The sequence below is a fragment of the Mustela nivalis genome (genome assembly GCF_964662115.1).
Source record: "Mustela nivalis genome assembly, chromosome: 11".
NCBI classification, from domain to species: domain Eukaryota; kingdom Metazoa; phylum Chordata; class Mammalia; order Carnivora; family Mustelidae; genus Mustela; species Mustela nivalis.
Genome location: NC_139030.1, coordinates 13919091 through 14050902, shown reverse-complemented (window position 1 = coordinate 14050902; position 131812 = coordinate 13919091). Strand labels below are relative to the sequence as shown.

General features: G+C 45.6%; 3 protein-coding genes across 12 annotated transcripts in view; 2 read left to right on the top strand and 1 right to left on the bottom strand.

Moving 5' to 3' along the window:
• The window catches only part of LOC309843910 (5-hydroxytryptamine receptor 5B), a 15506-nt gene extending 3826 nt beyond the window's left edge, over positions 1–11680 (top strand). For 2 of the 5 annotated variants that reach the window (XM_082689873.1, XM_082689869.1), the window contains one exon: positions 10604–11680. In XM_082689873.1, coding sequence (XP_082545999.1) covers positions 10604–10607 — 4 coding nt within the window. In that variant the 3' untranslated portion in view covers positions 10608–11680. Of the gene's footprint in view, positions 1–1865; positions 1929–10603 lie in introns of all 5 variants that reach the window. The other 3 variants (XM_082689872.1, XM_082689870.1, XM_082689871.1) reach the window with 3 other exon arrangements.
• Positions 11681–16572: 4892 nt separating this feature from the next.
• On the bottom strand, positions 16573–107931 carry CCDC93 (CCC complex scaffolding subunit CCDC93). 3 transcript variants are annotated; one of them, XM_082689867.1, is made up of 24 exons: positions 107728–107931; positions 103375–103488; positions 101834–101928; positions 93546–93657; positions 88748–88846; positions 87919–87975; positions 78916–79016; positions 70959–70995; positions 67850–67942; positions 67525–67575; positions 66589–66675; positions 51834–51950; positions 48692–48754; positions 45014–45087; positions 43540–43621; positions 43005–43076; positions 41637–41690; positions 39874–39936; positions 37593–37701; positions 33972–34054; positions 32638–32675; positions 31208–31292; positions 26094–26207; positions 16573–21652 (listed from the first exon to the last, which is right to left on the bottom strand). In XM_082689867.1, the coding sequence occupies exons 1-24, from the start codon at positions 107767–107769 to the stop codon at positions 21599–21601; spliced, it is 1896 nt and encodes a 631-aa protein (XP_082545993.1). In that variant the 5' UTR covers positions 107770–107931; the 3' UTR covers positions 16573–21598. The 3 variants fall into 3 exon arrangements, 2 of the variants coding, with proteins under 2 accessions (XP_082545993.1, XP_082545994.1); XM_082689868.1 differs by having other exon boundaries at positions 67525–67572; positions 107728–107927; XR_014300410.1 differs by lacking the exons at positions 16573–21652; positions 26094–26207; positions 31208–31292 and having other exon boundaries at positions 32638–32906; positions 33129–34054; positions 107728–107929.
• A 15756-nt stretch (positions 107932–123687) lies between these two features.
• The window catches only part of INSIG2 (insulin induced gene 2), a 72746-nt gene continuing 64621 nt past the window's right edge, over positions 123688–131812 (top strand). For 3 of the 4 annotated variants that reach the window (XM_082689862.1, XM_082689860.1, XM_082689859.1), the window contains exon 1: positions 123688–123712. The gene's annotated coding sequence lies outside the window, so the exon portion shown is untranslated. The remainder of the gene's footprint in view (positions 123713–131812) is intronic. The other variant, XM_082689861.1, reaches the window with a different exon arrangement.

Genomic DNA, 131812 nt, shown 5'->3' with positions numbered 1-131812 from the left:
GTGAGATGATAAAATGCCCACGTGATGAGATGAAGCGGGGTGATGATGTAGACATTGTGATGTCATGTTAGGCTACCACTGACCTGGAGGAATCAGGAGAATCGTCTACTTCCGGACCTTGGTTGATGACAGATAACTGAAACTTCGAGAAGGGAAGCGAAAGCATGAAAAAGAAGGAGGAGGGGGAGACCACTGTGCAAGGCTCAAGGAAGGACTGCTGGTGGGAGGGGCCCGGGGGTAAGGCACAGTAAGGTGTCTGTTGTTAGTTTTGTTTTAATTTTGGAAAGTTAACTCAGATACGTAGGCTACTCAAACATATGTGTTTTAAAAAGCAGGCTTTTTCCTCTTCATTAAATGGCAGAGGGATTTTGTAGCATAAAATAGGAATGTCAAGGCTATAATTGGAAAGTGTTGGTAGGGGAGAGCTTTATTCAGAATTAATGATGTTCTTTGAAAGGTCCCTTGGAAATGCCTGGGATGATTATAGCTTTTCTGTCTGATTGCAGAGGTAGGCTGACTTTGAATAGCTGCATCAATCCAATGTGCACCTAGAGAAATCATGGTGGAATGGTTGCCAGAAAGGCTTGCCAAGCCTGAGTTTGGCATTCATTTTTGAAAGCCCCCATTCAGGCAAGTGATAGATACCACGAAGAGAGTTAACAAGAACCTGGCCAGTCTGGGGTAGCCATGGGTGGAGAGAAAGAGCTCTGGGAGGCAGGGCCAGTGCTGTGATTTTCCATTTGCTGGCAGTGGGACCCAAGGCAAGCCCTCCCCCCTGCTTTAGACTGCAAGTTCTCTTCTCTAAAACACAGTATCCATCAAAGCTATGGCTGGGACTCTCGGAGTCACGTGATGCTGAGATTGAAGATGGGATGATATCAGAGAGCATCCTGCTTCCTTAGGCTTTGGGCAGCCCTCACTCAGATGCCTGGGGATGCTGCTCAGTCGGCATCTACAGGCTTCTGGACACAAGACACCTGAATGGAAACTTACAATAATATACCTGTAATACTACCTCTCTACCTTCTCCTCTCCCCGCTGCCATTTCCTACACTCTAAGGAAAATGAGTTGAATTTAGGTACTGCAATGTGTCTGTACTGCTTTCTGTGGGGGGACAGAAGCACTTATGGAGTCTGAAGGCTCTGGTAATAGGGCTGTGTACGTCCTTCATTGTTTTTGCCATTCTGTGGCCAGGTCCCAACACTGAGATACGATCAGAAAGGGATGAGCCCCAGTTCCTGGGCAGTGATTTAATTCTCTGGGGGCAAAATGCAGTTTTGGAAAGTAGAACTTTCCAACGTTTACTAAGTGAGTCCTGTCATCCAGACCCTGTGTTGGACGCTCTGCCTCCAACCTCTCATCTCATCTCCAGGACCCAGCTGGGCTGGCCTTATCATCTCGATCAGTCCGGATAAGCTAAGACCTGTTCAGCCACACGTAACCCCCAAATGGACAGCTTATCTCACTCTCAAGGGTTCAAGATGGGTCCCCTCCCACAGAGCTCTCCGCCTGGCAGCAACTCATAGATCAGGACTCCTAGCCATTATCTCGCTCTGTGGTCTGGAATGACTGGCTTCCAGGTTGCTGCATGAGGGGAAGGGATGGATGGAAATATAGCAGCTTCTAGCTGCCTTCCCCTAAAGTGGACACGTGTCAGTTCTGTCCTCAGCCTTGCCAGCCCCAGACCTCCAGGGAAGCGTGTGGATAATTTGGTGAGTGCTGTCTTTACCACCAGCCCTCATCTTGTAGTTGATGAAACTAAGTCACTGCAAAGTCAGTGCAGCTATGACCACAGAGTTATTGAGTGGAGAAGCTGAGGTCACTGTTCTTAACTTTGTCAATCCTCCATGCTGTCTGCCTCCAGGGACTTAACTGCTGAGCACCGTTCCATCGCCCACAGGAAGGAGGCAGCCATATCCCAGTCAAGGTGGGGCATCATGGGAGCAGGGGCTCAAAACTATGCTCCCAGGAGAGCTGACCACAGCTGAGCACAGAGGCACTCAGGAGGCGGGGTTCATACCCACCCTGCCCTCCTTTCCTTCAGCTTTCTAGAATGAGCACCACATATAAAGTGTGTTTGGGCTCCCCCCCAACCCCACCAAACGACCCCCACGGGTCATGATTATTTTCCAGTGGCCTGTGCCCTCTACTATTGAGAAGAAGAGGGGCACCTGGGTGGCTCAGTGGGTTAAGCCGCTGCCTTCGGCTCAGGTCATGATCTCAGGGTCCTGGGATCGAGTCCCGCATCGGGCTCTCTGCTCAGCAGGGAGCCTGCTTCCTCCTCTCTCTCTGCCTGCCTCTCTGCCTACTTGTGATCTCTCTCTGTCAAATAAATAAATAAAATCTTTAAAAAAAAAAAAAAAAAAAAAAAAGAGAAGAAGAAAAAAGCAAAATCAATGGAGATTATGTCTTTGGCTTTTATTTTATTTTTTTAACACTTTTTTTTTTTAAAGATTTTATTTATTTTATTTGACAGACAGAGATTACAAGTAGGCAGGGAGACAGGAAGGGAAGCAGGCTCCCTGCTGAGCAGAGAGCCCAATGCGGGGCTTGATCCCAGGACCCTGGGATCATGACCTGAGCTGAAGGCAGAGCTTTAACCCACTGAGCCACCCAGGTGCCCTTGGCTTTTAAAATGTGACCTCAAAACTTTTTTTTTTTTCCAATTGTTTGATTGCCGTGCCCGTGTTCATGAGCAGGGCCTAATTATTCATTAGGCACAGTAGCCACAGTACTTTTAGGGGCCCATGGAAATGGTTTGATTTTAATTTCTTTTAAAATTAGGGGAAGAGGGGCGCCTGGGTGGCTCAGTGGGTTAAGCCGCTGCCTTCGGCTCAGGTCATGATCTCAGCGTCCTGGGATCGAGCCCTGCATCGGGCTCTCTGCTCCATAGGGAGCCTGCTTCCCTTTCTCTCTCTCTTTGCCTGCCTCTCTGCCTACTTGTGATCTCTGTCTGTCAAATAAATAAATAAAATCTTTAAAAAAAAAATTAGGGGAAGAATGAATGTAAGAGCAATGAATATATAATAATGTAGCCAGCCTCGGTTATAGTAGTCTTCATAATAATAGGGACATAAAATATAATTTTTAATATTTTTTAATGGAGGCAGGGGCCCACAGAGACAGAGACGCCTGGGGCTCAGGAATGTGATAATGTCGACACCCTTCACTCACTCGCTCGCTCACTCAGTAAACATGTGGTGGGAGAAAGTGTGCCTAGTGGTTAGGAGCAGGGGATTTGGAAGCAAGGAGACCTGGATATCAATTCTTTTTGTGCCACTTATTAGCACTGTAGCCAAGAGACTTAATTTAAGCCTGCATTTCCTTGTAGGTAAAATGGAAGTATGGCCACCTGCTTAAAATATTCTTGTGATAAGTAAATGAGTTAATGGTGTATAGGGGGTGTCGAAAATAGCAAACCATGAATGCAAGCTGCTGCAGCATCTTCGTTATTATTCTTTACAATTCCTCTTGTAAGTTATAAATAATGAATTATGATTTTATTCTTATTACTACTATTATTCACCATCCTACATAGGGGAGTTACTTCTCGCATATGTAACAAACTAGCCCAAAGCTTAGTGGTGTAAAACAACAAAGACGTATTAACCCACAGTTTCTGGTGTGTCAGACATGGGAATGGCTTTGCCCTTCTGGGCCCCAGGTCTCATGCAGTTGTAGCCAAAATGTCGGGTGGGGCAGCGGTCATTTGAAGGCTTCACTGGAGCTGGAGACTGCTTCCAAGATGGCTGACCCACATGGCTGTTAGCAGGAGGCCTCCCCAGGCTGCTTGGGTGTTGTCACAACATGGCGGCTGACTTCCCTTCTTCCTGGAGAGCACGGCAAGGAGGTAACTGCAAATGCCTTTTACAAACTGGTCTCAGAAGTTACATGAGATCTCTTTCCCTATAGTCTATTCACTAGAAGTGAGTCGCCAACTGCAGCCCACACCCAAGGGAAGGGGAATTAGGCTCCACCTTTGGAAAAGTATCAGTGAACTTGTGGACAGATTTTAAAGCCACTGCCATAAGACACACAAATGGTGCTCAGAATTACTTGATTGACTGTTACTGACCTGCAGATCAGGCAATGTAGCAGCCTCTGAAGTTTCAAAGAATGAGTGAGCAGGGTCTCTGTTCTCCGGGGATTAATTTTAGTAGACCACAACTATAGAATTAAAAATTTAATAAAGTCTTATAGTTGCTCTGCTAGAAGTTGGTCCAGAATACAACGAATGGTCCTGAGAGACTCAACAGTATAATGGGAAAGCACTTTGCACACAGTCAAGGACAAAGTAGATGTGTAATACTGAACTGTAGGGTTTGTGACAACTTGGATCTGAGTGTTAGATAATGTTGCATTATAAATACTTGCCTAGCTAAGCTAACTCTGTGTATTAGCATAAATAACTTTTTGTGTTGTAAGCATATAGCACATAAGCCTTGAGTGACCTGAAATCTGTACAGAACCCATATGTTTTTGTCACTTGTCCAATGTTTAGTTGTCATTTGGACCACCCCGAAGACTAGGCTTGTCAGAGCTTGGGTACGGGAAGAGTGGTGGAAAATCACCACCCTCGTTCTGATTCCATCTATTAAAAGAAATGTGGGCTCAAACACTTTCTCATGCCAGACTGCAAGCTTATTTTAACTTTAGGAAAGTACATTTTATGAATCAAATTGTATCAGTGGTAATAAAAAAATCTGGTTTATGGTTTGATTGTTTTAAGATTGGCCCCTAAGAGCCTGCAAGTTTCCAGAAGTACTTGGATGTGTCGAGGAGTGTTTCCTCTACACCTTCAGAAATGCTTCTGGCCTTCTAGTCTCTATAAACTTCTCTCTTGCTGTTCCCCTTACATCATTATATTCATTCTGTCTCTTTACTTCTACTTCCATTTCTCTTTTCTCTCCGATTGGATTGTTGGGGAAGAGTGGAGGGGGAGAGGAGACAGGTGGGGGTGTAGGCAAGTATGGCATGGGAACCATGTGTCTTCACCAGTGACCTTGCAATGATCTACTTCACAAATCTGCGTAGTTCTTGGAGAAGGTTGAGCTTCTCAGTAGAACACTGAGGTCCAAAATCATGGCAGAGAAACTCCTAGAGGAGAGATCTCAAATCTATATTGCCCAGTGTCAGACCATAAGTAAACCTGCCTTCTGTTCTCTGGAAACCTGAATCTTTTATACAGGGCCACAAGCCAAACTGTCTACTTTTCCACGGGGAGACACTATCTCTGTCTTCCATGGTTGTTTGCTTTACAAACATCCTCAATAAGCCAGTCTAACCCTGGGTCTTTGCTAGCAAAATGTGCAGAAATGCAAGAGACCTGCAAAAGAATCATCTCTCCCAAATACCTCCTAATTCAATAGATTTGTACTGATTTTACTGTATACCATATGTGATAATAGGTGCTAGGGACTCTTTAGGGGACAGGACACTCATCGTCCCTGTTGTCCTGGCCTGTTGGTGGTGACACAGCATTCTGAACAATTTGGAATCTTTTCCCTGGCCTCAGAGTCCTGGTGGGAATAGTGGAACAGAATATTTCAAACTGGGACTTGATGGGAAATTCTACTACAGAGTCCCCATACACACAGTAGGTGGTTAATAAGTGTGTAAGCATATAGTGTCTGGCAGATTTGGTCCTTAATTAATTTCATATGAAAAAGCCTCAGATTCTATGAAATGTAAAGGTACACTTATTTTTGAGGTCCCCATCTCAGTATTGGCAGAGAGAGGCCATACAGCTCCAGAACCAGACAGAGCAGGCAGGCACCTTCATTCTGCTTTTTCCCTCTTGGGTGGCCTTGGCCATGGCATTTGGTGTCTCCAAACTTCTGTGTATTCAGAGCCCTTTTCCTTTTATAGCAGAACCCAAAAGGGCCAGGGTCCTCCTGGTTGTGTGCCTTCAATAGCCCGTACTCTTCCCTGCAGGTTAAGGGAGGTTTCTTTCTTTCTTTCTTTTTTTTTTTTTTTAAAGATTTTATTTATTTATTTGACAGAGAGAGAGAGATCACAAGAAGGCAGAGAGGCAGGCAGGGAGAGAGAGAGAGGAGGAAGCAGGCTCCCTGCTGAGCAGAGAGCCCGATGCAGGGCTCGATCCCAGGACCCTGAGATCATGACCTGAGCCGAAGGCAGCGGCCCAACCCACTGAGCCACCCAGGCGCACCAAAGGAGGTTTCTAACTGGAGGTCAGAGGCCCTTTAAAGCCTGAATGGTCAGGCTTTATGTTTAGAAGGACGTGCAGAGGGAGGTAGGGGTGAAGAGGTGAGGGGAGAGAAGACCAACAAGGAGAGATGGAGAAGTTCAGGGATGGCCCCATAGCTGGTGGTCAGAGACCCTAGAAATCACCAGGAAGCCATACATGTCCACACTGAAGAAATCTCAAGCATATATATTCTTTTTTAAAATTATTTTTATTGACATATAATGTACTATTTGCCCCAGAGATACAGGTGTGTGAATCATCAGGCATAACACATTTCACAGCACTCACCACAGCATATACCCTCCCCAATGTCCATAACACTGTCCCTCCCCCTCCACCCATCAGCAACCCTCAGCTTGTTTTGTGAGATTAAGAGTTTCTTATGCTTTGTCTCCCTCCCAATCTCATCTTGTTTCATTTTTCCCTTCCGTACCCCTCAGCGCCCCCATCCTGCCTCTCAAATTCCTCATATCAGAGAGATCATATGGTAATTGTCTTTCTCTGATTGACTTATTTCACTCAGCATAATACCCTCTATTTCCATCCATATCATTGCAAATGGCAAGATTTCATCTCTTTTGATGGCTGCATAGTGTTCCATTGTAGATATATACCACATCTTCTTGATCCATTCATCGGTTGATGGACATCTAGATTCTTTACATAGTTTGGCTATTGTGGACATTGCTGCTATAAACATTGGGGTGCACTTGCCCCTTCGCATCCCTAAATTTGTACCTTTAAGGTAAATACTCAGTAGTGTGATTGCTGGGTCATAGGATAGCTCTATTTTCAGCTTTTTGAGGAACCTCCATGCTCTTTTTCTTTTTTTAAAAAAAGATTTTATTTATTTATTTGACAGAGAGAGATCACAAGTAGGCAGAGAGGCAGGCAGAGAGAGAGAGGAGGAAGCAGGCTCCCCGTTGAGCAGAGAGCCTGATGCGGGACTCGATCCCAGGACCCTGAGATCATGACCTGAGCCGAAGGCAGTGGCTTAACCCACTGTCCATGCTCTTTTTCAAAGTGGCTGCACCAGTTTGCATTCCCACCAACAGTGTAGGAGGATTCCCCTTTCTCCACATCCTTGCCAACATCTATCGTGACTTGTTAATATTAGCTGTTCTGACTGGTGTGAGGTGGTATCTCACTGTGGTTTTGATTTGTATGTCCCTGATGTCGAGTGATGTTGAGCACTTTTTCATGTGTCTGTTGGCCATCTGGATATCTTCTTTCAAGCATATATATTCTTTAAAAAAAAAAAAAGATTTTATTTATTTATTTGACACAGAGAGAGAGATCACAAGTAGGTAGAGAGGCAGGCAGAGAGAGAGGGGGAAGCAGGCTCCCCACTGAGCAGAAAGCCCAATGCAGGGCTCGACCCCAGGACCCCGAGATCATGACCTGAGCTGAAGGTAGAGGCCCAACCCACCAAGCCACCCAGGCACTCCAAGCATATATATTCTTAAAGTAGATTTTATTGTGGCATCTGGGTGGCTCAGTGGGTTAAGCATCTGCCTTCAGCTCAGGTCATGATCTTGGGGTCTTGGGATTGAGCCCCACACTGGACTCCCTGCTCAGTGGGGAGTCTGCTTCTCCCTCAGCCCCTCATCCCACTCGTGCTGTCTCTCAATAAATAAATACAATCTTTAAAAAAAAAGAAAATAAAAAGATATATTCTTTTGGAACCCATCCAGATCAATCACCTTTACTAAAGGTGCAGAACAGGTAGGGTTTGAAAGTGTGGTCTCCAGCTCAAAATACTCCCATTTGACTTCCAGCTCTTACCATTGGCAACTGGGTGATCTTGGACAAGGTATTTAGCTACCCAAAGTGTTTTCTCAACTCTAAAATAGAGATAATAATACCTCAAAAGTTGGATGCAAGAATGAATTCAAGTCATCCCTACCAAACCTTTAGCATAGTGTCTGTTTTATGATAACTTCTCTGGGCTGTTTTTAGCCTCTTTTGGCTTTCTATTGGATATCACATGTCAGATGACAAAAGTCAAGCTAGTCAGTCTCCTTGCAAGCTGGAATTGTCATCCCAGGTTGACTCAGTCTCTTCGAAGCCATTTCTAGAAAGATTGCACACTCTTCCAGCATCTCCCTCTGCATGGGGTGTAGCAGGCTCAGGGGGAGAGGTTAGGAAAATGGCTTCTAGCAAACAGATGCCGTGGAGGAGCAGAGCTGGGTTCTACTAATGTCGCAGTGCTGGAGGCCAGGTCCTTTAAACCGACTTATTCAGTGAACTTGCCTTTTCTGTTTCCTCTTCTCTCAGGAGCCCTTTGGAACTGAAGTCACTCCATTTCTTTGCCTCAATAGCATAATAAGGATTTGGAATTTCCTTACCCTGGGAAGGGACTCAAGTGCCTGGGAAGCCAGGTTTGCTGGAAAGGTGCCCATTTCTGAGCCCTTAGGGAGGGCACCTTCCACTTCTGTTCCTGCGCTGATAACGTTGCTCCCTCCCCACGACATGGCTCAGTATTCATGAGCTGGTTTCAGGATGGCACTTTTTTGTGGCTGAGACTTGTTTGATGACTTGAGGATGGTCCACTATGAGGGACTAGGTCAGCACAGTCTCTTCATAAGGGGGATGAGGACGTGGGTCTCACACCTGCCCATGGGGATCCAGCAAACCTTGGAAGGGCCCATCAGAGGGGCTCTGGCTGGCCTCTGTGGGGGTGCAGCGTGGGGAGAGGTAAATGCTGTCTGTTCCCTTGCTGGCTTCCCTTGCCTTGTCATTGTTGACTTCCAAGGGGCAGGCAGGAGGAGACCAGGTGTTGGGCTGGCAAAGGAGAGAACTCTACTTTGTCCACATGACTGTGATCTGTTTTTAGGCTGATGTAGTGACTTTCCAGCTGGAGGAGCTGGGGGCTGTGGGGGGAGAAGCGGAAGACACTGAATTCGAAGGTGGTGCTGAGGTCAGGACACCTGGGGCCTCCTCCGCCTTTTGGTTTTGGCCGTCCTGACCCAGTGAGAGATGCAGGTGTGTGTGCTGCGGTCGTGTGTGGCTCTCCACGGTCGTGGGGCTGTCCTGCCAGCTGCTCCCAGTTGTGTGCATGCGAGTCTGGGAGCCTCTTGGCCCCCTGCGCCACCAGCATCTGTGGCCACGGCTGGCAGCACCCGGGGAGGAGGGAAACGCAGGTGCGGACTGTTGTGTTGTAATGATCTCTGGCTCATTCAGCAACTGTTTCCTGAGTTCAGGCCAGGCACCAGATGCTGCTGCTGGGCAGGTGCATGTACAAGGAAGACACAGTCCCAGCCCTGTTTCAGCTTGGCCCAGGGTTGGGGAACAGGTATAATAGCAGAATTGCACAGATCTCTACAGAAGAGGAGAAAGGAGTACCAAACTGGGAGATGTGTTTGAGTTCATAGCATCAGAGAGGCCACTCTGAGAGGGCTGGTGGGCCCGAGAGGTGAACAGGAGTGGACCGAAGGATGGGGGTGACAGGGTGGACCGTGTGCCGCAGGCTCCTTCAATGGGAGTTATTACCGCAAAGGCATTTCAGTTGTTTTAAAGCTAGGCAGTATGGACTGCAGAATCTAAACGGAATCCATTTACCACATTGTTGTATAATTTCTTGCAGTATTGGTGTTTATAGGCTGCCTCTCCAGCTTTGAAGTTCATGGCTGGGCTGGGATCTGTTCTCTTTGGGGTCCTAGTCCCAGCCCTCAGCCCACTCCATGAGTATCCAATGGGGGCATGTGCCAGGGGTTGCTCTGGGCATCCAGCACATTCCCAGTTCACCTCCATGGTGGCCTTACGGTGTGGGGAGAGGACTTTGTCACCCAATTTCACAGATGGTGTAGCAGGTTTGGACACTGGGGCTGGAACTCCAGCCAGAGTCTGACACTGAGGCTTCTGCTTTTACCTGACTCTCTCCCTTTTTGTATCTTATTATCCAACAACGTGGGCACCACCACTCTCACTCCAGGAAGAACCTTCAGGGATTTTTTTTTTTTTTTAATTAAGATTTTATTTATTTATTTGACAGAGAGATAGAGAGCACAAGTAGGCAGAGTGGCAGGCAGAGGGAAAGGGAGAGGGAGAAGCAGGCTCTCCTTGGAGCAGGGAGCCTGATGTGGGACTCGATCCTAGGACATTGAGATCATGACCTGAGCTGAAGGCAGATGCTTAACTGACTGAGCCACCCAGGCCTTCCTCCCGGCCTACCCCTCCCCCCACCCCACCCTACCCCACCCGCCGCCGCCTTCGGGGCTTATTTTAACCTACAGTTTCAGGAACATTTTCACAAGATTTTGTTTGGATTACGGTGTAAGCCCATCTTGAACGAGGCTGCCGGAGAGGTGTTGGCCACGCGGGAGCAGGCCCGTGCCGCTTTAACATCCAGCGTCCGGTTTCGTGTGTTAACCGCACGTTTCCTTTGTTCCAAGGTGAAGGAGGCCCCTCACGAGGCGGAGATGGTGTTCACGGCGCGGCGCCCGGTGGTGGCCTTTCAGATGAGCGGGGACTCGTGGCGGGAGCAGAAGGAGAAGCGGGCCGCCGTGATGGTGGGCATTCTCATCGGCGTGTTTGTACTGTGCTGGATCCCCTTCTTCCTGGCGGAGCTCATCAGCCCCCTCTGCGCCTGCAGCCTGCCCCCCATCTGGAAAAGCATCTTCTTGTGGCTGGGCTACTCCAATTCTTTCTTTAACCCCCTGATTTACACAGCGTTTAACAAGAACTACAACAACGCCTTCAAGAGCCTCTTCAGCAAGCAGAGATAAATCCAGGGTTCGGGAAGACACGTAAGTAGGGCTGTGCGCAGGGAACTGGTATCTCTGCCCGCTCCAGGCATCTGGGAGCCTTGCTCCACAGCGGAGTAGTGAAGACGTGAGCCGTACCACGGGCCGGGACGGTAGGAGAAGCGATGCCCACGGCTCTCTGGAAAGACTGCGCATGTGCGGCAAGCGTGCCTGTGGGTCCTCTTCCGGGGTGTGTGGCAGACATAGCTAATCGATCGTGGCACGTTTCTCCACGGAGCAGGACGTCTGCCTCGGGATCCTTTGCAGACAGCGCTCCAGTTACTGCTAACTGGTTGGAATGGACAAAAGAGTCGAAGCTGACTTGCCTTTCCTTTAATACCCTATTTCTCCGAGCGGATCCGTCTGCACCGAGCCCCAGTGGCCCGCTTTAGGGCCCACTAAAAAGTGTCTAGTGCAACCCCTATCTACTGAATCAGGCTTTCAGAGAAGTCTGATCATTTATATCATTGAGCTCTTTTTTCGTCAGTGAGAGACAGTGCTGGATGCTTAGATTGTCTTTAGACCAATTAAATTGGGGGTGGTGAGACCCAGGCAGGAGTGTGTTTTAAAGCTCCGTAGGGGATTCTACTGTGCAGCCGGCCAGTGTTGAGGACCCCGTGCGGTCCTTTTTCTGCTTCCCAACAAGGGAGAGCCCCTATGAGAAATGTTCCCAGCACTCCACCATATGGACTTGTATGTGTAATAAAAATACTTTTGAAGCATTGATTTCTAGGCTCAAAATCATTCATATGTATGATCGATCACACACACACACACACACACACACACACACACACACACTCACATATGCCATTGAAACAGGGATGACTGCTGTCTATGACAAAACCACCCCAAGCTGCCGTAGTGAATCTTGGCCTTCCCGAAAATACCAAATGTGGCCCAGGCATTTAGGGGTCCCAGGGCCTGGATGAGAGGGGATACCTGGACTGAGTCATGCTGGCCACAGTCCCTGTGATTTTGGAGAAGGGCTGATTGCTTACTGATTCGGTTTTTCAATGTACACAAATAGTTCACTCCCCCATCAGCTCACTGGATGTTTGAGGTACATAGACATTCTTTAAGCTTATACCATAGAGGATCTATAATTTGGGGTTTATCCACAGTGCCTTTCTCCAAAATCTTTGGGACCAGATGGGCTTTGGAACTTAGGAGTGTTTTTAAGTGTTAGAAAGGCAATCTGGTGTATATTGAATAAATTAGGCAACACCCCCATCTGGGTTGGGCCAGCAGTCTCTACTCAACAGGTGCAGTAAAATAAATGAATATTTACACTGTGAGAAAAGACTAAGAATAGCTAGCTAGCGTGGAGTCAGATCAGATTTTGTCACTGAACGAGTTAGAAACCACCTCTGTTTACCGAACTTTGTGTTTTTGCCATCGAGGACCCGTACAACCTCAAACCATCCACAGTCCTGACTTTGCTCCATGTCAGCCCTGTAGAGGGGAGTGAATTGAAGGCAGTCGGGGGAGAGCACCTGGTCTAACCATTCTTCTGTGGCCAGTAGTTGGGACACCACAATAGTGCTCTCTATGCCAGCCTTCTTGGAGTCATATTTTGGAATTTTATTCTTTCATTGGAAGATACTTCACGAAAAAGTAATATGAAACATGTCAATGCATTTCACATAAAAATGTAAAGTCATCTGTTCCACTCTTTGTGAAGCATGTTTTCGTGTGATAATGAGGACTTTTAATTTATTATGTTTCCATTTTTCCCTTGATTAGGAAGAATAAACCATATTTCTAGCCTAACTTTGGAATCTGTGTAGGAACTGGCATCGTATTGATCTGTGTCTAAGGTTTCTAGCCAGTTTATAATTCCAATTCCTACTTATGTTTTCCTTATCCTAGTGTTTTCTGTTCTGTTTGTATTTTAACTATCATAGTCTGTCTATTTCCTACAAGCCACATCAAATCCTCTGTGAACTAAGACAGGGAAGAAAGGAATGGACACACTGTTGTGTTTGAAGGACTAGAGCTCAAGCTTGGGGCTATCAGGGATTTTCCCCTACCGGCTGAAATACATGAGGTGGTGTTAGAGATCTTCTTCCCTGTCTCTTCATACTAATTATCAAGCACCCACCATGTGCTGCTGTTGTACTGGGTTTTATATACAAATGCTCATTTAATCCTACCTCTATCCTACAAGGTAGGTATTGTCCTCATTGAACCCTGTCCCAAGAGGGTAAGTAGCCTGTCTGTGGTCACACGAGTACATGGTAGCACTGGTATCTGGACTCAAGTCTGCCTGTCTCCAAGGCTGGGAAAGGACGGGAACTCAACGGTCATCGGCCTGGACTCCATGTTTCAGTGTTTGCCTGCGTTTTGCAGCATGAGCCCTGCACCTGGTGTAGTGGGTCTGCTTGCATTGTTCTCATTGGATTCCAGGCAGGATCCTTAGAGGAGTCTAAGTAGAGTTGGCCGGGGGGGCGTTTGTGGAATTTTTTGGTTTACTCATTCTACTGAGTAGAATGCTTGATGATTGTGCTCATTTAGCCTGGGCTTTGACTTAATTGTGGATCATGATGGAAGCATCCCAGGCGGAAGGAATTATGTATGTGGAGCCCTTCTGAAAAGGAGGTTGCTGGCTTGCTGACTTGGTGACAATTTCTATTGGACCTTTCAGACTTGACCCTTTTCTTCAGTTAAGAAGACTTTCCCTGGCTACCATTATAACTACAAAATGCTCAATTTCTTTCTTTTTTTTTTTTTTAAAGATTTTATTTATTTACTTGATAGAGACACAGCAAACAGCAAGAGAGGGAACACAAGCAGGGGGAGCACGAGAGGGAGAAGCAGGCTCCCCACAGAGCAGGGAGCCTGATGCAGGGCTCGATCTCAGGACCCTGGGCTCATGACCTGAGCCGAAGGCAGCTGCTTAATGCTGAGCCACCCAGATGCCCCTACAAAATGCTTAATTTCTGAAACAGATCAGGTGATGACTATGTAAGGCTGCACTTGTAATTCTTTTTAATGAGAGCATCAGAGTAACAATCTATTGACAAAGTATCTGACTTATCATGAACATTGCAGGGACTTCTTTAATAAGCATGTCTCTCCTCTGCCTCAAATCTCTTTGCTTGCAGCACCTAAGATGGGGGTGGGAGGATGGAATTAGTCTCTTCCTTGTGGAGATTCATTTGCTAAAGTATGTTCAGGTCAGAATCCAATTTCACAAAGTTCCAGTCTGTAGGATGGATGGGGCTAACCTAATCATAGTATTTTATAATGAGTCATGTACAATGCATAAAGCATGCTCCTTTTCTCCCCTTTAGCATGGCCTCCATGTTTCTTCCAGCATGTCGGATGGGAGTTTGGATTCGGACCACGATTGCTGTCCAGCAGTCCCCACGTGGGTACCATTCCTAGAAGCCTGCTCTTCTGGGCCCTGACCTGGTCTCTCTGCAGTGACGCTGGGCCATACAGAAAAGTGTCTGAGTCTGGGAGGTGTCCAGGAGTTGGCTGGGATCTCACCGACCCAGGCTGGGCCCTCCCAGGTCCAGCTTCAAGCAGCGGTTTGCTTGGGTCTAGGTGTGCAAGCCTGACCACCCAAGCACACTTCCAAACCTTTACTCCTAGCAAGTTTGCTAACAACCCACAGACCAACCAAAGACTGAAGTCAAGGGATGGGGAAGAGCATTCCACCCACCAGAATGCCATGACAAAGGTGTCTGTTCCAGGGGAGTGGAGAGTGGCAACAAATAATTCAGTGCTCCATATGTGAAAAAAGCAGAACATGAAAATTCAGAGTGTGGTTTAAAAAGGGTAAGCACAGTCTCTAAGGCTTTTGTTTCTGGTACATGTTCACCTGGATTATCAGGCATCTCTTATTTGGGCTCCCTGCTGTTGCCCCTGCTTCCCTGGTTTGTGGTCAGTGCAGCTGCCAAGGCATCTGTCTTGAAATCCCCAAACCCTGCAATGATTTTCTGCACAGGTACCATCCACATTCCTTAAAACTCACTTGCTGGGCCTGCTTCTATTTCAAGGACTTTACCCTCAGTAGCCCCTCCACCTGGCATCTCCCCCACATAGGTAACCCTCACCGATGGCTCATTCCCTCATTAATCACGTGTTTGTTTGTTTATATTTCCTTAATGCTAAGAACACAGATATCCTAAAGAGACAAGCAATGGAGAAACTTTTTTCTAGGCTGGATTTGATCACAATTTTGTATTCAAACTTCTGAAACAAAACAGCACACAAGTCTAGAAAATGCACATTCTCTTACCTGAATTAATTTGAAAGCATGTAAACATTATCTTTAAAAATTACAAATATTAGGAGCGCCTGGGTGGTTTAGTTGGTTAGGCGTCTGCCTCTGGCCCAGGTCATGATCTCAGGGTCCTGGGATCGAGTACCTGCTCAATGGGGACTCTGTTTCTCCCTCTCCCTCTGCCCCTCTGTGCTCTCTCACTCTCTCTCTCTCAAATAAATAAATAGAATCTTAAAAAAAATAAAAGGTATCAAAATTAAGTTCATGCATCTGGTTTTCTACATGACAAAAATAAAAGCATGTAAAATAATGTGCAGTTTATAGAATTCAAAGAAGATCAGGGTGGCTAAGAGTCAGGTCAAAGAGGCAATTAGGGACAGGAGACATTTTGAAGGCGGATGCACTGGTGACATCTATGGCAAGGCTGGGCAGAACCAGGAGGCTGACAACCGAGCAGGCCCCTATAGGAGGCACACCACCGGGTACGTGTCTCCAGTAGCCAGCAAATTAACTGGCGCTCTGGTGTAGTTTCCAGAATGAAAACCAAGGTAGCTCTCAGTAAAGAATGCAAAGGCAGTCCCTAACTATTCAGTATAAAATTGCAAATCACCACCAACCCAGACACTCCCGATCCTTCTCCCTTAATCAGCACGCTGAAGCAACAAGCGCTGTAGCTTACATGGTCTCACCTTGCTTGTATGTCTTCCCCGCTAGAGTGTAGTGAAGGCAAGTTCTTCTGTCTGCTTTGCTCACAGCTGTACTCCCAGGGCCTGACCCACAACAGAAGCTCAAATATTTGTTGGTTGAATGAAGAATCTGTCAGGGATTTATTTTTCTCATGGAACAAGGAATACGGGGGTGCGGGGCCCCTGGGTTGGTTCAAGAGGCTCATCATACCTTCAGGGAACCAGGCTCTCCCTGTCTTTTCTCTCTGCCCAAAGCTCTGCATGTCGGGATGTGTCTTCTCCTGGTCTCAAAATGGTTACGGCTGCTCCAGACACCTCATCCTTCCCCAACAACGTGCAAGAAGAGAAGCTCTCCTAACGCATCTTGTGCGGACACCAGCAGCAATGTCTCTTTGGCTCAGGGGTACTGCCTCCATCTTTTGCACCCCCAAAACCAGAGGAACAGGGGTGGTGCTGTGACTGTCGTGAGAGAGGGGCAAACCAACAGAGGGGAAACTGCTTCACAGTCCACTGCCCCCTTCCCGTCACTGCTTCCTCTCCCTAGAGCTGCTCTGTCAGAAGAGGCGAGCCCCCTTTCCACTTCCCTATTTTCCCCAAGACCCAAGAAAGGGAGAGGTTAATTATTTTTCCTAAGGAAAGCAGATTTACCGAACATGAATCTTCTAGCATGTTTCTGATTGGTAGAAAATGAAATCAAGTTAAGATTTAAAAACTTTTATTTTTTGAATAGATAATACATGTACATGGTATAAAATTCAAAAGGTACAAAAGGTATACAGTGAAAAGCAATTCCCACCCCTCTTCCCAGAGGCAACTGAAGCCGTCAGGTTCCTGTGTATCCTCCCAGAGATAGTCTAGGCATACGCCAGAAGATCCGTAGTCAGACGTGCATGTTTGCACCACACATGTGTGTATGCCCATCGACACGCATTTTTCTCCACCCTTTCCTCCTTTTCAAAAACAAACACTAACATACCAAGAGCCTCTTGTCCCCTACTTTACCATGTGCCTTAGGGATCATCCCACGGCAGTACATGCAGAGTGACTCTGTTCTTCTAAATTTAAGAGCCCGTTGCACGATTCACCATGATTTTCTTATCCCTTGCCCTATGTTGGTGGTAGTTTCCGACTTTTTGCTATTACAAATAATGCTGCATGAAAATCCCTGTACGTGGGGAAGATTCCCAGAAGTAGCATTGCCGGCTCAAGAAGTCTGGGCACTGTTCAGAGATATTGTCCGACCACGGGTCTGCACAGTTCGTACTTCTACCAACACCGCATCCCAGTGCTGCTCCCCACTTCCTGGTTTCATGTGGCTGAGTCACGTCAACTAGTCAAGTGACCATTAGGTTCACGACATACTTTGAACCAAATAGACTGATGACCTCATAGTCCCTGACACCGGTGTGTTCTCTTTCTCTTTCCCCATCTGGGGAGAAAAAACCCACATGAAACGTAATTGCTTTGAAAGGTCTTAGACCTCTGACACCTCTGTCGTTCCGACGAGGCTGGAGTCTGACAAAGACACTCTAGGAGATCCTCACAAGCTGCCGAGTGAAACTGCCCACCTGTATGCAAACGGAGCATCAGTTAGATGCCAAGTTTCATTCTAAACTCTGCTAATACAGGGATACAAAGTCACAATTTAGAGAAGCGATTTTTTTTTCCGCCAGGATTTCCTGGTCATGAGCCTGAGCAAGACGCTGGGAGACTGCAAGGTTCCTGCTTTCTCCCACTCTGGGGGGTGGGCACGCAGCAGACTTCACAAAGGACTGAGATCAAACAGTAAGTAGCCTGTGCCACCAAGAGAGACAGCAGGGGAAAGTGCAGAAGGTGATTGGTGCTGCAGGCCACCACTGAATGGGTCTATAGCAGATTAGGAAAGCCACTGCCCGTGACCTTGGATGGATGGCGGTCCAGGCAGAGGCAGCAGCAAGGACAACAGCCACGGGCAGGTTATGAGCTTGGCGCGTCTGAGGAACGAGTATAAGGCTGATGCGGAAAACCCACAGTATTCCCCACAATGTCACATGAGTCATAAGCCAGCTACTAGATCCCCTCAAAGCCTCTCCACGTTTATCGTGAGGAGAGTGGGCACCATGACAACAGGATTTTTTTACATAGTGTTTTTCAGCCTGCTGCCATGTGCCGTTGGAAGAAACGCTCTGGACTTGGGGAAAAGCACTGAGAGAAGGCGTGGGGATTGTGGGGGCTCTGAGGATGCCTCATATAAGGTGCCCCACCTGACTATTGTGTGGCCACACAGATGGCCAGCAAGTACCTCACCTTGCTGGGGCTCTTTGCCAGACTGCTGTGTGGTAAGGGCTTGTACCCTGAAGCCGACATCAAACCCAAGGAAAACATAAAGCGCTTCCTCAATGTTCTTCCCTGAAGCAAGCTTCAAGCCAACTCCACCTCTCAGGCTCAGGCAAAGTAGCTGTTATAGTTTATCGCTCGAATGGCTGCTTCCCTCTACACTGATCATCAGTCACGTGCAGAGAGGGCATGACCAGGCCACGCCTGGGGCGCAGGAATCAAGGTGGCCTGCTTTACAGGCCACTGCTTGCAGTCCAAACCTCTGCTGGCAGGCCTGCTCTGGTCACTACAGACGTGATCAGGGCCAGCGACAGTCAGCCTGAGGTCATGGGGATGGTGCGTGGTGAGGTAGTAGAGGGCTGCCTGGGGCCATCCCCGTCCTCTGCTCCTGGTTTCAGAGGGTCCCAAGAGCTACGCTGTTTGTCAAGGAGTGCTTCCCCAGCCCGAGAAAGGCCTGCTATCTGTCCCAGCCCCTCGGCCTTCTGGTCCTGCTTTAGCAGACACTGCCAGGCCCTGGCTACCCACAGAATATGGGCAACGGACCAGAACCCAGTGAGAACCATACACTCGAGACTCTAACAAGAACTTCGGCCTGACAAACCTGGAATTTGCTCTGTTCAAAAAGGAAACAGACCCCGACATGTCACCTTGGCAGCATTCTCAAACATCTGACACCTCCCTCTAGCACAATGAGCTGACCCCAGGGACCCATGAGACCGAACCCAGGCAGAGGACAATAAGGAACATGTCTCAATGTCTCCGCATATACCTCGTGGCCCTCTGGTTTGTACTGCTCAGTAGCTCTGACTTCGGTTTATACCAAGGCAGCCATGTACCCCACAAGACGTCTGTGTGTCAGGGAGGACGGCGCTCCACCTGAGGCTGGCGAAGAATACCAGGGCACCCGGACAGCAAGCTTATGGCTCTGACTGAACAGGGGCAACAGAATGCTTCCTGGGGAAGCATTCCTCATTCCTCCAGAAGCATACATTTCATATAAGTAACTTAAACATGTTTCCTGCTGCCCCCCCCCCCTTTTTAAACTCCAGAAAAGTCTGTGGGCTTAGCACAATACCCAGTCATACTCTGGGCCCACGAGATGTCCCGGAAGGAACTCTCCTGAGGGGCTTCTGAAATGAAGGGGCCTCAGGGCATCACACTGGCCTCTAAGGCCTGACTGTAAGGCATGCTTATGGTCCTAATTCCTCACAAAGACACCATCCACTCTGTGGGTCACCTGAAGCAAACACAGACTTTTCTAATCTGGCTCCTGCAGTCTAATCAAGATGTGTCCAAGGAATGGGAACGAACTTGTCTGTATTAGGCCTTGTGGGTTAAAAGGGGAAAGGAAATCTGATACCTCCCTATAGCAAAACCAAATCAAAATGAAATTCTTTGGAAACACAGCCCAATAAATGCCCCTAAATGGTTATTAATTAGTAGCTTTGGATTCGTCATGCCGTATTTGCCCTGACAGCAGAGGTGGGCTACTGAACCCCAGAATATAGCCTACTCTCCTCCCTACCACCTCTGGACAAATAGACAATTTCATAACGGCTCAAAACAAGGCTAGGGAGTGGGTCCATGAGCTTCTCAACACGAAAACACAGATGTTTCCCCAAACCTGAAATAATTGGCAAACAGCTGCCTCCTCCCCAGCCCTCAGAGGGCCACCTGCTTTCTGGCTGTCACTGGCTTCAACTTCATGGGGCCGTTTCAAAAATCAACCTGCAGCTGACAGCAGCCCCGTGGGAGCCACTGAGGGGAGATGTACAGGGCCCAGGAAGGGCACACTTGGCACAGAGGAGCATCACCTCAGGACCTGCTACTTCCACAGCTCTGGGAGCTAGACAGGCCTTGCTGCCTGACCACAGAAACCAGTGCCTGCTGCTAATCCAGCAAGGGATTTTCAAAGGTCTGTGCACATCAGATTTGCTTACTGCACATCTCAGAGAACTAAGAATGGATATGCTGTTCCTGTGACTGCACTGAACACCCCAGCTGCCTCCCTGTATAAGCTTCTATGTGTCACGTTCGAGCCCGCTGACAAGCACATGTGCAAGCACGCAGAATGAAATGTCCACCTCATGCCAGGGTTCACTGGACACGGCTGGGCTGCCGGATCCCTGACAGCCACGAAAGGAGGGGCTCCCCATCTGGTCCTGACTGCTCATTTCTGGAGGATAGAGTCTACTGCTCTGCCTGCCTTCAAGCCCCCACCTCCCCTGGTCCTGAAGGCTGGTCCCAGCCGGCCGTTCCTGCAGAGACAGGCCCCTCCACTCCTTGCCCAACAAGCACCTTGTACTCTCCCTGCACCCTTTCAAGTTTCTAATTACAGTCATATTTATCCAAAGTGGCCTTCCCACCTATCTCCGCCTGTTAAAATGCAGTCCCAGTACTGCCTCCCCCACGAAGTCTCCTGGATCTCTGTGTGCCTCACAGTTCTTCCTCCTCCAATGCCCTCTGCTTTCTGCTCACAGCATTTATCATGCAATCCCTGGAGCCCAGTGGATGGTGTGTGTCTCATCTCGTTGCTTGGCCCAGGACCTGTCCATACATGGAGCTCCTGGCATGTGTGCCTAATGAAGAGGGGGGCACCACGTCTGGCTGGGACTCATGTGAGAAACAGGGCAGATTAAGGTGTCCTTCTTGTTTACGAGGTCCTCAATATGAGGCCCCTGTTTTCAATTTTTGGTGAAATAAACTCGAGTCATGTGTAAGAATTCAGCCACTGAGCTTTCATTCTTGCGGCTACACCATTAAGACTGCTGGCTGGCACCTCGAGGAGCCAGGAACAAAAGGCACCAAGGGTAAGCAAAGGGCCCACGTAACCATATTCACGTGGGCTGGTCATTCAGCTAAAAGCCTTTGCTTACTAAAAAAAAAAAAAAAGAAAGAAAGAAAGAAAGAATCAAAAAACCTCAGGTGACTGAGCTGAGCTCTGGGTCAAATGGGCTGTTTCTGCTCCCTGGGCCACTTGCTGGCTGCCCGAGGCGCAGGGCCTGGATTTTATACTTCTGTCTCCCTCAGTGCCTACTTCTCAATGGTTGCTCAATTAACATCTGCTGAACAAGTGAATTCCTTTTTATTCAGAGTCCACACAGATACAGGTACCTTCATATGTGCAATGTTACTGGAGAAATTCAAGCTGACCCGACACAGAACAGATACTGCCTGCATTTCTTCATAGGATGACGGGTGTTCTCCAAGCCACCGTGTCTGCACCGTCTGGTTCCGTCAACAACAGAGAGATGAAATGGAAGCAAATGGGAGAAAGAAAATATCCTGGTGCTGCGATCACGGCCCCTGCATCTCTCTACTGTAGTGTTCAGAACTATCTTCACCATCTTGCAGTTGATAAATGGCGTTAAAAAAAAATCGATGACATATGGTGATGTCTGGGAATCTTCAAGAGGCCTTGGCTCTCATCTTGGACAGCAGCATCTCATTCTTGCGGCCCTCCTGGAGAGGAAACAGAGAATGTGTCCATTAGCTTTCCCTAGTCCCCGGAGACACAGCGACGGGCCACCTAGACTGGGCCCTGTGCACGCTGCCACCAGCACTGTGGAGCGGCCGGGACGGGTTCACCTGGCCTCCGGTGCCAAAATTACTGTAACGACAACTGGCTTCTGGACTGTCAGACTGAGAGCGGGGTGAGGATTAGGCACTGTCCTTCCAAAAGACTTCATGGAACCCCTGTAGCTCTCAAGGGGCCAGAAGCAGCCGGCAGACACTTAAGCGCCAATCCTGGACCACTGTGGTAACGAAGGCAGGGGAAGGTACTGGGAGCCCGCAGCTGAAGGAGTGATGAAAGGCAAACCTAGTTCACACAGCAAGCAGAGCACATGGCCAAATTCTCACCCTGACAACAGCGAAGACTGGGTACATCCTTAGCTTTAAGAAAACAAACTCACAGAAGACTGGGAGAGAGACATGCACTGAGGGACCCTCCTCTTTTACAAATAAGCTGTATGAGATCCATGACTGCGTGTACTGAGGGAGGTCACTGGTCCCAGCCCTGAGTGTGGAACCTGATGTCACCTCTGCATCACTCTGTATCTGCCTCTTCAAACATGACCCAGAGCTGCTCACTACGCATGCTCCTTCCCTCTTGTTCCCACTGGCCTTGACAACTCAGGATACCTCCATCTGCTGGCACTCACTGTCCCCTCCATCCTTGGGCCCCGTCACCAGGAGCTGGCTTTAAACTGAGAAGTGAACATGTTAGCAGGAAGGGCCTGGAGAGGCAAGCTGGAGGGGCCCAGCCTGAGAGTGAGGCCAGGTGTCCAGAAGCCATGCTCCCCTGGAGAGGCCCTTAGTGTGGAAGAAATTCTTCTACCCTTGAGCCCTCTGCAATCCAAGACCCCCAAAGTCAACATTTCCATCTCCCTGGTCCTAGCCAGGTGCTCCCAGCTCTCTGCAGGCCCTTGGTTCTTTCTGGCAGTATCATAGCTCATGGCTGCGGGGACCCTGTTTTTACTAAGTGCCAGTTCATGTGCAGGTACTTAGCCTTCTCCTCAGGGCTGGGCTCTGGGCCGGGGGTAAGGCTGAATTACTGTCAGAAGCAAGGCACTCTGACACTTTCTGACTGCAGGTTCCTGGAGCGGGAGGCAGTTCACTGGTCCTGGGGCACGGGAAGAGAAAGACCTTTAGTAACATTTGTTTTACTAGAGAAGAAAGTTTTCCTCTTTAAAAGGAGTTACTGAAAATAAAATAAAATGAGTTACTGAGATTTGCTTGGGGAGAAAAGCTTTAGCCAAGAACAAAGTGCTGGTGTGGGGGTAAAGATGGAAGAAGAACAGGCAGAGAGTCATACTATTATGAATCTCTCTACTTCTGTGTAATTTTTGAAAATTTCCGTAATAAAAAAGATAACAAAGCCATGAATAAATACATTCAGGTGTCACCCACTTTCACTTCTAAATGAGGCAAAACAACTCAGCAGTGTCTGCTGCACGTAGCGTCCTCAGCAGGGGCCAGGGTATGCACAAGACGCCGACATGATGCCGGAACATTCAGGACGGGTGTCCTCCCGTCACTTGCTATGTGTGAGCGCTGACGAAGTCTCATGCAATCTACTGGAGGCCTTTGGGGAAGCTACAGAATGATACTGTCCACCTGTTCAAAGCAGATGCAGAATGGGTCCTTTTGGCATTTCCTTCCAGAAGAGAAGGGAAAAAACCTCCTTGCCTCTGTTTCTCTCCTACTGAAGATGGCATGCGGCCCACCACGTGCCGGACATGGAAGGTCAGCCCCCTCGAAACTGTACTCAAAGTCAGCTTCATGAAAATGCACGGCCTGCATTCGTCAGTGCGAGGCTAGAATTTAAAGCTTGTTTTCGTGACTTTAAGAGAGACTGTGGTTTAGAGGCATGGCTAATTAATGTGACACAGCAGCTGAAGAGATTTCAGAGTATGTGTTGTTCCCTGGCAGACTTGCTGTCAGCAAACCCGGCTGCGACAAGCAAGCCCACGGAGACTCAGACATCGCCGGATGTCTGTAACCAGTGTCCTGACACCAGAGGAGGCTGGGGCTCAGGACGGGGGGGCGCCATCGCGGCTCAGTGAGAATGCAGGACACAAACCCACTGAAGGGCACGATGGAGGTGGCCAGGGCCGGGCTCTGGATGCTGCGGTTGTGCTCTGCGTGCGGCTGCTGGCACAAGCACCAGAGACTGGGAAACGGTGGGCACGGGGAACCCAGCGGAGACCAGGCAGGCAGGGGAGAGGCAAGGACAGAGAGCAGAACAGAGAGGGTTCTGGAAGAAGAGCGTGGGACGAAGGTCTGCTCCTTCAGATGGATCTTCCACCACACAGGAGATCTTATCAGGTAACTGCCCTCTGGTGAAAGAGCAGCACCACTCGGGCTGAAGGAGCGGAAACCAGGGAGCTGCAAGCCTCTGCTGCCTCTTCTTCCTCAAGCTGCGGCGGCCCCAAGAGGGGCCACGTCACCTCAGATGAGCGGGTGGAAGAAGTTCAAGATTTCGGAACACTGACACGCAGTTGCTAATTTTAAATCTTTGCCAGGTAAAATGTTAAAAAAGAAAAAAGTAGTAAATATTATCACTTTCATGTCAAAAACCAAGAAAATAGGCTGGTTTTTTGTTTTTTAAAGGTGAGTCCCTTAAATGAAATCTATTTAGTTGTCTGAAGAACACACACTCCCCTTTCTCTTTTTCCCCTGACTTGTTTTGGATGGAGGAAAATGGCACAGGCAGGCACATGGTCTCGGGGGTCTCAGCGGCTTGGAGGCACCCCCTCGTGCTCCCTGGTGCAAGAGGCTCTGCGCCCAGGGAGACAGGAACACAGAAGGTCCGATGCTTACCATCCCTGAAGGAACTGCTGCCTTAGGAGGTCATCTCAGTCCTGAGAGCGCGGAGTACAAGAATGAGCTTGTCCATTTTGCTTTTATGTGCTTTGATTTGGACAGCTTATACTTATCCTCCTCAACTTATCTGTTCTCTGTTTCTGTTGTCAAAAGGGCAATGCTGGCTTGCCCAAGCAACATTTCATTCCTCCCTGCTGGGCCTTTTCTCTTTCTGAATTATTTGCATTAAAGGGGAAAAAAAAGTTCTGCTGGGGAGCAGTGAGTCCTGTTTGATCCCTCAGCTCACTCATTAGCCCTTCCAAAACTTCAGCTCCAGCCCCTGCTAACGATATGGGGCTCCTGACCCCAAGCACTTCACCCAGTCACTCTCCCAGCTGCCCAGGCTTACATCTCCTGCTGCACCCATGGCCTAGTCCGCACCCGAGACAGACCTTCTCTGATCGCACCATCTCTGTTAGTGCCCCTCCCCCCAGCCAAAACTGAAGTTAGTTATTTGTTACTACTTGTTTACCAGGATTTGTGTTTTCTAGCTTGCTATCTGTCTCCCCAACCACAACATTAAGCTTCTTGACACAGGGAGTGGGTCTGTTTAACAACCTAATATATCCCCAGAGGCATGGAAGGAGCTGGAAGAACATTTATGGAAAGTGTGAAAGATTTTGAAATGTCTGTGGGTTGTGGCCCCCAAAAGTTAAATTTAAAAAAAAAGGAAAGGAGAGGTAGAAAAGGAAAAATTGGGAAGGAGAAACAAATTTTTAAAAATGTACAGAAATAAAATTTTTAGTATGAAAAGATCGTATTTTTCATTCTGCAGACCCAACACCAGGATACATACAAGCTACATCTCTAGCTGTCTATATTCAGCAATCTCTACACTCTCTGAAATCACACGGATTTGAGTTAGAAAGGGGGAAGGAATTCCTAAAAATGAAGTTGCTGATACCCCAGTAAGTGACAAAATGAAGTCTCCTTTCTGGAAAATCTCATAAGAAAAGGGCAAACACTTTTCTTTCTGAGCCCATGGAGCATGGTCCATTCCCAAATGCAGGGAGAGAAGACGGAGACAAAATTCAGCTGAGTGTTGGACATCATAGGACGCAGACGCCTTTATCCCTCATGTGACCCAGCAGAATCCACCCTTGAGGAAACAGGTGTGAGGGGATTTAGCCACTGCCCAAGTGCACAGCTCAAAGTTCACTCTTCCTACAGGCTTCTCAAGATCCCTTTCCCACCTCGGATGGGATGAAGGAAAATTCCAGATCTGAATGTGTAATGAATGCTGTTTCCAGGTGGCCTTTGATGCTACTTTCTTATGGGTTTAATATGCTTACTAAACGTTAGGGGAATGAAAATGAAGATGTGATGTCTCTCAGAACGTTCGAGACTTGAGAATGGGTCAGCGAACCACACAGTCCTGAACTAGCTAGATGCGGTACTTCACTGTGGGATCACACAGCTGTGGCCCATCCCCAGACCAGTGGGGAACCAGGCAACGCCTCTGGTTTTTCAAGGCTCGTCTTGAGACACACACACCGCCCCCCACAGCCTTCTGTGGCTGGCCCCATCTCCGCCTTACCTCCTTGAACTCCTTCACAGTCTTAAAGTACAGCCTCTGCTTTTCTAACAGTTCCAAGTACTGGTCGTTCAATTGGTCTCTTCGCATCTTGTTCTCTTGCTTCTTCTTCTCCATCTGCGGAAATAGTTTGGGAAATGGGGAGGAAGGGGCACACTGTGACCAAGGGCTGCTGGCAACACTCAGAAGGCGACTATTACCAATATTTTCATGGACTTCCTTCCAGTATTTCTCTTTCTGCACACCACTTCTGAGACTGACCTATTTATTTGGGTGAAATTACAAAGAGGCTTCTCTCATTTCTTCAGCAATTCTATTACTGGGCACTAATTGTCCCATTTGCGTGTGTGTGTGTGTCTACAGTTTCACAATCAACGGCCTGGTGCTCCTCAACCAGGGGCTATTCTGGCCCCTGAAGAGCATGAGGTACTGTCTGGGGATGGATTAGGTAGCCACAGCTGAGAGGAGAGGGTCCACTAGGAACCAGGGATGCCGCTAAACCTTCTACAATGTGCAGCCCAGCCCTCACACGACAAGGTGTCATCTGGTCCAAAATGTTAACTGTGCTGAGGCTGAGGAATTCCTATGTAAATAACTGAGTCTGCTTTCATGCATTATTTCCATATATTTTCATAGTATTTCCATGCTATTATACACTTTCTACAATCAAAACCTAAAAAACTCAAGGCACCTGGGTGGCTCAGTGGGTTAAAGCATCTGCCTTCAGCTCAGGTCATGACCCCAGGGTCCTGGGATCTAGCCCTGCATCGGGCTCTCAGCTCAGCAGGAAGCCTGCTTCTCTTCCACTCTCTCTCTGCCTACTTGTGATCTCTGTCAAATAAATAAATAAAATCTTAAAAAAAAAAAAAACCTAAAAAACTTTAAGAATATTCCCAATCATACAGCTATTTTACCCATTTTTTTTTAAAGATTTTATTTATTTGACAGAGAGAGATCACAAGTAGGCAGAGAGGCAGGCAGAGAGAGAGGAGGAAGCAGGCTCCCTGCCGAGCAGAGAGCCCGATGCGGGATTCGATCCCAGGACCCTGAGATCATGACCTGAGCCGAAGGCAGCGGCTTAACCCACTGAGCCACCCAGGCACCCTACCCATTTTTCTATTGGTGGAAAATTTAGGGTGTTTCCAGGACAGTGACCTCATAAAGACAGGATGCATTTGGGTTAAAGAGACTTTCCTAAGGTACCGAACAGCTTAATATTTGAACAAATATTGTGTGATCACCCTGAGGACTAAACGTGGTGGTGACGAGGTCATGTCACTGTTCCCGTGGAGGGTGCGAGCTAGAGGGGCTGATGCTAACCATGCATCTCACACAATGAGCTCCATGTGCAAAGTCCTATTCATGATCACCACTGTGAAGACAGTGACAGGGCTGGGGCACAGAGGTGGGTGGGTGCATAGCCTCTTCGGGCTGGAGGGCCAGGGAGGGCTCTCTGAGGAGACGACATTTGGGCAGAGTCGGCAGTGGTATGTGCATGATTTCTAGCAGCAAGCGAGAGCATCGCAGATGGCGAGGGCAGAAAGCTGTGGAGGCAGCTGGTGCCTGGCTCACAGCAGGTGCTCACGAGTGCATTGGATGGGCTCACTGGCTTCTGGAAGGGACATTGGAAGGGACCGCATTGGAAGGGACCGCCCAGTAAATTCAAATTAAAGCTTCACTGGCTGGATGGGATCCCAGGCATCCCCAGGCCCATCACCTGGTGAACTGCAACCCGGTGTCCCCATAGCCTATCCCACCCACAAAGCCACTGATCTGCCTGGACCACTCCTGATCATGTGTCCAGCTCCGAAGTCGCCTGGTGACCTGATCCTGAGCCCCCTGTCCTCTTTCCACAGGTCTGCACATGGACACTGGTCACATGCCTGTGACCATGTCTGGAGTCTGCTAACCGGGAGGCAGGCAGTCCCCTCTGGAGATGCTGGTCAGGGCCATCTTACACTTGGCCCTGGCTCAGCAGGCGGCCCTGGTCCCTTCCGGAGGACTTCTTGATGCTGCCCAGATGACTATGGTTCCTGTAACCCATGTCCACAGCTGCTAGGAACGTTTTCTGCTGAGCGGGTGGGACCTCTCTGCTGGGCCACCACCCCTTGAGTTGCAAAGCCTGGCAGTTGGATCCCAGACCTTTCCTGCCTGCTCTGTCCTCCAGCAGAAAATTTGGCCATGAATAACTACATTTTAGTGATATAAATAGGGAACTTGAATAAATTTAATTTGAATGTCCCCAGGACTCACTGCAAAAGGTAGTATAGCAACCCTGAAATGGACTGAGCTTGAGGACAGAGAGACCTGGGTTCCAATCCTACTTCTGTCACTCACTGTGTATACCTGGACAGGTTATTTCATCTTTTGGAATAACAGGTATCCTAGTTGCAAAATAAGAATATTATCACCTAGATCACAGGTCACAAGGTACAGATGACATTAACTGTGACGTGAACGACACATCACTCAGTTCAAGGTAGCTCTTCAACAGAGACTAGGTTTTGTCTTCACACGACCCCCAGAATGTGAGTGATAACAAGCAGATCGAGCTCCCTCACCCTCAGAATCAGGAGATGACTCTTAGGTCTGAGTTTTATTTTCATACTGTCCTAGAAGCCCGTCCCCAGGCACACTGTTCCCATTCCTTGCTTACCCCCACACCCTAGATCAGGAGCCCCAGATTCTTTTGCTGAGCACCCGCTCCCTGGATTCACCTCCTTGGGATGAGGTGCAAATGCCTTCCAGTGGGGCACCTGGGCGGCTCAGTCATTAAGTGTTTGTCTTCAGCTTGGGTCATGATGGCAGGGAATGGGGATCGAGCCCTGCATTGGGCTCCCTGCTCTGCGGGAAGCCCGCTTCTCCCTCTCCCTCTGCTTGCCACTCCCCCTGCTTGTGCTCTCTCTCTCTGTCAAATAAATAAAATCTTTAACAAAATAAAACGCCTTTCACTACGTGACTCTCTCTTCACTCAGGAGCCCCTCTGTGAGGCATACACTGTTGCGTGTATACACTGCTGGTCTATGGTCCATTCTGTGTACATCCCACAGCCACGGATTCTGGGGGTGTGTGTGCTCCATGAGGACACAGACTCCCTGCCACATAGACTCTGAGCAGGAGCCACTGTGGCATCCATACAGGGAGTTTTGCTTTTTAAACAAATACATCAAAAGACTGCATTCAAACGCATGCTGTTCTGCAAAGACAGCCTTCTCGCATTTGAAGTGCCAATATTCAAACCTGACCGGGAACCCTCTTTGAGAACTGCCTTTGCAGTCAACTGAATGAATTCACTCACTCAGCAAACAGTTCCTGAAAGCCCCCCGTGGGCCAGGTGCCGGGCTTGCCGCTGGTGACGCACACATGAAGAAGAGAGCTCTCTCTGCCCGTGGGCGCGCCCCCCCCATCTCGTACCCCACCACCTAGCTGGGGAGGCAGATGCACAGAGCAGCCTCTTCCACCGGTCAGCACTGAGGTACCAACAGCACGAAGCCTGGGGAGAATGGAGACGATGAATGGATCACATCTGCTTCCTTCCCTAGGAAGGCATCTCCTGGTAAACAGGAAGGGGAAAGGGAAAGAAACAAACCCCAAATCGATTGCCAGTGTTCTTTACTATGGACAAGAGCAGCTCTGCAGGTTGCCAGGTGGCTCAGTGGCTTGAGCCACTGCCTCTTGATTTCAGCTCAGGTTATGATCTCAGGGTTGTGAGATGGAGCCCCATATCAGGCTCTGTGCTGGGGTGGAACCTGCTTAAGATTCTCTCCCGTTCCCTGACCCCCACTCAGCAGCTCTCTTAAATTCTCAAAAAAAAAAAAAAAAAGAAAAAAAAGAGCCGCTCCCTGAGGAGCATGATGGCATGATGGCAGGGCGGAAAGGTCTGCCACGCTGTGATCGGCTTGTGGTCGGCTGGGCTCTCTGTGCTCCTTCTCTGCTACACCCTACCTAGTTCATCAAGGGGCCATCCTGACTTGGGTTTGTGTACCCGTGCAAGGCAGGCCACGTGCTGCCTCACAACTGCTTTTTGGGGCCGAATAGTTTTGTCACTAGTGGTAACTTTTTTTTCCTCCACTGACATCATTTTATTGAAGTCACTAAGGGGGAGATTACTTTTTTTCTAGAGGGGAAGGGATATAAAGAGCTTCTGCCCTTAGTTCATCTCTTGTGAGATGAAATTATAGGCAGCGTGAAGGTTGGCCATCTGTGCGTGGGTTTTTACGATGACAAGTACCACAGACACTCTTTCCTTTGTGTGTCTGAATTCTGGCGTCACTCCCAATATCACTCTGTCCAAGCTCAAGACAGCAGGTGCCGAGTCCCCAGAAGGTCACACGGCCATGCCTGAGGACCATTCCAGTGTGATCCATGTTCTTAAAGGGATCAAAAGTAAGAGATGTGGGAGTATTAGTGAGTTCCTGTCTGGTTATAACAGCAGAAAACTGTGGCTACGTCTGATTTCCAGACAGTCATCAAATTCCTACTGCTGTCAAAATGGCCCAAGTGCAGAGCTGCAGAGTGATATAAACTCCATGCTGGCCCCAGACTGAATGATTCTCTGTAAAGCTATCTCTGGAACTCTTACAATGCTTACTGATATCTCTCTTCTCTTCTGAGGCATAACACCCTCTCACTTCAGAATTCAGTTTGGTAATTATTTGCATTTTTTACAGAGGATTCCTGAAAACTAAAATGCTCTCAGGATCCTAAGGAATGAATCTCTAATGGCAGAAATAAAGGAACCAAAGATCCAGTGAGGAAGAGACTGTGGGCAAGAAAAGAAGACGCTGGTGAAAGTTAGTTTCCTCATCTATACAATGCGGGCAACACTACTCACTTAGGAACCTTCTAGGAGGACTAGCACCAGGCTTGCCCCATAGTGGGTGTTCAATCCATGGGGCTACTGTTAAGAGCTGCCTTTAAATCACCAGCCTGTGGAGCTGGCACAGCCCACTGCAGGGTCGGAGGCACGCTGGGCACACACGCTGTGGACACTGAAGGTGGGTCTTCAGGACTGGGAGCACATTCTCAAGACAAGCAGAAGAGGCCTGCTCTTCCCAAGACCTTTTCTGAAACCAGGCTGAGATCCCAGCTGCACTACAGAAAACGAGCCCTCTCACCTTCATTCTGCTCTGCTTAATCCCTTCTACAATCTGTTCCATCTGACGTAAAAACTGGTCCCGGGCAGTAGGGGAGGCCATGGCTCTGAAAGGAACAATCAGCAGAGTGAGGAACAGAATGCGGGACGCTGAGGAAGGGGGAGGGATCGAGTCCGAGGCAGTTAGGAATCTAACCTCCGAGGAAGGCACGACAATTAGCCTCATCTCATAACTGAATATCAATCTTCTTTCCTCACTTTCTCTACAAATTGCTTAAGTAATATGTATTTATGTAAAGTAAAACAAAATGTTCTTAAAATCAACAAAAGCATTTCTTACTTTGATGATGACATACACTGCCTAAAAAATGATTTCCATTTAGTTTTTAGAAATCTGAGGATTTGAAGGCACGGCTCCAGACTGGCAGACGTCTTCTGAGATTTTCCTAAATACACGGTCAGGAAACCTGGTCCTGTTTCTCAAGGCAGCAGCTAAATGAGTGGATTTCCTGGTGTCCTGAAACTGTCCCCTTCACTTCCTGTTCTGTGCTGGGAATGGCACCACAAGGATCCAAGCCCACAGACATAGGGACTGAGAAGTCTTTCACAGGACGGCTGACAGAGCAGAGCTCACCATGGCACCATCGAACACTGCAGTGTCTCTCAATTATCAGGAATAATGAGGAAGTCACCATTTTTTAGAAATGTCACAGGGCTATAAGTCACTAACTGAATCTGAATCTTATCAGGGAGCTGTGATTTTTAGTTAGAAATGAAGTTTAAGATCCAGAGTTTGTAATCCATTCGGATCTTAGTTACCGGTCACCTCTCAGGGGCTAAGAGAGGTTTGTGCTGGAAGCAAAAGGAGCCTGCTGTATAGACAGCAAGCCCTGGGCTGCTGGACGGTGAGCAGACCACTGGGCACACTTGAGGGCTGGTATGACTTGGGTGCAGGTGGGCCTTGCCATATAGTTCTTGGAGAAAAAGGATTCCTATCTGAATAAAGTTGTTTAGAAGATGCACAGTGACCTAAAAGCAAAATCTATCATTAGATTTAAAAATCTTTTTAAAAATTAGATTATTTCATTATCTAGACTGTGAAGCATCTCTACGTGCTCAAGAACTAATGGTATTGATCAAATCTTAACAAGACCAAAAAAATAAAAATAAACAGATTACACTAGTGAGGCACAAATTACTTGGGAGTTACTTTTTTCCCCAAGATATTCCTTGGTGTTTCTCAAACTCTCTCTAACATCACGGTATTTTTGCAAGAACCCTGAGACTGTGTAAAGCAAGACGCAGGTGCACTTCGCAGTAGGGGTGAAAGCGTAAAAACCACCTGTCTAGCCCCGTCTCGCCCCTTGTACTTGCTACTGCAGGGAGGTGAGCAGAATGCACCGTGCAGGGTACGCCCGGGTACTGATGGGAAGGAGGGCTGCCAGTACTTACTGTGAGAAGTTCTCATGAATTGAGTTCAGCAGGCTGATCTGAGGAGGAAAGGAAAAAAAAAGGAAAACCTATAAGCAAAAGGAGGTTAAGAGCCTGCTATGTGCCCATCACTGTGGAAGACCCCGGATATAGAGAAAAACAGAACTCAATGCCCCTCCTCAAGAAGTGTCCTCTAGGAAGACAGAGATTGATCTGGTTTGGCTGACAACAGCCCAGAAAAGAGACGCTAATTACACAGGCCTCCATTTGGGGCCAGGTCAAAGATGCACCTGTGAGGGGCGCCTGGGTGGCTCAGTGGGTTAAGCCGCTGCCTTCGGCTCAGGTCATGATCTCAGGGTCCTGGGATCGAGTCCCGCATCGGGCTCTCTGCTCAGCAGGGAACCTGCTTCCTCCTCTCTCTCTCTCTGCCTGCCTCTCTGTCTACTTGTGATCTCTCTCTGTCAAATAAATAAATAAAATCTTTAAGAAAAAAAAAAAAAAAAAAGATGCACCTGTGATATGGTTCTTATTGAGGCGTAATCAGTGTGGGTTGGCCCAGTGATGGAATGGAAACAGATTCTGCCCACCTGGAGGTGAGGGGTGGGCAGGACTAGTATGTCCTGCCTGGCGTCACCAGATGCAAGGACCTTCACCGTCATTTCCCATTCTGTCTCCGTCATAGTCCTACAAAGCGGGTGCAATGCCCTCTTTACAGAAAAACCCCTAAACTTGTCCAACTTGAAAGCGCATACAGTCGCCACCGCGCTGCGCTGCTCCTGTGAAGACCGCATTGTTCCTTCTCTTCTTCCTTCAACTACAGCTGCATACCCTGCCGGCCTGCTCCAGTCATCTGCTGCTGGACGGGCGGGAGCCCGGGGTCATGAGTGATGCAGCACTGGAGTGATGCAGAGGGCGGCATCAGTGTCCGGGGCAGCCTCTTCACTCTCGGCGAACGGTGATGACGAAATAGCTAGTTTCCCCGCATCAACCGGAATAAACCCACCGTCCCCATTTTATTTAGCTACTTCCTCCCTTCCTTTAAAACTCAAACATAACTTTTGCCAAGCCGGGCCCCCCTTTGTGTGAGCCTCTTGTGTTTGTTTCTAGATGTCATTTCTCATAGGGCACCACGAAACCACACTCCACCAGTTCCATGTAGGCTCAGGTGCACGTGCCACGTTAGCTCCGAGGTGACCCTTTCACTCTAACTTTGTGACCCAGCACGGGGCGCACAACAGGCTCTCCTTCCACTTACGCTGACGGCCTCCCGCTCAGTTTGTCTGACCTTCCAGGGGTCAACAGCCCTGGTCTCTGATCATCTGATTAAGTTATTTTCTTTTCATACAGGTTCTTACCTCTTTTTCCAAATACACCTTTTTATCATCCAGGGTATTATACAAAGTGAAGAACTGCTTGGTTTCTTTGTGCACTGCTGAAACTGTAAATGCAAAGAAATTGACACACGAATAAGAAAATGGATCAGAACACTCCTAAGCACCCCCTGCTCCAGGAAGCCCGCCCACAGGAGTCCGGTGTGCTCAGGTGTCTGTGCAGAAGCCCCAGTGCACACCAGCCTGTGCAGAGCTGCCAAGGGCTGGCAGGAGCCGGCCTCTTGTGACTGGCCCAACTGGGACGAGGGGCTAGACAAACCTGGCAGCACCTGGGACAGGCAGGTTTCTCAGGTAAGGTGTCCTGGCTCAGGCAGGGGAGTGGCAAGGACGAGGAAACCCATGCCACTTCCTCCTGTCATGTGGCTTCCCTTCCTTCCCACATCGCTCACGAGAAGGACCCACAACGTGCTGCTCCTTTTTGTAATCCCTATGCTTAGCAGGGGCATATACAGCAGGGCCCCCCAAATTATCTACAGGATGAATGACATGCCTAACCCAGGGCAGCATATGTACCTGGTAAGTATGAATATTCTTCCCATTTCTGTGCATATAACTAGGGGGGGAAAGTCTTATTTACCAGGCTCCCAGCACCCCTTCCTGTAACATGACTCCGCACCTCTGTCCGCCTCATGTTCTTCACTCTTCCCTACAGAATGACTTAGGAGGAAAGCACCAAATTCCAGGGCTGGGTCTGGGCCGTCTTCACCAGGGGACGAGGTCAATGGGAGGAAGGGTTCCGGCCCCAGCTCATCCTCCTGCTTTGTGGCTGGGTGCTTGGGTGGCCCCCACGTGGCTCTGGGCCCATGTGCCATGTGCCTTCCTCATTGCTCTGAGTTCTCTTTAGCAATCCATGACCTGGATTGACAATCAGGCTTTGGGCCTAACCTGAGCCCTCCGACGTAGCTGGAACCAAAGATCTGGACGTTTAATGGTGATCAGGCACTGGCCAGATGACAGTGGGGTCTGTCTCCCCAGGGGCTTTTGCTCCTTGAACATAGGTTCCCTTTGGAGCAGCACATGTCGGGGGAGGAGAGAGAGGCACAGCAGGCTGTGGGCACTGGTGGTTTCCTTGGGTGACTGCCACTAACACTTAACCCTGAATCTTTAAGCAAACCGGCCAACTTTTAATTTTATCACCAGTGATAGCTGTGTCCTCCCACAGCGGGGTGGCGACTGGCGATGCTGTAGTACACGTTTGGTAACAGAAATAAATACCCCGATACAAGTGTTCTGAGGCAACAGTTAAAAACGTTCCCAATATCGAAATGTCTAATTTGTAACAAAATCACTACATGAACTACTCAGCATAAAACATGATTCTTGCTCAGAACTTCAGAACAGTGGATGTCAAGCCTGGCCAAAACATGGAACAGTCTGGGGAGTTTTAAAATCTCATGACCAATGAAATGAGATTTTCTGGAGGTGGGGTCTGGTGATTACAACACATAGCCAAGGCTGAAAACCACTGCCATAACCAAACCAATCAACCTTTAGTTTTGTTGCTCAGGAATGTGCCTGTCACCCTTCCTCTATCCAGATCAAGGACTGGGTTGCGGCTGTAGATATTTGACAATAATAATAATGAAAATGATATAGATATTTTGGTAAAACTCCTTGAAAATTTCTTTGATGTAAAAATGTGCTATCAAAAGGACTTGAATATGTGTCAAATTTTGCTCTGAAATACACAGATGCAAGGTATTGTTGATTATTATTACTGTTAAAAGCTGGAAAGTAGGGGCACCCGGGTAGCTCAGCAGGTTAAGCCTCTGCCTTTGGCTTGGGTCATGGTCTCAGGGTCCTGGGATCGAGCCCCGCATCGGGCTCTCTGCTCAGCAGGGTGCCTGTTTCCCCCTCTCTCTCTGCCTACTTGTGATCTCTGTCTGTCAAATAAATAAAATCTTTAAAAAAAAAATTTGGAAAGTAGGCAGGGATACAGAATTATGGGAAAGATTGAACTTAAGGCAGAAATTATTTTCTGCTGAGAAGCTACCACTGTTGATACCTGGCTCAGACCACCTGAACCAAGCTCAAGGCTGTATATAACATCAGGATGGGGGCAGACATGAAGTGAAGCATGACTCGAACCTGAGTAAGGACACTGCTCTGGCCTGAACCAGGAAGGATGTTTGAGAGGCTGAGAGCCCAAGGCAAAACCTGAGGGGGATTCTAGAAGGGATGGAGTCTGCCAAATGAGAATTGTAGGGCAGTGGCATTCTGGACTTGGGGTACAGCTCACAGGCCAAAAGGCAGATGTCCTCACGAGATGGGTGAGACACTGAGGGACAGCTGGGGAAGCTGGCCTGACTGATGCAGGACACTGATCAGTATCATGAGGACCTGAAGATCCTCCAATGATTATGGAGAGCTACTCCATGTTAACGCTTTTAAAGCAAGAGTATAAAGTGATCAAATTTCTGTTTGGGAAAGACTTCTCAGACAAGAGTGCAGACTCTGGGCAGTGATGAGAAGGTGGCTACAGCAACAGTCCAGAAGAAACGGACTTGACCATTACTTGGATACAGAACCAGAAGAGCAGCGAGAGCCAGAGAAGACTAAGGGAATGGGGGTGGTAGACAGTGATCCCTGTGACCAGAAGGAGAAACAGGGTAGGGAGGCTGAATTCAGTTTTGTATATGCTGGGTCTGAAGAGTTGGGAAGGGGTCCCAGGTACAGATAACGAGAGGAGTCAAGGTCTACGCTGTGTGTCAAAGTGCATGGTGTGTGGAGGGGTGGTGTGTGGACTGGGGAAGCCAGAATGTGGGCGTGGAGAAGGAAAGGCGGGCTCCAGGCAGGCTGCTCAGACTGGGGAGGTTCTGGAGATAAGAAGGAGAAATGTTTTCTTAAGGAGGCCCACAGAGCTCCTGAAGACTGGTCAGCAAAGAGAGAGGGCACATCACAGGGGGTGAGGGACTCAGACCAGCTAACGGTCATTGAGCTGAGCTCTGACACAAGTAAGAACAGTTACAACAGTGGCAGTGGGAGCAGAGTGGCAGTGACAACTCTGAGGGTCACTCTGAACCTGACAGGACCAGCTCACTGATTCTAGCTGAGGGAGACCCAGTCTTGGATTACTGGGTGAACGTAGGGCCGCCCAAGTCAGGACCACATGGGCAAGAAGGTTCACCAAGAAGAACAGTGACCAAGGACTGATCCAGAGGCCTGTATAATAGAGTGCTCATGTCCTGGGTAAGGCTGGAAAGCGGACGGGGAGCTCAGCGGCCAAACGGCTGACCAGGAAGAGGGTGGGTTCAAAACGTCAAGCTAGGAGCTCAGTGAGCTCTACCTGGCCACAGAGAGGGCGGCAGAGTGTTCCAGGGCTGCCCCTGAAATTAAGAGTCACTTAGCAGTGGGCTCTGCGGAATGAGGGCCCAGGGGGCCTGATGATGGCAGGTGGTGGTTCTCACTGACTGCCTGATGCACACCCTAGCCCGCGCACATGGGACAGAACCCTTGCCCCTCATGCCTCCCGGACTCAATGTGGAGTGATGCATGCATGCCCTAGCCCATGCATGTAGGACAGACCCCTTGCCCCCTGTGCCTCCCAGGCCCAGTGTGGAGCATGACTGTGTTCACTGCACCTACTCTGACGGTAGAGTTCAATGAATCTCTTCTGATACTGTATTAACTCAGCTCGGCTGGGGACTTCGTCAATCTTGCGGTGCAAAATTGCTATTTCTCGATTTCTTCGAGCCTAAAAGCAAAAGGAAGGGGGAGACAATGCTATTTGGTAAAAGGTCTTACATGTTCTCTGGGGAGCCAAAATATTGCCCCACCTCCTTCTGAGCATAACCACACACCCCACCCCAAAATCTGCTATTGGCTTGAGGACTCCATCTCACACGGCCCCTCCTCCCACTTTGCAATACAGGGAGAAGGTGTGTGTGTGTGTGTGTGTGTGTGTGTGTGTGGCTATGAATAAGAACCAGAGAAGGCAGCAACTGAATGGTGAGGTATGGAAGAGTCCGAGTGAGAAGGGCTTCTGTGGACAGCCCTCAGCCATCCCTCCAGGCCGCAGAGGACTTGAGCAGCTGACTCCACCATCAGCAGGTAGGGAGCGGGAATGAAAAGGCAAGCCTCCCAGGTGACGGAGAATGGACACCACCCTGCTACCTCCATATAAATTCCAAATTCCTTAGCCTACTGAAACGCTTGAACAACTTACTCTTATAGTGTGTTCCTCCTACTTCTGCCCTACCATGGACTGTGTGGTATAGCAGGCAAACTGGCCACTGATGGCACCTGGGGAGGCAGAGCGTGGCGTGCGGCGTGGCTGGGCTCTCACACCATCCCCTTTCTTCTGTGCCACCTCATCTCCCTTGCTGGCCTTCCTGCTCACAACAGCACTTGGGGGTCTCTAAGTATAGGGGAAATGCAAGCCTCCCGGAGAGAAACCCACCAAACCCAGAGCAGGGTCTCTGTGGGTCTGGTCAGAGAGGAAAATGTGCTTGTCCTGTTGGCCAAGGCTCCCCTGTCCCTGGGGGCTCAGGCTCTGACTCCTGTATTGTGTTTGTTTGTTTCAGGAATCTTACTGCTTTTACTGCCATCTGTAGCCTTTCCTTTTCTACTGGCTCCTTCTCACCAACATTTAGATAGGCTAACGTCCCTCACCCCTCAAAAGCCTTTCTATTTGGTTGAGTGCCCAACTTTTAAGAGCCACAAACAGATCTCAGTAACACTCCTACACACACATACACAGACACACAAACCCTTGAACCCTGTTCTTTTTTTAATGCTTTTTCTCAGTGAATAATACAAGTGCCCACCTGAGTCAGAAATTCAAGCACCAGCTTCTCAATCTCTCCTGTGCCAGTTCATGTCTGCCTGGGCCCCTGGCCCCCACTCTGGCTCAGGCCCTCAGGAGGCTTATGGTTTTACTGTAGCTTCCCTCTATCGAGAGTCTGAAGCTGCCCACGATAGGCAATTTGCATAACAACTCCCTTGTACTTGCATGGATAGGGATATCTCTTGGTTCTCAAATAGCCAGCCAGCTCCCGGAAGATGGGCCGTCCCTTTTCTATTCCTGGTGCCTAACACAGCACTGAATATACATACAGGAAACACAGAGTCACAAAGTCTTCAAGCTATATACTTTCCAGGCTCCATTTAATTCTGTTTCTTTAAAGATTAGCAGTGTCCCTGTATCAAGGACAAATCTGATGTACTGAATTTAACCAAACAGCTGAGCAAAGGAAGCAAGAGACAGAGATAGGAGAGAGGGGCTTACAAGCCCCTGCAGCAGTTTGACTGTTCCCGCCGGAGCCTGGCTTTCTCTTCCCCAGAACAGGGAGAAGGCCCACGGCAAAGAACAACAAGGGATAACTCCAGGCTGCCAAGCTTCTGTGAGTCACATTCTGCCAGTGCCAGGGAATTGTGCAATGAAATTATGACTCTATGTGCCTTCAGCTTTGGAACCAACTCTAAAACCTACTTCCCTCATATTTGATGGCTTTCTCACAAAACTCCAAGTTTATCAAATAAGACCGCTAAAATGGGCACATGGTTTTAGAGGAAAAGTACTAGACAAGAGCATCGGAACCTGAAGGCTGGCTTTGGCACTTACCAGCTGCTTGACTTCGGACAGTACTTAACTGATTGGAGTCTATCTCCTCGTATAGAAAATGAAGCTAATACCTACTCCCCATGCAGGGATCGCGATCAAATCCATCGAGATGACTGTGAAGTAATGAACTGATGTGAGGCATTACTGTCAACATCTTAAACCACGCAGTTCCCCTCCAGACTGAAGACTGGCAAATAGCAGCCTTCGCATCCATTGTTCTTAGACACTGAGACATTTTTTTTTTCTCTCCAGGATACCCAGGCAGGTAGGTGTACTTGTTCTTCTGCTCTTGCTTTTACTTACCTGTAGCAAACGGATCTTGTAAAGTTTCTCTTTCTCCATGTTATATCGTCTGTCCAGGTCTTCCTAAAAATTGGAAAAGGACACAATTATCTAAAAGCAGGAAGCATTCAGGGCACCCGGGTGGCTCAGTGGTTTAAAGCCTCTGCCTTCAGCTCAGGTCATGATGCTAGGGTACTGGGATCGAGCCCCACATTGGGCTCTCTGCTTGCCAGGGAGCCTGCTTCCTCCTCTCTCTGACTGCCTCTCTGCCTACTTGTAATCTCTATCTGTGAAATAAATAAATAAAAAATAAATAAAAGCAGGCAGCTTTCAATCTTTGATAAATTATTTTCAAACTGAATTTTATTTTGATCACATCTTTCCATTCCAAGGCCCCAAATTTCTTTTCTCAAATGGCCAAGTTTAGGGTCTGGGTCCCGTGTCCTGTGAATCCCTTGAAAATCTTTCAACCTCACTTTATAACAGTTCTTCCTTTTTCTGGGGTCTAGCACACTTAAGTGAAGTATCCTCCAAATTTATGTGCCTCCCCCCCTCCAAAACTATGATGATAAGATAATTATTAAGGAAGCTGTTGTTCGAAGTCGCCGTGTTTATAGTGATACTGGTTTGCTTTCTTTGTTTCTACTTAGAGCTATATTGTCCAACGTGATAGACGCTAGGTGTGTGTGGCTATTTAAATTTACATTGAATGAAATTTAAAAATATTCAGTTTCTCAATTGCAACAGCTGCATGTCAAGGGCTCCGTAGCACAAGGAGCTGATGGCTGTCGTACTGAACAGCGCAGATACAGAACACTGCCCTTGCTGCAGAAAGTTCTTTTGGACAGCACTGAAGCACAAGAGAGGAACTAGCTTGTGCTGAGCCCAGTGAGGTAAGAGACACGGTGACGTGGTTTGTTGCACCAAAGCAAGCGATGAACAGCATCAGAGGGGGCTTCTCCCCAGCACATGTATGTACACGTGCAAGCACCCCCCCCCCCACACACACATCCTCCGTCTCCTCCACAGGGCTTGGCGGCACCCAAACCCCACGCGGCTGTACTACAGGACTCCTGAAGCTCAGTCTGAGGCCCCGAGGGGAAGAGGTGAACATTATAGGATGCAAACCTTTAGAGGCTTTCCTGCTTTGCTCTTCTTCCTCCTTTCCTTTTTTTCTTTCTCCTGGATGCTTATTGGAGTGTGGGGAGCATGGGTTTAACTCAGAACAGGGGTCAGCAAACTTGCCTGTTGAGCTAAGCCTCACTGCCTATTTTTGTAGATAAAGTTTTATAGGAACATAATTATGTCCTTTCATTTGCATACTGACTATGGCTGCTAGAGTGGGGCTGGCACACCACACTGAAAGTATTTCCTATTTGGCTCTTTACAGTCTGCTGACCTTGAACTGTAGTATGGTAGAGAGTTTTTCCCCGTGCATCACCTCCACCCCTTAGAGCCTATGTGTTGTGACAAGCCTGTATGGCCAAGTCATGAGCCTCTCCTTCTCAGCCGAGACGCCAGAGCAGACACAGATGCCTGGGACAGGCACAGAGTTGTGGGAGAAACTCCACCAGTATGGCAGTCTTCAGGGCCATCCCTGCAGAGACCCCGCTTCTGTCCGAGGGGCTACAAGCGTACAATGGGGCAAGCCCTCAAGACCCTGCCTGTGAAGCGGTGTCCTAGAGAAGACAAGTCGGCAGGAGAAGCTGTCAGGGGAGGGTACAGTGCTGGCCACTGCGCCCGAGGAAGACAGTGGCAGTGTTGATGGGTAGGCGGGCACTTACACTATGAGTCATCACGGGGGTTAGGCCACCACGTGGCTCTCCAGCAGAGAGGCTCTGAAACAAAGAAAAGGAACACACACTTTCCTGAGTAAGGGAAATGGGACGGAAGCTGTGGGTCTGTGCTGCAGGAAGTAGTCGGGGTGGGCATGGGGGACAGTTCACTGACCGTTTTCAGGCCCCAGATTTTAAATTGTTCCTAAATGGGTGTCACACCCAAACAAGGTAAACGGCAACTGTCTAATCCCTCTAACAAGATAGGACTGCCAAGAAGAAAAACAGGATCCTGAAAGTCTGATTTGTACAAACTCAGAGGCTGACTGGGCTGATGACTTCAGCCCTAAAGGTTCAGAGTTTGAGAAACAACTGGAAAGGCCATCTGGGTGTTGACGGTCCCAGGACACCACTGCACTGCACGGCCAGACTCTGCTATTCCTCCGTGCCAGGCCTGTCCCAGCAGCATGAAGGCAACTCCAAGATACACGTGCTGCACAGCCAGGGGCACGGTCCCTGAGCGGAGGGCATGCAGATGGGTGCCGGCCGGACTGGACACAGCCAGGGGCACGGTCCCTGAGCTCAGGGCACGCAGATGGGTGCTGGTTGGCTTGGACCAGTCCCGTCCCCTCCCTGAGCCTTGAGCTGCCCAAGCTAGTTCTAAAGAGAGAGAGTGCGGTTAAGGGGGGTCAGAGACCAGGTCCAGCTCATGCATCCTCAGCCTAGAGGGCCTCAGAGAATGAGCCGGGAATGAACTGTGAGAAGGGAAAACACAAACAGCAATCCCTACACTCTTATTTGGTGAGAGAAACATTTTTCTTTCTGGCCTGTGTTTTAACTTAACTTTTAATGGAAATTCACACTAGCTCCTTGGAGGACCAAGGCCTCTGTCCTGAGAGCACTGGTCAGATATGTTCCATATGCCCAGCAATGTTCAGTGCTATTGGGGCTCTGATACTACCTCTAGTTCCTTGCTTACTGCTGCCTTTTAGGAGTGGGGCCTGTCGCTAGGCAGGAGTGGAGGACGGAATGAATAAAGCAGTAAAACACTTAGAGGACGTGCACGGGCAACAGCGGGTTCCTAGAAATACCCTTCCCTAAATGGAAGGAGAGGCCAGATCTGTCATTCGGTTAGTCCTGTCTGGAGCTGCTGCTGAGCACACCCACTGCTGCTTTTTACCCGCCAGCAGAGGAGAAAGGGCAGCCACGGAAATCTAAGGTAATCCTGTGAGGAAAACAGTTGAGAAGTGTGCGTGCAGAGGACCGGGAAACGGGCTGGTCCTTCTCAGCATCAGACTCACTGCTGGAGTCCTCCAGAAATCCTTCCACTGGTAAGTCACAGCAGCACCTAACAGGTCCTCCAGAGCCTGCATTTACCTTTTCATCTCCGCCCGGCACTCTCTCAGCTTTCAGGTTTTCAATATCCCGCTGCAGCCGTGTCATCTCTTCCTTTAAAAGGGAAACAAACATTGACAGAACTCAGAGTGCTAGTAAATGGACTTGGGCACACACCGCCCCACCGCCAGACCGCCAGGGGCAAGGGCTTCTCCCGTGACCCACAGACTACCTACGCTGACGGGACAGCCCTGGGTCACATGAGGCTATTCTTTCACACTTCATGAGACTTTTAAATAGATACTTGTTCGTAAGTTAATGTTTGTAGACTGTGTTTGTGAGACTGTGCTCTCAGTCTGGGGTTTGGCACACCCAGGTACTAATCTCACTCACTTCCGGTACCATGGGGAGCACCCACTGTCGCACCCTGTTCCTCTTACTCAACTGACAGAACTGCTCCGGGAATCGGCTTTTCCGATGGCACCTGAGTAGGACGCCATAAGAGGACAAGGGGAAGTAAGGTGACGCATTTCACAAGAGTCTGGTTCAAGGTCTGCTGACATCAAGCAACACTTACTCGACAATGTGCTTTAAACTCTTGTTCCTGACTTTTCAGATTTTCATTCATGGCTACAAGTGCTCTCAAGTTCTGCAGGAGACTGAAAAAGGAAGACCAAACAATGACATACAGAAAGCTGTTGTGATTTTCTTTTTTTTTTTTTTTTTTTTTAAGATTTTATTTATTTATTTGACAGAGAGAAATCACAAGTAGGCAGAGAGGCAGGCAGAGAGAGAGAGAGGAGGAAGCAGGCTCCCTACTGAGCAGAGAGCCCGATGCGGGACTCGATCCCAGGACCCTGAGATCATGACCTGAGCCGAAGGCAGCGGCTTAACCACTGAGCCACCCAGGCGCCCCAGCTGTTGTGATTTTCTGAATCACAACTAAAACCTAGCCCCCAGCTAAAAAGGGACTCCCTTCTTAATTTCCCTTGTCTCTCGCAAGAGCTTCCAATGGGCTCTCCACAAACAATAATTTAACTGACTACCATTTACTACCACTTAACTGACTACCATTTAACTGACATTATTACTCATTTATACACCCAAGTCCATCAGGCCACGTCCAAATAAATACCATAGAATGTAGAATTAAAATGTCAACTGCAGAGACATCAGTGGGTTCAAGAGCCCTGGGTCTCCTTGGTACCAATTACTCAGCAGTACTCAGAGCATAGACAGCATCACAACCTGTTCCTAATTTCCAGGAAAAGGAAACAACTTGCTTAAGGTCATTAAAAGAATTAATTTGAAAATAAAAATACAAGTATCTGACAGGACTTGCTCCATATCGTGAGAGAAGGGACTCTAATTACCAAGCCAAATAATCTGTGGGTCCTTCTTTGCTAAAAGTGTCCTTCAAACCTGGGACTACTCAGTCTGGGCTGGAAGTTTTTAGGATTTACAGTATCACTCGAGTGACACTTAGGGAGCATGGACCAACTAACTGCTTTGGAGCTAAGAAGGTCAAAAGTAAGTGTGTCTTACATGTAATTTAAATTGTTAAAGACAATTAATTTAAAATGAAAAAAAAAAAAAAAAGACAAAAACATTGCACCTTTAATACCAAGGAGGCAGGGCTGAAATGTCACCAGTAAAAAAAACCAACCTGGTAGCAAGGGCTGACTCTAAGGAGGAGAACTGGGTGGCTGGCGCATGGGGGTGGGAGGAGGACTTTCACCACTCTGTGAATGTATTATTTGGTTCTTAAAAACAAAAACCCCCCAAAAAGCAAAATCAAGAACGTGCTGCATTGGCTCCCAGGGGGAATCAGGTGAAGGAGGTGGCAGAGTCCATGTGGCCCCGTATGTCAGCAGGTGCCTGAGCAATGGCAAGTTGCCACATTCTGGATCAGGTGTGTGAAAGGAAATGACTGACTCGGGGCTGGAGGCAGTGACCCTGGGCTCCTTAGCCCTGTGCTCAAAACAAACCACCCGGCACTGGCAGACTTACTTTCTTTAGGGAGGAAACACACACAGGCAGAAATCTCTCACCTGGGGTCTGCTTTGGATTCTATCTTCTCCAGGGCTGCCTGCTCTTTGTCCAGTTTCTCACTGTGACGCTTCAGCTGCGAGACACAGAGAGAGAGAGGGGAGGAGAGAGAGAGAGACATAGAGAGGAGGTGCTGCTGCTGGGGACTGGGAGGACCGAAGAGTGAGTGCGTCTTCCCTCCCCCGGCTCACATCTGCGCCCCACGTCCGGCAGCTGGCCCGGGCCTCCGGACTTGGCTGCACGCTGAGAAAACAGGTAGACGAGGGAAACAGGATGGGGGTGGGGAGCACAACAGGGAAGGTCAACACTGGACCCTTTTAGACACATTCTGATGGTCCAAGAACCTTGGCAATAGCTGTGAACCTTGGCAATAGCTGTAAACCACAGCAGCAGGCAGGTGGGAAGCCGAAAGCAATGTGGACAGCAGGGGCCCTTTGGCAGGTCAGGAGGAAGGGGGAATAAGAGGCTACAAGTGACAGACCTGGTTGAAATGCCATGCATGGCTATTAGCAGGGGAAGGGTTAAGTCCATCCTCTTGAATAACTTCACTTTCTTTTTCTGAGTCAAATGGTGAGGATTTTAAAAAAGAAATTTTAAAGAAACTCATATTTCCATTTATAAGGTGTACTGTTATAACACAGAATGCTAAGCTGTTAAGAAAAGGTAAGAATAAAGCAGCTTTTTAAGGATGATCTCTAGGATCTACTGTTAGCTGGAGGAAAACAATGTACAAAAAAACTGATGCCCTGTCTTTCCAGTGTGTAGGAGGGAATGCATACCCTGCATGTAGACATGTATGAAAGGATATACATGTTCCTTGTATGTGCATGAAATATTTCTGACTCTTAAGAGACTGGTTCCCCTCTGGAGAGGGTAACTATACGGTTGGGTTACAGTGCTACAACCTTTGTGTTTTTTGAATTTTGAACTGTGTGAATTGTGTTACCTACTCAAAAAACAAACAAATAAACAAACAAAAAACAAGTTAAAAAATGTTCCAAGGGTACTAGCTGAAGAGCACAAGGTGCGATCAGCCCTTCTTGCCTCCAGCCCTAAAAAACCCAGATGACTATGCTCAAACAACGGAGCAGGTACCTCGGGGCCAAGAAGGTGGCTGACAGAGAAGCAGGGCCTCGGAGGCCTCTGTGTGGGATCAGAAGACATGGGAAGAGTGGTCTGCAGGGCTGGCATCACAGCAGGAGCAGCTGGGCTAAGCGGAGACGCCGGCTCCTCTAACGTCCAGCTGGAGCTCAAGCCCTAGAGGCAGGCAGGATCCCGGAACTGGCGAGACCGAGACGGGGTGAAAGGTGGAGTGTCCAGACGCCCCGTACCACTTACTACTGGCTGATCTCACCCAACAGGAGAACCCACCCTTCTAGAATAATCACATAAAGCCCGCTGCATACAATGGGTACAGAATCCACACAGTTGGTAAAGGGAAGTTTCAGAATCAAAGATAAGCATGCCACCAAGAACTATCAAATTCATGTGCAGAACGATAAAACCATAAATGAGAAAGATAAAAAAGAACAAATGAATTTTGATCTGACCAAAGTTTATAGATCAAGAAAAACCTTAGATACAATTAACGTACTTAGAGAAATGGGAGAGAATATTGCATATACTACAAAGAATGAACCTTACACACAGGAAATTAAAGTCGTGACTGCTGAAATTAAAAAGCGGACAGGCTAGAGGCAGGCGGCCTGCTGAAGCAAGGGCGCACAGCCTCCCTGCAGCTGTCAAGTGCTGCCATCTGTCCTCAACCTTCCCTGCCCTGCTCCACTTTACTCAATCCGCTGGAAAGATAGGTCTTCCCTGTTTTTCGGTACTGCCAGGTTATCCTGGGAGGGCAGGTGTCACCAAGAAGGTGAAACCAGCGCACCAGGAGGGGAAAGGGGTCAGAGTACTTGTGTTGGCCAACCCTTGACTGAAACAGATAAGGAGGCTGAGGCCCAAAGGTGAAGTTCACCACTTATCCAGGGGTCTGGTCTTCAGTATTCTGACCAGGCAGGCTTCTCCAGAAGTTGCTGAGCGCTCGGTTTGGTACAGATCCCATTTCCCAAGATGGGACTCGGGGTGAGTGCCCTACTACACAGTGAGTGAGCCCTCGGAGAGGGAGGGCTGGACAGCCAGTGCTGGAGTCTGACAGCCTCTGCACGGCCTCAGTGCCCCATCTGCAGCACAAGGATGGTAAGAGCGTTGCCAGCGTGGTTATGGAGAGTCAGAGGACCAGTACAAGGCAGGTGCCTGGAGCACACCAGCACACACTGAGGTCGGCTACTATGATTATCTAAGGAAAGAACACCAGCTCCTATTATCGACTTAAATCACATCCCTACCCTTCTAGCACATCAAAGGAGCTCAACAAATATCTGATTTAGTGTTCAGTACAAAGAAAACGACTTCAGAGCCACTTAGGATTTATATCCTAAGGCATGTTAAGTGTCCTAGGAAACTGATATCAAGATGCTTTGCCTTTAATCTCCCCCAGATGGTTATATAAAGACTGATCCATGACTTGGCAAGCTTCATGCCAGGGACTCTGTGGCATTAACATTTAGATAGCAGCAGGGCTTCCCCCCAGGAGTCTGCCATCCAACTCATAGGAATGCAGTCACAGAACAGCGTAAAGAGAGCTCATCTGTACAAATGCAACACAGGCATCTTTGGAGAGAAGGACAAAGAATTCATTCCAACTCACATTCTTTTGCCTGCCCTTTCCAAACATTCTGACAATCACTGAAGAGACTAGCCCAAGTCAGAATTACAAAGTTTTGTCAATCTGACAACAAGGCAATGAACTGAGTGCAACACATGGCTACAGAAACAAGAACTTTAGGCAAATTTCATGTGAAATTTAAAGAAAAGGGGGGCTGCCTTGGTCTCAGAGAGATCTCTGAAGATCAGTCCTGTTTCCACCTGGTTCAGAAAGTCCTGGGCAGAGCCCCACCCCGCATGTGGTCCTTGTAGAGTACAGCTAGGGCCCGAGCACCAAAATAACAGAGGAGAGACCATCAGATCCAGATGAGGACAACTTTCTATGGAGACGCGAGGGACAGAAATATCGAAATTCCCCTCCTGACACAGTGTTTGTTTTCTTGGCCTGGTTTCCAAGGCAATGAGCAGTGGGAGGAAAACAACACTAACACTGACAGGAGATGGCACACTCCAAAAGCAGGTGAGAAAACAGGTCACATGGTTTGAAATACTCCTACCACCACCCCTCCTCCTCTGAGACCCTGTCCCCCATCCCACCTAGAAGAAAACCGGCAATTCTGAATAACAAATTACAGCCCTCTGCAGTTCTCTCATCTTATAAAAAGAAACCCCCTCATTCTTCAGGAATTCAGGATTTTGGAGCTGTTCTCTAGCCTGCGGCTTGTGGAGGTTAAGAGGAGTGGGGCCCACTTCAAATTCTGAGGCCCGTGCCCCGCCCATCAGCCTGGCCTTCCCCAGAAAGCCCTTCCCCATCCTTATGGCCCATGGCAGTGTCCCCTGCCAAGATTGCTGAGGCTTTTGAACATGGCAGTGTGGGTAAACTGATGGCAGGGGTCATGTGCTACAATGTGCTTATCCTCTGTCCCCAGATGGCCCCTGAGCCCTCAGAGTCCACAAAGGCTGACAATCCAGGGTGTTCCATTAATGATGCAGATCAAAAGCGGTTCTGAAAATCTCACCTCTGTCAGAGTTTGCTTTGTTTCATCGTATCTGGCTTGTAGGCTGGTATGACTTGCCTGCAGCTGGAAAAGAAAGGGAAAAGATATCGGCTCTTGTTCAGTCCTCAAAACAGCACAGCTGTGAGGGGATCCCCATCTCACAGAGGGAAAATGGAAATTCAACAGAGATTTAAACTGAGTGAATGTGGGAATTTTAGAATGGTTGCTGACAACAGATGAAGACAAAATTCATATAGTTAGCACCAACTGTATGTCAGGGGACAAATGAGGCGTTCTACATGAATCCTATCACTGAATCCTTATATTCAAAGGAAGAAGATGTTTTTCTCATTTTTCATATGAGGAACTAAAGACTCTGAGGGGTTAAGTTACTAGACGAAAGTTTCATGGCTGCTAACTGATAAAGCCTGCTAACTGATCAAATCCAGGTCTAATTTTTCTGTATGGCTATGGAAAAGTAGCCAGTTCACTTACCCACTGTGCCCATTCCCAGAATATAAACTGCATTTCACAACTCAGGATGCTAGCACAGAATATGACTGGCTGGCAAACAATCTGAGATAGATGAAAGAATTCAGGACTTCAACACGAAGAGACAGAAGATGAATGACCTTTCCTGTTCAAAGTTACATGATTGCAAACTTACATCAGGAAAATGTCATTTCTCTTTTCCTTACTAAAAGATATATTCTTGTGCTATGAACTTCTAAAAATCTGAAAACATTCATCGAAAGCTCAGAGTCTACACATTTCCACTTTTGAAAAGGGGAAGTGGCAGAAAATGAAAACAGACTCTGGCTGTTACCCGCATTCAAATTAGCAAAGGTATCCTGTATCTCAATGATTGCTTCAAAGTAACTTGCCCCATCCTGAAATGTTTAAGTAACCCATTAAAGAATTATGCTGCCTTCAGGAATCACTACTCCTAAATCATGCTTCTAGTCTTCATAACTGATGAATGGTTACATTTCCAAAAAGGCCTATCAAGAAGCCAACTCAAGCAGAGAGCAAGAGTGATAAAGGAGGGAAGTAGGTAGGCTCTGGCTTCTCCCTTTTCAAGGAAGCCATCTGTGCAATGAGAACTTTCACTGACATGTTTGTGTAATTGGCAGAGAAGAATTATTTCTGGAGAATTTTTCTTTTGAAATACTAGTGACTGAACTCCTGAAGCCCTTTTGTGGCTCCAGGAAGGGGTCCTGGCATTTCCCACCTTCCTGTCCACCTCTCACCCATGCACTCACCCAGTCCCCCATCTAACATTTACCCAGTGCTCTGCTCACATGAGGCATTTAGGAGAAGGTGAGGAACATGACCTAGTCCTTACCCGCAAGGAGGTGGACAAGTGCACTAGGGATCAGAGTATGAGAATATCTGGGGAAGAGCCAGGCCCAGAGGAGGTCCCAGGACAGTCTGGCTTATCAGCATGTCTCAGGCAGGCTTCACAACAAAGACTCATGCGAGCTGGATCTTGGCAGGGACGTAGCCTGCTAAGAAGTGAAGACTCATTTCTTCCACTTGATTAATTTAACTTATAAGAGCTCTCTTCATCTGCTCATCTGACCATCTTTTCCCAAACACGGGATGTCTCAATAGCTTAGCCTACTTTTCATCTTGCTGGAATCCTTCATGATCATCCTGCCCTCGTTTTCTTCTTCAAAATGAACTCCTAGACCCAGCCCCAAATTCAGCAGTAGATTACCATCCCCTTTCCGGATTCCTCTTTCCTTCCTCAATGTCAGGTTTCTGCTCAGCTACCTACTAGCTACATTCTAGTTCTATGCCTTTATAATGCATTCCCCTGTTGGGCCATGAGATACTCTTTACTCCATCTCTTGCTTTGGCCCTTCTTCCATTTCTCTGTTGGGGTAGGACTCTCCCCATGGTTGTCACCAAGGCCATGAGTGCCTCCTGCTTACTTTCCATCTGCATGATCTTGGAACAGGGGTTCCTGGATTTAAGGAGTTTGGATTCTCTCCTATACTATTGATAAACATACAAACTGGTAGAATGTTTGGTGAATAATTTGATGGTTTTAAGCAAAATAGAAAATGCCTGTATTTTTGACCCAGCAATCCCACTTCCTAAAGTCATTCTTATACAAATACATATTTGCACAAAGATGACCATTTTACAAAAATGTTCATGGTAGTGTAAATTTGCAGTTGGGGGGGGGAGCCCTGAAACAATCTACATACCCGTGAACAGGGGACAGGTACAGTAAATTATAGTACATATACACTATGTTGCGTTATGGGGTCAATTAGAAACAATGAGGTAGATCTATATATTCAAAATTTTGGTTTTACCATTAGTAAGCTGTGTAATCACAGGCAAAACTACCTCATGTCTGTTTCTCAGTTTCCTTATTCATAAAAGGAGGAGAACAACAATACCTCCTCCACAAGGATGTTGTGTGAAAAGAATAAGTTAGTTCTTCGTTCATCTCCATAGCCGAGTTTTAGGCCTAGCATGGAGCAGCGCTCAGTGAACACTGTCAATCAATAAATGCTATTCTTTTTTTTTTTTTTTAAAGATTTTATTCATTTGACACAGAGATTATATTCATTTGATAGAGAGAGAGAGAGATCACAAGTAGGCAGAGAGAGGGGGGGAAGCAGGCTCCCTGCCAAGCAGAGGGCCCGAAGCGGGACTTGATCCCAGGACCCTGAGATCACGACCTGAGCCGAAGGCAGAGGCTCAACCCACTGAGCCACCCAGGCACCCAATAAATGCTATCCTTAAGTCTTGTGATGTTCTTCTAGCACTGGGTTGGCAAATTTTTTCAGTTGGGGCCAGACAGTAAATATTTTAGGCTTTGTGAGCCACATTTGGAAAGGGCCAAGTAGTAAATATTTTAGGCTTTCTGGGCCATGTGGTCTCTGCTGCAATTACTTAGTTCTGCCCTGGAGCTTGAAAATGGCCACAGAAAATACGTAAACAAGTTGATGTGCATATATTCCAAGAAAACCTTACTTGTAAAAACAGGTGGCAGCTGGATTGGCCCAAGGGCTGTAGGATGTTAATCCCTGTTCTAGAACCTCCATTCTAACATGAATATCTTCACTCCTTCCCTGGTTTCTCCCTTCATATTCAAGAAAAGCTTCATATTACTTGAAAGAAATTATAAAAAGAAAACACCAACCTCTTCCAGATGTTTGGTCTTCTGTAGAATCTGTTTATTCAAGGAGATGACTTTGCGACGATGAAGTTGAGAGGTTCCTAATTTTTCTGGACTTTCTTCGGCTGACAGCTCAGACTGCTGTGGGAAACACGGAGGGCAAGCCCAAAGGATTTAGTAAGCCCACCTCAGTCTGCGTAAGAGACCCAGCCCTGCTCACCCTGGGCAGAGCACTACCTGGCAGCCTGTCCAAACCAAGCCAGCTCAGCCATGGGGTCCTATGCAACACCCAGGTCCAGATGTGAGGAGCCAACACAACGATCAAGACCCTTACCAACGGAATCTGCATTCCTGGCAGAGGGAACGGCATGTGCAGAAGCACAGAAACACATATAATAATATGGTTATGTGGAGGCAACTGGCACCATCAAAGCAGTAACTGTCTGGAAGCACTTAAAATGAAAAGCAACAGCCTATTCACTTGTTTCTCCCTGTCCACGGATCCATTCCCTTTTAACCATTTCTTATTTCTACTGTTTTGGTGTCCACAGATGATAGAGCTGAGAGGGATGGAAGCTGCTGATGGGGCAGCAGGACGGGGGGAGGTGGGGGGAGGCGAGGGGAGGCGAGGGAGAAAAAGGGTTGCACGGGTGGCAGGGACCTGCCAGGCCTTGAAGGGAGTCAGGGAGAGATTTCTCGGTGAAGCAGCAACAGCACTGACAAACCACACAGAGGAGGACGGAGCTTGATATGGACTCTGAACACAAACACCAGCCTCAGGACAAACAAATTAAAAGGTTGATCCTGTTGTAACAGGAGTCCTTCCAGTACTTCTTGGATGGTCATATAAAGGCTTAAATGAGCTTTATTAAACAAACGCCCATTTCTACCACATTTCCCTTTTCAACTGGAAGTATCCCAGTACCAAACTAAGCACTGACTTTAAGCCCAAGTGCAACAAAACTGTTTGGGTATTCGATTTTTTTCTTGCATGTTTTAACAGTGATCATAAGCCTTGAAAGTCTGGAAAATCTGTCCACGGGGAAAAGAGATGGGAAAGTGAGAGGAGAAATTGGATGGAATAGTCACCATTTATTTTGGTTAAGGATTTCCCTGAATAATTCAGCAGCACTACTAACGGATGATGAGTTTTTGCTACTTAACGGTTCCGGAGGTGGGGAACAACCAGCAGGATGTGGCTGCATAAAACAGTAAGGAACATCACTTTCCATCTCCTAGACTGGTAGGCCATAACAGAAATAGAAAAACCGAGCATTTGGTACTGCAACACACCTTGCCTTGAAAACCAGGATTTCGGAAAATGTCAACTAACATATTCCAGCTTATTAGATCTCTGGAAATTGGAGTTAACATTTAAAAATACATTTGGTCGTATCAAGATATTCACAACCTATAGTCTGGGGAGGGAGCATTGTTTCTGAAAATAATTTGAGTATATAAAAAAAGAGGGAGGAGGAAGGACCACTTCCTCTCGATTTCCAAATCACTTGTCAGAAACAATTATAATGAGCTAATTATATCTCCTTTACTTGATCATGTCACCCTGAACTATGCTATTAACTTGGCCACTTTTGTCTGCTATATATTTAATAGCTTTTTCTTATAGTTCATTTTCAGATTTGGGTTTTAACATCCAACTCAGATTGCTGGACACTGATTTCCAGCATGTCTTTGGCATATCCTCACAGCATTTAACGTAACTTGGAGAATTACCCAAGCCTTCCAGCTCACGATTTATTGACATCTGAAAGAGAATTCCCTGTCCATTGGAATTACCCCACAGGTTATGTCCCTCTGTTTGATGTCAGGATTATCTTGAATATTCTGACCTCCTCCAACTTGCCTCTGTGGCTCTGGACCAGACAGAGCTGTGGGCTGGCAGGATTACCCCCCAGGACTCCCTCTAGTCCACTGGGGCAAGCACATACTCACTCAGTGCTGTTCTGCACCTCTGGCTTGGCTTGATGGTGTCTCCAAGTTTTAGCAGGTCTTCCTGCCAATGAACTGCTTTTATGGCCAGGGTCCTAAGACCATGGAAAGTGTATTTCCCACCCAGTTCTTCTACCTACCTGGCATACCCACAACATTGTTTTAAAATCAAGGCCTCTGACTTTGCTGCCAAAAAATGCTTCTTGCAGGAAAACCAGTAGCTATCTTGATATCTGGAAAGAAGGTTTTGGGGCTGGTTGGCTAGCTCTTTCTTTCTCTTTTTCTCTCTCTCTCACTATCTTTCTATCTAGATTTAATTTTTAGCCACAGGGTCCCTCAAGAGCTTCATGACAGGGGTCTTTGGGGTCAAAATCTTTTTCATAATACTAAAATGTCATTTTTTCATTCTCATTCTCTCATTATTATACAGTGAAGTTTTCCAGATGTTACATGTCATGTATTAGTATCATTGCTTTGACATTAATATATAAAGCATTTATTATTATCCTCTGTAAATGAATTAATATGTAAGCTACTGAGACCTCAGTAGTTTTTAAGAGTTCTTAAAGGGTCCTGAAACAAAAATTTTGAGAACCACTACTTTAATCTAAGGGGACTGGCTCACTTGAGAATCATGTATTGGAACCAACCATGCATTGGGGTACCCTTAACTCCAATCAGAAGAGTGGGCCCACCCATCACTTATACAGCATTGAGAGAGGAAAGTTCTTTCACTTAGATAGGTGATTCAGAGAACTATATGCATAGAGAAAATACACTTAGAGTTCACAGAAAGACCTTGAAGTCACTCTACAAACTTAATCTATCTGTTATGATATGCTCTAATAAGCAGACATGGGCTTTCAACATCCTTTCTCTCATAGATAGGTAGCAATTCTCATTGCTAAGTGCAATCCCTTTAATTTTAATCTGCAAAGCATTAATACACATTAATACCAGAACATTAAATGCCATTTCCATATGTGATATCTCTCTAGCCCAATTAAAATGAATAATATGCACATTACAGGCCCATAGTTCACATGAATTTGTAGGTTCCTCTGTTTGCCTTTGAGTCTAGAGATGGTGCTATGCGAAGTGCTTTGTTTAATGGGAAGTTATTTTTCTGCAGATATCATTGTTTATTCTAGAGCTAAACTGAAGAGTCAACCACGTCAATGGAAAGCTGATAGCTCTACTTTTCAAACATACTTTTTGTTAGGCAATCTAGAGACTGTTAAAGGCAGAAACAGGTCTTGAGAGCTGATAAAGGCAGAAACAGGTCTTTAGAGCACCTGGCATCCTGGTCATTGCCAGTCACAGTGAGAAGGGAATTGAAGAAGACGAAGTTGATCTGGAAGGATGAGACAAAGCTGGACAGATGGAGAACAGGAGAAGAAACTTTATAGTAAATTCTTGACAGAAAAAATTTAAATCCTTGGGGCATCTTAACTGATTTCTATGTGAAAAGTGCAGTATCTCTCCAAGAATGCCAATCATCTACAAATAATTCCATTTGTGTTTACACTGGAGGGAGGGCTAAAGAACCAATCTAATTTCGTTCAACAATTTCAGATTAAGAACGTGCTTTCAAAACCACAGAGTGGATTAAGACGACTTCTAGTGCAGATTCAATGTTTCCTAATAACTGACAGATACTCACAACTTCCACTGTTAGGCGAACGAGATTTAAATGTCACTTGATAATATTAGTCTTGTTCAAAATAGTAAATTCCTAAGAGAACTAAAAAATGATTACTTTAGCTAAAACTATATACTTTTATAATGAAAAAGACCCCAAAGGTTATCTACATATCAACCTTCTTCCTAAAATAGGAATCTCTCCTGTATTACTTCCCTCCCCACACTAAAATATGGTTCCTAAGTTGTCAGCAAGAAAGATCCCTATCTCATGATATAGTTCTCTGTCCGCAACAGATGGGACTTCGGTTTCTGGCACTTTGATGAATCTTTCTATTGAAAGCAAATAAACAGATGATATAAAATTAATTAATTAATGGATTGATTAATTAATTTAGTGTGTGCATGCACACAGGAGGTCAGGGGTGGTGGTGCGGGGAGTCCCAGGCAGACTCCTGACCTGAGCTAAAATCAAGTCAGATGCTTAACCGAGTGAGCCACCCAAACAACCCAAAATATTTATTTTTAAAATATTAAAAAAAAAAACCCTATGAGCTAACAAAAATGTAAGAAAACCTACAAGGCCAAAGAGTTAGTGAAAGTGGAGCTCCAGGAAGGTATATATAACCACTGAGGTTGGCTGTTTTCTTGAAAGTACTTGCCAATACCAGGTGATCTCAAGCAATGATTTTTTATAATTCAGTAACTGCTTTGCATAAATGAATGAAAGAAGAAAAAAAATCTGCAGTGAGATTTCATAACAGGTCCAGTTCTGTAATCCAAATGCATACACTACCTGGATGGTCAAAAAAACCCACAAGTCAAGACTACGTATGCGATGGACCTGGGCTGGGGTGCCTCCAGATGCTTGCTGGAAATAAAAGCAAATTCCCCCCGGAAGAATAGAGATTCACCTCTAGGCTTCAAAGAATTTCTACAAGTAAATTTTCAGGGCACATGAGCTCACAATCCAAATTTGAAAGCATGTGCATAGTAGGAGCAAAAAGCCAGCAGAGACAGAATCAGACCTTGTAAAGACTCAAATGCGTACATGGCCATTCTTCCCGAAGGCAACAGAGGTAAAGTGCAATCACTCTTCCAGGTAACAGATTCACCTATAAGTATCCACAGCTCTTTCATCTCCCCTTTCTGTAAAACATGTCGGTACCCTTCCATCTTGGTTACTACTCTGTAGAAATATGCTAGCTGATAAGGGACCTTTGCAACTCTTGACTGGAGTCTGAGCCCTGAAGACGGGATGGGACTATTCATTCACCCTCTCTGCTTCCACTGGTGAAACAGGGTACGTAAACATTTTTTTACTATCCCTGACTCCCACTGATGAAATCCCATGAACCTCGAAGACCCATATTCATGCAACCCAGATGCATCTAAGACGCAGCTCTGGGCTCCACGGCAGGCAATGCAATATCTGCCCAGAAAGCACTGTGCATTTAGGAGGCATGAACAAATCCAGAACTCTCCACTCTTCTCCCCACAAACTACCGTCCCGTCAGATGGCAAGCTCACTGAATCCTGAATTGGTGTGACTGATTTTTCTGAAGTGAAATGGAACAGTTCCCGCATACCTTCTTGAACAAATGGATTTGTTTGGGCTCCCCTTATTTCAATCTAAGATATTTTTGAATGTTGACTCTATTCTCTGGGGTGTAGCCATCTCTTTGTTTTAGCTTTAAATGATGTCCAAATCTGACAAACTCATTCTGTGCCTTTATCCAGATTGATAAAGACTCTAAAAAGGTAGACTGTGCTGTGTGGCTTGAGACAATCCTATTAGGTCGACAACTAATTAGCTGATACCATTTTTTTTTTCTCTTTTTATGCCGTTATTACTTACTGTATCAGTACCTCAGATTTTAGGAAATCCTGGAATATTTTAACCCCACATTTAGCATCATTCTCTCCAGATTTATAGGGTTCCTTAATCTCTAAATTCAGATTGTAGTTTTAAATCTCTCTATCCCACCTTTCCTTACCTCATTCAATTATCCTTTAGTCAGATCCTATTATGTGTGAGGCCCAGTGGTAGGTAGTGGGGACACAGACCTTACTCCTGGACCTCCACGGTTCAATCAGGTAAAACCAACTCATGCACAAATAAAGCTGGTGTCCTCTACATTCTCTCCTAGCCTAAACTGTGCTTTGGAGGAAGACAGAGTTTTGAAAGGTCTTCTTATTCTGTCTTTCCTCTCTCCCACAAATGGTCATGAAAACCGTATTGTGTTAGGCACTGGGAATATACAATGATCCCAGCTCTCATTTACAGGAAGACAGATAGAGACAAATGAAAACAGCATATTGTCAGTAGTGCTCGGAAGGAGACTACCAGGAGTGGAGCCACACAACATCACAGAAAAGCCCGTCATAGGGAGGAAAGTCACTGGTCCTGGCCACTAGGTGAGTCTTTGCACAAACCTGCAGAGACTTGTCAGCCTCTGCTGAGCAGTCATTATGCATCAGGCAACAGAGATGAGAGTTGCAAGAGGAAACTTGGCCCTCCGGAAGTAGATAGATTTAGAATGTAACTTAACACTTGTGACCTCGTATGAAGAAATGCAGTCTAGAATGAAGGAGTACAAAAATCCAACCCTGGAAAAAAAAAAAGAAGACCCTTTTTTCTATCTGTGGTCACAGCAGGAGGTTCCCAAGAAGACAAATTCTCCCTGGTACCATACTTCTTCCCAAGCTCCACATGCTAATGCTGCTGGAAAAAATGGTAAAAATGCTTTCCTGTGGTGGGACTGGTGGGATTAGAAACATTTGCATCTTAGCTGACTAGAAACCACATTGGTTCTGACTCAGGCCTGATTCTTATAACAAAGGAGTCAGGATCTAAGTTTTCCATGATCTGCTAATCTCAGCAAGGTTCCTGGGGTGCAGTAACTTTCCCCAGTCCCCATCCCCCTTAAACTATATCTTTCCATTTCACCTCAACTGGGTATAGTTTTAAAGTCATTCATTCTGCCCATTTATTCCTAGGACAAAAAGTTCAGTGTCAACTCTGTTGGGTCGGTGGCTCTGGGAATGCAGGAGGAACAATAAAATGACGGCGGGGCCGCCCCTTCCTTAACCCTTGACTCTCCTGCCATAAGGATGTATGCCCACGTCCCATTCCCACAAGTAACCCGATACCTATGCAGGAAACAGGACTCCCCCGACCCTCCAATCACCAAATACCCTACCATATATGGCTGTAAACCTATGCCCTGTCTTACTTAACCCAGGTAAAAGACTCCCCCAACCCACTCCCCGCAGGACTTCCCCAACTCTCCTCTCTGGAGTCCCGGAACCTCGCCAGAGGGCACCTTTAATAAATCTTGCCTTGTGCCTACCGAGCCTGCTGTCATGTTTATCTCGCCTGTAAAACCTTACAAACTCTACCAACCAGTTTGCATTGGGCACATATACTGACATTTCAAATGGCAACAGAAACCCAGTAGCAACTGGTATCCATCTGAGATCATATAGGTCATGTTATTCTGTAACTTCTCTGCTTACGGGTTGACTGAAGGCTAACTCGGAGCTCCCGGAGGCAGCAGGCAGCATCCACCTCTTCCTTGTAACTAGACCCTGCAACGCCCCCCACCCCCGGCGGACACTGCTGGAGTATACAGTGTGTGCACAACAGGTGTTGGCTGCAGGAGGAAATCATCCCATCTTGGGGCTCAACTGTCAGTTCCCTGGCAGAAAAGAAGTCAAAGCTCAAGAGTGAACATATCTCTAAAATGATACCGATTTTCTTTATAAGTGTTTGAAAAAGCTAACTGGAATAGCCCTACCTGGAAATAAGAAACCAGGGTAGAGAAACAAGACCACGAAGGCAGTTACTGCAAGAGGGCGGCTGATATATTAGCAACTGACACTTTTGGGTCAATCCCATCCAATTCAGTTAGACAGATTCCCTGAGTAGGCACCGGCCATGGTGAGTGCCTAGCATCACCTGGTTTATAACATTTCCTGTGGGGGACCACTATCACCTACTCGCTCTCATGCCAGAAAGGCTGCCGTCAAGAGGCAGGCCACCACCTAGCCCAAGCAACTGGACCCCGGAGGTATATGGGACCTAAGCCACGTGAGAGATATCATCCTTAGGACTCTACGCATAGAAGTGGGGAGGGTGCTAGAAGACTGACAGTCTGTGGTGAAGCCAGCAGGTGACAACAGAGAGAGAAACCAAGTGAAGCAAGAGCAGAGATGAGACAAGGCTGCTGGAGTCCCTGGGACCCCTGCATTCACAGACCTCCCAGTTATGATAAACACTCCCTTTTTGCTTATACCATTACGGGCAGCTTCCAGTCCTTGCAAACAAAAGGCTCCCTCCCACACCCATACTGTCCAAGTTAGCGAGCGTGGAACTTAGGAGGCAGCTGGTTTTTCATCATAGTGTAATATAAATTATCACAAAGGAGAGGGACAAGGACAAGTGGGACAAAATCCACCCTAATCAAATGTGGTTGTCTGCATTCTCTAGAGGGGACTTAATTTCCTTTGTGTTTTTATATGTGCATTCCTGACCATGCCCTGGCCACGACCTCTTTTTGGCTACACCCAGCTCAATTACCTGAGCACCCCCAGGTGCTCCTGAAAGACATAACTTCAAGACTGGCCGGGCTTCCAATTAACTGCCAGAGAATGGGCCTCAGAATCAAAAGTTCAGAAGCAATGGTGCCAGAATTTCTTAATTGCCGGAAAGGAACATTTCCAAAACCTATTAAGAAAAAAATTTCTTCCACAAATAAGTCCTTTGATGGCTGAAAATTCATCAGGATGTTACATTCTAAAGGTTATAAAAGTGATATGAAAAATCACAATGCACACACCCCAAATAGAAACTTCCACAGCTTTTAGCAGCACAGGTGTGATTGCGTGTGTGTGCCTGGGCCACACCATTTTCATTTTGCTTATTTCTGTGGCTAGTTCCCAACATGACCTGGCGTCTCTCTACTTAGCCTAAGGTAGGCAGCCGGACAGTGACAGAATCTAAAGAGATTTGTCACTGCAAGCCTGGAAGGTGGATGAGAAGGATGACGGCAAAGGATGATGGCTGGCCCCTACAGACACTCTACTTTGCCAAGGAGACAGGTTTCAAAGTCAGACAGTCCTGTATGCGAACCTGGAACTTCTTAGCTATGTGACACTGGACAAGTGACTCAACCCTTTAGTGTCCTCATCTGCAAAATGGATATAACATCACACGCTTACATACTGAACACCAACACTGTCAGGTCCTTGCTCCAAGGTTGCAGAGAGCAGTAAAACGTGGTCCACATACACATAAACAGAGAGTTTCAGCTGCAAGTGAGGAAGTACAATGATGAAGGAAGACAGAGGATTATATGCAAGAAGGCAGCACACTACTCTGAGAATTCACGAGATCATCACATACAAGGCACTGAGCACTCAGGATAGACTCTTCTGATTCCCCAAGGCAAATCTGTGCTTCTAGATTAACAAAATGTTCTAAGATTCTATCTCAGGAAGATGCTGACCAAGGAATGATTTAGCTGGCTGTCACGTATTAAAGTGGTTGAAATGATATAGGGTTCATTAGTAAGTGGCATTAGGGAGAGTCCCTTCTTGTCCTTCAAGGGGACCTGGCTACTTCCTTGGCTCGGCTTCCTTCCCCTTCTTCTGACACAAGCTAGTGCAGGATCGTAGAGCAGAAGTGGGTTTTGGACAGTCAAGTTTTTTAGTGTTCTGCAAATGACAGTCATAGACTCTCCTTCCCTATAAAAATGAAGGCTAAGATGCAGCGAGCGTATTAGACATCAACACCAAAAAGCACAGCAGTGTCTCATCTAGCGCATTCTGGAAAGGGCATTACCCTTCAGAAAAGAAGGGAGATGGTGCTCTTTGGCCGAGAGCCTACATGAACTCATGAATTATATATCTGGGAGCTTCTTCACATTCCTCTTCCCTGCTGCTTTACAGGAACCATATTAAATTGAGTTACATATCTCAGAGGCTTGCTTTGAAACACATGCGTTATTTATCATGTTACACTGTTAGAAGAACTTGTGAACTTTACAAATCAAAGAGAAGCCTGCACATGTGTTTTCCCACATTTTTTATATCCTAATGCCTGTCAGCTTTCCAAGCACCAGGCCGGCTGTTCGATTCACTGCCTGCTCACAAAATCATTTTCACTCTTTCATACTCCCAAAACTATCTTGTCCCTTTTCTCCACTAAGCAGAAATCCATCCTGTTACCAGATTAATTTGGGTTTTTTACAAGTACCTCTGAAGGCCTCCCTCTGGGGCATCCCTCAATCCCATCTCCACTTCCAAGGGATTCGTTTCGGAAACCGGAAAGGTGAGGGCATGGACTTCTGATAAGCTGCCAGTGCCTGGTATCAGCCCAATTCATGGCAGTAAGATTTTTTTTTTTTAAAGATCTTATTTATTTGACAGAGAGAGATCACAAGTAAGCAGAGAGAGAGAGAGAGAGAGAGAGAAGCAGGCTTCCCACTGAGTAGAGAGCCTGATGCGGGACTCGATCCCAGGATCCTGAGATCATGACCGAAGGCAGCGGCTTAACCCACTGAGCCACCCAGGCGCCCCATGGCAGTAAGATTAAAGCGGAAACCAAACAGTGTGGTGGACAACCCTAGGAAAGCCCTATTCCCTCTGCCTCCTGGTGTTCAGGCCTTCATGTAAGCCCATCCCCTGAATGTGGATGGGACCTGTGACCTGCTTCTAACCAAGAGAAGACAGTGAAGTGATGGGATATATGTGAGTGCATGCACCTAGCTGTTATATAGAACTACAACGTCTAGCCTATGAGGAGGTGCTCTTCCTTGCTGGCTTTGATCAAACAAGTGGCAATTTGGGGAAGGCCACATGGCAAGGAACCGAGGGTAGCCAGCAGCCAGCAGCCAGCAAGAGCTGAGGACTTCAGCCAACAGGCTGAATCCTGTTAACAACCACATGAGCTTAGAAGTGGATCCTGCCCCAGCTGAGCCTCAGATAAGAAAGCAGACCCGGGCAGCACTTCCACTGTGAGAGCCCTAAACAAAAAAATCCTGCTATTCTGTGCTCAACTGCTCACCCCCAGTGACTGTGAGATACTAAGTGTGTGTTGTTGGGGCACCTGGGTGGCTTAGTGGGTTAAGGCCTCCGCCTTCGGCTCAGGTCATGGTCTCAGGTCCTGGAATCAAGCCCCGCATTGGGCTTTCTGCTCAGTACGGAACCTGCTTACTCCTCTCTCTCTGCCTGCCTCTCCACCTACTTGTAATCTCTGTCTGTCAAATAAATAAATAAAATCTTTAAAAAAAATGTGTGTGTTGTTTTAAGCTACCACCTTTGTTGTAATACTGATGTGCAACAGTAGATAACTAAATGTACGAATAAGCAGAGGAGAAGTAAAGCAGCCTCTGGCATCTGAGAGCCAACCTGGCCTTCTCGACAAGACCTCGATGTTGCTGGGAGCTGCCCTGCACATCCTAGATTTTGGTGCTAAACATAGGTAATTTCAAAGAATGTCAACATCACACAATGTCTTGAAGATGAAGGAAAAGACATGAGCATTCCGTAATCATGTCTGAACATGGACAAAATCTCATAATTGCTCAAATCGCAAAAATGACCAAACATACCCCTATGCTGGCTAATAACAGTACACAGCTTTAACCATGATTCATTACCTCATCTTTTTAATTTTTTTCATTCCCCCATCTTATTAAATTTATTTAGACAATCATTTATAGTATCACCCTTCCTTAAAACATCCAACAGACAGCAAAGCCCTACTTTCTTGGTCCTTCCCACAAATCACCTAAAACAAGCCAGAATCCCACAGTAAGTCTTTCCTAATGCTTCCTTACTGAGATGTTGCATGGCTCCCCACCCGTGCACAGTCTCCCCCACCAGCACCAGCAATAAACCCGACTGTTCAACTATAGTTGTGCTCCTCATGCTCTCTGGTGAGAGGCCACTGATAAAACAGGAGCAAACAATAAAGCAAACAACAACTACAACAAAGCCACTTCACCATGGAACTTGCACAAAATTAGAGAAGTATAAACCAATAAAGTAAGAAAGAGTCCATAAACAGTTTAAATTAGATAAAAACCACAAAAATACAATAAGCTATCTCCAAGTAAGTATAAAGAAATTATGAATAAATGGTATTAGGAGAGTGGATAGGAGGAGGAAAATTGGCATGAATCCCATTTTAGAATAAATAAAAGTGAACTCCACATAAGTTAAAGAATTAAACATCATCAGTAAAAGATGAACTGAAATGTAATGGATTACTTATTGGATCCATGGAAAGATGATGACCCGGTCACCTGGAAACAATAATAAAAAGATCCATTGATTTACGTACAAATTCCTTGTTTATAATGAAAAGCAATCCAAAAATAAAAAAACACTGGGTGTTACATGCAACTAATGAATCACTGAACACTACATCAAAAACTAATGATGTACTGTATGGTGGCTAACTTACTGTATATTAAAAAAAAAAAGCCAAGAAATACTTTAGTGATGAAATATATAAATCTAGAATATAGACTATATTCAAATTTAAAAAAAAATTTTTATAAACATACATTTTTATCCCCAGGGGTACAGGTCTGTGAATCGCCAGAGACTATATTCAAATTTATATGCAAAATATCACATATCCAAAAGATAAATGAGTACAGGTAATGACAATTTATATAGTACAAAACAGAGCAAACAAAAACATGGAACCATGGCCCATCCTCTCAGGAGCAGAGGTGCTATCTTATAGCTACTAAAGTAGCAAGTTAGACAAATGAACAAAGTTGGAAATGTGGGGCCATGGTGAAGCCCCTTTATCACTGACAGTATTGTGTGTTGTTACAACTTATTTGTAAAGCAACAAAGAGAGATAACCCAACACCCAACTCCTAAAAAAATCTCTTAGTAGAGACTATCTGCTCAGAGTTTACGACAGCATTATCCACAGTGGCAAACACAGACAACTTAGAAGTCGAACAACAGGGAAATGTTTGAGGAACTGGGCTGTATTAACACATGAATTATCTAGTATTCAAATAAGTGCAAAGGCTAGAAACATAAAAAATGTTTAGGATTCGACATGACAAAAAAAAATGCAGACTATAAAAAGCAAATGAAGGTGAGTATCAGCTAAAAGCTCTCACGTGCCAGACACTGTTTGAGGTATTTAGTCACATTTCACTTAATCTTCACAAAATCCTGACAGTGAAGTAGTATTATCTCCATTTTACATGGGGAGATAGGAGGACAAAGAGGGGTTAAATAAATTGGTCAAGGTCATACAGCTGGGACGTAGAGGAGACAGATATGAACTAAGACATGACTTCAAATGCTGTCTTTTTAACTGTACCACCCGACCTCTTGATGCCCTACCTGATGGCTGCAACTAGGAACCACCATGGAGATGTGGAACCAACCCTGGAGGGTAATATGCAAATGTGAGATGACTCTGATATGAGAATAAGATTAATAGGATATAATTTAAAAAAGCATTACCTTTAACGCTATATGATCTACATACATAATGCAAAAACACAATCAAGCGGTGAACCCTGAACCTCTAATTCTTCATTAGCAGTTTAATTACTTATGTCCTTGGAAAAACACTGGTTCCAAACTACTTCCAACGTCACTCTTTTCTGGCAGAATGGAATGTAGGTAGAGAGTGCAGTCACAGGTCGTGGGTACAGATCACAGTACAAGGGTGAGGAGGGAAAGTTCAGGGGATAACAGACCCAAAAGGAGAAACAGACATGCAAGAGCTGACTGGGGAAAGAGGTAAGCTTCAGCACTCCCAGGCAAAGAGAGGCATCTGACCAACAAAGGAGGGTCAGCCTGCTTGGTTTCCCTCTTAAAATAATCTGAGCTCTTATCTACCGGCAGTAGGTGAGTATGAAGACAAAAGTCAGGGCCCCTGCAGTGAGTACCCCAACTTCTAGTTGTTTTTTTTTTTTAAACTGGATTCATCAATGCTATGTGGCAATATAAAGGCAAGAGCCATCCAATTGTGTGCTGACCACCAATCAAGAAACTTCCTTTTTGGGGCAATGTATAAATCGTTCTCCTCAATTACACTTTCAAGGCTTTTAAGCTGATCTGTAACTTTGAGGATTATCTAAGTCCTTTTCCAGTCAAATCTCTGAGGACACTTTGACTACTGTCATCTCTCCTTGGTGGCAGATTGAAACAGAGGACACTTTGGACTCCATGAAAGCTGGATTAGAAAACCCGTATTAAGCAGCACTGACTTGGCGGGTAGCGGGTAGGGGAAACATGAGAATCACACCCCCGGACTTTCTAAGCCATTTTACTCATTGTATTGCTCAAAGACCCCTCATTGGTGGGAGGTGACCCCCTGCAGTGTTTACAGAAGGTCATAACTCTCAGTTTCAGGAGACATCCTTTCCCCAAGTACATCATCTCTGCAAAATCACTTGAGAAGAATATTGCACGGAGGGCTGGAGCATAACTAATTTGTCGTCAAGGCTTCTGAGACAGGGAAGGCAATGCTGGATGCTTTAATACACATCAACGTTTTAGGGCGATGGACTTGAGTATGGCTGGGAAAGGAAGGATGTGAAACAATGCCCTGTAAATCTGATTTCACCGATACTACATCTCAGCCGGACCAGAATCAGTTATGTGCAAAATGATTAATCACCATCTCCCTGAAATAGTCAAGGTCCTGCTACCTATTCTTAGGATAGAAAAAAATCTAACACTGAAATATAGCTTTTAGGCTTTAGTTCATTCTATACCCTTTTAATAAAGTGGAACAAAAAATTTTGCCTTGGGCTTGGCTGAGTTATGGGGTTTGTCTCCTAAGTGGCAAAAGCTTATTCTTCTACCCAATCACCAAACTGAGCCCGAGTTATAAGAAGCCTGGTAGAGAAGGAAAAATGCCTATGCTATACCTCGGACATCAATTTATCAGATGTGATCCTTGCTCTGAGAGACAGGCTTTCTCTTTATATGTATAGAAAAATAGGCACTGCAGAAGAAAATTAACTGAGCTAACGGACAAATGCTGACGGCTTTGCATGGCGTGCATGTCTCTGACAAATGTCGCTGGTGAATTACAACGTGACTCCATCAATGATATGGAAGGGTATAGGGACACAGAAGAGATCCTGGGGGCATGACCTGAGGCTAAGACTCCACCTGGGGCCCCACATACCTTCTCTGCGTACTCGGACACGATCTGCTTGATCTCGGCGGAGCAGAGTCCCACGATCTGGCCTACGGAGCTGGCAGTGAGGCGGCTCTGCAGTCACGGGGAGGGGGGGTTCTTAAGGCCATGCCTTGTCTTTCACAGAACTGGAAAATCTGAATGCTCTGAGTCATATAGCAAACATAGATAATACTCCAGGGGAGGAGGGGGAATATTCTGGGCTTTGTTTAGGTATCTATCAACAAGGAAAGGGGAAAACAAGCCGTGGGGCAAATGGTAAGCCATCTCTCCATCATGTGAATCATTCAGATGTTTGTGCCAGACTCTTCCTGGTCCTTGGGAAATCATTCTTTACCCCAAATACCCCATCTCAGGGTCTCTATCTGAGCAGAGGAACCTGGAAGTCTTAGAACTGAGGGGAAGAAAAAAATACACATGGGACAGAAACAGTAATCTTAGAGCTCTCCAAATACCTCATTACTGCCACAGGCTTTTCCTGCCCTAAAAAGGAGGGATCCTTTCAAAGCCCTTGGTTAAACCTTTTGGACAGGCCCCGAGGTCTGGGAAGACCAGTGAAAAATATGGTGTTGTATTTTCTAAGCAGATGGCGTGGGAAGGACGAGGGTTGTTCTGGCATGGGTGGTTGTGGAGAGGCAGGGCTGAACCACGGCTCCTCTACAGATGTCCTTGTGATGCCGTCCCAGCAAGGACATCCCACTCTCACAAGGGTCCTTGCAGATCCCCAGAGGTTCCCATGGACGGCAACACTATGCACTGGGAGAAAGCTTCCTAAGAGACCCTAAGGAAAGAGGAAGCACTGACTGCTAAAAAGACAGGGCCCTGATGAAGGAGGTCCCTCTGGGAGGAGGCTCCCTGGAGTAGCAGAGGGCGGTTCCACATCCCCACCTCCACATGGCACCACCCACACAATGCCCTCCTCACCTCCTCATTGGCCATGGCGGTCATCTTGGTCATCAATGACTGGATACGCTGCTGGAAGAACGGAGAGAAGTAGCAGAAGTACGTAAGGCTTCTGCAACGGGTCTACACAGACTTTTGCGGTGCAATCCAAGGTTGTTTACTTGTTCTCTCTAGTGAGGCTCATGAGGGAAGGGGTGAGGAAAGGAAACTGGAAAGGGTGTGAGAGGCCAGCTAACAGCAGTGGGTGTGGGAGGCAGTTGGCCGTTTGCAAAGCTGGGGATGAAGGGACAATTTCTCCCCAGATGCCTGAAACAGAAGCCCCAGGGGACCTACACTGGCCACACACCTCTTCAGCAGCTTGAAGCTCATCTTCCTCACGGGCATCAGCTTTTTCTGCAGCCGAGAGCCCTGCGGGAAGGACCGTCTTCTTGTCCTCGGCCTGGAAGGGAAGATGCAAAAATAGCTGGGCCCTGGAGATGAAGACTCAGTGGAGAAAGGCTGACAATGCAAAGAGGCACAGATCTGTGAAGGACAATATGCAGATCTGGAAAGGTGAACCAGTCCCTGCCAAAGAGTGGGGAATCCAGAGACCTGAGCTTCCAATCCTACCACAGACCGAGCAGGTCAAGGTCCAGGCCTTGGCCCATGCCTCACGCCATTGCTATACTGCTTGCTGGTTCAGTGCCTATCAGGTCGCATGCATTTGCCAGACTCCTCCTTTGACTGGGTCTCCTCCCTGCCTTAACGCCTTCAAGAGCAAATCACTGCCTAACAGAGTATATTTTTCAAATGACCACTTGAGACCCACTGGGGGACATGCAAGTTTTAGCAGGTATGGCCAGCATCTATAGACATGACACGAAAATAAGAGAACAGGACACATCAAAGTGCTTTACACATAGTAAAGGGTTAGGCACTGCTCTGTGAAACCTTTATTTTGGAGCGGTCTGTGTGTGTACTGAATCATGATGAAAAACAGAATTCTTACTGCTAAGGGTAGCCAACAAAGTTTAAAAACCACTGGCCTGAAGGATAAAAATCGAACTACTTCACCTGGTGATCCAGCTTCTGGCTCTGGATCCAGCCTCAGGCTCTAAACATACCCACCACCACACTCAAGACACCTGCATGACCTGAAGCTTCTCAAAACTGCACTGCAAGTCAAGAAATCTTGCTCCTAGTTCCGTGTCTGCCACCTTGCAGCGGGGTGACCACAGGCTTACCTTCTCTGGATATCAGGGTCCTCTTGGATTGAAAAAGAGAAATGGCGGTCTCAGACGGCCTCCTTAGACCGACCCAATTCTAGAAGGCTTTTCTATAACCTGCCTGTAACTGACCCCAGGGAACACTGTGAGCTCCTCACTGCGGGGGATATAGGTATCCCCTGATTTCAAAAACTCGTGTTAGGCCACTTTGCTTTCACAAAAGACCCCTATTAGTACCTGTTGTTGTTGATCAAAAGAAATCTGAAAAGGATTTTCGCTTTTACAAAAAAAGGTGAAAGCGAAAACAGTTTTCAGCGTTTAGCTGTGAGCCATTAGGAGGGAGTGTGTAACCTGGGCAATGAAAGCGGGCTGCTGAGCTCCTTCCCTGGGAACGACATTCAGCATCTCAGCATCAAGCTACAAGAGCTTCGAACTGTATCCAAGCATCTGTGCTTTGTCTCAATTTATTTTGTGTGTCTGTTGGCAAGGCTTGTATCAGAAAAGCCTAAGACTTGACTTTTTGGGTCTAGGAATGCTCACAAATTTTTCATATAAACTGATGGCAATTGCTTCTTTGCTTTATACCATTCTGCCTTATAAAAGGCTTTACAGCTACACTCTACTTTGGGATAGTAGAGGAAACCTGTATCTGTATTTGTAGACAAGCCCAAAGTGAATACCATTTAATGAGCATCGCATGGCTTTTCCAAACATAATTAATACACCCAATAACTATACGCACAGACATTCTTTTCAGACTAAATTACATGCCAAATTGAAAGTACACATCAAATTCTTATTACGTATCCGATGCCACCTGACATACACAAATCCAGAAAACCCTTGCTTTGGAGGAAATGACTGTTTAGTTAAAAATAAAAACACAATGGTTGCAAAATTAAATAACGAGAAGACCGAAAAAGAAGGTACCCTAATCAATGACTGGCTGCCCCGAACTACCACTGCCCCTGATAAAACAGCTCATGCTTATTTGGTATCTCCCGCATCATTCTCCCCACCAAGGCTGTGAGGGGGTACAGTGACCACCCCTCCTTCACAGACGCCGTGAACTGAGGCGCAGTGAGTAAGTACACTGTCTGAAGTCACACAGAGAAGGGATCTGAAACCAGCCAGCCTGTCTTTGGCACACACGCTCCTATTTACTCTCCGTGCCCTCTGCTGACTGAGACAGCAATCACCACATAACGCAGGAGGCTGAGAGCCAGGCAGGCTTCCTGGAAGGATCAAGGTTCTGCACAGAGCCGGGGCGGCAGGAGAACAGAGCCTAGAGAGGAAGTGTCCTATGCAAGGAACTCTTGGGAGTCTGATGGGGAATGAGGGAAAAAAAGAGTACACATGGATCTCAAACTATAGGACTCTGCTTTTTAAGAGCCAACAACAACTTTAGTCAGCATTCCATTATTTAAAAGGCAGTGGTTAAGAGCACAGGCTTTGCTGTCCCACAGACCTGGGTTCAGATTCTTATTACTTCCCTTGAGGGGTCTGCGTGATTGTGGACAAATCCCAGAGCCTCTCTGAGCCTCACAGCTTTCTGACCTCAGCTTTTCGGAAAAAAGGTAGTGTCTTCCTCACTGAGTTGCTCAGGGAAGTAAATGAAGAAAGGACATGCAGAGCCCTGCAAAAAGGGGCTGAGGCACAGTACGGGGTCTGGCACTGTAAGATGCACATGCCCACCCTGCAGCTGATGGCTAAGGCTCATCAGTAAACACATACATTATGGGAGGTTTCTGAGACTGCCGTGTGAAGTTAGAACGCCCACTTCTACTTCCCTGAGTTCTCCACACTAGGCTGTCTTAGGGCAGGCCTGCAACATGCGGCTGTGCTCTACATCACCGGCAGCACTCTGCTCACACCTGTCTAGGGTCTCCCTCCTCCAGCGGGGAGTGCCCAGGGCCCTGCAGCAGACTTCATCTTCATACCTCTGGAGTTAGGAGAGCCCAGCTGGTCGTCTCTGGGGCCATGAATTCCAGCCCTTCCATGAGGCTGCTGCTTCAGCGCCCTGGCCCACGAGGGTGGCAGACCGCAGCTAGTACAGGGAGATGCAGTGGCCCCAGGCAGCTGCCACATCCCCGCCGACCCGGGTTGCCCAGGGACGGGAGCCCGGGTCACTGTGAAGCCGCATCCCCCCATTCTTGCTAAGCCCGGGGCCCATCCGCATCAGACAGAGGCAAAGGGGAGGGGCGCTTCCAACTCTCCAATGTTCTCTCCCATTATCTATGCTTTTCTTACCTTCTCTGTTTTGCTCTGGCGGCTAAATCCATATCTCCTGCAGGCCACAAAAAAGGGGAGTTCAATTACTATTTGAAAATCACACCAATGTGGTCAAATGCATTTGGGTTGGATTTTTATATGAAAAGCACCAAAGAAAATTTAAGCCTTATGGTAACTGGAGAAAATGTTTTAAGTGCCAAACCACAGACAGAGGCCACTGTTTTTGAATGAAGGGCCAGCCATTCTACTAGCCAGGTGAACACTATGACCGGGAGCTCTCCGAGGGAACACAGTGCAATGTTCTTTTTTAAGTGCAGCCATTCCTCCCTGAATCAGGAGCTGTATTTCAGGCCCAAAGTTTAAGCTAAAAGCCTTAAAACTTTCTGTATGAACAAATGCAAGTGTGTTTGCTTGGAGTAAGGATGCTCCCTAATGGTTCTGTTCAGAACCGGGAGTCCGGCCTATTTTTCATTCTCCAGCGTCGCCCAAGCATGATGCCAACAATGTTATGTGTTCACTTCAGGCAACCTTACATTCAAAGAAATTCACAAAAGCACTTTACTTTAAATTAGTTTATGTTTAAGTTCTTTTTTTTTTTTTTAAAAGCAAGTATAGCAATGTGCAAACCATTCAACCTGAAACAAAAAGCATGATGCAAAACACCACACCTCACTTACCTTCAAGCAGTTTCTAAAGAGATAAAGGTACATGCAGCCATTTAAGGAAAGCAAAGGAAGGATGCCTGCTCCGCCCTTGCTCAGGCTGGGCCTCACCGGCTGGGCTGGTGCACTGGCCTCCAGGCTCACTGCACTCCCACTCCACCTCACTCCCTCTCCGGCTCCCCAGTAGCCTCATCTGCACACGTCAATGGCCTCTTCACTAGGCCTCTTCCCTCTTCACTAGGGCTTCCCTTCTGCACCTTCACTAGGGCTTCCCTTCTGTAGCTCTGCCTAGCAACCCCTTAGCCTCACCTTCTCACCTGCCATGTTCCCGTGTGGTCCCTGCCTGGCAGACCGCTGTGCACACACGGGCTGTTCTCCTGCTTTCCATTCACGCCCACAACTCTGCTCTCAAGCCCCCTCCTCTCTGAAGCATGGCCCATGAAGGACAATCTGCCTGGACCAATCCCCCACCTCTGTCGTGCCCCATCCACCCCGCCTCCAACGGCAAGCGCGTCCAGCAGTCTGTGTACCTGTCTGCACCCTCTTCCCTGAGGGCATGAGAGCTCCTTTTACATTTTGTATTTCCAGTGCACACTGAACAAATAAACTGAACAGAAGTGGAAGAACATGCGGGAATCCAGAAGCCAAAGCATCACCTGGCCTTGGGGGAGGCTGTCATGTAACTGGAGAGACCCCAGAGTCCCAGCTGAGTACAGTGTGCCCCTTCATTTGGCACAAATGTACAGATAAGTGCAGCCGACCAAAGGTAAATTTGGAGTGTCCACACGGTTTCTGAAAGGCCCTGCGGCAGATTCTGTGCATTTGTTTCACAATGTCTGAGGCAGCTCCTTATACTGCAGAGGTTGGGAAACAAAGACTCTTGTTTTTCTTTCTTTCTTTTTTTTTTTTTATGCAGGGGAAGGGCAGAGGGCGAGAGAGACTCTTAAGCTGGCTCCACAAGAGTGCAGAGCCCAAGACAGGGCTCGATCTCATAACCCTGAGATCATGACCTGTACTGAAATCATGAGTCAGACACTTAGTGGACTGAGCCAGCCAGGAGCCCCCAGAAACTCTAGTTTCTACACTCGGGCGCACCAAGGGCTGCGAATGCTACCCTGAGTTCCAGCAATCAGGGGCGCTTCCCGGCCATGTGAATGAGCAGCAGCCAGCTGAGGAGAGAGGTATGCTGTGCTGTCTGGGTCACAGAAGTAACCGGGTTCTGGGGCCAGCAGCTGTGGCAGTGGCACCCTGATTCCGGCTGAAGTGGCGTGGTTTCTTTGTGAGCAGCCATGACGCTGGCATCCCAACCCCTTCAGGCCACTAGCTAGCTTCCCCGTGGTGGAGGTAGAAGCAGCATCCTTGCTCGGTTCTGATGTGCTGCTTGGGCAGGGACCCCACCCAGCCTGGATCCCACCTCTCAAACATTCCCAAGGATCCATGGAGTCAACCCCTTCTGCTGGAACTAGCTGGAGGGTTTGTGTTCTCACATAGCGATCCCTGACCAATAGAGGATCTCACCACAGTTCCCCATGCCTAGAAGTAACCTTGTACCTTGGGTGTCCTTGGTCTAGTCTGTGGAGACCCTTAGGGCAGATGACATATCCTCAGACAGAGAGGCCTCATCTAAGGAGCCAGAACTTTTTGGATTTTCCAAATAAAGCAGTAAGCAACTCAATGTGAGTGACTCAGTTCCTGCCTCTTCTACTCCTTGGTAAAGACAGAGGTTTTGGGAAGAAGCTTCTGACCACCCAAAGGCCTGGGTTAGGCACCAGTGTGCTCATCCCAAGGGCTACACTAATTACATCTGATCCTACAAATCTGTCTGTTACACTCCTGGAAGGAGTACTTCACTCATTTTTTTAAATAGTTTCTTAAACTGAAAAATGATTCGTATCACATAAAATTTACCATTTGAAACTATACACTTCAGTGGTTTTTGGGCAGATTCACTATTTGTGCAATCATCACTATCTAATTCCAGAATAGTTCCATCACTCCAGAAAGAAACTCCATAGCTATCAGAAGCTCATCTCAAATCCCCCTTTCCAGCCCCTGGCTACCGTTAACTGATTTTCTGTCTTGAGGGATTCAACTGTTCTGGTGATACCATATACACAGAATCTTGGGTAGCCTTCTGTGACTGGCTTCTTCACTCAGCAGGGTTCAGACAGCAACACTGACTTATGTTTCCCCAGCACCTAGAACAGTGCCTGGCACATAGTAGGTACTCAGTCAATGTATGCTGAATGAGTAGAGTCCAGCTGATTTTTTAAAAAATCCCCTTCTCCATGAGTCATGGTGACAAGGCTTCCAGGACAAAGAGCTGCCCTCGGTTGCCTATTAATGCCTGCCTCATTACGTTCACTGGCCAAGATGTCTCCGGGAGACTTCCATGTTGTTTGAGCTTCACCAGGAGAACATGGCCTAGCATCCCTCACAAAGAACAAGGGGATGCTTCCCCTTCTTTCTGCCACAAGCATTTACTTCACTTTTATCTTTCACAGGTGTGCTGCTCTACCCTCCCAACTCCCTCTCCTCTTGCCCTGTCTTCCCTGCCTCTTCCTCACAAGGGCTAGCCTGAGATCAGTGCTGCCAGATGCTTTAATTTGTTCCCACCTTTCCCTGTGTTAGCTCTGAGCCACCAGCCCCGCTGATGTCCTACCCTGTCAGCACCGACAGAACTCTGGTCTCTCACCGCCCACTTTACCTCCTCACTTCCTACACCTCACACTTGATCTTTAACATCAAGGAGGTACATCTTCTAGAATAGCACAGTCTAAAAAAAATGTAATGAGAGCCAAATAGATAATGTTAAATTAGTAGGTTCACATATTCAAATTACTTCAAACTTAAACTTTTCCCAATAACTAAATCAAGCATGAGTCTTTAAATGTAACTTAATTAAAATTAAAATCCTGTCCTTGAGTCACACTAGTCAAACATCAAGTACTCAACAGCCACATATGGCTAATACTACAGCACTGGAGATCACAGTTCTAGAAAACAAAACTAACCTTCAAAAACAACTGCTACAGGGCAAATTAAGTCTGGTATCAAACTATCTGAAATCCTGAACAAAACAGGGACATAATTGCCCTGAATTGGGGAGTGGGGGGGAGGGATAGGGTGGCTGCATTACGGACATTGGGGAGGGTATGTGTTATGGTGAGTGCTGTGAATTGTGTAAGCCTGATGATTCACAGACCTGTACCTCTGGGGCAAATAATACATTATATTTTAATAAAAATAATTTAAAAAAAACCACACTAAATTGTATGTATTTAACAAGTGTAATGGGATGAGTTTTGACATATATATGTACATCTGTGAACTTAGATTTCTTTTAACTCACGTACTGCTTTTATACATACAAAAAACCCAAACTCAAATAAATAAAGCTCCAGTGTTCCTAAAACACAATACAACAAAACAAAACGCAATGCCCTAAACAGTAAGGACTGTGGACCCTGTTCTCCGTTCATTCCACAAGCATGTACAAGATACCTTCCATGAGCACGACACAGGCCTTGCCATCACAGAGGATATAAACAGGTTGCGAGAGTCACGTCATATTTCATTTACTAAGGAAGAGAATGACTTCAAAGCAACTAAAATCAGGTCTCAAATAGTGTGGAAAAGGCTAATGCCAGGATTCTAGTGGTTATGCTTCAAAATTCCACCTCTAGGTTTTTGGAGAGAGTCACAGGCCCAAGGTACAGTCACTTGCTGCTGTGACAGCAAACCGAGACTCAGAGTTTCAACCCCTCCAGGAGTGGAATTTCAAGTCAAACAATCTAGGATTTTCTGGACAGAGGTAATCTGTCATAAGGGCCCTCTCCATCCTCCAAAGGAAGATGAGGTAATCACCTAAAAAGACTCCTTTTCTTCCCCCTAAAGGAAGGTGACCTTGACTGAAACAATCCTTTGTTTTCTTTTGCTAGTAACTTCTTACCCTATCCTCCTTCCTATAAAAACCTACTGTTTTGTACAGCTCGTGGGAGCTCATTTCTACTTGCTTCATAGGAGGCTGCTGGGTTCATGAATCACTTAATAAAGCCAATTAGATCTTCAAATGTACTTGGCTGAGACTTGGGCTTTAACAAAGTCAAATATACTGCACATAAAATGCATTTCCCCACAGCGGTAGTTCTACAGCACAGGTAGGTGTTTTAATTTAGCTCCTAAAAGCTGACTGGATGCATAACAAAACTGAAATAGTATAAACTTGCAATTTTGTTGAAGTCTAAAATCAAAACCATGAGTCTTGTTTTTCCAATACCATAACACTTAAACAAATCTATCCAAACGAGAACAGGCATACACAGCATGGCTGACAGGATTCAAAGTCCAACTTCATTTCAGCAAATAAGTCAAAAAAGGTGAAAGAAGCTGGAACACTGACCTCAAAGCCACATGCAGTGTGGGGCCTAGGCTAATGAGTAACCTTCAACCCCAAAGAGTTTCAGACCATCTTACTCCAGGAGTCAAAATACTTGCCCTCTTATCTAGAGGTGAGATACAGAGGAAACCAGAGGCATGGACAAGAGATGGGGGATGTGGATTCTTAGGTGGTGGGGATGAGCAACTCAGGGGTGCCATGATGTTCACACCAAAGGGAGAGACAGGATGGAGGGTGAGTCCCAGGGCCAGTGGAGGCCCAGCCTTGCTTGACTGGGGAAGGGAAGGAGGAAGAGTGGGTTAGACCTCTCAGCAGGGGTTGGGAGGGACTAGTGTTAGGGGTACAGAGTACAGGGACAAGGAGAACTAAAAGAAGAGGTGCATTTGAATCTACAGGTCATATTTAAGGGCATTTAAGAACTGAAAACTGTTGCTACTGCTGACAGAGCTTAGCAGTTGACATTTACTGTTTTCTGCACAGGACAAACTACTCAGAATTCTTCACATGTAATCCTCATTTAAAGGGCAAGACCATTTGTCTAGGGGACAGTACTGACCAAACCCTGAGGAGAAAGTCTGATGGCTAGAAAGGACGTGAGGGCTTTCCCAAGAAGGGGGAATGCCGGAGCTTTAAGTTTTGTCCAATGCTCTGTTAGTTTTAATGATCACTCGCTTCTTGTTCAGTGTCAGACCAAACAATAAAGACTGGGCCTGTCTTCCTAAAACTAGAGCCAAACTTCCCCTGGAGGCTCAAACAGTACTTGTAGCTAATGATAAGAGCATGTTATCAGGGTCCAACAAACCTGAGTTCAAGTCCCAGTGTAAGGCTCTTAATAATTCTTAAGAGCAGTTAATAATTGATGTTGGGCAGGTTACTTCTTAAATTTTCTGATGCTATCTTTACTATTTTCAAAAAAAGAGAAGTGAGGTGACTGAACCATCAGAAGGTCCTAAGTATCCACTTCCCCACCTCTCACAAACTCACCATTATCTCATCAGGAAAGCTAAAAAGAAAGAAAAATAACCTCTCTCCTTAAAAAAAAAAAAAAAAAAAATCCTTCAGCGAACACCCACCCTAAGATCAGAACTCATCAGAAGTCAGCCTGACCCCACCAACAGGAACCGAGACTGACATCAATACACTCTGCTCTTTCTTACGCTCCAAATTTGAGAGGAGTCACAAAAGAAAACCTGTGCATTGCTCCCTTCCCTAGAGAAATCCCCACCAGGCTCTGGACCCTAACTGCACCAACCACTCCTGAGGATGGGCAGGGACATCCTGAAGTCACCCAGTAATCACAGGACAATAATGACTGCCCTCTATGACACATGCCAAAGAGCCAGTTTAAAACTGAGAATCTTAAAAAAAAAAAATAGTGAAATATTGTCAGCCTGGTCTCGGTAAGGTAGACAATTCACCAAATCTCTGACTCCTTTTCATCCCCAGGAGCATGTGAGTATTCCGTGACAATGCGCAAAAAATGGAGGTATGAACAATACAAACTAAGAAAACCATAACACTCCCCTGAGTATTTTTGGGCTCTGGAACATGTGACACCCAGTGAGGTGGTCTTTCCACAATGGCTCAACTGGGGCAGTATGGCCCCACTTGCCCACCTACAGCTGGGGCTTGGTTGGAAAACATCCCAGGGCCCAGGACTCACAACCCATCCAGCTGCTCAGGGCCCAACACTCAGAAGGGGCCCACGCTTGGTTGTCTTTGTGGTCCTGAAATTCCTAATAATTAGTCATTGCTAGCAATTTTTAACAAGGGGCTCTGCATTTTCATTTTATCCTGGGCCCCACAAATTATGTAGATGGCTTGGTGGTGCCTGACTCAGAAGAGGAGTTCAATTCACAGCAGCAACTAGGGAGCGGCGAGGAGAAGACATCAGATCCGGCTGAGGGCCAGAACTCACACCTTCCTTCAAATGAAACACACCAGCTTTCACTCTTAGGAAGGATGGACCTGATGCCACACAACTCCCTCCCAAAGAGAAAGGAAGAAAAAAGGTGGCGACTTTTTGGGAAAGGTTTTCTATATGAAAGATTAAGTATTTAAGCCAATGAAGCCGAACTTCTTTCTGGTTCTCTCTAGTGCCTCAGAGTGGGGAAGCCTTCAGATGCTCACACAGGGAGGTGCTGGGGTCAGAGCTGTTAGTTCCAGCCACCGGAGGAGGGCTGGGTTACTAGACAGGGCAGCACACAGCAACCACTCTCAGCTAAAGAAAGGAAGCACAAGGAGACATACTCACATCAAGGAATCAGTTACCCTACGTAGAAAATACAGGACATCAATGAAGGTTAATACCCAAGGTCAACCAAGAAATTCAATGAGAACAGCATTTCTTTATGTGCTTTTTAAGTGAAAAATGAGAATAAAAGATAACTGGTATTTAAAAAAAAATTACAAAGGTTATTAAGAAATGACAAAATACTTCTAAGTTCTTCATCTTCCCGCTCAGGAAAATCCCTCACGGGAAATCAAAACTACTACTCTAACACTTAAAACTACTGTTAACTGCTTTCGATCCTGTAGTTTACCTTAAGATTTTAACCAATGGCAGGAATATGAAGGGCAGACTACAGCTGGCCTCAGCAAATACCCCAAACACTCCAACTCCCCAGAAGGGCAGGGATAGGGCCCACAGTCATACACACATTTCCAAAGGGGATCTGCAAAAACCAGGCCTCCCCCACCCTCGGGAATGCTACCCACAGAAATGTGGGTAGGTCAACCCCAAAGAGGAAAGTCCCCGGTGATGGAAATCTTGGGAAGAAACAGTAAATTCAATCAGGTAAAAAACAAAAAACACAAAACACAACCAAATTAATCTCAGTGAAGCAACCTAAATTAGCTTTTCTTTTCAAAGGCTTTATAAAACAGACACTTCAGTCTGGGTCCCCTTCGTTACCTGCCATATTCCAAAAGTGTGGCATGGACTCGGGATTCTTCATCGAGCAGCTCTTCTGCTCCCTGCTGGCGTTTGTATTTCCGACGGGGCTTGTAAACATCCTAAGAAGTGGATGAGACAGATGGCTTACTGAGTGTGAGAATGCTCCCTTTCTGAACTGACTGCTCGTGCACCCGGCCAGTCAGGGAGTGAGTCTCTACCCATCATGGCGGGTGTGCCTGCCTCCTGCAGGAGAACAGCGAGCACTCAGGGCGGCTGCCTCAAGGAGGTCGCTCCTTTGACATTCATACAGTTAGTAAATATTTCCACTCAAGATACTGCTTGTCAACTTTAACTTGGTGTTTTTCTTTTCTTTTTTTTTTTTTTTTTTTTAGGATTTATTCATTTATTTTTAGAGAGAGGGAGAGAGTGAGAGTGGCAGAGGGAGACAGACAGAGAGCATCCCCAAGAGGACTCCCCGCTGAGCAGGGAGCCTGACACGGGGCTCAATCCCATGACCTGAGCAGAAACCAAGAGCTGGACACTCAACTGACTGAGCCACTCAGGTGCCCCCTTGGTGTTTCTTCTGTACTTTGGCATTTTAATATTTTTTGTGGTCAAACTTATCAGTCGTTTTATTATTTTTTATTTATCAGAGAGAGAGAGGGGGAGAGAGCGAGCACAGGCAGACAGAATGGCAGGCAGAGGCAGAGGGAGAAGCAGGCTCCCTGCTGAGCAAGGATCCCGATGCAAGACTCGATCCCAGAACGCTGGGATCATGACCTGAGCCGAAGGCAGCTGCTTAACCAACTGAGCCACCAAGGCGTCCCTATCAGTCGTTTTATATCTTACTTATTACCAGGGATTGTTACCAAAAACAACAACAACAACAACAACAACAACAAAAAACCAACACCCCACAAAAAGCAAAAAAACAAAAACAAAAACAAACTTCTTGTCTGTTACTTGTACAGGTTATACTTAGCTTTTTAATCTATTCAGAAACTTTTTTCCCTGAATAGAAAATTAAGAATCCCAACATCATCAATTTAATAGTCTAGCCTTCGCTTGATCTGAAATAGCATACGTATATGAAACATGTACCAATGTTACCCTCTTCAATTCCTCTTGCTTTGTGAACCTTTATCCTGTCTCCACTGTTCGTTTTCAAATGTCCTGGCTATTGTAAGCATTCTCTCTTTCAAATGAATTCTAGTATCAACTTGTCAGGTTCATAATAAATAACTGCTGAGTTTTGATTAGAATCATACCAAATTTACAGATTATTTTGGAAAGAACTGGAATATTTATAATATTGAATCTTGCCCCGGGAAGCAAGGTTTATTTCTCTATTCAGATTTTATTCCATAAGATGTTCCAGAAAAAAATACAAACTTTCTAGTCACTGCATATCCAGACCTTTCCACCACCCAGAGCCACAAACCAGTTAAACGACCAGTTTAACAAGTTAAAAAATTCTGGTGTATCGGTTAACCCAGAATCCTTAAAAAAAAAAAAAAATTGCTTAAATGGTAAAGGAGATTTCAATTCTTAGACTTTAACAGCAGAAAAGAAGAACAGATACAAAACCTTCAGCGATAATAACTTTTTTACAAAAGTATTGGGCTAAGGTTTATCCCAAAAAAGATGTATAGAAACACAGATGCTCTTTCAATTTTCACTGACTTTTTAAATTACTAGAATGTAATTTAATTATAAATGTAGAACAAACATAGATCTATTTTGTATAGGACAAATTCTGAAAGCATATATATATATATATATATTTCTTGAACAAAGTACATGGCATGTAGTAGGTGCTCAATTAATGTAGTTCTTCACTCCCAGATGACCTGATTTAGCATTCTGCCCCAAATTAATGTCCTCCTTGAGTGTCAAGCTGGCAGTCAAATAGTATCTTAGGAAAACGTGCTCAGGGCTCTGGGTGCAAGTAGGCAAAGATTGATGCAAGGAAGGTATTCCAGTTGTTTGTCCCTGATCTTTTCTTCTCCACGACCAGAGTTCATCACAACTAACCTCTACCTGGACATCATAAGGACAAGTACTACTGTCAGGTTTCTTCAGAGAGTGGTATTTTTATTCCAAGTAGAACTGTACCTCCCTTGATAATTCTTAACTTTAGTATTTTACTGTTTATTACAAAAAGTTTCAAACATACAGAAAAACATCCTTTTGGAACACATACCATATAATTTTAACAATTTTGTAAATTAAAAAAAAAAGAAAAAGGAATGGACTAGGGTCTGGGATGACGTTGGAGTGTTCTTATAACTTGCTGCCAGAAATAATTCCTAGTTTGCTGCTGGTGCCTACATGAATAGGAAGCTATAAATAATGTAAAACAGATTCATGGGGAAATGCAACACATAACGAATCCGCATGACGTCAGTTACTGAATATGATTTAATTCTCGCTGAGCTCTACTATTACAGCAGTACTATATAATTGAGCTTAACTGCTATCTTCCTTAGTTACCACTGATAGAGTCAATGAGCTAAGACAGGAAATTGGATTCTTCTAAAAAAAGGACTGCTCCAAAACAATAGCTGAAACCAACAGCTACAAGGACCTTTTATTCTGGGAAACAGTGACAATGTTGGCCTTTGTGTAATTATTCCTTATACTTGAAAACGCCTCATACATGTCTCACCTTTGCATGCATTTATTTATTTATTTATTTATTTATTTATTTATGTGACAGACAAACATCACAAGTAGGCAGAGAGGCAGGCAGAGAGAGAGGGGGAAGCAGGCTCTCCTCAGAACAGAGAGCCCGATGTAGGGCTCCATCCCAGGACCCGGGGACCATGACCTGAGCTGAAGGCAGAGGATTTAACCCACCCTGAACCACCCAGGGGCCCTTCACCTTTGCATTTCATAACTGTTCCCAGAGGTAGAGACAAGGCAGATGCTTTTACCCCACTTTATTACTTAAGAAGCAGAGCTTATATAATTTGTCCAGGATCTCTAAAATAGTATTAGACCTGGTCCTAGGTCCCCAGACTGCTAGTCCCAGGGTTTTTCTAATGCGCTCACTTGCTTCTGGTGGGCACTCCCGCTACCCTCCAGTGATCTCAGATGAGTCCTCTCACAAGACCACCGTATACCCAAGGCTGCTGTATGGATCATTACAATGGTTGCTTAAGTAACAAGGACCTAAATGTCAGAGGTTTTCAGGCCAACTTAAAAAACTATTGCTAAGTCACCCTTTAAAGCAACAGGAGTCAGCACTAATGTCTAGTCTCGGGTATGCCATTAACTAGCTCGGTGACCTTGGGAATTCCCTTCAATGGACCTCTTCCATTAGCTGTAAAACCAGGGCTAGACTAATAGTCCTTGAATAGGCTCTTGTTCTCTGTGCTGAAGGACATATGAGCAGGGTGAACATACTAAAGTAACTCTTTAGTAAAGCAGAGCTCTGGCACTGTGAGAGTCACAGATTTCTACCTTATGGGTCTGGTTACAAGACTGGTTAGAAGAATTCCTGAGTCACATTTCAAATGGCAGGGAAGGGAGGTGGAAGGTGGAAGAGCACAACACTGGGGCAAGGTCTGCAGCACAGACCAATCACTATTACAGAGGGTTTCTCTTTTCTGAAATAATGAGCAGGCAGGGAGACAGCCACCACCAACTTGGCCTTCGCTGGTTAAAAGCTCCAGTGCGCCAGGCCACACGTGGGTCAGCAGTCCCCTGACTGGCCTCCACTGACCTTAACACATTTCTCAGGGCTCAACTTTCAGAGACACACCTCAGCCCGGGTACCCCTCAAACTAAGTCTGCTTCACCTAACAGGGCTCCACAGACATCTCCACCATCAAGACCAGTGTGCTGAAAGATCCTGTAGGAAATGTTATGATATCTGGGACAAATACATTTTCCCCCCTCCATTCTCACACTAATAAAACAACAAGGGAAACAAAGCCCCTAGGTACTAAGTGAAGGAAATGGGAGATCGATGGATGGCGACCATTTCTGGACAGCGGAACACATCTGCAGGGAGGAAAGTTAGCTAGGGAGGCAGAGTTTTCTCCAGACTTTGTCCCCTTTTCTCTTCTCTTTCACATGAGCTTGGCTCTGCTCTTTCAGGACCAACACACATCCCACCGCAGGGCTCCAGTGTAATTTGCTGGGTAAGACGAAGGTCACTGTATTAAATAGAGGGGCCAGAGATGGCTTCTGCACTTTGGCTCTTAGGTTTATTTCCTCAGAGCAGGCTGAAACCTACTGGCTCAAAAGCATACCAGGGTCAAACTCTAATTTTTATACATCCAGTCATTTCAAAAGTGGCCCAAATAGGCAGATTGTTAGCCACTGACAGCCTGTCTGTGTCATATACTTTACACAACTGCATGTGCTAACCACTGATAGGGTAAGCCCTGGGACTGGAAAGACCCAAAACTGCTGCTGCAAATCTCCTTCAGAGATCTCTGACTACACAATCTCTGTGCTGTTGCTGTGTGACATTGCTGAGGCACCTGGACAATCTCCAGGAACCCCAGGGGGTTCCCTCGCTCCTCTCCCGTTCAGGATGCAGCCCTGGCGCCTAGAACTCTGGATGGTGGCTTGCTGTGAGGGACTGACTGCCCCATCCTACAAGTTCACCTGTCAAAGCATCACCCCAGTATAGCTTCTGTGCTCTGCTGCCCCCTTGTGGTCATATCTTTTTCCTTGAAGAGACTCCAAATTCCCTTGATTCCCTTACTGATGGAAATTCACTGCTCACCTCCTAGAGTGTGATTGGGCACATGGTGAGTGTGCAACTAACATTACTGAATGCATTCGTGCACAAATAAGCTTTTAGTCTTAATTCCGTTTACCTTACTACCTGCCTGATTTGGGGCAAGTTACTTTAACCTCTGTGATTCTCCGTCTATAAAAAAGATATAAGTACGGTTATTATGAGGATTATTCCATAGTATCTGAGACACAGCAAGAGCTAATAAGTTAGATAATATATATCTAAGCTAAGATATATATATAGATATACATAGATATAGATATATCTATGTATGTATATCTAAGATAGCTATACATATATTTTTTTTTATGGGGGGAAGGGGCAGAGGAGAGGGAGAGAAGAAATCTCTGAGCCAACATCAAGAGTTGGACACTTAACCAACTGAGCCTAAGAGATCTGTTTTTAATATAGTATTATTGATAAAATGTACTAACATTTTTTTATGTATGTAGCCACATCTGTATTTTATGTGCTGAATGAAAAGGCCTTCCTCATAGCATTTGTGCAGTAATAATTTCAAATGTCATGGTCTCCTAGGTGATCCCATCAGTTCCACAAAGCATTTTCTTCAACTAAACTGGAAGTTCTAAGGGTCCTTTCCCCACTTCTACTCTTACACAAAATTCTAAATATTACCAAAAAGTGTTCAATGAATAGTAAGCAATTACTTTTTGGAGCTTTGGGTAAAATTTCACAGGTACTCTTTACTCAGGGTAACCGGGAGTAACAGACCTCACTGCACAGAACAGACCCTTGAGATATATGAAGGCTGATGGCTGAGGCAAGGAGGAAGGAAGCTGTACAACAGGCTAAGTGAGACAAACGAGCAACTATGTGATGACACGAAAAGGAGAAGGTGGTAAGGGGGGACCTGTCCTGGGTGGCAAGAGTTTTGATTTCTTACGTGCTTTGAAAACATACTTCCCATCAGCAGGACTTCTACAAAACAGCTAGCTACTCTGTAAAAAGAAGGTATGGAGAAGCCAAGAAATAACACATTTCAAGAGAAAGCCGAAGTACTGGGAATAATCCCCAAGAGGAAGAAAAATGAGGCCAAGACAAAGAGAGAAAACCTCAAAGTGATGAGTGCAGAAATTCAAGTTCACAGCAGTCTTTCTGCCTGGCAATCTGCCAAGAGGTACTAACAGCCTTAGGCATAACCTCTGACCCAAATCCATTTCATCCAATATTTCCTAAGTAAATAAAGATAAAAGGAAAAACTTAGCTATGAGAACGTCCTATATAGTGGCCAAAAGAAAAAATAAGATACAAAGTAAGCTAGTTAAATTAATACCACATAATGAATAGTCTATAGCCAGTAAAAAAGGCTATGGGGGAAAGACATCTCAATTACATTGCTGAGCAAAAACCAAAACAGAATATACAATGTAATGCCATTTTTAGGGATCTCTACTTCTTTGTATTGATATCCCTAACTCTGTACTTCCTACTTAGAATATATATCAGTAATTATCCCTGGCTGGTGGCATCATGGTGACTTAGTCTTTGTAATTTTTCCCCATTTCTTCATCTTTTGTTATTATTACTAAGTTACTAGTACCAAATATAGGATTTTTTAAAACAAAAAAATCATGCACCAAAAAATGGCTGGGCTACATAACCAAGGACAGATGTAAGACTGGAACAGTCTTATAAGGGTAAGTATAAGCTAAATATTTTACTTTTTAAAAAGATTTTATTTATTTATTTGACAGACAGAGATCACAAGTAGGCAGAGAGGTAGGCAGAGAGAGAGAAGGCTTGATCCCAGGGGCTTGATCCCAGGACCCTGAGATCATGACCTGAGCTGAAGGCAGAGGCTTAACCGACAGAGCCACCCAGGCGCCACAAAAATAAGCTAAGTATTTTTTAAAAATATTAAAAGGTTTAATATTTATTTTTTAAGAAAAGGTTATATCTATGTAAGAATAAGTAAAAGCCTGCTGGCTGAGGTGCAATGGTATTATGTTCATAGATGAAGAAAGACAACACGATAGTTTCCATTCGGCAGACATTCTCTAGCTGGACAACGGGTTTTCAAGTAGAAAAGTCACAGTAAATGACCCCGCAGGGGACTGAAGAGGTGGCACGAGAGCACCTTGCCACTCTAGATGCCTCTGAATCTCTGGGAACTGGATAAGTAACATCTCAGAGCCTGAAATAAGCCAGGAAAGTTGCCGTAAGTTGGAGGAAATCAGAGTCCAGGCAAAGAGAGGAAATGGGAGGAGCACCACACCTGTCATATTTGAGATCTGATGTAAAATCAAAATCTGGCTGCTTCTTCCTATTCTGCAAATATGGAGGGAATCTGTTAACCATTCTGGCTTCAAACTTCTGATTTCTAAAACAGAAATAATAACTCGCTGAGTGTTGGGGAGGAGCTAATGAGAGGATGCTTGGGAAAGGCCTAATTAGGTGCCAAACACATAGAAGGCCCTCAATCAATATGTGGCAGCTATAGATATATGTTTTTGAAGGCTGGGTCTGGAAATTAGGCACCTATTGTGGGACCTTATTTGAATCTGTAAGTTACCATTCACAATTTAAGTTTGGGATTCTAGATTCATCGGTAAGAAGCAGGGAAGAAACACTGAGGAGGCAGGTGAAGGGCAGACCTGGGAAAAGGGTAGAAAGAGAGGGAAACAGCCTTCAGAACCCAAGACATACCCAACTAATCAGTTATTATTTTTCATGACAAATTTAGTTAGGAGGAATCCTTAATAGCTTTCAAAGACACTACATTGGTAAGTTTAAAAAAACACAATTATATTCAAAGTATGATTCCAGCTCAGTATAAAAATGCACATTAAAAACATGGAAGAGGGGGCGCCTGGGTGGCTCAGTGGGTTAAAGCCTCTGCCTTCAGCTCAGGTCATGATCCCAGGGTCCTGGGATCGAGCCCCAAGTCGGGCTCTCTGCTCTGCAGGGAGCCTGCTTCTTCCCTTCTCTCTCTCTGCCTGCCTGTGATCTCTCTCTCCCTGTCAAATAAATAAAATCTTTAAAAACAACAACAACAACAACACAGAAGAGGGAGCCTGGGTGCTCGGTTGGTTACATGTCTGCCTTCAGCTCCCGTCATGATCCTTGGTCCCTGCTTAGCAGGGGAAGTCCGCTTCTCTCCTGCCTACTCTGCCTGCCACTTCCCCTGCTTGTGTCCTCTTTCTCTCTCTGACAAATAAATAAAATCTTAAAAAAAAAATGGAAGAAATATGTCCAAGCATCAAAAGAAGCTGCTTCTGGGCTGGGACATTAAGGCTGATTCTGTTCCTCTGTATCTATCAATCTTAAAAAAAAAAACCAAAAAACTTTAAGGATGTCTAAACAGAACAACTATTTCATAACCAGGGGAAAACAATTACTCTGAAGTTGTATCATGTCCTCTTATTATTATCTGACACTGCCACCGTATCTGCGAATAGTGTCTGGCTTCAGAGTTAACTGTCTTGAAAGTTTTCTACTCCTTCCATTTCCAAAATGGAATTGTGAAAAGAAAGAAATTTACAACTGTAAAGTGACAAAGACTTTTCTTGTTTTAAATGAGCATTTCACGTCATCAAATGATTCTTATTCTTTTTAGAGTGATCACCTTGGAAGACCACATATTTATTCTTAAAGTGGGGAGGAAATGCAAAATAACTGGGCACATTATTTTTGGAAGGAAGCGAACTTGCCCCCAGGCACTGAGGCTTCATTCCCAGCAGCTCCAGTAGGAAGGCTGGGGCTGGGTGGGGATGTGTGCTGGCGATAAGGTTCCGCTGGGCTGGCCTAGAAAGGTTTGAAAAGCTCTCCACTGCCCCTCACAGCCGGGGTAGTGGGCGCGTGAGTGCAGACTCCACAGTTAAGATCCACTGTGTGGGTGGCCAAGGCCATCCCAGTTTGTCACACAAAACTCAGGAGCTGCTCTGCCTCTCCAGAGCCATCATAGGATGCTAACCTCAATTTGCCAGCTCCAGTTCAAAGGAGCTCTTCAAAGTTGACACCTGCCACTGGCACAAATGAGGAAAGGCTTTGGATCTGGAAAATTCCTCCCAGAAAACTGGAACGAAGAAAAACATAGGGCAGCGGTTGTTGCATTTTCTACCCATGAATGCCAGCGTGCAGGTATGGACACTGAGGTAGGCGAGGCCTCACTCACACACCTACTTGAGGTCAGCACCTAGGCAATCCCAGGAGGGACTGGGCAAGGGTCTTGGGATTTGAATCACGGGGCTATCTGGAGGCTATGAACCTATGTCCTTCCCTCACACAGGGGCAGGGGAACTTACTGAAAGGTCAACAACTGTCTTGATGGCCTTTTCTTTTCTCTTTGTGAAGTCATCATCCTGCAAGACAAAACACAGGGATCAAACAAATGGTGTGTGAAGACTGAAACTCAACTGGACTTCTCAGAAACCTGTCTTACAAACTGATTTCCCATCACAGCTTTGCCTACAGGAGCTTCCACCTTCTAACAAAGTGGACGATAATGTTCACGGGAAGAAGCCAGGGCCTCTGCAGATGGCTCCAGAACAGGTCCCACGGTGGTAAGAAAGAGGGGGACCACGGAGTGTAGTACTGAAGCCAAGTGTTCTCATTCAAACCCTGATGAGCTCTGACACCCACGGCAACCAACTCAGTCTCCAAGCCTCAGTCTCACCATCTGGTAACAGGGACCCCACCACCTACGTCAAGGAGTGGCTATGAAGCTTAAAGAGAAGGCATGTGAAGGGCTGGGGCTGAGCAGTAAGGACTCAATAGCTATGTGGTATTATCACAGTGGGGGAGGTTACTATTAAACTGGTACTATAGGAATGCCCTAGACAATGACCTATGTGGTCTCTTGAAAAGCTTTATACAATCATTAAAAAAATAAACTCATGTTCTTATAGTTTAGTAAGAGTTCTGACTCAAGTACTAAAATTGAGAGAAAAGGACAAGACTGCAGGGCTTGCCCATTTGAAGAGGGAGTTCTGACGAGCCAGGAGGCCTGCTATCAATGCTGGCCAGGCGGGGGCACAGACATCCCGCAGATGGGTCCGAGTTCACTCTGCTCCTCCCTGGGGAGTCTAAGTGTACCCTCATGTATACTGGACGAGAAAAGAAGAGAATACTGACCTCGGGGAGACTGTAGGTTTTCTGGAACTGGGATATGGAGTAGGAGCGGATGTAGTCCCCCATTTCTTCCTTGGTTTCTATAGCTCGCTTCACCAGCCACTGGGACAGAAAGGTGGGAAATGTGAGGTTCGGGATGAACCATCACTGCGGTAAAGGCCGACTCTGAGACGGTACAACGCGTGAACCCAAATCACTTTACCCAGTATTTGAACTGGCTGAATGATGAGAAACTATCCACACCTACTGTCCTATGCGAAAAGCAGCCCGTTGGGCATCCGAGATGCTGAGATCCATTGGGATCAAGAGCAGAGCTGCTGTGCAGGAGGCTTAAAGCCTTACGTCGGATGCTCAGGCCTCAGTTTCCCTCTGTGTAGAGGTGAGAATATGTCGTTTCTTTCACCTCATAGAGCTACTGTGGGAGCACATGAAATCCTAAGCACTAGAAAGCTCTGTAAATGCCTGAAGCACAACACGAATATAGTCACACAGCCCCCTGGTTCTAGTGGCAGATCTGAACATCACTCTTCCTTGTGCTGCCGGTGCCACAGACCAGACAGAAGGAAGAGAACCTCAGAGAACGTCTAGTACGATCCCCTGTTTCACTGACTGCAACGACCTCCCAAAAATTCAGGCTGGTTGATTATACAGCCCTAGGCTTCAAGGGAGCAAGGCACTCACAGCATTTGCTCTGTTTTTGTTGTTGTTGTTTTGTTTTGTTTTTAAGATTTTTGTTTATTTATTTGAGAGAGAGAGAGAGCACGGGAGGGCAGAAGGTCAGAGGGAGAAGAAGACTCCCCATGGGGCTGGGAGCCTGATGCGGGACTCGAACCCAGAACTCCAGGATCATGACCTGAACCGAAGGCAGTTGCCCAACCAACTGAGCCACCAGGCACTCCAGCATTTGCTGTCTTAATCCACACAATATCATGCCAGCCATGCAGTCCAGAACCTAAGGCTCAGAGACCGCGTGATCTGTCCATTGCTCTGCAAGTAGCAAGCACAAGGCTCGGAGTCTCAGAGTCTCTCCCATACCAGAAGACTGGACATACAGGTTTTATTTGTTTTCTAGCTGCACTGGGCTGATATGCAGAAATAGCTGTTCTTCATTGCTCCCCACTTAAAGCTCCAGTTAGTGACAACACACACAGACACACCCCCAGGACCTGTGGAAGACGCAGGTGCTGAGAGTAAGAATGTAGGATACAGAAACACAGCCTCTGCCTCTCCTCCCTGGCTCTTCATGCAATCCTTTTATAACAAAAGAGCATCATGGAGGGGGATGCCATCTGTCTGAGTCGCCATGCTCTGTCCAGACAGCTAGTACATCTCAAAAGCAGTACATGGACAGTAGTTGTATTTCCCCATGAGCACAGCATACTTGGCAAGCCTTAGCTACCAAGGAAAGCAGACATATGGCATATGGCATGGTGCTCCAACAGGGATGGATGGGATGCTTGCTCACAGAGGACAGCCAACTCAAGTAAAGGACATGTTCAGGAAATCACTGCCCAAGATGGGGATGGCTGCAAAGAACTCTAGAAGGAATATATCTTTATTGTTAGTTTCATTTATTTCCATCACTCCACTCACCCCACCTCCAAAAAAGGACCTCGGGCACTAAAACCCAGAAGCAAGGACAAAAGACTGGACAGTATTCAGAGATTCTGTAGCCCCTCTCCCACACCTCACCCAGCATCACAGCCCAAGACAAATAAGGAGGCTGACTCCCTGCTCAACTCAACTTCTCCCTACTTTTCTTTGGATGGGGAGATGCAGCTTCTGGACTCTCAAAGTTGTTTCTTTTTCAGATGTTCCTCCATGAATTAGATCTACACTGACTTTTTACTTGGCTGGATCCTGGTGAGTGTGATGTGATAAGAAAGGTATGGAGTGTTAGGATTTAGAGAATCGGTCACTGTTTTGGAGGTCCTAGAGTGAAGGGCTTTGGAGGGAACCTCTTAGACAGCCGAACTCTGCTGTGGGCCCCCAGCATTCAAGCAAAGTACCTACCTTCACAGGATTCCCATGTCTGGCATGGAAGGAAAAGATAGGACCTAGAACTACTGGGGTTGGAAGTTAGACCCATTCTTCTCGGGGCTGCCATTCAGAGTGCTCCTAGTGCTAAACAGTGTGAGCACAGGTGGTGAGCCTCTACAAGTACACAAGACAGCTAGTTTGATGACTGCTCTTTACTGGTCTCCAGGAAAATGGGCAAAAACTACAAGTATGTGGTTAGTTTTTCATAATACTTTCATAGTATTCCACTTAAGGGACTATCCTTTATTCTGAGATTGGGGGTTAAAAGGCCTTTCTTTTAGGAAATGACAGAGAAAGACAATTGTTACAATTTCTTCATTGAAGTATAACTGATATACAGTGTTATATTGGTTTCAGGGGCACAACATAGTGATTTGACAATTCTACGCATTACTCAGTGCTCACCACAATAAATGCAGTCACCGTATGTCACCATACAATGTTATTACAGTAGTGTTGACTATATTCCCTAGGCTGTACTTTTCATGTCTGTCACTTATTTATTCAATAACTGGAGGTTTGTACCTCTTTACTATTCCCTTCACCTATTTTGTTCAGCCTCCACCTGCCTCCCCTCAGGCATCCACCAGTCTGTTTTCTGTATTTAAGAGTCTGTTTATTTTGATAGTTGTTACTCTTAAAGATTTCTTGCCTGGCAAGATACAGGTGGCAACCATAGATCAGTCTCCAGTTTTTTGCTTTAAAATTTTACAGACACATGGAATTAACAAATCTGGTAACTATTAATGTTGGTTCTCACACCCAGACAGGAGGCCCTCCAGCATTCCACATACAGCACAGAACATTCAGATGGGGACGCCTGGGTGGCTCAGTGGATTAAAGCCTCTGCCTTTGGCTCAGGTTGTGATCCCGGGGTCCTGGGATCAAGCCCTGCATCGGGCTCTCTGCTCAGCAGGGAGCCTGCTTTCCCCCTCTCGCTGCCTCTCTGCCTACTTGTGATCTCTGTCTGTCAAGTAAAAAAAAAAAAAGAACATTTAGATGTTCTAAAAGCCCAAACTAATGCCAGAAGATCACTTCCTTTTCATCACCTTCTCCTACCTGGACCAGATGTTTTGCACTCAAAGTTCTAGCTTAGGGCTGAGTAAGGTTGAATCACTAGAGATTCAGGCTTTGGGGGAAAAGCCAACAACTTCACAGCATGGTGGTGATGGAAGTTTCACTGATAATCAACTAAGGGTCTCTACTTCCTGTTTTCACAAAAAGGACCATGTACCATTCCTGCTGCATCAGAGGGAGAAAGTCCAACCAAGCCAATGAATCAAATTCTGAGTTAAAGCCTTAGCTTCCAATTTATAGACTTTATGGGATTTGACTGAAAGTCTATTTCAGAGGAAGTTCCCAAACATAGTAACAAAACCAGAAAAGACTGTGGAACACTTACAAAGCACTTACTAAAACATGCTGGTCCCTCAGCTGAGTGCTAGCTACATATTAATGTACTTAATTCTCATCCTGTCAGACAGGTACTATTACTGTTTCTATTTAACAGATGCAAAGTTAAGTCATTTACCCAAGGTCATGCAGCTAAATGGCAGAGCCAAGATCTGAACCCAGGAAGTCTCAGTCTAATAATATCTTAACTAAGATATTAACTAATAATAATAATCTTACCACAGGACTGGAAGGCTCTTCAAGCAGGGGCTGCATGAATGGCAGAGTGGGAACAGTACAAGGTCCAGTGACAAGGAGTTCAGACAGGAATCTTGCTTGTCTGCACACCAGCTCTCTTGCCTTAAGCAAATCAGTTACTCTCTGTATCTCCTTGCCTCAGACATAATGACTGGGATTATAATAGGTGCTTCAAAGAACTCTATAAGGATCATTTGCAAAGCGCTGTTCACACAGCAGGCCCTTTGCATCTCCTCTTTTCACAGTGCCCGGAGGAGGATGAGACACCAGACTGCAAGGATGTAGGGGGTTGTATAGCGTGAGCCACTTAATCACAGAGCCTTGGGAAACAGCCAGGGTGGAAACAAGCTCCCATTAGACATCCAGTCATCAAACAAAGACAGACAGAGATCACAACTGCCAACACCATGCCAGACATTCCACGAGGTGCTGGAGACACTACAGTGAGCAAGGCAGCTAGCTATGGTGCCTGCCCCCAAGAAGCTCTCGGTCTGACAGGAGGGCAGAAGTGGTTACAAACTATAGCAAGAAAGATTCCTACGAAGGAAAGGAATATGGCCAGGAGGAGTGAATACGGCAAAGGAGGCTGTTCTAGATTAGGAGGGGGTCAATGGAAGCTTTCTCGAGGAGGTTTGGTAGAACTGAAATCTGAAAGATGAATATGGATTAATGAGAAAAATGAGAAAAACCTTGCAGCCTGAGGGAAAGGCCCTGTGACAGGAGGAAGCATAATAATATGTATGAGAAAAATCGGAAAGAAAGTGAGAGAAGCTAGAACAGAAAGAACAAAGAAGAGCATGGAATAAGGTCAGGCTCAACAGGTGGGACAGGTCCAGGGCACGGGGTGCTACGGAGTTCTATCTTTACCAAAGGGCAATGAAAACCAGTTAATGGGAACGTTCAAAGATCACGACAGAAGACGGTGAAACCAGAGTGGAAGAGATGGAGTACTGTCTCCTGAGGATGCCGTCAGGGGGCATCACCCTGCCAGGCTCCACCAATTCCACACTACACCCATGAGGTCCAGGATCTAGGCCAGACAGCCTGACAGCCAGACCCGCTGTGGGGATTCTGACGTGCAGTGGACAAGAAACCATGAAGAGGCTCTCACCTGGACAACAGGAAATATGTGAATAAAATCCATGCCCTGGATCTGGTGGGGCTCCAGCTGGTGTGGACACTTCATCCTTGGCAGGACGGAGACGATTTTTTCGGATAGTGCTCTGTTTGGAAAAAACCAGCAAAGAGTGAGAACACACTAAGTGGCCCTTAAGACATCTCTCAAGTCTGGGCGGCATTCCAGAAGAATCTGGGGCTTCTCAGCGCCAGACCGTGACCAAGCTTCTCCTGGCTGCCTGCAAAATGAGAAAAATAAGCACAATTTAGATGTGAATGTATGCATGTAGCTGAGGCCACAATACTGCTTTCATGCTTTATTCCAGAATGTTTTTCTCCCTATCTTTTTTATATTAAACCACACTGTTTCTTTTCTTTTCTTTTTCTTTTTTTAAATTTTATTTATTTATTTGACAGACAGAGATCACAAGCAGGCAGAGAGACAGGCAGAGTGAAAGGAAGGGAAGCAGGCTCCTGGCCAAGCAAAGAGCCCGAATCGGGGCTCGATCCCAGGACGCTGGGATCATGACCTGAGCCAAAGGCAAAGGCTTTAACCCACTGAGCCACCCAGGCACCCCTTAAACCACACCATTTCTTTATGAAATTGTGGTGATGTCTGAGGTAGTAATTATTACTGAACGTCCTTACAAGGTAAAATAGAAAGTTTTCAGTGTCCCATGTTCTTTTACATTTTGTTAAATACTGACCTACTTTTTCCAAAGATCTGGGAACCACTAGGTTACATATTAAAAAAATGGTTTTAAACATCATTCAGGCAACAAATATTACCAGGCCCTGTGCTGGGTACCCAGAATATTAAGACAAAACATGGGGCCCTATACTGGAAAAAAAAATTTTTTTTTGGAGTTCTTCACTATTGCATAAAAGTGTTTTTAAAATAAAAAGATAGCCTTTCTTTTTTAAAATACTTTAAAATTAATCCCAGATTTGGGGAAACCATGCCCTAGTTCTTTTTGTCCAGGGAGCAGAATTTTTCTGCTTCTCATGGGGGGGCACTCTGATCTCTCTCCAACACCTTGCTTCAGTCCTAGAAAACATCAGGGAGTAGGGAGGGGAAGAACGGGGCTCCCTGAGACCCCAGAGCATCCTTCTAGCTCCGTTCAGGAGGCCGGCATCCTCCTCCTGCTCCTGCCTGGACCTGGGTGGGGCACTTTTATGGCTGGAGTGATAGAGCCATCTGTGGGCAAGTCTACACCATGGCAGACTTCAGTTTCCTTCTCTACTCAGCTGATACTTGATCTCCAGATGTTGGGTTCTTGTTTCTTACTTCCTAACTGGATCAGATTCAAGAGGAGAGAGCAGAGGTTATTTAGTGGGTCTGCCTTGAGAAACAGTCACAAGGCATGTCCTTGTGGGGCCATATGGAGAAATGGGGGCATCTGGCTCAGCTTACGTGGATAGTTTAGGCTACAGTCCCACCTAAAACCCTTCTAAAAAATAACCCTGTTACAGCAGCTACTGTGGTCTTGTCTCAAAGTGAAGACTATTTTCCCAGGTCTTACTAGATGATTCAAATTCAGCAAGTCTGGGTCTACCTGAAGGATTCCTTGTTCAAGGAACAAGGAAACTTTTATCTTTCTGCAGCTCCATAATCCTTTCCAAAAAACAGACACCCTTAAGACCAACAACTAACAAAGGCCTGAGTGAGAGCAACTATTGTCTTATCTACGTTGCCCTTAGTAGATTCTATGCTCTCAGTCTTGGTGAGAACTAAGTACAATCTAGGGAGAAAAGCTAAACAGCTTCCCAAGGAATGGTCCTTGGAGAACACACTACAAAACTATGTTTATTCCTGGAAAGTAGCTTTACATGGTGGCACCAAGTTTATGACTGCTAAAAGAGAAATAGTCATGCCCACAGCTCCATGGATCACAATATCCATGTCCAGTCCAACATGTTAAGAGAAAAAAATATGGTCAGGGGAAGACGGACACCCTACTGTATACATTCACAGAAGGAGAGGACACCCATCTCCCAGGAGGGAAGCCTAGGAGAGAACATTTTCACCTCCCACAGAGGGAGCGCATATGTGAATTATCCAGAAGGTCCGAGGCATGGAAGGACACTGTCCTGTGGCTCTCGGCCACTACTGCAATCCCTTCTCTCTGACCAGCATGTCTTTGCGACACATGCATCTTTCTGGTCACAAGATGCGTGGCTGCCCAATGGGAAAGCATTGGCTGGCCAGCTGTTGCTGGGGCTCAAATGGGATAGTTTGGTAGGTAAGTATTAACAAACCCAGTTGACAGCATATCTAAGGCTCTCTCTACAATACACTTTTTTATTTTAATCTCCATCAGACTCTCATGTTTAATTTCTTTGAAACTTGTGAGGGGAAGAGGCTGGTGCTTAGTTGGCTCTGCATTCTAAACTCCAAGCTTAGCAAATGAAGGACTTGGCATTCTTGCTCAGGGCAGGTATTAACTGTTGATAGACCTGGGGCTTTTCTGCTCAGTTATATTTTGGTTCAGTGGGAGGAAAGCTCCCCCTAGTGGCTACAGATCTGAGTCTGCAGAGGGCTACTGGTTGCATGGAACCATTCAGTAGCTTAAAAACAAGAGGCTCAGACCCCAAACACTATCCAGCTCAACCCTCTCTACTTTCAGACTGAGTTGTCTCTGGCCACTGATCAGAGACTGACTACCTTTCCGGGTCATAAAGGCCCTGAGGGAAGGCTGCCCCAGGTCATCTCGGGGTTTATAAGCCTATTAAACCTGCCTCCCAGAACTCACTGCCAAGACTGAGGTCTTACTTGCAGCATATGGAAGCAGCTGGAGGCACAAATACTGCTGGACTGAGGGAGGGACGTGGGGGAGACACAGGCAGGCTGGGGGGAGGGGAGAAAAGTCAGGAGAACTTCTTGTGGAAGCCCACCAGCCCCTATCTGTTTCTCCCTGTAGCTCAGGGTAGACTCTCTGACTTTCTGAAAATCTGGGAAAATGACAAATGCAGAGGTCCCCCGTCAGGTTTCCTAGCCTAAGACTGAACAATGCCCACTTGCGACTACAGGTGATTGGTTGGATTCCTTCAGTTTTTAAGTGTTCAGTACATGGTTTCCTTCTCCACTGCAAACAGTTTGAAAGAGGGTGCAAATTCCAGCTCCATCACTGGCTCTGAGACTTTTGGCAAGTCACCTGATCCCTCTGGTCCAGTACTCCTATCATACAATGAGGAAAAAATGCCTTTCCTCCTTATTTGAACTTAGAGTGAAGATGAAACAGTAAAATGCATGCACAAGTGCTCTGCACACAGGTGCCTCCCACTTGTGTGTTACCGCACTCCATCATGAGCCTACAATTCTCATGACCTCTGAGCATAGGACTCTGTAGTATGGGACTTTAGGAAAGGCTGGGAGGGTATAGACAGAAGGAGGGTATAGACAGAAGGCAGAAGCTCATGAAACCCTCCAGCAAAAAGGATCAACAAGAACAGAGAGTCCTCAATTGGGCATACACAGAAAAGAGCCTGAAAGATAATGACGCCCTCGAGAGGTAAGTGCACTCCTCAGACAGTGCTATCTGGCCCCCTATGACATCAGCTGGGACATACTGAGGCACTGCAAACAGAAGGCAGTATTAAGTCTAAATTGCACACAACCAGAACATATTAGAAAAACAAACAGAAAAGACTTGAATAATTCAGTACACTGTGGCTATGGCATTTCTCTTACAGATAACAGAGACCCGAATGCCTGATGCACTGCTAGAGGCTGGTGGATCTTCAGTCCTGCAAACTGCTGCCTCAGCTTCACCCACAATTACAGTCCATGGCTCTGCACTTAAAACACACCAAGAGAACATACTACTGAATATCCTCAACCCCTTATCCAAACCCTCTGGGGGCACATGCGTTTCAGAATTCACAACTTTTTAGATGTTTGCACTTTCATGGACCTAACAGGCATATACTATATATTATGTAGAGCCCAAGTGAAATCTAGACTTGAAATGATTATTTCTGCAGCAAAAGTTATGAATGTTCACCTATGTGGGGGTCCATATAGACTATAAAAAGCCTTAAGAAAGTTCAGGTCATGTTTTGTTCCCAAATCAATTTTGTACCCATATGTAGACTGAAAGAAGCCTGTTTTCATTGTTTTTTAGATTTCAGATTAAGAATCTGTATAAAAACACTGTACTCCAGTATCTGTTAAGAGTACTGTCACTGCTGGGAAAGTATAATAACTCTCAAGGACACGAAAGTGAAAAGGGGGCTAAGAACCACTCTAAAACACCAAGGGAGTTTAGGAAGAAGGGCTACATGGAATCTAGGAAATGGGAAGACTGGTGCAGAAAGAATGCACTAATGAAATCCCAGAACGTCAGGGGTGCCACAGGTGTCAAAAGCAATCACTTAAACTGAAACAGAAAGAGGCTTCATTCAGGAGTATCTTTGAGAAGATAGTGCATTTATGTTAATAAACAGACTAAGGAAGAATCTGGTCAATCTTAGCTATAGGTAAGGATATGGTGCTTCTTTGTGGGAAAAAGAAAAAGGCAATCAGAAACTCAAGGAAAATAAGCTGGATAAACATGAGGCAAATTACAGCAAGCCTGATTTTCAGTGACTTTTTGTACAGACCACCTCCACTTGCTCAGGCCAAACCCCTCAGAACCAGTCTTGACTCTGCTCTTACTCACACCCAGATCCAATCTGTCATGACATTCTGTTGTTTCTCTCTTCCAAGAGGATCCAGAATCCCTCCACTGCTAGCCCGCTGTCCTGGCTACCATCTTCTCCCCTGAGCAGGACTACAGTACGCTTAAAGATCTCCCTGCTGCCAACTTCATCCCCTCACTCAGTAATCAGAGGGGTCCTTCTAAATCCGATTATGAACAGATTATGTTCCTCCTCTGCTCAAAACCCTTCAAGAATTTCCCATCTCGCTCAGAGTAAACTCAAAGCCTTTATTTACTCTGACCTACGAAGTTCTACCCGATCTGGCCCCTACAACCTGTCTGCCCCTCTCCCATTGTTCCCTCCGCTCCAGCTCACTGTACACCAAGCAAGCTTCTGCTGGGAGCCTTCACGCTCACCGTCTCCTTTGTTTGGAACCCTCTTTTCTCAAGTCTTAGCTCCCATATCACCTCTTCAATGAGGCCATGCTGACTTAAAGTCACACAACTGCCTTCAAAGCATGTCCCTCTTCATATACCATTCCAGCTGTAATTTTTTTTTCATAGCACATATTATTTCTATATGTAATTCGATTATTTATTAAATTAGTTGTTTCTGGTCTGTCTCCCCGCCAAAGACTCGAAATTCTGTAAGGGCAGGACATGTTTCATTAACATACCCTAAGTACCCAAAACAATGCCTGACCCATAGGCAGGACTCCATAAATATTTGGGTGATTCAATGAATAAATAAGGATTCTTTTTGACTGTAATATTTGAGTATTCTCCACCAAACAGCACCACTGTCGTCCAAAAGATTGTATTTCTTTTTCTCTGGCACCACCACAATTCTTAGTTCTTATTGTAAACACTGTTTATAGATTTACTTTTAGAATCTACCTGTAGATAAAGCATGGACAATTTAATTGCTATTACAGAAAACAGACCATAAATATTATGCCCTAAACATTGTAAGAGTAATGATATGCTGGTAAATGGACACTGAAAGGAAGAAGGAAAAACGGAGAGCAAAAACATTTACCCTACATAGCTAGGAACCAGGAGAAACCATCTCATATAAATGAGTCAAGAAACAGAAGCTTGTATTGATTAAAGCTATCCAACTAATCCTAGAAAAACAGATAATAATTACAAAAGTGGAAGAGGAGAGGCAAAGGGGATGTAGTGGGTAGCACAGGTGAACTAAATTCCTCCTCTTATCAGATTTAAATGAAAAATACATAATTAGAGATATGGAAGTGAGCTCTTTGAAAAAACCTAAAAGCTAAACAGGCAAAGATGGTTCTTTCCAGGGAATAAAACCAGGGTTTTATAGAATGGGAATAGGGAGAGATGTTAGCAGTATATTTTGTACCCTTTGGCAGTATTTGAATTTTTTTTTTTAACTTCATGAATGTGGCACCTACACAATAAAAACAAAATAATATAAAATAAAAAATAAAATAAAAAACACATGTCTGGATTAAGCCCAGCCAGCAGAGAGCAGAGCCACACACATAGACTCCATCCCACTGACTCCTAGTAAGAACTTTTCACTGACAGGTCACTGACTGCAATGCCACAGTTCCAGAGTGACAGATGTTCCAGATGCAGAGCTCAGCTATTCATGGCCGGGCACTGAGGAGCACAGTGTCACAGAGAACAGTATGTCCTCTTTAACGAGCAGCCCAGAGATGTCCTTTGGTTCTGTTATTGTAAGAATTTCGGTGATTCCGTGGGACCGATTTTTCTTCAGCCTGGAAACTATGAATTGGGTAATTTATCATGCGTTTCTCTTTTTGTTGGCTGCCAGAAAGCCTGGAGCCAAGTCTGTGGCTCACCCTTATAAAAACACGGCATGTTGTGGCCCGTGACAAATGTTGTAGCCTTATCCCCACCTCAGTTTGTTTTCCCTTTGCTTTGCTTTGCCTCTTCTCTATCACTGCTTCATATACATATTTGCGAACTACCTTCAATCCATTTGGAAGAGTTTTTTCCTGGGGGAGGATTAAGCTTCAGAAAAATTAAGTCACAAATGCACACAGATCTGAAATCACAAATCTCTCTCTTGACAGATAAGGGAACCGAGGCTTGTCCAAGGTTACACAGCTGCCCACTGGCAGGGCAGGGCAGAATGTGGGAGCCTAGTGGTCTAATGAGATCACCAAACCCCTGGTGAGCTACGGAAGACTGGGTGGGGTCCACTCAGGTGAAACCTGTAACAGGGAGTCCACGCTGCCTTCTCTCAGTGGCAGGCAAAGTGCAGCTCTGCAAAGAAGCAAAGGGGAGGGAAAGCGTCTCTTCTCACTCTGCTCAGCTTCCATCCAGTACATTCCTTCCAGCTGCCTTTGGAAAGAGATAAACTAAGTAGTCCGGAACACTCTCAGAGAGTATCAGAAAAACTATTAGAGCTGCTGAACATCACTCATCATTGGGGGAAATGCAAATCAAAACCGCAGTGAGATATTACCTCCCACTGGTTAGAATGTTTAAACTCAAAAAGACTAACAAAAAAGATAACTAACACTGGCAAGGCCACAGAGAAAGGGGAACTTTTGTCCACTGCTGGTGAGACTGTAAATTGGTGCACCGGCTATGGAAAACAGTATGGGTGTTCCTCAGAAAATTAAAAAATTAAAAATTAAAAAAAAAAATCATAGAACTACCTATGACCCAGCAATTTTATTCTGAGTATTTTACAGAAGGAAATGAAATCAGGATCTCAAAGAGATACCTGCAGCCCCACATTCATGGCAGCATTACTCACAATGGCCAACCGTGGAAACAACCTAAGTGTCCATCCACGGAAGAATGGATAAAGAAGATATTCACACTGGAACATTATTCCACCATAAAAGAAAAAAGGAAATCCTGCTCTTTGCAACAACATGGATGGACCTTGAGAGCATTATGCGAAGTGAAAGATGTCAGAGAAAAACAAATACTGTATATTTTCATGTGTATGTGGGAGTCTAAAGTAACTGAATTCACAGAAACAGAGAACAGACTGGTGGTTGCCAGAGGTAAAGAGTGTGGGGTGAGGGAACTAGAGGAAGGGTGACAAGAAGTACAAAAGGTACTCGTAATTATAAGATAGATATGTCCTGGGGATGTGATGTACAGCAAGGAGACTTGAGTTAACAATTCTGTATTGTGTATTTTGAAAGTTGCCAAGAGCGTAGATGTTCACATCACAAGAAAAAGTTGTGATAACAAAGTTCACATAAAGTTATGATAAGAAAAAGTTGATATCACAAGAAAAAACATTTATAGCTATACGAAGTGATGGATGTTAACTGAACTTACTGTGGTGATCATTTTGTAAAACATATACCAAATCATTGTGTTGTACATCTTAAATCAATACAATGTTATGTGACGATAATCTCTCAATGAAACTAGAAAAAGAGAGTGAGAAAGAGAATAGTCTGAGCATGAAATGATGTATAGGCTAGCTTTGTGACTGTGGCTTCTATCAAACTCCGTTTCATAATCTATAAAACTGTGATAATACATACTTGTTGCAATGAAAATCAAAACAAAATATGTAAGGCATCTAGCACAATTTTTGGCACATAGAGAATACTCAAAAGCTCGTTCCTTTCTCCCCCTTTAGGCTCATCTGTGGCAAACCCTAATAACTTACATTTTTTGTCCTATTGTAGAGTTTTCCTGAAAGAGCAAATCAACGTCTATGTCAAAGCTGCAAGTGGTAATGCACCAAGTCATCCCTCCTACTACCTGCAAGACACAAAGAAAATACCTGTTTTCTCCTTCTAGTCTGGGGAGAGGGGAGGAAATGGAAGGAAGAAAAATACATCTTTTTTTATAGAATCAATGATCATACAAAAGTGTATCTCGTTAGAGAGAGAGCACATGTCCTTCTGACTCCATCAACTACAACTCATCTAAAACAGTACCGCCAAATAAAACTTCCTGCATACTGTCCAGTACGCACATGGCACACATGGGGCTAGTGTGACCAAGAAGCTGACTTATACTATGAAACAAACATATCATTCACAGATCCTCCTTATATTGAGACATTAACTCTTAGCCAGGAGAAGGCTTAATCCAGTTTTAGGTAAGTGCCAGATTCCAGAGGAATTACGTGTTTTGAAGATCAGACAGGTTAGTAGCAAGGCTGACATTCGTGGCTCATTACTGAATTTCCGTACATCTTGCTTTTTTCATGTATCTAAAGGAGAGAAGAATCCCTGTTCTACTTTTCGGAGGGGACCTTTCAGAGGTGCAAATGACCTCTGAGATTAAAAACAAAACAAAACAAAACAAAACAAAAATAAACAAACAAAAAACTCCAGCTAAATACTTTTTAGATATAGCTCGATGGGGACTCTGATCTCTGGCTGTGTTTAAACACAGTGAAATGCCTATAAATACAGATTCCGGGCCCCAGCCCAGATCTAACCAAATATCAAAGGGTGAGGCCGCAACATCTGTATTATAAAACAGTGCACAGCGATTGTTATGCCAAGCCAGGCCGTGGTCCACTGGGGCACTCAACACTTTCTTCCACCAGGAAGCTTTCCTGGCCTGCTCTGTCTGATCTGGAAGCTTCATTTCTGCTGCACTTACTACATCATGACACTGAGTATGTTGCTTTACTTGTCTCCCTTCCCTATTCTATAGAAGCTGGCCTCCTTGAGTACAGGGCTTGGTCTGGTCTTTGTGCCCTCAATATTTATTACTATGACTTGTACAGGATTCTTGAAGGTTCTGCTGAATTAACAGACTTCAACCCATAGTGACTTTTCTCCCCCCATAGTGACACTCACTGCCACCAAATTCAGAACTAACCATCATTAGAATATGTGGCAATTGTGTGCACAATGACTTGGGACAGCTCCTTATTAATTCAGATTTTATCTCACATAACCTTTCTCTCTCCACCCAAACTGTAAGTTCCTTAAAAGGAAGAACTAGTTCTAATGTTTTTTGCACTTCCCAAAGCTCTGTATACAGAAAAGGAATTCAAGGCATATCTACTGACACATTTTTATTTTCTTGTAATAGGAAATTGGAACACTTTTAATAACGAACCTGAATCCAAGAGAAACATGGACATTAGAGAAAGTAAAAACACAACCTCTTCCTCTTTTCTCAGCCCTGGTAAACCACTCCATCCCAACAAAACACAGCCTAATGGTTAGAAAGGTTTCCTCTTACCTTGTCAAAAGGTGACAAACCTTTAATTCGTGCCCTGAAATATCCAGCTGCAACCAAAAGCTCCAGAATTTCAGTCAGCTTGACGTTTTGTTCTTCATCTTCTCTTGTTTCAACCTAGAAGAAGAGCCAAAAGTTAAGCTGCTAAAATCCACCTTGAATAAAGGAACACTGGGTGTATTTCTGACGCCACAATTTAATAGCTGAGGAGCTGGTGACATTGGCTTTCTTGCTGTGTTCATGCTGGAGCATGGGGACACAGTGCCACCAGAGTCACAAAGAACAGCATCCTCAGGCCTCCATAAGCTGTGTTTACTGTCACAGGTGGCAAGAAATGACACACAGGCGATAAAGATTACGCCTCTGGTGCTGAAGAAAACCAGGGACAGGCAGATTACAGCATATTACCTCCCTGTTCTCTAACGCATCGCTTACTTGACAGATTCCGACTAAATAATAAACTTCTAACAGACAAAAACAAGGTTTTTTGTTTTTTTTTTTTTAACTTTATGCACATCTTGGTCCCAAAAGCTACTGACAAACAGAGCAAGAACAAAGAAGGGAGTTCAAATATGTGTCTTTCTCTGCACTTCTCTTTAGATCTCTAAAGCAAATACAAGGCGGGCTTTCAACCCAGATCCACTGAAGGATGATTACTGCCACAAAATGGGATTGCCTTAAAAATAATAAATTCAGGGGCACCTGGGTGGCTCAGTGGGTTAAAGCCTCTGCCTTCGGCTCAGGTCATGATCCCAGAGTCCTGGGATCGAGCCCCGCTTTGGGCTCCCTGCTCGGCGGAGAGCCTGCTTCCCTCTCACTCTCTGCCTCTCTGCCCACGTGTGATCTCTGTCAAATAAATAAATAAATAAATAAATAAAATCTTTAAAAAAATAATAAATTCATCTAATATATTTGAATAGGGACCTGATTTTAAAATTTTAAGTTGTATCTTACCTTTGCTCCCAGGTGTTGACAACTTAAAACTACTGACGTATTCTAGTGCTTTTGCCTCCATCTGCTTTCACCTCATCTGCTTTATTATACATGTCACATTGACCTCCTCCCTTTCATTTACACTTCCTGCCAGGACTACTGCAAGTGCCTCTCAATCTTCTTTTTGTTAATCTGTTTTCCTCCCTCCTTCCTAAATCACAACTTTCAGATCTTCCCTCTTTAGCTCATCCCCCAGACCTTATCATTAACACATCATACACTGTCTGTAAGATAAACTCCAACATTCTTAGTCTGGCATTTGGATCTTTGGCTGCAACCTATCTTTTCAGCTCCAGCCTTCACCTCCCTCCGGAACAATCCAGTCGTGGTATGGACAACCTCAAGCATGGCTCATTCCCCTTTCTTCACTATTCATACCCCTTCTCTTCTTCTGATACTCCCTAACCACCCAGAAACCAGTTTCAAATTCTAGCTCCTATTTGATGCCAACCCTGACAAATGCAGCCAGAAATGGTCACTCCTCTGCATTTCTTTTATTTATAGTTCTAGCCATTCATACAATTAAGTATCAACCTCTTCTGAGTGAAATGTCTGGTGTTAATATATATGCCTGTCTTTTGAAATGGCCTATTAGCTGGATCAGGAGAGGACAATATTTTATTCAGTCATGTTTACAACTCTTCTGAAGCAGCACTAGACTCAAAGGGCAATTAAATACGGAATGACATGTTCAATCATCACACAAAGTGCATGACCTATGCCAGTCATAGATTAACAAAATGTTTTCGTAGTCATGACACTGATAATGGAAATTCAAGTTTATTTTGAAGTACAAATTGCCAGGAGAGGGAGCTTACATATTAACAAATAGTTGAACAAAGAATTATTAAAATGACTGACAATCTCTTGCAGTAGGAGGTGGTAAAGGCAACACCTTGTTTCCCTCCTCAAATCACCTTGGTCCAAGCTATCAAAGCATTTCCTGGTTCTTAGGGGACATGCAAAAATAAAGTAATATTAATTATTCACACCTTCTCTTCCTTTGCAAAAGATCTGGGATAGTTAAGCAACATCTCTAAGCGGGGAGACTCAAAGAAGAGAGAAGGTAAAAAGCGATATGGTTCACAAAGAAGGAGTAGAAGAGAAAAATGGGATGATATAAGCATTTTCTTCAAACTCCTAGGATGTAAAACATGAACCTTTCATTTGTTCAGTCATCACTAATCATGAAAACACTTCCAAGAAGAGGACATTTCATCCCAGGAGGATTATTCCTGGTTTGCCTGGACCTAATGAACACCCACTGCCAACCCCAAGGCAGATGCATGGCCCGTGGTTTTTATCCACTCATCCCCAGAAAGGAGAAGTATGTATAGTTTTGCAATATAATCTGTGAAATAACTTCTGGTGCAAGACACTGAATGGAGACTGTTAGTTAAGACTCCACATTCACTTCACAGATTAATACTGAAACAAAATGAGAAAGAGCCACAGGTTAACACACAGTGACTGAACGAATGCCCTCTCTTGACGGTATCAAAAGCCATCAGATTGGCTAATACACCCATTGTTAAAAAACTAAAATTCTGATAAAGATGAATGACTGTGAGGCTCTTAAACCAGGCACTCTAAATTTTCATTGCTCTGTACTATAGTTCATGGAAGCTGGAAGGCAGTGCCAAGTCTAGCTATCTTCTCTATCCTTCACAGACATAGAGTAAAGGGTTTAAAAAATTAAATTTAAAGAATTAACTGGATTAGTGACAGCTTACTGACATAGACTATCCATATTCATAGGTACTGGTCTTTGAACTGAATGATATTTATTTAACTCTATCTACCCTCTGTGCCTCCTAATTGCCAAGAACTGTCTTAGGTCCCCTAGAAAAGTGACAAATCAGACCCAGCCTCCCGGCAGTCAGAGAAGGGTTACACCAAGGACTCAGAGGACCATGTTGCTTTTTATTTTAGAAAGATCCCCATTTATAGTACTGTAGGACAATGAATTAAAGGAATTTAAGGTGGAACCTGAGAGGCCAGACAGGAGTCTACAGCAAAAGGTCAGGCAAAAACTCGATAAGAGCCTAAAACAAACAAGTGACAAACAAGAAATACCAAACAGCAGGATACAGCTCTGAGTCTTCACAATCCCCCATTCCATCGATGTAATTTGCATGTAAGGTTTTACCTAATAGAAGGGTTCTGACAATAGGACATTTCTTAGGTTTTCCTACGATTACAACAAAATGGACTTACATTCTGTGCACACACACTCACAGATAAATCTGTCCTTCATCACTATATCCCCAGCTTTTATGCACAGAACAGCGATCCCTCAATTAGTGGGTACTTGTGGGATGAAGAACTGAGGGGATGAAGAATTGAGGATTAGGAGCGGGTTGGGTGGGTGGGATGACAGGCGGTTGAAAGGGAAGGAACCACTCACCATGTCAAGGCATCAGTTCTCCTGCCAAATGCCTACTTCAAAATCTTAGGAGCGGGACAGAGGTGCAGTGTGGGTTCCATTTCTTTCCAGAATCTAGTAAACTAAACTAGACTTAGCTTTGGAGTAAAGCGACTGGAAGAGAAGACACTTGCAAACCACCTAGCTCTAGGAATGACACTTGCAGTCAGAAGGAAATGCACGTTCCCTTTATGCCTAGCCAGTGTGGAAATCCGGAAACCACTGACTATCCTATCCCTTAGGACCGAGTGAGTATTCAATGACACCGCTGTAAGGAAAGGCACCCGCTACGCTCTGGAGAAGCAGCCACGCTTCCGCCAGGCGCACTGCCGGGCCACAAAGCCCCACCGGACAGCGCGTCGCCTCCCGCAGACAACCCAGTGCGCGCACGTTCCCAAACTTCCAGCTGCTACAGGGTCTGGTGTGCATTCCCTGCACACACCGAGACGAGTTGCGGGGGGGGGGGGGGGGGGCTCGGGACCCTGCGGGCCCCTCGGGGCGGCGACAGGCGCCACAAGGTCACCGCCCTTGGCACAACCCGAGCCCGGACCGTCCCAGCACGCGTCTCGTGACTCCCAGGGCGCTGCAGCCCCGGGTTTCGGGGCGAGCCCTGCGGCGCCAGGGGTGGGGGACACTGCCCGGGAGAAGTAGGACCTCGGGCCCCGCGGCGCCTGGGGCTGCGTGGGGCTAGGTATGAGGCTGGGAAGACCACCTCCCTCCCCGGGGACCCGAGAGCGGCTGAAGTTTGTCCCCGCCCCCGCCCAGGCAGGGGGACCTCCCCGGACCCCAGCGCATAGGGCCAACTCTTCCCGCCTGGGACACACCTGAGAAGGGGGCGGGGCGCTCCAAACGCTTCCCGGGCGCCGCTCTGCCCGCCACCCCGCGGGCTCGGCCCTCTCCCAGGAACCCGGACGTGTCTGGGAGAGGGAGGTCCTTACCTCCGGGAGACCCTGGCCCTCCGCGCCCTTGGGCAACCCCATGGTCCTGTGACAGCCGTGCGGCGGCAGCAAAGCTCGCGGAGCGCCCGGAGGAAGCTGTCCCCGGCCGCGGAGCTGCTACCGGGGTGGAGGCAAAGCGGAAACTTCCTCCGCCGTCGCTGCAGCCGCCGCCGGCCGGGAGCTCGGCGATCCGGCGGAGCATGCGCGTTAGGACGGGAGCGCGGCGCGACTGCGCCTGCGTGAGAGCGGCCCCGGGGCAAGGCCGGACGGCGGGGGAAGCTGGAACTACGGTCCCGGCTGGGCTCCGTGGCCGATGTTCCGCGGGAGCCGCGCTCCAGAGCTCCGCACTTTTCTCCGAGTCCTTCACAAAAGGGGCGATTCCCTCACCTCGGGGAAATTTTGCATTTTGGCTCCCTCTCTGCGTTTCACAGGCATCGGATGCCCCCAGTGGGGTTGCTGTCCGCTCCGCGAGCCGGACTTTGGAAGCTCCCTCAGTCTGGTGTTGAAATTCCAGCATGAAATGCGTTTGGGAATTCCAGACCTCGGCCCGGTTCTAGCTGAATCGGGCTGTCCCCCTGCTTCACGCGCACTTGCGCTAACTTCTCGTTATGTATACGGACCAAGGAACAGAGCCCCCAAGAAAGGTTGCTGCACGCCCGCTGCTTCTTCAGTGTTCCGGGCAGTGCGTCTTGTTTCTCAGGATACCTGGTTTGGGGTAATGTCTCCCTACCTCCAACACCCCTAACTCTGGGTCTTCCTTAGGAAAAGGTCGCCTCTGCGAGTGCATCTCTGTTTTAACGTCATTTTAGCCTCCACATCGCTTCCATGCTGCACCCCCTGTCTGTCCCAGAAAATGGATGGCAGTTACGTAAAAGGGTTCTCTCCCGGGCCACAAGACCCCCTCCAAACCCGAACTTGTTTCATAGTGGCTTCTCTAGCTTTTTAAGTTTTATTTATTTAGTTAGTTTTAAGCGATGAAGAAAGAGGTGACTTGAAAATTTGCTGTAGAAAAGATCTTTCCTGAGGGGCGGGGCGGGGGAAGGGATGGGGAGAGTGGGGAATAAGAAGCTCAGAGCTCCTAGAGATAAAGTGGGGTGTGTGTGTGTGTTTCCTCTCTGCCTACCTAGCATCTTAATAAGCAGAAAATCAGTAAATGTTTGTCCTTGGAGGAATTCTTTGGGCTTTTGGTATTCTTCCTGGAGTTTATCCTGACGGAATACCCACCCATGTAATCTCAAAGGCTCTAGAAACGGCCATTTATTTCCTTCTTAAATCCAGTTAGCAAATACCGCTAACAAAACTGTGTGCCAGGCATCACAAATTTTAGAAAACTGAATAGGGAAATTAAGGGGGTTGAGATGGGAACTCTCATAGCAGAGTTAGGGGACATCTTGTGCTCACCCATTGGAAAGCCAATGAATCTCAATTTTTAAGGCACCCATTATCAACTTCCCAAAAGTATTTATTTTTGTAATTTTAAAATCGCCTTTCCCGGAGGTGGTATACAATGAGAGGGAATGGAGGGTAATTTGTGGCTGCTGTTGAATGACTAGAAAGTATTGATGCCTAGGGACAGATAGCAAAATCTCACATAGCAGGCAAGCCTAAATAGCTGTATATAAAGTAGTTCAGAGAATAGGGTCTAGAGAATAATAGAAATGAGGTAGGCCACACACAAGTTCCCTGTTGGAAATGCCTTCACAATATTTAAATAAACATGAGCAGCTAACTTGCCCAGTTTTACTGTCTGGGTAGGGTGACAGTGGAAGACTTGGGTTGGCAGTGTGCCTTTTTTCTTTTCTTCCCCCCCCCCCCCCCTTAGAGATCCCAGCAAAAAGGCCATGGCAGCAGTCAAGAAAGCTTGGGCTTTCTGTGTTTGAGAGCGGAACCCCAGTGCAGCTTTGGAGAAGACCTTGAACAGACAATGTCAGAAAAGGAGGTTTGTGAGGACTTTGGAATAAATGCATCTCTGTTCTTCTCCAGTGGCTGAGGGTATCGCTACAAACATTTTGTCACCCTAATGGGATCTTTGGGGGTTAGGAATCATTCTCTCTCTCCTTTGCACATTGAATACAGAGCTGTATGATGTTTTTCTAAGTGCCCACTTCTCAGGAACCTCACAAATACTTTCCCTTTTTGGGTTAAAAAAAGGGGGTGCCATAGTAAAGAGCTTCCTGTTAGGATTACCTTTATCCTAAGTGATGTTTTCTAGAAAACCTCAATCATTTTGTTCTCATTTCTCCCATCCCTTCCTACTTGGCTCTTGCTGTGACCAGCAAGGAGAATCATGGAGTCTTTTTTTTTTAAATTTTTATTTATTTGACAGACAGAGATCACAAGTAGGCAGAGAGGCAGGCAGAGAGAGAGGAGGAAGCAGGCTCTCCGCTGAGCAGAGAACCCGATGTGGGGCTCGATCCCAGGACCCTGGGATCATGACCCGAGCCAAAGGCAGAGGCTTTAACCCACTGAGCCACCCAGGTGCCCCAGAATCATGGAGTCTTAAAGCAGAAAGGATCTTAAAGGCATCTAGTGTGTGTTTAGGAAAGCAGAGTGACACCATTTAAGTCACATAGCATGTTAGTGGCTGTGCTGAGACCAGAGCCCCAAATTTCTGATTAACAATGTCTTTTTATTCATCTATCAAACTTTCATTCATACAACAAACATTACCTCTATATTAGTGGCTCCCAAACTTGCTGCACATTGGAAACAAAGCTACCAAAGTCTGAATTCTACTCCCAGAGATTCTGCTTTAATTGGTCTGCAGAGAGACATAAATATGGGAACTTTTTCCCTTGGGGTTTATTGTTTTATATGCAGCACAGTAGTGAACAGTGACTTCTTAAGTTTCCTTATAGATCATGGTGGCACACAGAATTTAAGATCCATAAATGAACTAGGAGTCTTTAAGTTAAATGAGTTCTTCCTGAAGATTCTTAATCGTATGCTAATCTATTCTCAAGCAGTAAAATTTTGCACCATTCTTTATTTAGCATATCCCATTTCTATAGTGAAAAAATGAAGGCCTGGGCGGTGCAAGCAAACTTAAACCTCCTCTGCTTCTGGACACAACCCAACACATACACTCACACACACTCCCACACACATACCCACATACATACACTCACACACACGCACACAATACAGTCACACACAACTCATACATACGTGCACACCCTTACATATACACTCACACACACACGCTATATCTCCTGTAACAAATGAGATCTCCCATTTTCTTGGTAACATGATTTAATATTTTAAATTGTCTTATTGGGGGAGGCAAAGTTTAAAAAATGTGACATGTTTAAAATTTCACAGGTGATTCCATTGAGCAACCACTTTGAGCCCCACTTTTCTCTGTGCCAGGGAATAGTTCCTGATGCTGGAGAAGCTGCACTCGGCAAGCCAGATGAAATATTACTGCCAGAAATGAAACATGCCACTTTATAAGACAATATTGGCTAGATGAGTTCTCTTCAGGGAAAAAAATAGCGCAACAAATACGAGAGGGGATAACTGGAGTCCGAGGCCCTTCCAGATGAAGGGGTCCGGATAGACTGTCAGGTTCCTTTCGATGTGAGATCTAAATCTCAAGAAGGCGCCATGGAAAGAGCCCAGAGAAAAGCATTTCAGGCAGAAGGAGCATCTGGGGTGTTCTGGACAACCTCCCTTTGCCCCCGCCCCAGACCCATTCTTTCCCCTCTCACCTTGCTTGCCACCAGGCTAGGCTGGTTGATTAGGGCTTCTTCAGCAGGGCCTGGAGGGTAGAGTCTCAGAAATCATTTGGCAAATATATGAAGAATTTAGAAAATATCCTTGGATATGATGCTGCCACTTTTAGGGCTTATGTGCAAGATCTTCATCACAATGTTATTTATGAAAAAAAAACAAACAAACCTGGAAACCATGTCAATAGCCCATGAAAGCGAATGGTTAAATATATTTTAGTGTGTCCATTTTGTGCTTCAGGAGGGTGCTGGTAAAAATGTTCACTGCAGCAGGCCTGCGAGAAAAGGGTGAGAGATGAAGCTGGGTAAATAAGAACAAAATCTGGCTGTCCTGTCAGAAAACTGGTAAAACTTTTAAAAGGCAAACTGGGAAAATGTTCATTACCTGTAACAAGAGTTCTTACAAAGGAGAAAGAAAAATTTGATACAAAAGTGAGCAAAGGAAAAAAAAATGAACAAAAGACTTGAAGAGAGAATTTCTAAAAGAAATCTTCACTATGCATATGAAAAAAATTCTCAGCTTCACATTAAAAAAATTAAAATGAGGTACCTTTCATGAAAGTAATAATTACTGTTTAAAAGACATTAAACTGGGCGCCTGGGTGGCTCAGTGGGTTAAGCTGCTGCCTTCGGCTCAGGTCATGATCTCAGAGTCCTGGGATCGAGTCCCGCATCAGGCTCTCTGCTCAGCGGAGAGCCTGCTTCCCTCTCTCTCTCTCTTCCTGCCTCTCCATCTACTTGTGATTTCTCTCTGTCAAATAAATAAATAAAATCTTTAAAAAAAAAATAAAGCACATTAAACTGCCATTGTACCCCCTAGTCAATAAGTACATTTTTACGAAGGTTCTAGAGGGTGATTTGGCAAAGTTAATTTTTCTCCAAATATTCGTTGAGTGCCTGCTGTGTGCCAGGCACTGAGAGGCGATCTCACTGGGGGGTGGCAGGAGTGATTCAGCACCCAGGGGGCATTTGGAGTTTTCACAGTGATTGAGAAGTATTATCAACATTTAGCACTGAGATGTTATGGATGGCAAGGGTCCTGCATTGACTTTGGGTCATAAGAATTGCTTTGGCCAGAGGAGTGTGGGAAGCTCCGGGACTGTGTCAGTTTGGGCTGCGGGGCAAGAACCCTTCTGTGTTTCCATCACTCTCTCATGCTCATTCCACCTATCATGAGAACCTACCCAGGCAGCCACTGCTCCCCGCCTGGGCCTCTGGCTGAGAGAAGGGAGGGGACCTGAAACCCCAGCCCAGCTCAATCCAGTCAGCCCCGTGAGCAGTATATCAATGGTTGTTCTGAGCACTGAAGATTTGGAGTTGTTTGCTAAGTGTGGTCACTTAGCAAACCTGACATAGACATGGCACAAGGAAGAATTGTCCCTCCAAATGCTATACCACCCCCCCAGCATCCCCACATGGCAAACACTGGATACAGAAAATGAACAAAGTGGAGTTGTGGGATGAACGTGCACAGTCAACAAATAATCATATCAACAATTATATGTTTGCATGTTGAAGTCAGTGCTCTTAATGACAAGTTGAAAGGTGGGATGAAAAAGAGGAACAGGAGGTATGATTGTGAGTGAGGAGTCATTCAAAGTTTCTCCAAGGACATGGCGTTGGAAACCTGGAGTTGAGCAAGAGTTAGACACGGAGTAGGGAAAAGCATTTCAGGCTGAGGAACCTGCATGCCCAAGCAGAGGAGTTCTGAGTACCTGAGGGGCTGGAGCACAGATGGCTCAAGGTGGTTGGTGAGAATGTGAGGCCCAGATCAGGCAGACCTGTTGGACCATCAGAAGGGGTTTAGATAGGGGCGACTGGGCAGTTCAGTTGGTTAAGTATCTGCCTTTGGCTCAGGTCATGATCCCAGGGTCCTAGGATTGAGCCACACATGGGGGGTCCCTGCTTGGTAGGGGGTCTACTTCTCCCTCTCCCTCTGCCCTACCTTCCTCCTCGTGCTCATTTTCTCTCTCTCAAATAAATAAGTAAAATCTTAAAAATAAAAGAAGGGGTTTGGATCTCACTGAAGCACCAGTCAGATGGCTTAAGAAAAATTGTTTGATAACAATTTAGTCTTATCACTGGAATCAATTCAGCCCTTGGTCTATAGAAACGGACTTTGAGTTTCAAACATCCCCAGTGGCAAGACTGCTTATGTAAAATTGCTACTACTCTTCATGTTATGGGGACTTGGTAAATAGCCGCAACCAAAAATCCAACCCTGACCCTGTCTGGAAATGGAAAAAAAAAAAAAAAACAAAACAACAATGCACTCAGGAAATTAACTGCTAAATAAAGTGCATTTATATAACATTGTCCTAGGAATTACAGTTCTGTCAAGCTTCCATGGCAAACTAAATGAGAGAAAACCCAAAATCACTTTAGAAGAGAGGACAAAGGATACTGTTTTTCTGGATCAATGGACTTCTTAACTAGCAATAAAGCTATGTTATGCTTTCATTATCTTGAAACCAAATAAGATGGAAATAATGAACTTTTAAGATTCACACATATATTGTGAATTTCTAAAATGTTATCCTAAGACCCTTCACGTGTCTCAATAAAGACAAGAGCTGCTACCACGGTTCTGGGTTATTTTGTTGGGCTTGTTAGCAACAGCAAAATTACTCTACCCACAAATAGGATAATACAGACATCACTAATTTATAAGATTGCATTTAGGTAATCTAAAGTTGTAAAACATCACCCTAAAAATTATAATCCTAACAAGCATTTATATGAACCATTGCATCATCTCTTAATAGCAATAAAACTAAGAGGAAAAGAAATCTGAATTCCATTCATGGCAGAAAAACATCTGTTGCTGTTCTTGATCCTCAGAAGTGGACTCATTACAAGTAGGATCAACTTGGAAGGTGATTCACTTCTGTTTTCGGGTTGTGTAGACAGAGGGCCGAGTCCAGTGCTTGGCATAGCAACATTTCCTGTTGCCAGCAGAGGATGTGATGGGCCAGTGAAGACCCTCAGTGGAGAGAATTCCTGGAGATATTCTTCCTCACTTTTTAGAATGGGGGAAAGGATACAGAGTCCTCTTCTCAAGAACTGCCCACGTGAGTAAAGAGATGTGCGTGACACTGTCCATGGCAAGTATGGTATGAGATAGAAAAGTACTTAACATGACCCTGATATTCATCAAAAGAATGAATGTATGAGGGGCGCCTGGGTAGCTCAATGGGTTAAGCCTCTGCCTTCCGCTCAGGTCATGATCTCAAGGTCCTGGGATCCAGCCCTGCATCAGGCTCTCTGCTTAGCAGGGAGCCTGCTTTCCTCTTTCTCTCTCCCTACTTGTGATTTCTCTCTCTGTCAAATAAATAAATACAATTTAAAAAATTAAAAAAAAAAGAATGGATGCATGATTTGTGATATCTCCGTGGGTTAATACACAGTAGTGAAAATGAGCCAGAGTTACATGTCTGAATATAACATGATAACTAGGAAAAATATACAGTTGAATTTTTAAGAAAACAGCATTCATAATGATTTGCTAAGTTTACAAACACTCCAAATAATATTCAATGCTTATGTATACAGAAATGTGTAATAAAAGTGTGAAAACGTGCATGAGAATTATATTCATGATTGTGGTTTTCTCTGGAGAGATTGGAGGAGGAGCAGGAACAGAAAGGAGGGCATCAACTCTATACTGTTTTACTTTTAGGGGAGAGAAGATCTGAGGCAAATGCAGTATAATGACAATATTTGATAGAGAATATGATAGATGGGTAATTATTACACTGTCTTTATTTCTGCATATATAAATTATTTTATAATCAAAATATGCTAAAAATGAAATAAGGAGAAACAAGCACTAAAGTGAATTAGAGGCAAGAAAGAGGGGACGGAGGGTGTTGACTCCTCTTTGGAAAAGCTTGACTATGATAAGAAGATGGTCAGGGGTAGCATGATTGATGGGGTGTTTGTTTCCTTGACTTTCTTTTAAGATGGCCAAGAGTTAAGTATCTTTCATTAAATCACAGGGAAGAATCCAATCGAAAAAAAGAGACTGAAGACATACACTTGAGCCTTAGAGCCTGAGCTCTTACAAATCTCTCACAATTTTTCCCCATAGATAGTCAGCTCCTCAAAGAAGGACATGACTGTGTGTGTTCTATTTATCTGCAACAAGTGCACCATGAATGGATGAGTGGATGGATGGTTGGATGGATGGATGGATAGGTAATGGAGGGATGGATGGATGGATGACAGCCTGGTGGGTGAATGGATGAGATGGAGGGTGGGGATATTAGCATAATGTGTTTATCAGAGTGGCCACCAGATGGCAGATGTGACAGGCAATGATTATCCTTTCAAAGAAAGTTCAATGGTAGCTACAAGTTACGATTCTTTTCTTACATAAGCTTATCTAAGTGGAATATGCTCAACATTTAAGTGGAAATTTGGGAATTTCCTGCTATCGACCTCTCATTTTGAGTATCAGTAGGCCAATTTAGTCTTTCCTAGAAAAACAGCTATAGATGCAAAGAAATGTATAGTTGTATTGACTTGTGGTTATAAAGGGACTGAACACATGTGTTTGTCTTCTGTTTCTTTTGAAACCTAAATAAAAGGACAGCTAAAGTATGATACTACAAAGACCAAGAGAATGGAAAGGGAAATGAAAATGCTATTATAACCAGTTGATTTAAACGGGTTACACTTGATAAGGTGCAATCAGGCTAAAACTGGGTTTTCTTGGGGCACCTGGGTGACTCAGTGGGTTAAGCCTCTGCTTTCAGCTCAGGTCATGATCTCGGGGTCCTGGAATCGAGCCCCGCATCGGGCTCTCTGCTCAGCAGGGAGCCTGCTTACCCCTCTCTCTGCCTGCCTCTCTGCCTTCTTGTCATCTATCTGTCAAATAAATAAATAAAATCTTTAAAAAAAAAAGCCAACCTGGGTTTTCTTCCCATCCATCTTCTTCTTCTCCCCCCCCGCTTTTTATTTTTTAAAGATATTTGACATAAAGAGAGAGAAAGAGAGAGGGAATATGAGCAGGGGGAGTGGGAGAGGGAGGGGAACAGACTCTCTGCTGAGTGGGGAGCCCAATGCGGAGCTCAATCCCAGGACCCTGGGATCATGACCTGAGCCAAAGGCAGCCACTTAACGGACTTGAGCCACCCAGGACCCCCCCCCCCAATCCATCTTCTTTAAAGTTGTTCTGCTAGGTGCCCTTTCCCCCACACCTGGATGATATCTTGTGCAGATTCTAAGGCTCTTCTGGGTACATTTGCAGATGAAAATATTCTCTTCTTCAGATATTAAAGAGTCCCATCAAATCTGATCTTCAATCTTTCATCCAATTCATACCGTCTCCCCCTTCCTAGCTTGGATCCAACCTTGAATTTTGCGAAATGTAAGTAAGTAGGGGTTTAAGATCTGTGCTTTTATCTCTCTCTCCCCCCTGTTCTTGCCCCACTTACTAATTTATGCCTCTGACCCTCCCATTAGGAGAGAAAAGGAAAATTGTATTTGATTGAGTTATTGTATTTGATGTTGATGACTTTGTGCAGCATGTGCCCCAAAGCTGACCCTTTTCCTTGGGGCGGGGGAGGATTTTTGCCTATTGCCTTGTGTTTTTTGACCTTGCCCTGTTCTCCTCACACTTCACTAGGTGAAGCACCACGCACCTGACATCTCATGATGTCGCCTTAATTCTCCCCCCACGTATTCCTGGTGCAGGCCCACTCTGTTTGTGCAGAACTCTTGGGTAGGATCCTTTCAAGCTCACGCTTCCTTTGCTGGTTCCTACTTAGTTCTGGGGGGAAACTTATGGATCTCTGTCTAATCTAACTAGTCTCTGTCCAATCTAATCTAACTATGGAAGTTTAGGCCATTCCACTCTGGTCCTTTCTTTGTTCTACTCAGACGTCCCCAGGCAGCCTCAGGTGAGTAGAAGGCACAAATCCTCCTGTCCCCCCCTCCCCCACATGATACCCCTCAGTCCAGAGGACATGTGTTTAGTTCTCCCAAGGACACTCTTTCCCCCACCCTTTTCCCAGGCTGCAACACAGAGCAGGCCCATAGGCTTCTGCAGCTCAGCAGAAGCTGGCTGGTGGCTGAGACATAGGTCTCCATCTGTGACAGGTCCCCCCAGAGTTTTGAGTATGTTCATGACCCTTGCTTGGCTAAAGAGATGAAAAGAAAGACCTATTTTAAATACTCGCTCCCAAACAAGTAACTCTTCAAAAATAATTCCCACTCTGAACAAAGGGAATAACATTGTTTGCTTATATATGTATGTCTGTATTATTTTCTTATATGGGATAGAGACAGGAGGTGAGCTAGGACAGAGGAATAGGATTTATTTTATTGTCTTATAGTAAGTCCTATATGAATGATCTGGCGTCTTCCTTTGGAATATGGGAGTGCATTACATTCTGGGCTTTGAGCCTTTGCCAGAACTCCAAATTTATTTGAAAAGACTCATTTAACAACCTGGCGTACCTTAATTACATAATTATAATACTAGATAATTACAGATTATAACTAGTAATCATTAGAATATTTTAAAAGAGCTCTTGGAAATTTGAGAAAAATGATAGCTGAAATTAAAAATCTGGTAGAAGAGCTGGAAGACAAAGCCTTGGAAATATCTGGGAGATCAGACATCATAACAGAAGACAACAGAAGAGGGAATTTCCAAAGCAATAATAAAGAAGTGTCCAGATTGAAAAGGCTTTCCAGGTACCATGTATAATGAGTGGAGAAAGGATCCATACCCACACATATTATAGCAACATTTCAGGATACTAAAGATAAGGAGAAGATGCTGAGAACTTACAGAGAGAAAGACCAGGTCATGTAACAAAGAAATGAGGATCAGAATGGCATAATTTCTCAAGAGTAGCACAGGAAGCCAGAACACAGTGGAACAATGCATTCAAAATTCTAAAAAAAGTTACTGTTAGTCTAGATTTCTATACTCTGGTAAGATTTTTATCAACCAGGAGGATAGAATAAAAATATATTTAAACATGCAAATGGACTTGCTAGTTGTCTATGCAATTTTCATTCTCCCTTGCACCCCCTCGAGAATCTCTCGGATATAAAATTGTGCCCTGTCAATTTCTACAGTTCCCAGCTTTCTGCGAAGATTAGTAGACATAAGACCTACTTTTGAGAAATAAAATACAGATAGATATGTCCTCTAAAGGATTTTCTACCTATTGTTTACCATATCCAAGTCTTGTCTTTTGCGTAGACACAAAGCTTGAGTTGGAGCAGCATTTCCCCCCATTTTTGTACAAGGTTCTGTTGACCTGTACACTCGGGTTGTTTTGAACCCCATGGCTTTCCACTTTATGGTTCTGTTAACTACTCTTGAGTTCTTCTCCTGCCCAAAGACAGTGAGTCTCCTTTTGATAAAAGTTGGTGACTTAATGTCTTTCTGGTGTCTGTACTCCCAGTGCCTAGAGAAGTAGGTTTTCAAAGACAGGTTTTTGAATGAATGCATGAACCAAAGAGAGAAGAAACATCCTCCTCCTCGATCACTTTCTAAGACACTCTCATCCTCCTTGAGACTCTAACGCTAAACTCATAATTTATTTTCCTCACCATCTCTTGCTCACAACCTCCATGACCTCAGCACCTATGAGATCCTTCCAACCTCTGACTTCAACATGCCTTGACTTCTAGGGGATGAATGAATGATTCCCAGTTTCCTTCTTGCATCCTTATTTTCCTCTCCCACGGTGCTTTATTGGCTCTCTTCAGAACAATGAGCGTACCTTCCAGTACTCCTTCATGACACTGTCACCAGGTGTATCATTTAACCAGCAGAGCCCCCGATTTAAAAACCAACTTAGTACAAATAGTCTGTGCACTTGGTTTCCCTTTCACGATTTGATCTCAACATGCTACCCTAGATTTCTTACCTCTTCTCAAATCCACCTAGAACCATCCTCGTGCTTTGCAATTGTTCATACTCCTGTCTGCCTGGTATCACTCTTGCATTTCCTCCAGCCCACAGCCCCTCATCACCCCCCCCCCCACCAGTTGAAAGTGTACCCATTGTCCTAGGACCAGTTCCAGTGCCACTTTCTTCCATGAAGCATTTCCCAGTGATTCAGGCAGAATTAATCCCTGCAGCCTCTATGGCTGCAAAAGCCCTTTGCTATTATGTCTATTATAAGCATTTATTAGGACCGTTAATACCTTACATGGTTACCTGCCCATGTGTACTCATGGAGGATGTTCCATTTCTGTAATACTCACAGACTTAGCATACGGTGCCTGGCGTGTAGCACACACTAGAAAATTGTTAGATGAACCGAATTGAGATTCAAGGAGCTTATCCCCGACAATGATTTAAGTCTAGTGACTTGTGGTTAGAGGCAAGGGCAAGGCATATCTACTCCCTTAGGGACGCTGCCTCATAATTATTTTAAAAGTTTTCTATTTTATCAAAGGGCCTTAGAAACTGCTTCTTTTCAAATCTCCACCAAACTATTATTTTCCTAATTAATTATTGCAGCGGGATAACTATTGCATAAATCAATCCTCAACTTAGTTTGATCGTGATCACTAATGAAATAGATTGGAGATCTGGAGCCCCAAAGAGAATGTTTTCAGATGAATAATATATTTTATTTGTCAGCAGTCCTCAGACTCAATTTATGGTAAAATTAACTGAAAGTGGATTGCAAATAATTGTCAGCTCATTGTCAGTCTGCATTTCCAAGGCCCTGAATAGATAGAATGACGAAAGGTAATTTCGTTTTTCTTCGTAATTGCTTCTGGATAATACCAAGGCCTTTGAAAGAGAGTGTGAGGCTGTGCATTTTGAAAATTGCAAAGAAAATGTAAAGCCTGGGTTGAATACCAAAAATTCTCAATATGTCAGATGCAGCAGAATTAACATTTCTAGGGTTCTTGCTATCTGTTTGGCTAAAATTGCCTACAACAGATAACATGATTTTGGACTTGAGATATGAAAAGCATTATTTCACGTGTCAATAGTGATCATTAGGTTGGGGATTTGAGCTCGGGTCACTTTCTGATAATTTCCGAAAGGGGTTAAAAAGCAATAAGGCTTCTTGCAAATGATATAAGGGCTTAGAGAAGACTTTTAGGTATTTAAGATTACCAGAGAAGAAAATAATCTACAGCCCAATGGAGACAAATGAGCTTCCCAAGAACAAATGCAGAAGATGAGCAGATGAAGAAAGAAATAAAACTTGGTGAAAGATGAGAATAAAACAACCACCTCAGTTTTCCATCACTTATTCTAAAACTAATTAAGTTGAAGGAGATGGTCGCCTGTCACCATGCCGCAAATCCTTAACCAGTGAAAAGTACCTGACCACTTTACTGTCAGACTTCAGATCTCCACTTTCCACAGTGTGTTCCACTGAATATACCTTGAATTGCTCCTATGGTTCATCCCATGAAAGGGCTGCACAGCTCCAACAAGTTTGGAAATGTTGCACATAGTTTTCCTGTAAGGGGATCATAACATTAATGTAAGAAACCCCTTGGAAAGTCCTGCCATAGAACAACTGTACAACATGGACCAAATATTCCACAAGCATTTTTTAAAAGGTATCCAGTCGAATGTATTTATTTTTTCATATGTACAAGTGGATATCTTTGTTACATTTCTTGATTTTTAAAAATTCTAGTGTTGTTAATGTACAGTGCTGTAATAGTTTCAGGTGTACGACAGAGTGATTCAATACTTTTTAAAAATTTACTTGACAGAGAGAGCTCACTAGTGGGCAGAGAGTCAGGCAGAGAGAGAGAGAGAGGAGGAAGCAGGCTCCCTGCTGAGCAGAGAGCCTGCTATGGGGCTCAATCCCAGGACCCTGGGATCGTGACCTGAGCTGAAGGCAGAGGCTTTAACCCATGGAGCCACCCAGGCGCCCCCATTCAACACTTTGATACCCTCTTGATCCATCCATGTTGTTGCAAATGGCAAGATTTCTTTTTTTGTGGCTGAGTAATATTGCATTGTATACACACACACACACACACACACACACACACACACACACAAACATATATATCTCTTCTTCTTCTTCTTCTTCTTCTTTTTTTTTTTTTTAAATTTATTTATTTGACAGACAGAGATCACAAGTAGGCAGAGAGAGAGGAGGAAGCAACCTGCCCGCGGAGCAGAGAGCCCGATCTGGGGCTCGATCCCAGGACGCTGGGATCATGACTTGAGTCGAAGGCAAAGGCCCAACCCACTGAGCCACCCAGGCGCTCCTGTACCTCCTCTTCTTTATCCATTTGTCTATTGATAGACACTGGGCCTGCCTCTATAGTTGGCTATTGCAAATAATGCTGCAGTTAACAGAGGGGTGCATTTATCTATCCGAATTAGTGACTTTGTTTTCTTTGGGTAAATACCCAATAGCAGAACTACCAGCTCATATGCTAATTCTACTTTTAATTTTTTTTCTGTTTTCCATAGTGCCTGCACCCATTTGCCTTCCCGCCAGCAGAGGATGAGGGTTCCTTTTCCTCCACACCAACACTTCTTGTTTCTGAGTCGTGTTCAACTATAGGTACCAACCGGTGCTCCATGGAGCACTGATGTTCCCATGGAAGCCTGTTTGAGCAATGGCTCACTAGTAGACCAGGCTGGCTGGTAATGCAAAAAGGTCTTGCATATTGGTCTGCATATTGAGGTGTAGTGCATCCCCAGAGCTTGTATGTGGGAGAAGGCTGTCCATGCTTGATTCTGTGTGTATGTCAGAGACTGACTTAGTTGGCACCGCTGTCTTGAGCAGGATGGGCAGGAAAAGTAAGGAAGCGAGTTGTGGTCTCTATTAAATAACTGGCTCCCCTAAAGGCAAATGGGAAAGTTAAGTATTGTTATGGAGAGACCCTCAGTTATCAACCAGCCAGGAGGAAAAGTACCCAAATGGAACATCCACTCTCTTCTAAGTAATGTGCGGTATGTTTCCTCCTTGAAAGCCTCCATAGGTCTCAGTGCCGTGACCTTAACAGAGGCTCCCTGTGGCTGCCGTCCCAGGCTCAAGCCCACCTCCACACACCCGCCCCACACTACTCCCTCTTCTTGCTCCCTGTGCCCCAGGCCTCTGGCTGCAGATCTCCCAGAGGTCCAGCTGTTCTCAACACCCACCGCAGGCTCACCTTTGGGGTCCCCTCTTGGAAGCTTCTCCTGGCTTCTCTGAAGAAACCACCCTACACACACCCTCTCCTCCCAGATCAGGTCCTCTGTGGAACACTAGATTTGCTTTTTGTTTTTTGTTTTTTTTTAAAGATTTTATTTATTTATTTGACAGACAGAGATCACAAGTAGGCAGAGAGGCAGTCAGAGAGAGAGAAGGGGGAAGCACGCTCCCTGCTGAGCAGAGAGCCCTATGCGGGGCTCCATCCCAGGACCCTGAGATCATGACCTGAGCCGAAGGCAGAGGCTTAACCCACTGAGCCACCCAGGCGCCCTGAACACTAGATTTTCTTGCTAGCATTTTTAGCAAATGTTAATTCTATGTGGGGATACTTGTTAACGTGGTACTGGGGTATGACATACATTCAATAAAGTGCCGAATCTTGAAGAATGTTTACAGGTGAATAAATCCAAGGAACCGCCACCCAGATTTGACTATAAAACATGGCCAACATCCCAGAAGGCTGTGCCTTCCCTCCCTCCTCATAGATGATTCTCTCTTCTAACCTTTATCCCCATAGGCTAGTTTTTCTGTTCTTGAACGTCCTATAGATGCTCACCATTGTCACTGTGAGGTGGACCCAGCTTGCTGTGTTTAGAGCATTTTACTGTTACTGCTATAATATTCCACTGTATGAAGTACCACAACTTCTTAACTCCCAATATATGTAACTCTGTTCTCTGTGAACTTCATGAAACTACAGAAGATGTGCCTGTGTTGTTGATTGGAATGTCCTTGGGCCTTGCACAGTGCCTGGCAAAGACAAGGGACCCAGAATTTTTGTGGCAAAAAATGGACTTAAAAAAAATTATTGGTATTGGTGTTAATCCCTTTTATTAGTGAAGACAATGCCTTTCATTTTATGGATAAAGAATCAGGACCTGAAACATAAAGAAGTGAAGCTGATGTTAAAACAGATCCATAGACCCAGCCACTTACAGTTATGCAGATGTATGTGAGGAAATGCCACAGATTGCCAGCAAACCAGAAGCTGGGAAGAGTCAAGGAAGGATTCCCCTGCAGGTTACAAAGGGAACATGTGCTTGCTGACACCTTGATCTTCCAGCCTCCAGGACTGTGAGGCAATGAATTTGCCTTGTTTTAAACCATCTAGTTTGTTGTACTTCATTATGGTAGCCCCAGGAATCAAATACAGAGAGTAGGAAGGGGGAAAAATCACAAGTCTCCCTAATCCCCTATTGGCTGATGACACCTTTGTGGCACCTTTGAGAATGTGCCTCTCGATTTCCCAGTACAATGAGTCCAATTGACCAGTGGCTCCAATGCCAGGCTCTGATCCATTGTTGAGTTTGTACCAGCCACACTGCCCACGCTCCAATGATTGGACTCTTCCAGGCAACTTTGCTGTGAGCATTTCCTTCATCTCCCTAATTTCCTTTGTGAACTGGGAAATGGGTAGGGATGGGACTGCGGTGACACCTAGCACCCTAGACCGACACTGAGAATACAATGGAGCCTGCTTCTGAAAGACCCCCTCTCCCCTTGCTAAAGGCTTGTTTAAGTAACCTGATGTCCCCACAGCACCCCCTCTCCCCTTGCTGAAGGCTTGATTGTTCCCATAGCCGAATGACAACATATATCCTGCACAAGCAGGATGTCTGTGATCACCCGGTCTGTCAAAAGAAAAGACAAATGAAAAGTAAAATGTAACTGGGACTTTCCAGAGTGCTGACCCAAGAAACCACCAGAACGCCCTGACCCCAACGCCCAATCATGCCTGAATCAAATTAATCAATTAGACTCCTGTAACCATGCATATCTGCTTCTGTAGGATCGCTTCCCGCCACCGCCTTCCGCCAGAACAAACCATTATGTCCTTGCCTTGAACACAGTGCCTGACAATGCTTGATTTAAGTTAACCAATCAGATCCCTGTAGCCATGCATCTGCTTCTATAGGACCTCTTCCCGCCACCACTTCCCGCCACCCCAATCTTGCCCTATATAATCTGCTCCCCAACTTAGCCCTGCGTGCTCAGCCCACAAAGGCTGATGCGTCCGCAGGTGCCTGTGTAACCAATAAACCTCTTGCAACTTGCATCCAGTGGAGGCTTGGTGTCCGCTTCTTGGGTGCGGATCGAGGGTCTTTCACTTCCCTTCCTTCCTTTTTCCAAACGTCACACAGATTTCTCTTGTCCTAACCCAGAACCACACAGGGAAGGGGATTCTGCTAAATATATCTCCCACCTAGCTGAAGGGCCACGATACAAATCAACATTGTTTGTCCTCTGCGTTGTTTCTGCAGAGAAGCTAGTTCAATGTCTTGCTTGGGCGTATATTCCTGACTGTGGTGTTCTGGTAAAACGCAGGGGACAGGAGGGGCTATAGCCCATAGCACGACCCAAGAGCCATTCCCCTAATTTCTCAGTTGGGGGCAGAACTTCATCCATGACCCCACTCTGCTACAGGCTCCAGAGTCAAGATTCTGGTCCTTTCAATGTTTCTGGAGAATGGTTCTCTGATTTCTTGTGGCCATCAGCGGGTTAGTGACCCAACTATAACAGACAAAGGTGGGAGATTAGGGGTGTGTCCAGTTCCTCTAACAGGCTACAGACGGTCTTCCCTTTGTCAGCCTGGAGCCTTTTCCTCCTGTTCTCCTGACTACCTGGCCCCTTAGCTCTGGGGTTTGGAGGTTCTCAGTGGCAAATCACTCTCACCATTACCCCAAGAGGGCTCTGAGTTGTCTTCCTCCCTCCCTTTTGTAAAGCCAGAGACTAGTCCTCCATTTGTTTTCCTACTTCCAAAATTTTGGGGCCTTTTTTTGTTTGCAAGTGCCAATTTTCATCCACCGTGGTTTCTCTTGTTCTCATTATCCTCGTCAGTTAAACTTAATTATTTTCTTATCATTTCAGTTGTGTCTTGGCAAGAAGTAGTGATCAATATGTATATGCAGCCCACTATTTTAAACACAAGATTTTTCCATTTACTCTTTGCACCCAGGCCCCAGCCTTGTTTCCCACCACCCAGGGAACTCTAACCTCCAGTTCCCAGATCAGGAGACTCTTTCTAGTCCTCATCTTGCATAAATATTCTGTAGTACCCAGTGCTGCCCATAGCCACTGCCTACTGCGGCCTGGTGGACATTCTGTTCTGTTCTGGGCCTCCTGAAAACGCCCTGATGGCTCCCTCTGTCCTCTTTGCTGGCTTCTCCTTTCCTCTCTCTTTCCTTGACATTCTTTAGAGCTTTATCTTTGCTCCTCTTTTCACTACACCTTTACCATGGTTTCAATGACCATGTCTACACAGGCAATTCTCAAATCTCTACCTTCATTTGTGTTAGGGCGAGACTCCTTGTTGCAGGAAATAGAAACCTGGTTCACATTTGCTTCAGGGCTGAAAGGGGCTCATTTATGCAATTGAGGGCTCAACCAAGGTGCTCCAAAGTGATGCCTGCATGGACACTTGTTTCTCTCTGCATCTCTCCGCTCTGTCTTCCTCCACAGCGTCCTTGGTCGCACATGGCCACTGTCTACATAGCGACAAGTTAGCGACTAGATGCTCCAGGATCCCATGGTCTGCCCGTCTCAATATCCTGGGCATATATTGTGGAGGAAGGAGGGTATCTCTCATCCCCGCAGCCGTAGCAAGTTTCTTGGGAGTATGTGGCTTTGCCAGACCTGCCTGTGAGCTCTTCTCTGGGCCCTGGTAGAAGGGGTGGGAGTTGGCCTTGCCCGAACCAAAGGGGCTCCACAGGCAGGGTTGCCATGGCATTAGAGAGAGGAGGAGTGGGTCAACAAGAGAGAAGTGGGCCAGGGCAGGGCTGGAGAGGGGGGAAGGAAGGATGGTTGCATTCATTCCGACAGTTTGATTGCCCAGGGCTGTCATCCTGGCTCTTTAGGCCCCTTATCTGTGTCTGTAAAATGAGGAGGCTGGACTCCCAAGGCCCTACAGCTACTATAATCTTTATTTTAATTCTATGAATAATGGATACATAAAGTAGAACCTTGTAAAGGTGCCTCTGGGCACAGTCTGAGGGCAGTAGAGCATGATGGTTGAGAGCAGGAGCTCTGGATTCAGACTGCCTGGGTTCTGCATTTGGCCATCACCTCGGGGTGGGATTTGTGGGGGTATGCTCTCTGCAGTCTCACGGGATGCCACATGCAGAGAGCCTTGCACTGGGTTTTACCTTGTGCTGTCACTGTCCTGAGATTCAGGATCATTTTATCTTTGAGCGTAAGTTTAACAGGTGAAGCCTGACAAGACATTGTCGGAGCACGCACGTGAGTAGAGAAGATGACTGCAGTGTCAGTGTCCATTGCTCCTTGCCAGCTTCTGCCCCTCTAGAGTTTTGCAATGGCCCCAGGAGTGCAGAGTTCTGGTGGGCCCACAATATCCGGGAGATCAGTGAGACCTAAAGTGCATGTCAGGTAAACCCATGTCTGTGACTGACTTTCTGTTTGCACTTGGACTTGTTCTGAATGCAGAGAGAAGGCAGTGGCATTCTAAGATAGGTAAATAGCCGGGAACCCTACTTTGTCCTGCTATATATTATTTCTCTGTATTAGCCCCCCAGTCTGTGCTGCCAATGATGGCATGGAAGGAAAAAGAACCATAATTCCTTTTCCTTTCAGTCCTTCCTTACTCATCTAGCAAGCCAAAGGTAGAGAGTGTTGGTAGAATGTGCACTTCTCAGGTGAAGTAAAAGCACCTGAGTTAACTTTGTGCAGGGTTTCTGCTGTTCTGGGAAGAGCAAGACACATATAGAAGCTACAAAATAACACACTACATAATTTCAGTGATTTTGCATGAGTTAAATGTTCTTATGTTTGCCTTTAAAACTGATAAATTGCACAATATAAAAATAAATGATCCAATCCATACTTATAACCTAAAGATAACATTTTCTTTGCTTAGAATGATGTAAAATAGCAAATAAGAATTCATAGCAAAGTGGGGGAAAGACTGAGAAAGAGAGGCAAAAGCCTCTCTTGTATTTGTATTTCAGTACCGTTAATGGCATTTTACTCTTGCTGTTGAAACGAAAGACCCCACATTTTCATTTTGCACTGGGCCCCACAAATTATGTAGCTGACCCTGCATCAGCAAATTATTTGACTCTCAGTGTCTCTGTTTCCTTGTTTGTAAACTGGGCACAATAACAATGTCTTCATCCCTAGACTGATTGCAGGATGAACAGGGCTTGATATTCAGCGATCCCTCCACAAACGTGAACTTCCATTATACAGATGAACTAGTGTGGAGTAAATCTGTATGTTACTTGGAGATCAATTTTAAATTTCCCCCTCTTTTGACTTGATGTTAACCACATCAGGTAGCTGATCTCCTCTCTTTTCTGATACGGCTGTAATTTGAATATTTCACCACAATCTGTTAATGGGCTTGCTTAGTTTACTGCTTAGATGATGTTATTGGAAGTAGTCAGCAGAATACCTTCAAGTGAAGGAAAACATTTCAGGAGAGAACAGTGTGCACCAAACTTTTTTGATTCCAAATAAAAGCTGAAGGGAGGATTAAGCTATTGTTTCCGCCAAAGAACCCGAAGAGCATGTTTTCCACTTCCTGACAACAGATGGCGATATCGCTAAGCAAATGGAGGACATTGTTCCTGGTTCAAGAAATTCTGCGATCAAGGGTGAGGAGGGAAGCAGAGCTATAAACAACATATGGAAAACAATGAATATTTTAATTAGCTGTTAATAACTGAATATCGAATCCTTGTCTTCCGCCTAACTCACAACAGTGTTATGACAGCTAATTAATAAGGGATTGTAAAGGAAATGATTAATTATTTACAGTAATAATTAGAATGGCTTACATGCTTGTAATCATAAAACAGTTTTCAAAAGTAGATGGATCCCAAGCAAATATCGTTCTGCTGTTGCAGGGAAATTGTGGTGCCCTTTTGGGATGATTTCTATTTTATTCCACACTGTCTGGATTTATTAAACAGGTACCATTACACATTCGTTCCATCAAGTTTCATTCCAGCCATGGAATAGAAAATCACATATGTGTATTTTTTTTTTTAAAGAAACTCCTGTCATACTTATTTAAAATTATGTACATGAGGGGAAATGTGAAAGCTTCCACGTGTCTCTTTGAAAGATATCAACCATAGAACAAACCAAAACAAAATCCTGGACCAGAAGAATAAAGCCTTCCCCTAGAGTCTCTGTTTCTAGTGCCTGATTCTCATATATAAAAACAAAACTAAAAAGCAAGTGTAGAAGTCCAAACTTCTCCTCCTCCTTCTCTTTCCATATTTCAGATCTCTTTGAACTGCCTCATGTCTTCAGGATATAATGAAATCCCTTGCTCTGGAAGGAAGCCACGAAAGATAGATTTCAAGACCTTTTCCTTTCCTCTCTGCTAGTAGCAGAGCTAATGCAGTTTACTTATTAGATGAATCACCATGGATACTGATACACTCAAGCCAAGTCTACCCGAGTGAGGGGAATTGGAGAATTGAGGCAATTATCCTCATAATTTAAATAAACAGCACCCCCTCATTTTTGTTTTGGTTACCTGAATTTTTCAGGTGAATGTCTAATTTTAGTTTGGAATTACAAGAGCTGGCTCCTGCCTTAACTCTCTGATTAAATTAGCTAGCAGAGCTTGGGGCTTCTTTGCTGGGAAGCACTGTGAGAACATGTACCCCGGGCAAACGTATTCCTCTACTCTCTGTTTTGTAATTCCAAGCATTTCTGCCTGGCCTTTGGATAAACAAGGGCACTAGCTCAGGTCTAGGAAGAGATATTTCTGGAGGGTAGGCAACATTCAGGGCTGCAAATGGTTGCTTAGAGAGACCAGATCTTTTCCATCAGACAAAGACATTCATAATACCATGTCCTTCCTGACAATATGGCCCCCAACATGTCGTGCACGGACCACGTGTTTCTCTCCTGGCCCTAGTCCAAGCCATAACCTGTACCGGCACTTCCAATCAGGATTTTACGGCTGGTCTTGGCTGCCTCTCCTAATCCTGTCTTCTCAGGCTGCATCCCAACTTTGCCAGTGTGACCCCCCCCCCCAATCTCATGACCCCTACCTCAGTGCCGATGAGTATTCTTGGGAGTGCTAGGGGAGAGGAGTTTTGTAAGTGTAGGCATAACTGTATTTCTAAGTAACATGGCAACATATGATTGTGATTTAATATCCATATTCAGTGTCTTAATTCTTTAGCACCTCTTGTCTTTAAGCCACTATTGTTAGAGTTCAAAGAGAATCCTGGTGGTGGTTAATGCCATAGTGACCCACGATGGAGCCCCAGATGACCCTGATCTGCATTTCTTTTTGTATTGTGCATTTTTGAAGACTGAGTCTCTGCTGTGGGCCATCCTTTATTTTGCTCTGTGACTCAGCACTGAGGATTCCTATGGCTATCTCATCTCTTAATTTCTTCCCCCCACTCACCAGTGGGAGATGGATGTGGGGCATGTGCAGAGGCTGGGATTCTTTCTGATTGGTCAGTAATCTTGCAGGTGCAGGGGCTATAGGATATAAATATATAAATGGACACTGGCAGCTGATGGACCTGTGACTGACTCTCATTCCTTCACTTTGCTGTTGTTTCCTTTGTGGCTCTATCTTAACTCCCCTGAACTTTCATTTTTGTTTCTGTGAAACAAGGATAATTACATAGATCTTGCAGAATAGTGATTGGAAATAACTTCTGTGAAGTGTCTGGCATAAGGTACATGTTTAATAATGGTAGCCATTCTTAGAATTGCTCTTTGTGCCACAGGAGCACAGACAGTTTTATTTATTACTGCTAGGTTTCATTCTTCTTTGTCCACCTTATCACGGCTTTATCCATCAGTACTTATGTTCTGAAAACATAATGGGAACCCAACACTGTAGGGAACGCAGATGACACGTGCGGCGGTGGCTCTGCCTCTAATGAATTGCTCTCTTGTTAAGAAAAGGCATGAACAGAGTAATAATAATAGCGTCAATAATAATCAGAGCTAATATAGATTGAGGATTTTACTCTGTATCACGCTTTGTGCTAAATGCTTTACAAATTGGATCTCACTGCATCTTCACAATAATCCATTAAATGAACACTCTTATTGTCACTCCTGCTTTCCTGAAGAGGAAAAATGGGCCCAGAGAGGTTAGGGGAATTGCCCAAGGTCAAGATTACACAGCTAAGGGTGGTAGAACCAGCACTTAAACTCAGGCCATCTGACTCCAGAACTTGAGCCTTTAACGTTTCTACTTACTTGTTCTGTGGGCAGTATTAAGTGGTGAAAACAAAGAACAGTATACTTCCCAAGAATGGAGAGGCTATCATAGGATAGAAGGCAACCAGGAGATTTTTTGGAAGGGGGGGACCTTAAAAAGTAGTAGTTAGTGATAAAATGTAACAGGCTCAGGAAGGTGAATGAGAAGCTCCCCCTATGAAACCGCATGTCCATCATTTTTCTGTTTGAGTTGATGCCAGGGCCCAAATCTTCCAAGAGATTCAGTCCTGGTGGAGGTGTCCCTGGATCCTACGATCTCATTTCTCTTACATCAATCTTTAAGACTTCATGGTTCAAAAATCAAGGGGTTTTGGTGCTGGAAGGGATGCCAAGAGTCACATTGCGAACTCCAGAGAGAGGGTATGAGTTGCCCAAGATGATATAGCTGGCCCAGCTAGAACTCAGGCCTCTTCACTGACATACTGGTCCTCTTTCCACTTGCCCCGTGGGCCCCTGACTGTTTTGACAACAGGGTCGGGGATGTAAGGTTTTACCAAATTTCTGCTAGCTCTGTTTCAAGTGCTGAGTGTGTGGCCTTATTGAATACACACGTCTTCCCCAGATACTTTTCTTCCCTTAATCAGGGAGGGTAGGTATTTACCCAAAGACATTATTGGCCAGTCTGCATCCCCCTCACCAAAATGCCTAGAACGGAACACAATATGCTGAGGGCCCGCTTTCTCCCACGAGGAAGTCAGGCTTCCCCCCAAACTGGAAGCAAGAGTGTTCACCCTCAAAATCGGAGGGTTTGATTAGATTTTAGAGTTGGCCATACACCCTCTTCCTGCCACCTGCTATATTATGTGTTCAGCCAGACACTCTTGTTTGAAAACAATGTCTTTATTTAAAACAAAAATTCGAGCCTGGTTAGACAAATGCATAAACAGGTATTCAATGGTGATTGCGAGTAACTTCTTCGAAGAGGCAGCCTCTGCCCGTTGTCAGCTGGTCCCTGCTGAGTTGTTTGATGCA

Bases quoted from the DNA above. Each gene is read 5' to 3' on its own strand.
- CCDC93 (XM_082689867.1), bottom strand. From the start codon at position 107,769: ATGGGGTTGCCCAAGGGCGCGGAGGGCCAGGGTCTCCCGGAG. The intron at 70,996-78,915 runs GTAACGAAGGGG...TGTGGCCTGCAG, and splicing joins ACACTTTTGGAATATGGCAG to GAGATATGGATTTAGCCGCC. The intron at 31,293-32,637 runs GTAAGTACTGGC...TGTTCCTTTCAG, and splicing joins ATTCATGAGAACTTCTCACA to AGCCATGGCCTCCCCTACTG.